General features: G+C 49.0%; 2 protein-coding genes and 2 long non-coding RNA genes across 9 annotated transcripts; 1 reads left to right on the forward strand and 3 right to left on the reverse strand.

Moving 5' to 3' along the window:
- Positions 1 to 7,542: 7,542 nt before the first annotated feature.
- Positions 7,543 to 43,779, forward strand: PCYT1A (phosphate cytidylyltransferase 1A, choline). Of its 6 annotated transcripts, XM_054983279.1 has the most exons (10): positions 7,792 to 7,865; positions 21,203 to 21,355; positions 26,046 to 26,145; positions 31,557 to 31,673; positions 32,661 to 32,812; positions 33,115 to 33,193; positions 37,532 to 37,674; positions 39,441 to 39,629; positions 40,077 to 40,153; positions 41,904 to 42,010. In XM_054983279.1, the coding sequence occupies exons 1-10, from the start codon at positions 7,851 to 7,853 to the stop codon at positions 41,914 to 41,916; spliced, it is 1,038 nt and encodes a 345-aa protein (XP_054839254.1). In that variant the 5' UTR covers positions 7,792 to 7,850; the 3' UTR covers positions 41,917 to 42,010. The 6 variants fall into 6 exon arrangements, with proteins under 6 accessions (XP_054839250.1, XP_054839251.1, XP_054839254.1 ...); XM_054983275.1 differs by lacking the exons at positions 7,792 to 7,865; positions 40,077 to 40,153 and adding an exon at positions 7,543 to 7,612 and having other exon boundaries at positions 41,904 to 43,779; XM_054983276.1 differs by lacking the exons at positions 7,792 to 7,865; positions 40,077 to 40,153 and adding an exon at positions 7,547 to 7,612 and having other exon boundaries at positions 21,200 to 21,355; positions 41,904 to 43,779.
- A 7,042-nt stretch (positions 43,780 to 50,821) lies between these two features.
- On the reverse strand, positions 50,822 to 70,323 carry SLC51A (solute carrier family 51 subunit alpha). Its single transcript, XM_054984187.1, has 9 exons — positions 70,092 to 70,323; positions 65,687 to 65,781; positions 61,705 to 61,859; positions 60,703 to 60,776; positions 59,445 to 59,603; positions 58,207 to 58,318; positions 56,217 to 56,363; positions 54,335 to 54,440; positions 50,822 to 51,187 (listed from the first exon to the last, which is right to left on the reverse strand). The coding sequence occupies exons 1-9, from the start codon at positions 70,115 to 70,117 to the stop codon at positions 51,048 to 51,050; spliced, it is 1,014 nt and encodes a 337-aa protein (XP_054840162.1). The 5' UTR covers positions 70,118 to 70,323; the 3' UTR covers positions 50,822 to 51,047.
- Positions 70,324 to 99,159: 28,836 nt separating this feature from the next.
- LOC129332945 (uncharacterized) lies at positions 99,160 to 100,328 on the reverse strand. The gene is made up of 3 exons (XR_008597357.1): positions 100,068 to 100,328; positions 99,696 to 99,747; positions 99,160 to 99,337 (listed from the first exon to the last, which is right to left on the reverse strand). It is a non-coding gene; the product is annotated as an uncharacterized LOC129332945 (long non-coding RNA).
- A 23,331-nt stretch (positions 100,329 to 123,659) lies between these two features.
- Positions 123,660 to 130,271, reverse strand: LOC129332776 (uncharacterized). Its single transcript, XR_008597337.1, has 3 exons — positions 130,231 to 130,271; positions 129,455 to 129,599; positions 123,660 to 123,894 (listed from the first exon to the last, which is right to left on the reverse strand). It is a non-coding gene; the product is annotated as an uncharacterized LOC129332776 (long non-coding RNA).
- Between the last annotated feature and the right edge of the window lie 11,801 nt (positions 130,272 to 142,072).

Raw genomic sequence — 142,072 nt, forward strand, 5'->3', positions numbered from 1 at the left:
TCTCATACTCCTATCTATAGCCTATCTATAATCTCATATTCCTAGGGAAAGGGCTGGATAAAAACATGAGATCCTAAACTATGTCAAGTTTAAGAGGCCCTATAGTATTACTAAAATAAACACACAATGCTAACATTGAAATTTAGTCAACTGATTCTTAATTTGTACATAAATCCAGCTTTGCCTAGTGCTTTTTTAAAAAAATAGGAACAGCCACCAATAAGCTGCATGTTAGGCCTCCTACCCAACAGGGGGGTGGTAATGCAGAGGCTCTGAAATTCTTGCCAAAGCATTTCACGAAGGTGCAACAGGAAACATCTTGCAATGCCGCAAGGGGCTCTTCCTCCCCACTCACACGAGTGCTGTCGACCCCTTGTGGGCTCTAAAGGGGGTGCAGCCCCAAGGAGAAGGCCACTCCTGCAGAATCAGCCAGAAGGACTTCCCCTGGCAGCGCCCTCATCGTTCCCATTCATCCACATAATCATTCCCTTCTCTTTCTGCATCCTTTACCCCTGGGGGCACACCAGCGTGGCCTCTTGCTCCTCCCCCAGCCATGGCAGACAAACCACGCAAGCACAGCAGAAAATCCAAACGCTGTCTGCGGTGCGAGGCCCCTTTCTCTGGGGTAGCAGAAGGGGATTTGTGCCCCAGATGCGCTTTGCAAGCCATCAGCCCGCTCTGCACACCCAGCAGGGAAGGCGCGGAGTCACAATGGCGCGACACCCGGGCCCCCTCCCCTGCAGCCAGCAACGGCTCAGGCGATGACCCACAGGATTTGGACCAAGAGGAAGGGGAACCAACGCTGCACCTGGCCGATTGGGTGAGTCCAGCATGCGCTCAGGGGAGCAGTGCCTCAGCCTCGGGCCTGCCTTCTGCAAGGGCAATAAGGTGGGATTTCTGGTTCCCTAATCGTGGCCTGGAAAGTTAGGCTCAGCCATGGAAGAGTGATGAAAAGGAGAGTTCTCTAGTTGATGTCAAAATGTCCATCCCGCTCTGCAAAGGATCTCCTATTAGTCAACTGCAAATATGTGGCTTGAGCCCTATTTCCAAAGCTAAGATCAGGCCCAGGCTTAGGGTTGCCAGCCTCCAGGTAGTGTCTGGAGATCTCCTGGAATTACAACTGGTCTCCAGGCCACAGAGATCAGTTCCCCTGGAGAAAATAGCTAATTTGGGGGGTGGACTCTGGAATTATGCCATGCCATGGTCCTTTCCCTCCCCAAACCTCACTTTCTCCAGGTTTCTCCAGGTTTCACTCCCCAGATCTCCAGGAATTTCCCAACTTGAAACTCGCAACCTTACCCAGGCTGGACTAATTGGGTTGCCAACACTGGGCTAGAAAACCCCTAGACATTTGGGGATGGCTGGGTTTGGAAAGGAAAGGAACTCAGCAGGAATACAATGCCATAGACTCCACCCTCCAAAGCAGCCATTTTCTCCCGGGGAACTGATCTCTGTAATTTGGGGAGCAGTTATAATTCCAGGAGATGCCCAGGCCCTGTCTGGAGCTTGGCAACTCAAGGCTGAACCCAAATTGGGATCCTCTTTTTTCATGGGTTAACTAAGACCATCTGGTGGTGGTATTTCCTAATCGGGAATAGCAAGTGTGCCAGGTTCTTCCAGACGCAGGCGTGCATCAATCTTTAGGCTAACTTCCATGAGAGCAGGAAAACTGCCTAGCCCTGCAGAAACTATAATATAGCAAGTTCTTGACTTTAGAAAGTTGACTTTGAATGTAGGGTTGCCAACTCTGGGTTGGGAAATTCCTGGAGATTTGGGGGTGGAGCCTGGGGAGGGCAGGGTTTGGAGAGGGGAGGGAGCCCAGCAGGTATAATTCCATACCGCACACCCTCCAAAGTAGCCATTTTCTCCCAGGGAACTGATCTCTTTACTCTGGAGACTAGTTGTAACTGGGCGATCGCCACGCCCCACTGGGAAGTTGGCAACCTTATTACCATCTTTTCTACTGTAGTGTGATAGCAAAGAGATTGAGCTACAACCAGGGAGTCCCCAGCTTGAATCGGGCCCCATTAACTCTGAGTCAACACGAGACGCCGTGGCATGTGTTTGTCAAATGAAAGGAGCCACAATGTTAGCCGGGAAGTGCAGTTTAAAAAGAAAGAATCAGCAAAGATCATTCCTCAAAGGGTTTGTTAATTTCATCTTTGCCTCCCTGAAGACTCTGTCAATTTCACCTCTCTGGTATAAAACTGTGTAGTATCACAACCAGAGGGCAGCAAGGAAAGGAAATGGGCCGGAGCTGCCTTCCAGAGCCGGGCTTGGACCTAGAGAGGTTCGAATGGGCTGAAGTTTCCCTTCTGGTGTTTCACAGCCCCTTCACACAGCTCCAGTGTATAGCAAAGCCTTTGCCCTGCTGTTATCACTTTTTTTTAAAACGACCCTTCCCAGCTACCATTGCACTTCCTGACACATGTTCTTCACATGTCAAATGTCTTGTGTAGAGAGACTCACTTAGAGACCCTTATTCAATCCATTCTCTCTGCCTTATCCCCTGCCATGATATAGGGATCATTAAAGGGGAGAAAGGCAGGGTCTAAATGAAGTAAATAAATAAATAAACTGACCTTACATGGTTGTTTAAGGATTCAAAAACAATGGATGTGCTGTGCTTTGAACACCCAAAACCCCTCTGTGTGCATGTCCCATCACAGATATTCCAGGGAAGAATCTTGGCACTGATCCACAGCCCTCATGTATTTGATTCAATCTTTATATGCCCCACCCCACCCCTATTTTCTATTTTTCATTCCTCACACTACCGCCGTTCGTGAGGAATATGGGTCTTTCTCCTTTCATCTACCAGAATAATCCAATATATTGTTTTATTATCCTTTGAGGTCCCACAGTACCATCACCAGAGACTTTAACCATAAAGTCCCAGATAAATTAAAATTACATTTGAACCATATTCTGGTAGAAGGATTTGGGACCAGTGGCACCTTAGAGACCAATAAGAGTTTTAGAGTGTAAAATTTGGAGAGTCAGATCTCCCTTTTTCAGACACAAAAGTGCTGTCAATTTCAACTCCCTTTGGGGAAGGCAAAAAGGAAATTAACAAATCCGCTGAGCAGCAATCTTTGCCTGCTCTGTACAGAGGTGAAATTGACAGAGCCTTCTCCTCTGTCTTTTTAAACTATGCTTCCCGACTAACATTGTCTCCCGCTTCACTTGAGCATCCCTGTGTAAGAGGTCTTGCGTAGAAAGACTCTGTTAGGTGCCACTGGACTCCAGTCCTGCTGTTCTGCTGCAGACTGACATGTTTACCTACCTAAAATATTCTGGTAGAGTTCTAAAAGGGGTTCACCCGCTTCTTTTCTTTTGCCATTATACTGAGGCTAATAAATTAGAGGGGTTGATTTATCTAACTCCAAGACCATATTTATTCTGTACAAAGTTAAGTAAAAAATAAAATAACAAAGGGACTCTCTAAGACTAATAAGGAAAAACTTCTCACATTCTTTTCACTCCCCTCTCTTTCAGCCCAAACCACCTTTTTTCTTTTTTCTACTGTTTGCATAAGCATTCTGCTTTCACCCACAACCTCTCCCATCATTACTAGAGAAAGTCTATACAATTTTTTCCCTATAAAGGAAAGAGTGGTTAGCACCTAATAAACAAATAACTTATTTAACTATTCACACAATCACACCACACAACCACATCCTCCCACAAACAAAAACACCATGCAAACCTAGTGTGTTACAGCATCAGTGTTTGCAAACTTTTCTATTTTCTTTATAGGGCAAGACTGATGGTTTCCCCAAGAATTTTTTTTTGCATGGGATGTAGGGTTGCCAACTCCAGGTTGGGAAATTCAGAGCCAAGCTACAAGTGATGCCTGACACAGGTTGGACACTCGTCAGCTTCCCTCAACTTTTGATGGGAAATGTATGCATCCTGGTCTTACAGCTTGGCTCTCTGTTTAATTGAAGTTTACAGAAATCCCCCACACACACACCCAGCAGAGGGGAAGGGGGGCGCCCGGTGAGAGTCCGATGCTTGCACTCCCCTCCCAACCGCATGTTCTCCCTCCCATAGACTGCCGCTCTGTAAACTTCAATTAAATGGAGAGCCAAGCTTCAAGACCAGGACGCCTACATTTCCCATCAAAACTTGAGGGAAGCTAACAAATGTCTAACCTGTCAGGCATCACTTGTAGCTTGGCTCTCAGAGATCTGGGGGGGATCAGTCCTTGCCAAGTAGATTCCCCAAGTTCTCCACAGCAAACACGCAGGTGTATTGGTTGAAGTAGCTTTATTAGAGATCTATCATGTTCAAGGTGCTCAGTCAACTGAATTGGCAGAAGTGACATGGAAGGGGTTGGTAGTGTTAGTTATAGGGAAGGTTCTCGCCATCAGGATAGGGACCGTTAAAGTTTGGGCATAAAGGAGCCGGAGGGGGTGGGTGCGGTGAAGAGGAGAAGCTAGGTTTAGGCTAGACAGAACAAAGAATGAAATCATCTCAGTTCCCAAGAAGGATACATTTTGAGCCGGCCACAGCTGGCCTTCAAGGACACTTGCTGGAGGCAGCGGGGAAAGAGAAAGTAAATACTTGCAAGATAACCTACTGCCTTAACATCAATAAGAAACTTCTCATGCCCTCAGAGGACCAGTACACAACACAGAATACATTCACGGCAGATATGCAGACAGGCATATATGACAGGGGGCGTGGCTAGAAGCAGGGAAGGGACCTTAAGGGGATATAATGTCAAAGTCCACCCTCAAAATCAGCCATTTCCTTTAGGGGGACTGGCCTGAATTTATGGGAGTTCCCCAAGCCCCACCTGGAGGCTGGCAAGCCTAACTGGTATCCCTGCAGCCACACATGCATTAAAATTTCCATTATAGGACTTCAGTTTGCTGTGTGCTGTCTACAGCTACTAGGGTTGCCAGCTCCAAGTTGAGAAATTCCTGGAGATCTAGGGGGTGAAACCTGGAGAAAGTGGGATTTGGGGAGGGAAAGAACCTTGGCATGGCGTAATTCCATAGAGTCCCCCCCCCCCAAAGTAGCCATTTTCTCCAGGGGAACTGATCTCTGTGGCCTGGAAACCAGATGTAAATCTGGGAGATCTCCAGCTACTACCTGGAGGCTGGCAACCCTAACAGCTACTGGCCCTTCTAAGAACTATTTATTTAGTACATTTTTATCTCCTCTTTCCTCCAAAGAGATCAGAGCTGCATACACGATTCTCCTCTTCTTTTATTATCCTCACAACAGCCCTGTGAGGTAGGTTAAGCTGAGAATGATGGCCCAAGGTCACACAGTGAATTTTTGAACCTGGGTTTCTCCAGGCCTATTCTGAGATTCTGACTGCTATATCACACGGACTCTCAAGATCTTTTGTCCTTTTAAATTAATTCCCCCAATTTGAGTACTTACCCCATTTCACTAAAACAAGGCCAATTCTGCCAGAAATTCTGGTATTAATAATAACTAAAGCGTGCACAGCCAGTGTGAGAGCACAAGCATGGTGTGGTAGTGTGAGACTGGGTCCTGGGAGACCCATGTTCAAGTCCCTAAACTCCCTACTCTGTCCTGGAAGCATCCTGGGTTGGGAAATTCCTGGAGAGCGGACCCTGGGCAGGGAGAGTTTGGGCGGGGGAAGTAGCTCATCAGGGAATAATATACAGTCTACCCTACAAAGCTGTCATTTTCTCCAGAGGAACTGATCTCTATAATATGACAATCAGTTGTAATTCTAGGAGAACCTGGAGGTTGGGAACCTCGCTGTAATGCCATAGTCTGCCCTCCCAAGCAGCAATTATATATTCCCAGCCTAACCTAATCCACAGGGTCATTGTGAGGATAAAATCGAGAAGAGAATGATGTAAGCTACCCTAAGCTCCATCCAGCAGTAATATAAATATTAACTAGGGTTGGCCGCTCTCAGCTGGGAAATTCCTGGAGATTTAGAAGGGGGAACATGGGGAAGGCAGGTCTTCTAGCTTTGAGCTAGGCAATTCCAAGGGTTGCCAGCCTCCAGGTAGTAGCTGGAGATCTCCCAGAATTACAACTGGTCTCCAGGCCACAGAGATCAGTTCACCTGGAGAAAATGGCTACTGGGGGGAGGGGACTCTATGGAATTATGACATGCCAAGGTCTTTTCCCTCCCCAAACCCCACTTTCTCCAGGTTTCACCCCCTAGATCTCCAGGAATTTCTCAACTTGGAGCTAGCAACCCTAATTCTAAGACTGTTCGCAAGGTCTCACAAGCTGCTCAGTTGAGGAACTTTGAAATAAGCAAAATGGCTGTGGTCTTATAAAAAGCTAGGTTTTGATCTCTCTGCATTATTGATTGGGCTAAACTTCTTAAAGATTCAGAGGAGCTGAGCTGGGTTGCAAAGTGCTGATTGAACTAAGCTGTATTGCAAAGCCTTCGACCTTGAGCTGGCAGGCTCCATTTCTTTGCCAATGATGACTGTTTAGGAAAGTCCTCACAAAAGAAATTAACCCCCAAAAGGAAAATACTCAAATGTAATCGGCCTTAGAATGAAGAGAGTTGGTACTGACCTGTGAACGTTTTGTTGGACTTGGTTTTGGCTTTAGCCCCAGAACATTCAAATAATAGTTTTGATTGTGTAACATAATTGAGCCTCAGTTGAGCCATAATGTTCCCAAACATTATCCAAAAAATAATTAAATAGGAATTCATTATTGAGCCCCCGCGGCTTCATACTATCTAAGTAATGTATCCACTGTGCTTCCCTGCTCAATTGAGCCATAATGTTCCGACTGCATTTTCCGACTTGGTGATAAGCTATTGTAAAATTTGTGACCATCCATTAGACAGTGTTGCCTATGAGGAATTGAAAATTTGCTGGCTAAGACCCGTAGGCTGATGGTTTGAAGAAACACTCCACTTCAGCTTTTCTGCTGGATTATGGACTTGGAGGTCACCGTCTTGACTTCTACCTGTTAAAAATGGACAAACATTGATTGCGGAATTTTTCACCAGTTGGACTTTTAGAAATATTGATTGATCCTGCTAATTTATATTACTATTTATTGTATAGGATTATTTATAACGTGTTTACACTGTCTGTTGACTATTGTACTATATCAGCACTTCACAGTATATATAAAAGAAAAACATAAAAATATACTAAATCCTATTTCATACTCTCTAAACTGTTTGCGGAACATTTAGTTCCTTTACCCCGGAGTTTCTCTTGTGTATAGATCCTCCAGGTGGGGACTGGAGATCTCCTGGAATTACAACTGATCTACAGGAGATAGAGGTCAGTCCCCCTGGAGCAAATGGCTGCTTTGGAGGGTGGGCTCTAGGGCCTAAACTCCAACGAGATCCCTCCCCTCCCTAAACTCAGCCTTTCCCTAAACTCCACCCCAAAGCCCAGGAATTCCCAACCCAGAGTTGGCAACCCTGGGAGGAGAAGGGGGCGTCTTGAAGTGTCACTCCGGAACCCGAGTGTCGGGCGTCGGTTTCAGAGAGGGACGAGTGAAGGAGCCGGACCAGTTTGGATGGGTCCGTTCCGGGCGGGTCCGGATGGAATCATTTCCGATTCTGCCCAGCCTCGTTGGCGCTGGGCGAGGGAGCCGGAGAGGTCGACAGCGGGACGCAGCCCAGCCCAGGGTAGGCTGAAGCCTGGCGGGGATCGGGTGGGACGGGCCAGGGAGGCCGGTCCAGGCCAGGCCCTGGCTGTGGGGAGGGAGGCGGGCGGGCAGCAGAAGCCCTCCAAGGAGAGGAAACGCCCCTTGCCCGAAAGACAGAAGGCAGCGAAGGGTCCCTGCCCGGCTCCCGGTCGGCCAGCACCGGCCTGCCCCTTCTCAGGGCTTCCAAGCCCTGGTCACCGCCCAGCCATGATCTTCTGATGGATTGGACGGGGGTCAGTAGGAGGGCTTATTGGGGGGAGATGAGGATTTCTTTGAGGGAAGACATCGTACTTTAAGGGAGGGCTGTCAGAAGCCCCTTTGGAAGTTCACTGGGCAAGGTTGTTAACTCCCTAAGCTCCATCCAGCAGTAATATAAATATTAACTAGGGTTGCCAGCTCCCAGCTGGGAAATTCCTGGAGATTTGAGGAGTGGAGCCAGGGAAGGGGTCTGGGGAGCAGAGGGACCTCAGCACGGTACAATGCCATACAGTCCACCCTCCAACGCTGCTATTTTCTCCAGGGGAACTGATCTCTGTGGCCTGGAGAGCAGCTGTAACAGTAGGGGATCTCCAGCCACCACCTGGAGGCTGGCAACTCTAGAAAGCATTGCTTTGGGGATGGCATGTCCAGAAATTTTACATTCTGTCTCAGGACAAGAATGAAAGGGTAGGTCTTTGATCTACGTGCTTTAATGTAAACTAAATACCCAGTCCTATACTCAATTTTTTATATTTCCACAACCAAAGGATGAATTGTGTAGGTCTTCTAGCTTTGAGCTAGGCAATTCCACCAAGACTGTTTGCAAGATCTTAGATCTGAGCTGCTCAGTTGAGGAACCTTGAAATAAGCAAAATGGTATGGTCTTGTAAAGAACTTGGTTTTGATCTCTCTTCTTTATTGATTGGGCTAAACTTCTTAAGGTTCAGAGGAGCTGAGCTGGGTTGCAAAATGCTGATTGAACTAAGCTGTATTGCAAAGACTTCAACCCTGATCTGGCAGGCTCAATTTCTTTGCCAATGATGACTCAGTTTAGGAAAGTCCGCACAAAAGAAATTAAGCCCCAAAAGGAAAATACTCAAATGTAATCAGCGTTAGAATGAAGAGTTGGTACTGACCTGTGAACGTTTTGTTGGATTTGGTTTTGGCTTTAGCCCCAGAATATTCAAATAATAGTTTTGATTGTGTAACATAATTGATCCTGAGTGTATGTCTAGTGTGCTGCATAGACAAGTTTGGAGAGCATTCCTTTATATAGTAGTTTTATCTGCTCCCTTCTTCCATGGAGCTAAGGTTGCAATCTCCAGGTTAGAAAATTCCTGGAGATTTGGGGGTTGGAGTTTGGGGAGGGGAGGGACCTCAGCAGGGTATAATATTATAGAGTCCACCCTGCAAAGCAACCATTTTCTCCAGGGGAATTGCTCTCTGTCTCCTGGAGAGCAGTTGTGATTGTAAGAGATCTCCAGCCACTACCTGGAGTTTAGATTTAGGTGGGTAGCTGTGTTGATCTACAGTAGATTTTGAGTCCCGTGGCACCATAGAGACCAACAAGATTTTCAGGGATCTAAACTCCCTTCTGTCTGGAGATCAGGGGGCAGGGCCACCAGCCATGTGTCCATTTTCAAGAGGTTCCAGAACTCCATTCCACCGCGTTCCAGCTGAAAAAAGCTCTGGTTGTAATTCTGGGAAATCTCCAGGCCACACTTGGAGGCTGGCAACTCACTGAGACTGGAGAGGTCAGGGTTTGTGGAGGGAAGGGACATCAGCGAGTTATAATGCCATAGAGTCCACCCTCCAAGGCAGCCATTTTCTCCAAGGGAACTGATCTTTGTGACCTGGGGATCAATTATAGTTCTGGGAGGTCTCTAGACACCACCTGGAGGTTGGCGGCAATCCTACTGGGGAGGGTGGAGTTTGGGAACATGAGGGTCCTCGCCTCCTCGGTGGTGTATAATTCCATACAGTCCACCCTCCAAAGTAGCCATCAGAGGAACTGATCTCTGTGGCCTGGAGATCAGCTGTAATTCTGGGAGATTTCCAGACATCCCCTGGAGATTGGCAACCTTGCGTGGCAGGGAAGGGTCCAGTCCATGCCTGTGGCTTTCTGATGGGGCATCCTCTTATGGGATATGGGGTGAGGGCTGTTTTAGGGTGCAGTATGAGGGGTGTTACATAACTTTGACAAGAACTCCCACACCCAAAAGACGTGAGTTAAACTCCCACACGCAAAGGAGTCAGGTTTGGTGTGGGGTGATGGTGATGGTGAGAATTGGCAGGACTTGGAAGAATGTATCGTTCCTTTGAAAGGGAGGCATGGAGACAGTGTAGTTTGGGAAGGTAATGAAAGGAAAGTAGGGTATGTATAGGAAATGCCTAGAGTGTGTGTGTCACACAAACCAGAACTAGTGCAGCAAAACAGAAGAGTGCTCGGGTTATAGGTTCAGGTAGGTAGCCGTGTTGGTCTGCAGTAGAACAGCAGGATTTGAGTCCAGGGGCACCTTAGAGAGCAGCAAGATTTTCAGGGAATGCGCTTTCTAGAGTCAAAACACCCTTCTTCAGATACAGAGAGGAGGGTTATAGGAATAGCCTTATTAAAACATTCTACACCTGATCTGTATGGCTAAGGCTAACTCATTCTCATCAGTCTCAGAAGCTAGTTGGATGGGAGGCCACCAAGGAAGTCCAGGGTCGATGCAGAGGCAGGCAATGGTAAACCACCTCTGTTCGTCCCTTGCCTTGAATACTCCCTGGGGTCACCATAAGTCGGTTACGACTTGGTGGTGCTTTACACACCTGTTACTGTAGGTTCCGCCTCCTGCAATGGACTGTGACTGTCGGTGAGTGGAAAGGCCCAACTGAACTCACCTGGACAGAATAACTAGAGGACAATTCTATGAAAATGGAGCAAGGATGTGGGCGGGTGGTGGGGGAGAGAATCGACAAAGAACTCTAGGGGTCCTTCTTATGTGTCTGGGTGATGTATTTAGCCTTTCCATGAGAGCAAGTGGCTGTTTTGGCTGAGCTGCCGCAAGGTCACATCTGGTACACTTATAGGAGCGTTGGAGGGAGATGAGCATTTAAGGGTGGGGGACTGAGAGAATCAGCCATTTGGGGACGAAAGTGGTTTGAGGTGGCTGCACTTCTGCCCAGAGGAAAGGTTCTAGGCTGGGTGAAACGGCTTTCAGGTGGAAGGCTGGGAATGTGATAATGTTAAACTTCTGATGAATTTCACAGTTGTCAATCCATTGCCACAGTAGCCTAGCTCCAGACCTTTTCATATTGGCCTGGTTGGTAGTTTTAACTGCATCTACAGGAAGCATTTTTCTGTATTTATTATTTCATCTTGATCACTATAATGATCTTTTAACAACCGTCCTGCTGGATCAGACCAGTAATTCATCTAGTCCAGCATCCTGCTTCACACAGCCAGCCGTTTGCTTTGGAGGGCCAACTGCAGGGCACGGGCACAGACCTTTGCCAGAGGTTGCCTCCTAGCGCTGGTATTCAGAGGTTTGCCGCCTCTGGAAATGAAGGCTCCCTTTATTTTCCGTGGCTGGTCGCTATTGATGGACCTCTCCTCTGTGAATCTGTCCAACGGGTGAAATCAACAGCAGCCCATACACAGGCTTTCTCTGTGGTGGCCCCTACCCTATGGAACAGCCTGCCTGAAGAGGTCAGGAGAGCCCCCAGGCTCCTGGCTTTCCACAAACAATGCAAAACCGAATTATTCAAAAAGGCCTTTGTATTGCAGGGAGGGGCTCTCATGTTTCGCTAATGAGTTAGGAACCGTAGACATCACCGTTATGTTGCCTTACACATTATCTGTCACTTTAAATATGTACTCCTTCATGTTGTTTAAGATCAGTCCTAGAATTGATTGTGTTCTGTTTCAGTAATTCTTCAGCCTCATATTAGATCCTTGCTAATGCTGTCTTTGTAAACTTGTCTTTATTTACCCTATGACATTGTCTATGGAAATGTTCTTGACATTGTATGGAAATACCTGCCCTTGTCCTTGCTACTGATTGTACTGATCTCACACTATGTAAACCACCCTGAGTCTCAGTGAGAAAGGCGGACTATAAATGACATAAATAAAAATAATAATAAAGCCATCTGAACTTGTGACCATCACTACATTGTCTGGCAGTGGAGTAAAGAAGTATCTCTTGTCTGTCCTGAACCTATTTCCCAGCAACTTCTTTGGGTGCCCCCAAGTCGTAGTATTATGGAAGAGGGGAGAGGGAGAAAATGTTCTCTCTGTCCTCTTTCTCCACCCCATATTTAATTTATAAACCTACGTCATGTTCCCCTTGTGTGTGTTATGTGCTGTCAAGTCGCCTCCGACCTATGGCAACCCTATGAATGAAAGACCTCCAAAACGTTCTATCTCTAACAGACCTACTCAGATCCTGCAAACTGGAGGATGTGGCTTCTTTTATTGAGTCCAGCCATCTCGTTTTAGGTCTTCCTCTTTTCTTACTGCCTTCCACTTTTCCTAGCATTATTGACTTTTCCAGAGAATCTTGTATTCTCATAATGTGACCAAAGTACAATAGCCTCAGTTTTGTCATTTTAGCTTCTAGGGAGGATTCAGGCTTGATTTGATCTAGTACCCACTTACTGGCCTTTTTGGCTGTCCACAGTATCTGCAAAACTCTCCTCCAGCACAACATTTCAAATGAATCAATTTTCTTCCTGCCAGCTTTCTTTACCGTCCAACTTTCACATCCATACATGGCAATGGGGAATACCATAGTTTGGATTATCTTGATCTTGGTTAGCAGAGAGACATCTTTACCTTTAAGGATCTTATCTAGCTCCCTCACAGCTGCTCTTCCCCTTAGCTGTCTTTTTTTCTAAAAGCCCCAGACTCTTTAGCCTTTCCTTGTAGGAAATCGGGATTTGAGTCCAGTGGCATCTTAGAGACCAACAAGATTTTCAGAATGTAAGCTCTTGGGAGTTCAGGGATGAAGAGAGCTCTGACTGTCAAAAGTTTACACTCTCTCGTACTCTCGAAAGCTTACAGTGTGAAAATCTCATTGGTCCTTAAGCTACCACAGAACTCAAATCCCGCTGTTCTACTGCAGACCAACACAGCTACCCACCTAAACCTTCCTTATTGGAAAGGTGCTCCTCCCCCTTAATCATCTTGGTCACCCTCTTTTGTACTTTTTCCAGCTCTGCGATATCATTTTTTTGGGTAACAGCAACCAGAACTGTATGCAGTATTCCGAATGAGTCTGCATTACAATATTCTCAAGCCCTTTCCTAATAATCTCTAGCATGCTGTATGCCTTCTCTATGGTTGCAAGTAGATATTTTCATTGAGTTATCCACTAGAATTTCAAGCTCTCTTTCTGTCTCAGCTGGATTAGACCCCCATCAGTATATATTAAAGTTAATATTTTTTTTATTCTAGTACGCATCACTTTACACTTGCCAGCGTTGATCTGCATTTGCTATGTTGTCGCCTGCTCGCCCAGTTTGGCGAGATCCTCCTGGAGCATTTCACAATCCACCTTGGTTTTCATTATCCTATATAATTTGTTATCGTCTGCAAACTTGGCCAATGCATGGCTCACCCCAATTCCAAATAATTTATGAACAAATTAAATAACACCAATGGACAGTTCTTGCAGTGGAGGGAAGTGAACGGTGAGATTTGTGGAATCTCACTGTTTACTTTCCTCCTCTGCAAGATCTGTCCATTCATTCCTACTCTTGCTTCCTGTAGCTTCATCCATTTTTAAACCATAAGAGGATCCATTCTCTTGCTCCATGACTTCTAAACAACTCTCCAGAGAAAATTTGTGGTTTCTGTGCATTTGCGTCAGATTAAGGTTTTTTTCTGCAGAATGTGGTAAAAGTTTGGCACTTGTAGATTCCTTGTGTGTTTGTAAACATTGGCTTTTGTGGTGTTTGACCACCTTTGGGACAGCAAAAAAAAATCTACGTGGCACCTTAAAAATTATAGGATAAGTATAATAGCAGGGCTCAATAAATCCTGTTGTGGCCCCTGGCAATTTTATTGTGCCACTTAGGAATTGCAACTATGGTTTTATTGTAGCATCCCTCTGCAGTTCTCAGTGGAGCCATGAAGGGTCGAATCCAGCCACTTTCCCCATTGCTGAAAAAGGGGAGGGATTCCTTTTGACTTGCTAAAAGGATTATATTTGGGGTCATAGAAGATGGTTGGACAAAAGCCGTGAGGAACGGGCTGGTATAATGAGGGGAATTAACCACACCTGAGGGTAAAAACTGATTGGATTTAACCAAGGGCTTCATTTTGCATCAGCTTGTTTTACTGTACAAAATTTAAAAAGTGCATTAAGTTCTTGTCATTGCTTGTTTATATATAAATTTAATTTTACACCATTCAGTGCTGGCGGTTAAACTAATTTAATCACCAATTGGTTTCTGTACTGGCTCCAAGATTCAATTAAATGCAGCTTTTTAATGCAGTTATGAAAAACTGAGAAGGAACCAGACTTGTGTTTTGCTGTGGTGACGACAACCAGCGTTGCCCCTATATTTATTTATTTATATACGACAACATTTTTATAGCATAGGATTTGGATTTGTGGAAGCAATAATGAGAAAACCTAGTCATTAAAATTCAGAACCCTGGAGGTTGAAAAATGAGTCTGGCTGCTAGATATTGAGCTGACTCATAGAACCAAAGAAAATTTGTTCAGGCCTGTATTGTGACATACAGTTTCAGGGGCTTTTTCCCATCTGGAAAAGTGACAGGTGTGCTTACTCATAACTACAGAGAGGGGAAATTTTTGCAGACCGTGGTCAAAAAACCAAACACAAATAGGACAGTAAAGTTGTAAGATTTCTGTGCAGAGCCTCGGGTGCTACTTCTGACTTTGAACAGAGACGTATTAAATGAAACCATGTTCAATTCCAACATTGGGAACAAATTCCACTTGCACTCCGAAGAAATGCTGTCCTTCTTTTATCTCAGAGAGTGGTTCTACTTCCACCTTTTTGGAAAGGGGTCGCCCTCGGTCTCTTTCCCGCTCTTTGATTTGAGAGGCAGCTGTGGACTGGTTTCTCCAGTCTGTACCTGCTGTTTTGTTTTTGGGTGTTTATTTTGATCCGTTTAATGTAGAAAATGTGAGCCTACACCCTCCTGGTGTGGTGATGTTGCTCCTGAGAATGCAAGTATCTCCATGGACGCAAGCTGCTAAAGCCCTGTTTTCCTCCCTTTAAACTCATTGGGTTGGAGAGGGGCAAGAGGTGAAGGAAAGCGAGCCAGCCTTCTGCTGTTGTTTCTCTGTTGTGTTTGCCTCCCTGAGAGCCCCCCTTGCATTGTTTTGAGGGACACCGATAGAAGCAGGACAGGAATACAGTGACTGGGGCGGATGACAACCACTTTCTGGCTGGGAGTCTTGAACTCCTCCACTGCAAGCAGGCTGCTGGTAAAACAAGTTCTGGTTCAGGGTCTTTGAATGAAAGGCCTCAGACCGTTGCAGTTGCTCCCTCTATGGCCATGGTTGACACCTAACATGCAAAATAGAAAAGAGTCCAGTAGCACCTTTAAGACTAACCAACTTTACTGTAGCATAAGCTTTCGAGAACTGTGACTCTCGAAAGCTTGTGCTACAGTTAAGTTGGTTAGTCTTAAAGGTGCTACTGGACTCTTTTCTATTTTGCTACTATAGACTAACACGGCTAACTCCTCTGGACCTAACAAGCAGACATCTTGGAAGAACAGAGGGATATGCAGATGGCCTGTAGCCATGGAGGGGGCAGCCACTGCTTGAGAGAAAGAGTCAATGGTGATGCATTCCGGTAGAGAACTGTCCACGTTGGTCTATAATGATAAAAAGTGGGCTTCGCTGGAAGTATCTCTACACAGGACACCTCAGCACGTGTTCATCAAGTGTAGGGAGATGCAATGTCAGCCAGGAAGTGTAGTTCAAAAAGACAGAGCCGGCGGAGATCCTTCCTCAGAGGATTTGTTAATTACATCTTCGCCCGGCCCTGTCAATTTCACCTCTCCAGTCTAAAACCATGTGGGATCGCAACCAGAGGGCAGCAAGGAATGGAAATGGGCTGGAGCTGCCTTCCAGAGCCGGGTTTGTACCTGGAGAGGTTCTAATGGGCTGAAGTTTCCCTTCTGGCATTTCACAGCCCCTTCACACAGCTCCAGTGTAGAGCAAAGAATTTGCGCTGCCTCTGGCTCTGTCTTTTAAAGCTACCCCTCCTGGCTAATATTGCCTCTCCCGACACGTGTTCTTCACGTGTCAGATGTCTTGTGTAGAGGGACTCTCAGTCTATATGTTTTGGTAGGCACCTTCCTCCAACGAACTCAGATTGGCATACTTTGTGCCTCCCCCTCCTCCATCTTGTCACAACAACTCTGTGATGTTGAACCAGAGTGTGACCGGTCAAAGCTCACCTCATGGGCTTCATAGCCGCGTGGGGTTTGAATTCAGTTGTCCCAGGCCCTGGTCTGGCTCTCCAACCACTGCACCTCACTGGTAAGAGGAGTAAGTTGCCTGGCACAGGAGAGACTCGAACCCAGATCCAAGCCCATCTCATTGTTGAGCCATACTCATTTTAATCTAGCTGCTGTTTTGAATAAAAATATATGAGCCGTCAAGCTATGTCAGCTCTGCAGATATTTATTATTTGACTCTCCCTTGCTCTGCCGCCATCCTGGCAGCTGGGCAAAATATAATAGTTCTATCTTCACTGTTCTCCTTCTCTTATCAAGAATACTCATGAGCTGTCAGTACTAACTTGCTCCAGCTGAGCTGCAAACTGCACCTCCGAGTTACGTAGAACTTTTCTCTGGTTAGGTCCAAAAGGTAATAAAATCGATTACCAGTGCAAATATGCGGTTGCACTACAGGTGCTGTTATCTGAGCAAAGGTCAACTCGTGTTCTCAGTTTCACTCCTGGTGAATTTATTTTTGAAGCTGAGCAGTCAAAGTGATCGTTCTCTTTGCACTTCCGTACTAAATAGCAAAATTCCATCTACCTACAAGTTATGCACGCAGCTGAACAATGATCTAGTTGACTGTAGTTGTGGCTTCCGTGTTGTGCTAAGGCATGGACTGGATCTATGCCAAGGGTGTGATGCTTTTGATGGTCAGACTTGCCCTAACAGCCAGAGCCAATTTCCTGTTGGCTTAGCCGTTACCATCCACTTCCTTGTATGTTAGAAGGAGATCTCGGCTAGTTTTTGCTACAGTTTTGTTCCTTCTGGTTAATAGAATGGCGGTCATTTGTAGACACCAGCTTTAAGGTTCTTGCCCACTGATGCCTCTCTTCTCAGATCCAGAGGAGTTAGCCGTGTTAGTCTGTAGTAGCAAAATAGAAAAGAGTCCAGTAGCGCCTTTAAGTCTAACCAACTTTACTGTAGCATAAGCTTTCGAGAATCACAGTTCTCTTCATCAGATGCATGCGTCTGACGAAGAGAACTGTGATTCTCGAAAGCTTACGCTACAGTAAAGTTGGTTAGTCTTAAAGGTGCTACTGGACACTTTTCTATTTTTCTCTTCTCAGAACGAATGAATCCGTGCATACCTGCTACAGATCAGCAAGAATTTGTCAGAGCCCAAGAGACAAGTTGTCTGATAAATTGTCTTGCAGTTCACCGTCATGGAGAAATCTTTCTCTGCTTCTCAGCGTTGCCAGCCAAATCAGGGCCCAGAATTACTGCAGTGTCTTGGAACTCCCTGTTAAACGTGTTAAATTTGGGCTAAACTTGGCTGGAGTTTTAGTAGCTGAACTTTGCTGTATACAAGTTGTTCTTTTTCACCTCTCCCTGACTTTTGTCAGTGCTTAAGGCTGATTCACTCTTTACATGGCTGCAGTGGAAGGGGCAGTCTGGACTGGAATCTCTCCCATAAGAAGAACTGGTACCACAGTCTCTAGAGGAAGGGCAGGTTTGGGGGAGGGGGGCTAACATCCTGAGAGTGTCTGGAACTGTTGGTAGTTTCATGTTGGTCTGCTGTAGTAGATCAGGATTCGAATCCAGTAGCACCTTAAAGACCAATGAGATTTTCCAGGGTATACGTTTTTGAGAGTAAGTTCCCATCAAATACCGGCAGGAAGGGAGATTCCTGAGCGATCTGTCCCGGTCAGGAGGTGGTAGTGATGTTGCAAAGAAAGGAGAGGTAGAATATAAAGGATACGATGCAGAATGCAGATTTCCAGGGTATATGAGCCTTCGCGAGTTGGAGCTCCCTTTGATAGAGACCAACTAGATTTCCCTGAAAGAAGAAGTTCTCTTCAAATATAGGTGGGAAGGGAGATTCCTGAGCCAGTCAGGAGGCGAAAGGAATATTGCAAAGAGGGGAGGGAGGCAGGATATGAAGGATATAATGCAAAATGTAGATTTCTAGGGTATGAGCTTTCGAGAGTCAGAGCTCTCTTCGTCAAAGGGAGCGCCGACTCTCGAAAGCTCTCGCCCTGGAAATCTAGTTGATCTTTAAGGCGCTACTGGACCTGAATCTTGCTCTTCCACTACAGACCAACACAGCTACCCACCTGAAACAATGCAAAATATAATCAACAATTCTCAGATGCATAACCTTGAACTCCCCAGGACTGAATAGGGACGTAGGATTCTTATCTCGTGGCAGACGTTAATTTTCTGCCTTTCCTCCCCTGCTGTAGTCAAGCTGCCTCCCTTCTCTGCCACATCCCACCCGTCTTTTGGCTGGGATATAATGGGATCTCCATCCCGACTTGTATCTGACGAAGGGAGCTTGACTCTCAGAAGCTTATGCCCTGGAAAATCGCATTGCTACTGGACTCAGATCTTGCTCTAAAACTGTTGGCGTTTGTCATGATTAAATCTCTGCAGCAATCTGGTCCTTCTGTCTCCCCTCCCCACCCCACCCAAGGGAGAGGAAGTAATTGATTCACCATAGACTAGAACTACCCCAAGCAAGCAGCTGGTGGGATCTGACGCTTAGGTGTGGCTTCGCCTTAGACTGCTGTGAGTCAGCAAAAGAACGACTGGAAAATTGGCACCGTCTTGTCCCACATGATGCCGGCATGCAGCTGACCTAACAGCCTGGAAATAGAGAACTGCCCTACGTTTGCCACTGAACAGGAAGTTCTGCAAAGCTCTCACGTTTACAGGGTATGCATATTTGGGGGCTGAGCCATTGGCCCCTTGGATTGAGTTCACATCTGCCCTGCCACTTGGCACCTCCAGGCTGGGCTTTGTAACACACACACACACACACACACACCAGTAACAAGGTTTTCCTCTCCTACTTTCTCAACTCCCCTTACCTTTCTCATTCCATGCTGTCATTTCCTGGGTTTAAGAACCCACTTGAACACGGTGGCATGTTAGCTTTTACCGACTCCCTGAGGAAATCTGAATCTCTCAAAATCCTCACCTCCCAAACACTTCAGCAATAAAAGAGAGAGCTGCCTGATTTCTATAACAGAGTGTCAAAATGCAGAAGGACTCAACTGGTGCTTGATGCCTGGCCTAATTCTCCTGTCCGGGAGAGCATGAGTTCACCTGTCTAAAGAAGGGTGGGGATCATAGGGCTATTCAGCCATCTTATCATCGCCTGAACTTTAGCATCATAGTCGCTTTCTCTTTGTCCCTGCAAAGATCATTGCAGATTTGGGATGTTTACACAAAAGCAGAAACTTGGCGATCCTCTCATAGCTCTACAGGGCTGGGAAGAATCAGCCAACAAAATCCAGGGAGAGAATTTGCCCTGGTTGGGGCGTCAGGAGAAATTTGAGATTCTGGGGCTTGCAGCAGTGTCTAGTCAACACATTCAGTATTGCAAACAGAAGATGAACAGACCCCCCCCCCCCCGAGAAAAGTCAGGTATCTTCTTAGCTTTGTTCAGCCCCCGCTTGACAGGCTTATGAATCTGAATATTGCCATGTACACCCCGCTTCTCAGAGCAATGAAAAATAATAATAATAACATTCGATTTATAATACCGCCCTTCAGGACAACTTAATGCCCACTCAGAGCGGTTTACAAAGTGTTATTATTACCCCACAACAATCACCCTGTGAGGTGGGTGGGGCTAAGAGAGCTCAAGAGAACTGTGACTCGCCCAAGGTCACCCAGCTGGCTTTGTGGAGGAGTGGGGAATCAAACCCGGCTCTCCAGATTAGAGTCCCGTGCTCTTAACCACTACACCACTACACCAAACTGGCTCTCCATGGGCAGTGCTTTCCCAGAATGGTTCTCTTGGAAGGAGGAATCATTTTTGCAGTATTTGCTTTATTTATAGATGCCCAGGCAGGGTACGAGTGGAGGGACGGATGCATTCCTCCAGGGCAGCAAATCCACTACTCCAAATCAACGCCAGGGGGAATCTGCGTGCACCTACACACTCACGCACAATGCTTCAACACAACATCCCCTCCCCTGTGGGAGGGGTGTATCTGTAAAATGCCCTGATACACCCCTCCAAGAGTCATCTCCTGACCCCCTAAGGGCCTGTTAAGGGAGTATCCAAAGTCACAAAGAACCTTCACCATTCCCTTTCTTACAGCATACCACTGGAGGCCAAGCCTGTAGGATGCACGCAGTCACAACTAAGCTTGCAACATTATTATAAGTTGATTCAGGCAAGTTCTGGTAACATGTCAAAGTCCAAATTCCAGGTTTGGATGAGAGAGAGAAGTCCTGGCTTGGTGGCTGATGGGCTCAGGCCGGAGGGCTTGCTAAGTAATTGGTGCAATCCAGCCAGAAGGCCAAGTCGCATGGTCCGGTGGCACAAGAGGGGGCAGCTGGTTTGAGTGGGTTACCCAGACCGGGAGAGCACCGTCGATCGGGCACAGGATTGACCGTCCCGCTCCGGTTTGAAATGCTTTGCCCTTCTTCCTCCAGTCGGCCTGCCTTCCCACTGGCGCAGGGCACTTGTCTCCCAGTTCGAGCCCCACCCCGCCTGGCAAGTAGGTCCAGTCCAGCAAAAGGGGATCCCAGGAGGAGGGGAGTGGGAGGCCAAAGCCAAGCACAAACACTTTCCCCCAAGAGTCTGACTAACAGGCCTTGTGGTGTCATCCGATTCAGCCTGTGCTGGACAAAGAGCTTTGAACCACTTGTATGGAGAGAATTGTCTGAGCACAGCGTGAGCCAGACCTTGTTCCTCCTCCATTCCTGATCTGCAGATATGTCAGTGGGGGGAATCACAAGCGCATGAATGCGTTTCTAACTCCCTCTCCTGTGCAGCTTCCAGGTTTCAGTGCTGCCGAAATGCTGGCTCGAGCCCCTTCACAGCTAATTCTGCATGGGACAGGCGTTCCGAATCTTTGGCCAGCTGCCCGAACAGAGCACTAAAATAAGCTCCGCTGCCCGTTGCAAACTCCCGTCAAGATTCCAGCATTCCTGCCAGGTCATCTGAGAAAGTCTGCGCTGCCAGCTGGCTTCATTGCCTGCTTGTCATTGCAGCAGATAAGACTGGCTGTGCTTGAGAGGGCGGCTCTCGTTCCCACAGGCATGGTGGCTGCAGCCAGACCCAACTAGCTCCTCCGAGCATTTGGCCTCCTCTGCACAGAGCTCTTCCTAGCCGGTTTCTTTTCCCTGGGAGTTAAAACTCCATGTTTGTCCCAGCAGGTCTTTCCAGCCGAGCTGCCGGACGCGATTCGTGGGATGGAGACTCAGGGCTCAACCAGGCTGAATTCCAGGAAGAGAAGGAAAGAAGGGGTAGGACCCAATGGCGCCACTGAGACAGATGGCATTCCGCTCAAGGTGCCACGGAACTGTTTGGTAAGTCAGGTCTGGAGGGAGCGGGGCAGCTCTTGATAAAGGCTGAACTTTTCAAGCCGCTTGCTTGCACTGGGCACCGATCCACAGAGCCACAGGTGCTGGAAGGGGCAGCTGAAATGCTCAAGAGGGGATTATGGGGGCTTCTTTCACGTAGAAAAAAGGAAGAACGCAGTGCATGACTGAGTCAGAGGTGGAGAAAAATGGTTTGCTCTTCCAGTTCGAAAACTGACGTAGAAAACCAAGACAGCCGTTCACGCAGTGCATAATCAGTCTTTGGAACTCATTGCCACAATATGCAGGGGTAGAAGTGGCTCTTAAAAGGCCTGGATGGATACGCAGAAGACGGGCGGGTCTTATCTGTCAGACATGGTAAGAGAGGCCCACACGAATTCAGCAGTTCAAAGACTGAGCTGTGGTAGCTCCTGATTCGCACCCTTTCTCCACCAAGCACGTCCTGGTTCCTAACATGGGGCTGATAATGCAGGCCCACCTTACGGGGCTGCTGTAAACTAAACTAAGCTATTGCAGTAAGATATGCAAACCACTGTCCAGCTTGGGGGATATGTTGTGTCAACGCTCCAGATTATTGTTAGCTTTAATAGCCAAAAAAAAGAGAAATCTCCATGTTTCAGGAGTCCTTTGCCTTTGCCCACCAGATATAGGAACAAACAGCAAGAAAAGGATAATTTCCTCCATCCCCTGCCCTCTCAGGAATACAACTCCGCACTCTCCAGATTTTAACTTTTACTTTCCGGTTTCTAGTCCTTAAGGACACCAAAGTAGCCTCCGATGTATCTCTGCCTAGTGAAATCTCAGAAGTCGGCAGAGGGTTGAAAGGGGCCTGCATTTGGCCGGGGCCCTGGGGCTTGCATAGCCAACGCAACTCTGTGCCCCTCTTCCCTGGACTGGACAGCATCCCCAACGGCTTTCCGGCTGTTCTTCTTCCCCCTTCCCCAAATGAGGGCTGCAGCTGCGTTTCCTCAGATGCTGGAGTCTGTTTCAGCCCTCCGAAGCGTAGCTCCTGGTTCCATTTTTGTCCAAGTGGCTGCAGTTTGGTCTCTGTGACGAGTTTCGCCGAAGTGAAACCTGTGACTGCAGGCCCGAAATCCACAAGGCAAGGCACTCCCGCCCTCCCCCCCCCCCTCCCCATGTGTTCCTTTCCCCCCTGATTATTCTCTCCAGCCATCACCCGACCTCAGGCCCTCCCATACTCTCATCTTCCCTGCCTAGCAGCCCTCATTCCCTTCCTGTATTAAATAACTGTTGCATCCTCCCTCTCTCCCCCCCCTAATTGCATCTTCTCTCTCCTCCCCTCCTCCCCCCTCCTCTTCTATATTTGACCAGTTTCTGTACCATGCATCTGACGAAGAGAACTGTGGCTCTCGAAAGCTTATGCTACAATAAAATTGCTTAGTCTTAAAGGTGCTACTGGACTCTTTTTGATTTTGCTACTACAGACTAACACGGCTAACTCCTCTGGATCTGCTTCCATTGGATCTGTCCTCCCTTCCCCGTGTATTCCCACTTTGCTTTTGGTGCAGAACTTGGCAAGCGGTTGTGTTAGTAAAGATCACACGCACACCATTTGCATGCCCCTTTGCTGAGTAAGCTAGGCTCCTGCCCTGAAGCGCTTACAATCCACATTTTGATAGCCAACAGGAAGTGAAGAATGGGTGAGGCTAGCAGTGGATAACTGTGAACAACCTCATGCCCGTGAAGCTTCCTTCATTTTGATTGGAGGTGGAGATTAAAGGGCCGTGGCTGAAAGGACTTTTCCACATTTCATAGACATTATCTACTTGCACAGATCCAGAGGAGTTAGCCATGTTAGTCTGTAGTCGCAAAATAGTAGAGATTCCCGTAGCACCTTTAAGACTAGCCAACTTTATTGTAGCACCAGTAGCAAAGCCCGTCGTGGGGGAAAATACAACGGGCTCTAGAAAGAGCAGGGTGGCTGGCCAGGCATTGCCGCCTCTGCCATGCCTCGATCTGGTCAGGGGGAGGACAGGGTGGCCAGACATGGCATTGCCCCCTCCCCAGCGCCCCAGTCGAGGGAAGGGGAGGCAGGGTGGCCGGGCTGGGTATTGCCACCTCCCCAGCGCCCCGATCAGGGCAGGGGGAGAGCAGGGCAGCTGGGCATGGTACTGCCCCCTCCCCAGCGCCTGTTGGGGCCGGATCGGGCAACCGCCGGGGGGAGTGCTGGGAGGAGGTGCCAGGCACCCTGGTGAGCTCATGTGCCCAGCAGCCACCCATTTCAGCCCCTGAAGCTGACAACCCTGCTTGCCAACCTCAAGGTGGTGGCTGGAGATCTCTTGGAGTTACAGCTGGCATCCAGCTGACAGAGATCCCTTCCCCTGGAGGAGAGGGCTGCTTTGGAGGGGGGACTCCATGGCCACCCTCTCCAAGCCCCCCCCATCCCCCACAACCTTGCCTCCTGCCGCCTTTGGAACCCCAGGCAGACGGGAGGGTCAGCGTAGCCTCGCGGGACCCCGGCCAGGCTCTCCCTCGCTGCAGCTCGGTTGGCCGGCTGCCCCTGGAGCAGGAGGAGCTCCCAGCCGGCCGGCCTGCCCACCTGCCCGTGCTGTCCTTTGGCAGCCAGGCTCTCCCCGAGCTCTGCCAGGCTCTGCTGGGGGAGTCGCTGCCAGGACAACGGCAGGCGAGCTGGTGGGGCTGGCGAGGGCGCGCATGTGTGCACGCAAAATACAGAGGGGGGGGGGTATGTGGTGTCCACCTGGCTTGAGTGGCTGGGAGGCAGCAGAGCGAGTGGGGGGCCTTCCTGTCCACCTGCCTGCCTGGCCAGCAACTGGGACATGGTGGCAGCGGCTTCTCCCGAGCCCACCTTCTCTGAGGTCAGGGGCTGCCTCCGGGTGCTTCTCGGTGCACTTTCGAGTCCCCTGAGCCGGTGGCTGCCTCCGCGCGGGAGAGAGCTGCACCACCTCCACCCGGAGCCACTGAGAGGGCGCCCGGCTTCAGCTCTGGGTGCAGCCACTGACCGGGGGGCGTGGGGGGAGCAGCGCCATGAAGCCTCGTGCACCCGGTCCCGGAAGTGGCTGTTCCGGCCTCGTTGGCACCGGCTTGGGCCCGGCATAGAGTGCAGCCGGGAGACTCTCCCTTATCCCCACTAGGGGCACACTCATTCGCCTGCGCTCTGGGAATCGGGGTGAGTCGTCCGAAACCCGTTAAGGGAATTATGTAGTAGGATAAGCTTTCGAGAACCACAGCTCTCTTCGTCAGATGCATGCATCTGCCGAAGGGAGCTGTGGTTCTCGAAAGCTTATGCTACAATAAAATTGGTTAACCTTAAGGGTGCAACTGGACTCTTTATTATCTACTTGGACTTCTAAAAGGCTTTGACCACACCCTTCTCCAAAGACTCTTCTTATGGATTAAAAATTGGTGAAATGACAAGAAGCAGAGAGCAGGAATAAACAGACAGTTCATTGCTCGGGTTAGCCGCTGGGTGAAACTGAATGCTGAATGAGGTGGATTCGTGCCCTGGTCCAGCAGGGATCTTCATGTTCTTGTGCAATAAACCCTCAGACACAGTAGGCTTGATGTGGCGTGAACGCCTAGATTTCGTCATAATAAGAGAAACTGGGTCACATTTTTTTCAAGTGAGTCAGCCCAGCAGCCATCTCGCCCACAACTGGCAGAGGTTCGCCAGCGTCTCAGGCATGAGGCCTTTTCGGCTGCCTGAGACCCTTTCATAAGGCAAATGTCACAGGTTGATTCTAGGCGCTTCTGCAGGTTAAGCTTGTGGCGTCCTTTGTGGGGATCTGATAATAATAATAATAATAATATTTGATTTATATACCGCCCTTCAGGACAACTTAACGGCCACTCAGAGCGGTTTACAAGTATGTTGTTATTATCCCCACAACAATCACCCTGTGAGGTGGGTGGGGCTGAGAGAGCTCTGAGCTGTGACTGACCCAAAGTCACCCAGCTGGCCTCAAGTGGAGGAGTGGGGAATCAAACCCGGCTCTCCAGATTAGAGTCCTGCCACTCTCAACCACTACACCAAACACATTTCAAACCTTCTGTTCTGTCAGACTATGGATGTCAGGTTGTGGCAGGTAGATCCCTGGACCACTTCAGCACGACACATGCCCTTAGCTAAATGATCTTTATTCAGGAATTCAATCTTGTACACATACACAGGTCCATAGGAGCGCATGAAGGAAAAAAAGCGGTTGCCTGTTAACTTCTCATTGAAAGGAATAACGCTTCAGGCTACTGCAGGACAATATAATCACCCAGCCTCCCACCCCCCCCCCTAGATCACAAGTACAGAAACAGTCTGGGAAACATTTCTGGAGTTCCCACACTAAGCGGACAGGACGCCGGGCGATGCGACATCCAAGGCCAGTCTCGACAATCTCAAAAGAGCAGATTGTCCGCAGCGGTGAGGCTGAGCAAGTGGAAGTGGCTACTGCCAGCCAAGGAACGTTCTTATCAGTTACTACCTAAGACAAGGTACAACACTTAAGCATCTCTGGATCATGCGCTTAATACTGGCATGGACGAATGGGTACATCTGAACATGCCATGTTCATTCAGAAAAGGTCACCTCGCCCCGAGCATTTCACCGGGCAGCCTTTGTGTCCCTTTCTAGCTAAACTATTTTGCCCCTGCCGATGCCTCTTCTCTTGATTTCCACTGACCTTCTTAGTTGTTGTTGTTAACTTAGGGACTCCGAGAGCCGGCTCCATTTTCCGATGAGCTTGAAGTGGATTACAGCAAGCCATACATCCGAGTCACCTACGAGGAGGCCTTGAGAGGGACCCCGTGTGAGTAATTCTTATGGGAAGCCAGATGGAACAAGCTGTGGGTATTTTTCCTTCTGAACCCTTCCTGCCCTCCACCGGGGATTGGCAGAGGCAGTCTGTGGTATCACAGGTCACTGGCAGTGGTGTTAGCATATATTACGTCCCCTGCAGGGCGTTGTGGTCTACAGACAAGCATCTCCTGGTGATCTCTGGCTCAAAGGACATCCGTCTGGCCTCGACCAGGGCCAGGGCTTTTTCAGCCCTGGCCCCGGCCTGGTGGAACGCTCTCCCGCTGGAGATCCTGTGGGACCTGTTACAATTCCGCAGGCCCTGTAAAACGGGGATGCTCCGCCACGCCTTTGGCTGAGGACCAGCGGGTGTCCCCCTTCTTCCACCTAAAGCCACCACTTTTTCTGGGACTGCCCTCGGCCATATGCTATGCCCATATGTATGCTTATATACAGACTCCGAACTGTTTATTTAAGTAGCCTTTGGATACAACGTCTGGATTCTTTTAACGATTGTTTTAAGATTATTACTGATTTCATACTTTTATGATTCATTTATTGTATTTTATTAATGTTGTGCGCTGCCCTGAGCCCATTCATGGGGAGGGCAGGGTATAAATGAAATAAATACATTTCCACTGAAACTTGAGGTAGGCATTACTGGTCAAAGCAAAAGAGCTCACCTGTGGGTAGGACGGCCAGCTCCGGGTTGGGAAATTCCTGGAGATTTGGGAGCAGATCTCAGAGATGGTGGCATTTGAGGGGAGGAAGCTCAGCAGGGCATAGTAATATTTGATTTATATACTGCCCTTCAAGACAATTTAACGCCCACTCAGAGCAGTTTACAAAGTGTGTTATTATTATCCTCACGACAATCACCCTGTGAGGTAGGTGAGGCTGAGAGAGCTCTGGAAGAGCTGTGACTGACCCAAGGTCACCCAGCTGGCTTCAAGCGGAGGAGTGGGGAATCAAACCCGGCTCTCCAGATTAGAGCCCTGCCGCTCTTAACCACTACACCAAACTGGCTCTCCATCCAATGCCTTAAAGCCCACCCTCCAAAGCGGCCATTTTCTCCTGGGGAAGCGATCTCTGTTGTCTGAAGCTCGGCTGCAATTCCGGGACATCTCCCAACCTAAACTGGAGTTTGGCAACCTTTCCTGTGGGGCTTTGTACTCTTACAACATCTTGTTTAAACCAGGCTGCAGCAATGGCAATCAGCTCTGGATAACGCGTAGCTCCATTGTGTGGATGGCAGTCCAGTTTAAATGAGACGCTGTGGGAGGGCAAAGCCCTGCGGGATTGTTCCTTTGCCTCCCTCAGTCAGCTACTGCAGCGAGGCTGGGTGGGGCCTCCTACCCTCCTTTCTCTCACATGGGAGGGGGCGCCGGCTTGGAGCCCGCAGAGAGCTGAGCACCGTTGTGGCGCCATGCCCCCACTGCGGTTTGCCCCACTGCTTTGCAGCACAAAGTATATCACAAGGGTGGCCAAACTGTGGCTTGGGAGCCCCATGTGGCTCTTCTAGACATATTCTGCAGCTCTCAGAGGTCTCTGAGTATTGCCATGGCCATACAGTTTAGTTTAGTTTAGTTTAGTTTAGTTTAGTTTAGTTTAGTTTAGTTTAGTTCCCTCCCATTCCTTCTTTCTTTCCATGTCTTTCCCTCCCTTTTCCTTTTCTCCTTCCTTCCTTCTTTCTTTCTTTCCATTTTCAATAAAAATGTTGGGGTTGTCAGGTCTGACTCAGAAAATACCTGGGGACTTTGGGGGTGAAGCCTAGGAAGGATGTGACATCATTTTTGTGATGTCACTTCCAGCACATGGCACCAAAACACCACCCCTTCCTGTGATGTCACTTTCAGGACACTCCCCCAAACCCGCCTCTTCCTCTGAAGTCACTTCAATGATGTTTATTCTATGTGGCTCTTACATTAAGGAAGTTTGGCCACCCCTGGTATCTCGTGTGCAAGGCAGATTTTATGTTTTTAGAAGCTGCTTTATTATTGTTTTCAAATACCTTGGGAGCTATCAGGGAGGGAGGCTCAGTGGGTTAAGCTAGTCACAGAAGGGCTGCTCGTGCAAAAAAACTGCAGCATTTTAGAAAAGGTCTGCAGCATTCAGATGGGGAAACCATTCCTCTGCTGTTTTCCCAAAACAAACCATCGTCACCAAATTATAACTTGTCCTATGGGGGGGAAATATACAGTTACCTCTGTGTATTCCCTGGAAGAGATGAATAGCCGGGGGAAAGAGCCAGTCGCACACTCATTTCCTGTCCAGAGCAATGGGGCACTCGTGCACATGTGAGGGAGAAGAGGCAGATGGGGAAGGGCGTGGGGGAATGTGTGTGCCCCTCATTCTCCTTTGCACGAAAGCGAAAGAGGAAAGAAACTACTGGGGTAGCTTTAAAGGGGATGGTAAGACGGTCGTCGTAGCAGCGCTGGGTGGAGGGCAGAGCGCTGCTTTGAATTGTTAGCAAGCGACTGGTCACTCCCTGTTGACTTTCTGCCCTTCCCTGCTCTACATAATGTATTAATTACATCTGCTTTTTTTAAAAAAAATTTAGTAGTAGTAGTAAGTTTATTGCAATTAGCCATTGGCCATAGCAAATTTACAATTAACAAATAAAATATACAGTTGATATCGACTCCATAAACTCCAAGGACTACAAAATATCAATACAACTACAGCAAACAATACCCTGGGACCATACGATAGGCCCTGGCCTGGATAGCCCCGGTGAGCCCGGTCTCGTCAGAACTCAGAAGCTAAGCAGGGCTGGCCTTGGTTAGTAATTGTATGGGAGACCTCCAACGAAGACCAGGGTTGCAGAGGCAGGCCACCTCTGTTAGGCTGTTGCCATGAAAACCCCACCAGGGGTCGCCATAAGTCAGCTATGACTTGAGGGCACTCTCCATCACCACCATAAGATAAAGAAATACCTATCCAGATTCCTCGCTAGTTGCCACAGTTACTCTTTATCTTTCTTGCCACAACTGCGAATAGAGAGACTTTATAAGACGCTTCCACATCTGTATCAGATAGCAATAAGGACATTTTCTTGACCTCTTAAGCTATCTAAAATTACTGCCAGAAATTTTACTCTAGAGGTGCAATGCAGTGAACAGGCGAGGATACATTGGGGTAGATCCTCTATTTCTTTAGAGCCACATACGCAAACACGCTGAGTCAGAGGAATGTGGTTGAAGTGGCTGCCCAAAACTGTGTGTGTGTGTTTCGAGATATTAACTTAATAAGCAGCTCTAGAGTAATCGTGTTTAAATAATTTGTACCATGACGTTGCCTTTGAATTTAAAATTGATGTTGAATTTTAAAAAACATATTTTTACTTCTTTGGTCTCTGAAGTTGGACCATCCTTTTAGAATCTGGTTCTTTGTTGCCTAGAAAAGCGCGGACGTTCTCCCCCCCCCCTTCCTTTCTGCTGCTTGTGAGCAAAGAGCTGTCCCTTTTAATCCCCAATGAAAGTTCAGAACACAAGAGAGGATTTGCCGGGGATTCCTCAGGCTGACGTGATGTCAGCTGCTCAGCCTCACCCTAGTTTCACATAGTCCGGCTTTCGCAATGCAAACGCAAAGCCGTCTTAATCTCCTCTCGGTTAATAGCAGTGGAGTCGTCAGAGAGGAAGTTCAAATATCATTTCAGAATGCTGAAGAAGGTTACAGGCGCTTTGTACCATTTGGCGCTGCTCTGAAGAGGCACCAGCCCAGGTTCCCGTGAATCGAGGGCAAGGCCAGATCCCTGAATTGTGCAAGCCAGGGTGATCTGGAAGTTTTTATAAGGATCAAAGAGCAGTCTGGGCTGGTGTTCCTGGACTCCTTGCCCTTTCTTCAGGCGTGGCTGGTGCATCGGCCAGTTCCCTACCTTACTTCCTTCATGCCACCAGCTCCACTGAAAGTCCCAATTCTGAAGAATCCCTCATTGACATGGACTTCTCCAGTTTAGCCTGAAGACACAGGACCTGCGCATGCTTTTTTTTTTGTGGGTCTCAAATATGCTCTCCCCACTCTTCCAAGTTCCTGCAAGCCCACGAGAAATCTGAACACAGCCCACGTCAATGGCCCATACGTGGTAGAGATCCAAAGGGTCAGTTTCAGGTTGCTGGCTGTGTTGATCTGCGGTAGAACAGCAGGATTTGAGTCCAGTGGCGCCTGAGAAACCAACAAGATTTCCACCGTATAAGCTTTTGAGAGCTCAAGCTCCCTTCTTCAGATACAAGTAGGAATGGAGATCTCTGAGGCCTTTATATCCCAGTCAGAAGGTGGGAGGGGTGTTGCCAAGAAGGGAGTCAGGATGCAAAAGAAAGAATGCAAAACCGGCTTGATTAGAGCAGGGGAGAATGTTGAGGGCATAAGAGATCTCCATTCCTTTCTGTATCTGAAGGAGTGAGCTTTGACTTTTGAAAGTTAGACCCTGAATATCTTGTTGGTCTCTCCGATGCCACTGGACTCAAATCCAAGTGGATGATGCCATTTACATGAAGCTGGCTCACAAAATCCCATGCCACGTTGAGGTTTTTTCCTAGGGGCATTTCGAGCTGCCTGATATTTTACAATTCTCCTGAGTAGAAAGTGCTTCTTCCTAAAGAGAGGCGTACACATGCTTTTTAAAAGATGTGGCCGTGCAACCCACATCAGAAATGTATCGTCTGAACGTCAACCCTTCCTGTTCACAAGCCCAGAGTGTAGTTAGGTGGATAGCCGTGTTGGTCTGCAGGAGAGCAGCAGGATTGGAGTCCAGTGGCACCTTAGAGACCAACAATCTTGTTGGTCTCTTAAGATGCCACTTGATTGAACTCAAGCCCAGAGCAGGAGGTGGAAGAAATCTCCATGCCAGCAGACCCTTGGATTTTTACACTGTGATTGCACTTGCAAAAGTTCTGGTTCTTTTTGACTGAAGCTGAAATCTAGAGCATAGAATAGGCTCCATCTGTTCTGCTGACGGCAGCTCTTCCACAGATCCAACAGCCTCTTGTGTCCCCAGAAGGCTCCTTGTGATAAAAGGAAGTGCAGTCGTCAGTGGAACAGATCTCCGGGATCCTCTCCCTCCCCACCATGGTGATGTTGCAGTACATTCAAGTACATCTATGGGACACGGATCAACAAGTGTGGCATAATAGTAAAGTCCAGTAGCACCTTTAAGACTAACCAACTTTATTGTAGCATAAGCTTTCGAGAATCACAGGTCTCTTCGTCGGATGCATCTGATGAAGAGAGCTGTGGTTCTCGAAAGCTTACGCCACAATAAAGTTGGTTAGTCTTAAAGGTGCTATTGGACTTTTAACTCTTTCGCAGCTACAGACTAACACGGCTAACTCTTCTGGAAGTGTGGCGTAGGCTCAGAACCGGCCTTCCTGACCTCAGCAATGTGCCTCCTTCATGGTCTTAGGTTTCTTCTTGTTTTTCTTCCAGTGGACAGACCAGTCAGGGTTTACGCCGATGGGATATTCGATCTTTTCCACTCTGGCCACGCCCGGGCCCTGATGCAAGCCAAAAGCCTCTTCCCGAACACGTACCTCATTGTAGGAGGTAAGGAGAAATGTTCCGATAACTTTGGCATGGCTGGGGTGAGAATTTGCCTGCCGAAGGAACCGCCCGGCTTATGAAGAGAAGTGGCGGGGGTTTCTTCTCTCTTGGGATACTGGAACACAGCTTTGCCCGCTGTGAGATTGATGGCGGGTAGGTCCGGTAGGTTGGGGTTCCTTGGCACTACACACAATTCATTTAAAGGATTTGCTGCCACAAGACATGGTGAGCAGCCCTCCCTAACGTTTTCTTTTGCTGCCGCCTGGCGTAAAAAATAGCCGGATGCTGAGGAAGGCTATTTTTTATGTGAGTCAATCTTACCACCTAATTTAAAACAAAAAAACGGGCCAATGCACTTTCCTTTGTACAGTCTCTGTCTTGTGTTTTCACACAGGGGTTTTTTTTAGTGCTTTCAATACAATCTAAGTACTTCTTATTTAGAGAGAGCCGTTGGTGAGACTGGGTGTTTTGTGTAGTCACATAAGCAAAGGACAAGCCCCTGCCCCAAGGAGAGTACAGTTCTGCTGTAGATGAGGGGAGGTTAAGGGTTGGACTTGGGTTGCATGTGAGTCAGGGCGGTGATGCATGCTTAGGTTTTGTATCAGACGGGGAATCAGATGGAAGGATGCAACCCCGGGCTTTGTGGAAGAGGTGTCTGTATGAAGCTGCCTCGTACGAAGTTAGTCTGTTGGTCCGTCTCAGCCCTGTTACCCAAGTTTCTTTGAACTAAAGAGGCCAAGAATTGGGTGCTGGCCAGGGCCTGTGCTGTCGAGCCATGGTGAGCCCTCAGAGATCTGGATTCTGGGCTTGGGAGGGGAGAATTCGAAAGAAAGGAAGAGGTGGTGCCCCAGAAGCGTTCTGGGAGGACGTTGCAGGCTTATGGGCTAGGTGAGAATTAACAGTTTAAGAGAATAAGGAACCTTCAGGCCTACACAGAGCTGGAGGTGGGGAAGCCAGTTCTGTTCTTGTCTGTCTCTTCCACGCCCGCAGTCTGCAGCGACGAACTGACACACAACTTCAAGGGCTTCACGGTGATGAACGAGAACGAGCGCTACGATGCCGTGCAGCACTGCCGCTACGTGGACGAGGTGGTGCGGAACGCCCCGTGGACGCTCTCGCCGGAGTTCTTGGCTGAGCACCGGGTACAGGAGGACACGGGCAGGGCTGGTGTCGGGCCCCTTGCGTCCTAGGCGTGCGGGGTTCTGAAAGCCCGACAAGCGCTCCCTTTCCCCAGGATGCTTCCTTGCAATCAGGAAAACTGTTGGGGGCACGCAGCGTGCTGAACGGTCTTCCCGTCCTCAGCCAGTTCCTGCCTAGGGCACCCTGGGCCATTTCGGCCCTTCTGTTGCCCAGGTCTCCTGCCGCTACAGCCTCCCCTCGCTTGCAAACCATTCTCCGCCTTCCCTTGCAATTTTGTTGATGGCTTCTGTCGTCCAACTTGTAGATTGACTTTGTTGCCCACGATGACATCCCGTATTCCTCTGCCGGGAGCGACGATGTATATAGGCACATAAAAGAAGCAGGTGAGTCTGTTATGGTGGTAGGAACAGAACCCGCTCCGCCCCAGTCCTGTTTAATAGACCTTGGGCCATGCTTGTGCATATCTCTCAAACGTCTCTGCAGACCCAACCTCAAGCCTTGTGTTCCTCTTTTGCTTCGACCCTGGATCACAGCTGCTGTCTCTTGACTTAGCCCCTTCCCCACCCATCAGCGCTCTCCTGCTTTTGAAGAAGTGCCTCAAAACATCATCTGTTTTCACAGGCACCTTTAAGACTAACCAACTTTATTGGTCTTTCGAGAACCACAGCTCTCTTCATCAGAGGCATCTAACGAAGAGACCTGTGGTTCTCAAAAGCTTATGCTACAATAAAGTTGGTTAGTCTTAAAGGTGCTACTGGGCTCTTTACTATTTTGCAACTACAGACTAACACGGCGAACTCCTCTGGATCTGTTTTCACAGGGACTTTCTAATTAATGGAAGCATTTTAATTCACCACCTTTCTTCCCTTAGCCCTTCCCTTTGTTTGCGGGCTAGACAGACTTGGTTTGAATAGGAACCGGAAGTTGCTTGCTTACTGCAGGAAGGCATTGGTCCACTGTAGATGCCTCCGCACTCTGTCCACTTTGGTTTTCTAGGTTTCCCTCAGCCAGAAGTGGTCCACACAGACACCTTGAAAGGCTCCTTGACTCTTTGGCGTAGATTTCATTTTCCCTTCGTGACCTGCATATTTCCTCTTGCCTTATCGACCTGCTGGCCTCACTCTGCAGTCCCATTTCTCCGTCCCCCACCCTGTCCTACTTCTCTGTCTATTTCTGTATATCATCATCTCCAGTAATAATGCACTTTGTGGTTAAATGCCTATCAAGAAGGCGAAAGAGAGAGGGTTCCTGCCTATTGGGTGAGGGGGAGTGTTCTTCTGGGGTGCAGAAAAATATCACTTGGTTCATTTTAAAATTATGGGAGAAAGGCCCAAAGTGGCCAGACAAAAACTGGGCACGCTCGTTGCCTTCCTGTAGTAAAACCCGGGCGGTGGGTGGCCTGTTTAGTGCAATCGCACCTTACAGTGTGCTCCGTGTTGTCTGTATGGCAACAATGAGGTCCCGCGCTTTTTCTGTGATAGGTCTGTTTCTCTGGAAAGGCCTCACAGGATAGGTGCAGAGGGCACTTTTGCACTCTGCATTGAGGAAAGCGTGTAAGACCGTTTTCCTTCAGAGTGCATTCGGTGGAGAATCGTTTAGGTGAGTAGCCATGTTGGTCTGCAGTAGAACAACAGGATTTGAATCCAGTGGCACCTTAGAGAGCAGCAAGATTTTCAGGGTGTCAGCTTTCGAGAGTCAGAGCTCCCTTCTTTAGACACGAGTAGGAATGGAGATCCTTGAGCCTTTATATTTCAGCCGAAGGTGGGTGGGTGTTACAGGGGAGGCCATCAGGATGTAAAGGACAATGCAGCTTGATTAGAGCAGAAATCCGCGTCTGTAGTGAGGTAAGAATCCTAAATCTCTGTTCAGCCCTGGGACAGAGGTGGGGTGGAGGGAGTTCATCGGGTAGAGGGTAAACTGTTACAGCCGATTTAGCCGCATTGTGCACTTTTGTGCTTTTAATCTATGCATTATTCTGATCTTGTCAGATTGTTTTCCGTGGGTGGGTGGGGGATTTTTTTGGTCATTATTTTTCTTGCTTTGTTAGCTACCTTGAGTCTCAGGAGATAAGGCAGGGGGTGTAAATGTTTTAATTAAATAAATTTAAATACTGTCGGAGAGGGAGATTTGAGTTGGAGGGGGATTTTTGGTCATTAAACAGACACACGCATGCTGATTCCTCTGTGGCCCTTACTGTGTACATACGTGTCTGCCACTTGAGGATAGACCTAGAGGCATCAAAGAGGCGGGCTCTGGCCCACAGAAGCTAACTCCTTTTTTTTAAAAAAAAAAAATTATTTCAATTATTAACAAAACTGTTTACAATGTGAAATACAACATGGGTAAATTGTTCAAAACTACATAACAGAGAAAGGTAAAACGTGGAAAGACAAATTCAAATTGATCGATCTGATATACTTTGGATTATCGATTCAGGATTGTTTATTTATTGGGAGGATATAGATTTTCTTTAGAAATGTATTCAAAAAAGGGGGACTGGTTTTCCATAAAATTTGTTGTTTTGGGGAAATTTTCAGCTTGATAGATTCTGTCGTTGATTTTTTCAAATAAAAAATGGTTCCATATTTTAGAGTACCAACTGGTAATTGTCGGCACAGTATCTGATTTCCATTTTAGAGCAATTGAATTTTTTCCTGCTATTAAGAAGCTATTGATGAGGTCTCATCGAATTGGTGGGATCTCCATATCATCCCATTGATTCAGAAATATCAGCTCAGGTTTCTTTGGTATTTTGTAGCTAGTTAACAAAAAGATTTGGTGCAGGATTGTATTCCAGAACTCTTCTTCGAATGTGCTAACTCTGAGAAGTCATTTGGGTATTTACCGTCAGCTCTGGAGTAGCAGCATTTTCCTTATCTGGCTGGAACAATTTTTTCCAGAAGCTCCAAGAAGGAAAGAGAAAACAGGGATGTAGGAAGGAAGGGAGGAATAGAACGTACGGTTTGCAATGAATTCCCTTACCGACAAACCCAGGACAATCCCCACGTTATCTGCCTGTGGTGCAAAATCTACCAGGACAGGAAGGAAATAATAATAATAATAACATTCGATTTATATACCGCCTTCAGGACAACTTAATGCCCACTCAGAGCGGTTTACAAATTATGCCATTACTTTGTAGAAAAATATTTCTACTTTGTAGAAATAGAAGCCTCTTCTTCCGACGGAACGGAGCATGACCTCTGGAAGGCGAGAACATGTCCATGTTGACGGGCCTTAATATTTATTTATTTTATTTATTGTTTTTGGTTTTTTATTCCACCCTCCCGGCTCAGGCAGGCTCAGGGCGGATTACATCCAGTAAAAAAACATTCGTAATAAATTTATACTTTAAAAACAGTTAAAACCACATAAGAACAACAGTACAGTATTAATATTTAAAAATCCGCAAGATGGTAGCAGTCGACTAATAGGAGGCAATCAATCTGCCATTTAGGGCTGTCACTGAGAAACAGGACGGCGGATACTTCTAACAGGGCGGGACCTGATCTTCCTTTCCCCTCCTCTGTTTGGGCCATTGGAGGTCCAGTGCTGGCCTCAACCATACGCCTGGCGGAACGTCTCTGTCTTACAAGCTCAGCGAAAGGACACTTCCTTTAATCTGTGCGTCCTTATCGTTTAGTAGTGGGAAGGGAGGCAGAAAGGAGGCTACTGAATCGGATGTGTTTTTAGGTGGATTTGCAGAGCTGCCCTAGGCAAGGTATAAATATTCCAAACAAATTAGCATTTCTGACTGATACGTACCTGGCACGGCAAGGCAGGTGGGGAGGAGAGTTGTCCCGAATGCGCTAACTCTGAGAAGTCATTTGGGTATTTACCGTCAGCTCTGGAGTAGAAGCATTTTCCTTATCTGGCTGGAGAGCCAGTTTGGTGTAGTGGTTAGGAGCAGCAGGACTCTCATCTGGAGAGGCAGGTTTGATTCCCCCACTCCTTTGCTTGAAGCCAGCTGGGTGACCTTGGGTCAGTCACTTAAGAGTGGCAGGACTCTCATCTGGAGAGGCAGGTTTGATTCCCCCACTCCTTTGCTTGAAGCCAGCTGGGTGACCTTGGGTCAGTCACTTAAGAGTGGCAGGACTCTCATCTGGAGAGCCGGGTTTGATTCCCCCACTCCTTTCCTTGAAGCCAGCTGGGTGACCTTGGGTCAGTCACAGCTCTCTCAGAGCTCTCTCAGCCCCACCCACCTCACAGGGGTGTTTTTTTGTGGGGATAATAACAACACACTTTGTAAACCGCTCTGAGTGGGTGTCATCCTGAAGGGCGGTATGTAAATCGAATGTTGTTGTTGTTGTTGTCATCATTTCGAAACTGCTTCTTGCTAAGTTTAGTCCCTGAAGGCACAGCCCTAAAGGTAAGGGAAGTGGGAGAAGAGCAGGAGGCGGACAGGCAGGGCGTGCAAGGAATAATTCCTTGTGGAGGACAGACTGCCCTCCTCAGTTGATGGTATCCAAAGTAGGGCTTCATTTTGGCAGATCTAAATGCCAAGGGAGGTCCTTTGTAAGAGACGGCATCTCCAAAGTGGATCCCCCCAGATGAAGAAACGTGGAATGCTGGAGGGTAACAAGTTGCAAGGCTAAGGCATGGAATTTCAAGGGGCTTGTCACCTTCGTTCTCTCTTTCCCCCAAGCCTTTGCATAATTTTTCTTTCTTTGGGCCTTTCTGGGGAACGTATAGCCCACCTGTTTTCTCTCTGACCATTGTAGGAATGTTTGCGCCAACTCAGAGGACCGAAGGGATCTCCACGTCAGATATAATCACCCGTATCGTCCGGGACTACGATGTCTATGCCCGGCGGAATCTGCAGAGAGGTTATACAGCCAAAGAGCTCAACGTCAGCTTCATCAATGTGAGTCCAGGGGGGATCCTGGCTTGTTTTCTGTCACACAGTAACTTCTGCAGGCCAGCTCGGCCCAAGTGATGCTGGGTTGCTTAGAAAGGCAGGCGTACAAGGTGGAATTGGGAAGGCAGGGCGTGCAAGGAGGAACTGGAAAGGCAGGGCGCGCAAGGTGGAATTGGGAAGGCAGGGCGTGCAAGGTGGAATTGGGAAGGCAGGGCGTGCAAGGTGGAATTGGGAAGGCAGGGCGTGCAAGGAGGAACTGGAAAGGCAGGGCGCGCAAGGTGGAATTGGGAAGGCAGGGCGTGCAAGGTGGAATTGGGAAGGCAGGGCGTGCAAGGTGGAATTGGGAAGGCAGGGCGTGCAAGGAGGAACTGGAAAGGCAGGGCGCGCAAGGTGGAATTGGGAAGGCAGAGCATGCAAGGTGGAATTGGGAAGGCAGGGCGTGCAAGGTGGAATTGGGAAGGCAGGGCGTGCAAGGAGGAACTGGAAAGGCAGGGCGCGCAAGGTGGAATTGGGAAGGCAGAGCATGCAAGGTGGAATTGGGAAGGCAGGGCGTGCAAGGTGGAATTGGGAAGGCAGGGCATGCAAGGAGGAACTGGAAAGGCAGGGCGCGCAAGGTGGAATTGGGAAGGCAGAGCGTGCAAGGTGGAATTGGGAAGGCAGGGCGTGCAAGGTGGAATTGGGAAGGCAGGGCGTGCAAGGTGGAATTGGGAAGGCAGGGCGTGCAAGGAGGAACTGGAAAGGCAGGGCGTGCAAGGTGGAATTGGGAAGGCAGGGCGTGCAAGGTGGAATTGGAAAGGCAGGGCATGCAAGGTAGAACTGGAAAGGCAGGGCGTGCAAGGTGGAACTGGGAAGGCAGGGCGTGCAAGGTGGAATTGGGAAGGCAGGGCGTGCAAGGTGGAATTGGGAAGGCAGGGCGTGCAAGGTGGAACTGGAAAGGCAGGGCATGCAAGGTGGAATTGGGAAGGCAGGGCGTGCAAGGTGGAATTGGGAAGGCAGGATGTGCAAGGTGGAATTGGGAAGGCAGGGCGTGCAAGGTGGAATTGGAAAGGCAGGGCGTTCAAGGTGGAATTGGCAAGGCAGGGCGTGCAAGGTGGAATTGGCAAGGCAGGGCGTGCAAGGTGGAATTGGCAAGGCAGGGCGTGCAAGGTGGAACTGGGAAGGCAGGGCGTGCAAGGTGGAATTGGGAAGGCAGGATGTGCAAGGTGGAATTGGGAAGGCAGGGCGTGCAAGGTGGAATTGGGAAGGCAGGGCGTGCAAGGTGGAACTGGAAAGGCAGGGCATGCAAGGTGGAATTGGGAAGGCAGGGCATGCAAGGTGGAATTGGGAAGGCAGGATGTGCAAGGTGGAATTGGCAAGGCAGGGCGTGCAAGGTGGAATTGGCAAGGCAGGGCGTGCAAGGTGGAACTGGGAAGGCAGGGCGTGCAAGGTGGAATTGGGAAGGCAGGATGTGCAAGGTGGAATTGGGAAGGCAGGGCGTGCAAGGTGGAATTGGGAAGGCAGGGCGTGCAAGGTGGAACTGGAAAGGCAGGGCATGCAAGGTGGAATTGGGAAGGCAGGGCATGCAAGGTGGAATTGGGAAGGCAGGATGTGCAAGGTGGAATTGGGAAGGCAGGGAATGCAAGGTGGAATTGGAAAGGCGTTCAAGGTGGAATTGGAAAGGCAGGGCGTGCAAGGTGGAATTGAATTTGGGCCTGCCTTACGGTGGAGCACATGCCATCCTACATTTGTGGGGCACCAGCATCTTTACCGACCTGAGTGCCTGACTTTTGCAGGAGAAGAAGTACCATTTGCAAGAGCGTGTCGATAAAGTGAAGAAGAGAGTGAAGGATGTGGAAGAGAAGTCCAAGGAGTTTGTCCAGAAGGTGGAGGAGAAAAGTATCGACCTCATCCAGAAATGGGAGGAGAAATCCCGCGAGTTCATCGGCAATTTCCTGGAGATGTTCGGCCCCGAAGGAGCCCTGGTAATGAGGCCTCGCTGAGATTGGGAAGGGGCTGTGGCTCAGTGCTCGAGGATCTGCTTGGCATGCAGAAGGCCCCAAGCAGGTTTAATCCCCGGGATTTCCAGATAAACTGACCAGGCAGGAGGTGATGTGAAAGACCTCAGCCGAGACCCTGGAGAGCAGCTGCCCGTTTGAGTAGACACTTCGGACCTTGATTGATTGTCTGATTCTCTGTAAGACAGCTTCACGTCTGTTAGTGCGTGTGTGTTTGTGAAACCCATCCATCCCATCTTTCCCTAGTCCAAGGGCTTGGGAGCTCCCCCCTCCTTTGTTTTGCACTTTGCCAGAGAGATTCCTTACAGACGATGCATCTGACGAAGAGAGCTGTAGTTCTCGAAAGCTTATGCTACAATAAAGGTGGTTAGTCTTAAAGGTGCTACTGGACTCTTTGCTATTTTGCACCTACAGACTAACACGGCTAACTCCTCTGGATCTTACACGACTTGCACACGGTCAGGGCCCAGAGCTTGTGAATTCATGGGGAGGTGAGCGGAGACGTTTGCTCTATCCACTTTATCTGTCCTGTGCGTAATTTTATATCATTTCACACCCAGTTGCCTTTTCCTTAAAACCTATAAAGTCCCAAAGGAAAAACGCTTCCTAGAGAAGGTCCACCAACCAACTTAATCACGTGGGTTGTCCTCTTCTGCACTTTTTCCAGTGCTCCGATATCCTTTGGTAGGTGTGGTGACCAGAAATATGTGTAATATTCCAAACGCAGCTACGCATGGGCGTTAGGAAGGAAACTGGGAGGGCGGGGAAATAGAGGGTGCCATCGCAGCTATGGTGTGACAACATTTCCAGGACAAACCTGTAAGGGATGTCACATCTCTCTACAGTTCAGCAGAAGCTCTTGGAAAAACAGTAGAGTTTCACTGAATCCTGGATTAACATGACATCGTGTCTGGATTTGCCCCGGAAATGATGTCACGCTGTCTCGGCGATGGCGATTTTTGAATAATTTTTTACTGATTTTTTTCTCCTTACGGCCTACCTGTAAGGGTTGGTTGGTGGAAGGTCTCCAGTCATGGTGGGACCCAGGGCAAACCTAGCATTGGGGTCCTGTTTGTTCTTTTTCCCAGTCCCAAGTAATCCCCAGCGTGGAATTTTGCCTCTTTCGCATTTGCTGCACACCAAGCTCAGTGCTCGCTCACCACTGTGTGCCGGAGGTCCCAAGTTCAATCCCCTCTTCCTCTCTGTGGTCCTGGAGACATGCTGCCAGTCCAAACAGACCGTGCTGAGGTAGAGGGGCCAGAAATCTGACTTTCTGTATGGCAGCCTGATAGGTTTGTGCTAATAAAACAGCTCTGACATCCAAAAAATATCCAGTAGCATCAATAAGACAAACAAAATTAGTGATAGGGTGTGAGCTTTCGTGAGTCACAGCTCACTTCTTCAGATGCAGCTAGAATGTGAGTCCTTCCGTCCTTATATCTTGGAGAGTGGATATCTTGGAGAGGCCGAATGACAATCGCAGGCATGATTGGATAGGGTAGGGTATGCAGAGGGGTGGTGGGTGTGGAGAAATCAGCATCGGTAATGAGACAGGAAGTCCAGATCTTGATTCAGTCCAGGTGGATGCATTGTCTTGAGCTTTGTTATCCGTTGCAATTCAGCACAAGTCTAGCATCAGAAACTAAAACATTCAGAAACCAGTGGGGGAACATTTTAACCCTCCAGGACATTCAGTTGCTGACCTAAAAGTAGCAGTTACCCTGCAGAGGAATTTCAAACGGAGTTTAGAAAGAGAGACTGCTGAATTGCAACTGATACTGAAGCTCAGGACAATGCATCCACCTGGACTGAATCGAGACCTAGGCTTCCTGTCTCATTACCAATGCTGATTTCTCCACACCCATTACCTCTCTGCATACCCCACCCTATCCAATCACGCCTGCTATTGTCATTCACCGCCAGCTATTATCATTCAGCTTCTGCAATTACTCAATTCTCCAAGATAGAAGGACAGATGGACTCACATTCTAGCTGTATCTGAAGAAGTGAGCTGGGACTCACGATAGCTCCTACCCTACCACAAATTTTGTTAGTCTTATAGGTGCTACTGGACTCTTGCTCTTTTCTATTGCTACAGATAGACTAACACGGCTACCCATCTTGATCTATCCTAAAAGTAAGAAACAGAATTTGGCCATCTTTAAGTGGAAAAAACCAAAACTTGTCAGAATGTGTCTTTAAGATTTGGGCTCGCTTCTTAACCGTTTCTCTTCTCTCCAGAAACACATGCTGAAGGAGGGAAAGGGCCGAATGCTCCAGGCCATCAGCCCCAAGCAAAGTCCGAGCAGCAGCCCCACCCACGAACGCTCTCCCTCGCCTTCCTTCCGCTGGCCCTTCACGGCCAGGACGCCGCCGTCATCTCCAGCCAGCCTCTCCCGGAATAAGTCCACAATCACCTATGACATCAGCGAAGATGAGGAGGACTAACGGGGGAGGGGGTTGTTCTAAATTTGGAATGGGCGAATCCCGCCTCCAAAGGCAAAGAGAACCACCGGGAAGCGCCGGACGGCAAGAGCCAAGAGGTCGGATCTGTTGCAGGCGCACTTGCCTCTTCAAATAAGGGCTATTGCGGTGGGGGATCGGGGTATATCTCCATCTTCTCCAGCAATTTCCCCTTCCCCCTTTTATCGCTTTTTTCCTGTCGGTTTCTAGGGGAAGAGGGGAAGCGTGGCTCTTGTTTTTTAAAAAAAGCAAATGTGTTCTTTTTTTAAAAGCTCCTCCGGTGGCGTTAAATTAACTGCTCCAGTTGGTTGGGAATTGTTGGCCAGGCACAGCAAAGGGGCAGCTCCCCGAGCGAGCCTCTTTCCCTGCCTGCCTCTTTCGTCCATTGCCGGTCCTCTTACTGCATGGAGGCCAGCCTCAGCTTCCCTGCAGGTTGACCCCAAGGCCTTCAAGTTCCCCGAGCTTGCCTGCAGTGGACGGCAGCACCGAAAGATGGGCAGACTGTAATATTCCCAGAGACCGGCAGCTTTAAATCGTGGGGTTGCGAAACACGGTTTGGCTTCCCTAGATACCAGAGCAGGGCCTCTTGGAAGCTCTGTGGGGTTTGCCTAGTCCCTGTGTCTCTAGTCCCCAAGAGAAAAAAAAGTGTGGTGGGATATGTGGTGGGTAACCACAGATTTCCCACTGTGACCCAGTGATGGTGTTGCGTTTTGTGTCCTCCCTGTCCTCCATGTGTTTGACAAAAGGAGGGATAAAAAAAGAGAGATTTCTGCATTCACAAACTCATGTCACGGGGCAGAGCTTGCTTAATCCACCTGCAGATACACAACAAGGCATAGTCGGTAGAACTGCTGCAAAGCATCAAGGGAAGCAGCTCGCTCCCAAATTAGGGGAGACCCCGAAGGTGGTGGCATTCATCTTTTGGCCTCTGGGGCCGGGGACAGATTGGGCACACTTGCTATGCAGATCTTGGATCCCTGACTCCGTTCTCTGTGGGTCCATTGGGAGGTCCCACTTGCATTTGGAACTTGCTCTTCGGCGGTTAAACCAAAGAGCACCAGAACACGTCTGCATGGTCTTACTCCTGTGCTTTTGTCCTTTGGCAAAAGTTCACAGCCCTTTCCTCGGTGACTGCTGTTGGGTCTTCGAGACCACATGGCAGTGACTGGGATGTCGTCGTGTTTTCTGAAATGTCCTCACCTCTCCCCACCCATGTGCGTGCATGCGCATGCCACCTTCCCTCCCAGTCCCTGTTTCCCCAGAGTGTAGCATGTACTGCTGTCCACGCGTCCATCCCTGCAGGTCTTGTTTCGTCTGTCCGTCCCAGTGTTTCCAGTGCTGAATGTCCTGGGATCTGTCGCCACCTCTTTCTGACGGAGAGGAGACAGACGGTTATTAAGAACCTCACTGAACCGGTGCTGTGTCTCTCCCCCCTCTCCCAATGTCCAGTAGGGCAGATCCAAGCGGAGGGTTTGACGTGGTCCTTACTCGGCGTTCGGTACAAGTCTTTACCACCTGTTAGCTCTGCCCCTTGCAGAGAGTCTGAAGTGACTTTACACAAAACAGCTGTTTTCCCATCTTGACGCACTGCCTGTTCAATGGGTTGTTGACTTTTGTTATTAACTCTGTAATAAACGTTCCGATTTTTCTGTCAGTTCTGTAGCTTTATGTTCAAATGAATGGATTTACCCCGGATTTCGGATGCTTCAGACGCTTCTTTGTTGCTGTAAGGCCTGTATCGGTGTTCACGGGGTTATTTCAGCTTTGTTCCTACACGGGGATGCTATCAATGGAAGAAAGCAAGTTTGCACTGAAATGGTAGAAGCTCTGTTTGGAAGCAGTCCCCGCGGCGGGTTTGTTACTCGGCAGTCTTTTAGCCTTTTTGAGTAGCCACCTGTCACGCGTCGCCTCGTACCAAACTTCCCTCCGTCTTTGATGCAGGGCCGCAGAGCAAGTGCAGCATTAAAACATCGGGCTTTGCAGCCTTTCGGGCGCCGCTGGCCGTTTTGTGTCCTTTTAGACTGCCACTAGAGCCTAGGCCAACTCGTTCTTTATATGCTAAGTCCCAATTAGGAATGTACCTGAAACAGTTATCTTTCGTCAATTTGAAGATTTCCAAAAGTGTCAGAGCTAGCAAAAAGGAGAGAGTTTCATTAAAAAGCTGCCACCTTCAAAGAAGTTGGTGCTTTTCCCTTCCACCCATCAACAAATGAGAAACAAGGAAAAGGGCATTTATAGTTTCTTCCTTTGTAACTCCATAGTTTTCAGAAACTCAAGTTACATAATCGAAAAGAATCCAGTAGCACCTTTAAGACTAACCAACTTTACTGTAGCATAAGCTTTCGAGAATCACAACTCTCTTCGTCAGATACATGAGAACTGTGGTTCTCGAAAGCTTATGCTACAGTAAAGTTGGTTAGTCTTTTTTTTTAATTTAAATATTTTTATTCACTTTTAGAACTGTAACAATAATCAAACAACAAACCAATATAATACATTGCATTTACAAATATTAACATAGTGCTTCAGCTTTAATACATCAACAACGAGTAGTGTGAAGAGGGAGGTTGCAGATCTCTTGCTTCTATGAATTCGTAAAATGGGATCCATTTTTCCCAGAAGTTTGATCCTGGAGATTGATATTCCGTCTGATGTAGATTGTCAGTTATTTTTTCCATTATCAAATAGTCCCAGATTTTTGTAAACCAAAGTTCTGTAGTAGGTGGAGATTGGTCTTTCCATTTGGTTGCTATTGCACTCCTAGCTGCCACCAGGAGAGAGTTGATAAGGTCTCTTCTAACATTTGGGATTGATGTCTGATCCCACAGTCCCAAGAAGATTACAGTTGGTTAGTCTTAAAGGTGCTACTGGACTCTTTTCGATTTTGCTACTACAGACTAACACGGCTAACTCCTCTGGATCTATGATGAAGTTACACAGAAGCACACGCTTAAAGGGTTGAGAAAAAACATGATCTCTTCCTAGCTCATCACACATTTTTGAATGAAGCTGGATTTAGAAACTCAAGCACTGAGTGCACTGTCGATTATGACTTAATATGAATGTATGCAGATTGGGAGAGGGAGAACATGAAAGAATTAGCCAGTGCTAGGCTCTCATGACCCTTTCCTATATGTCTAAGATATGCCAATTGCAACTTTGGGGTTGAGAAGGAATTTTCCTCCAGGCCAGATTGGCTAGGGATCCTGGAGGTTTTTTGCCTTCCTCCAGGCATAAAGCAGGGATCACTGGGTGGGTGAGGTAGCTGTGAATTGCACATTGCGCAGGAGGCTGGGCTAGATGACCTTTGGAATCCCAGGTGTGTTTCTACGTTCTATCCCAAGTCCATAGTTGGAGCAGTGTTCTTGAATGTCAGCTGATGGCAGCGTTTGCCAGTGGGCCGATGGCACTGCATCTTCGCCTGGCAAGGTGGAGGAGTGGGTGGTGTGTTCTTCAGCGTGAATCAGGAATTACAAAACTCAAGCTGTATCAACAATGACTAGAGTTGCCAACCTCCAGGCAGGGCCTGGAATTCTGCCAGAATTACAACTGATTTCCAGACCACAGAGATCAGTTTCCCAGGAGAAAAGTACCTAACAAAGGGGAGGAACCTCCACTGAAAAGCAAGGGGAGAGGCAGAAAAAAAACTGCAAAAGGAGGGGAAACTAAACAAGCAAAATTACAAGGTCAAACCTGTAATGGAAGTCAATGAATAAAGTCTATAAATGTGAAAAATACGTGCAAGCGAATTTACAAACAAGTCTATCATAACATTCAATCCAGAGTCATCACAATAAATATCAAAAGCAGGCAAGCCGCTCCAAGATATACAATGTAAGTCCAGTTGGTGAAGTCCATTCAATTATTGGGCTCCGCTAGATCCACAAGGTGAGTAACCAAGTAAATTCAAATAATCGGTACGCAAAATTCCGTGGTGCAAAGGAACTCTTCCTTCTTTTCTTTGTGATGATGACTCTGGATTGAATGTCATGATAGACTTGTTTGTAAATTCGCTTGCACGTATTTTTCACATTTATAGACTTTATTCATTGACTTCCATTACAGGTTTGACTTTGTAAGTTTGGCTTGTTTTGTTTTCCCTCCTTTTGCAGTTTTTTTCTGCCTTTTCCCTTGCTTCCCTGGAGAGAAGGGCAGCTTCAGAAGGTAAGCCGTATGCTGTACCAAAGATTATAGGCGAAATCCTTCCCCAAATCCCCCCTCCTCCAGATGGACTATCCCTAAATCTCCAGGAATTTCCTATACAATCCCAGAAACGACTGTAAAGTTAGGTTGGATAAAAGCCTGACTGACTTGGGTGACACGATGCTTTCAAACCAGCAAAAGTCTTTGAGAGTTAGCTTCATCCTGTGGAAAAATCTGCCCCACCCCACCTGCGATTAACCTGTTGCCTTGTGGATCCCATCAGAAAATGCTGCAAGTGTTCCTTTTCAGAGGGAAGGGGGGACAGATCCAAACTTTTATGATACCCTTTCACAGGGCTTTTTTTCAGCTGGAACGCAGTGGAACGGAGTTCCGGCACTTCTTGAAAATGGTCACATGGCTGGTGGCCCCGCCCCCTGATCTCCAGACAGAGGGGAGTTGAGATCGCCCTTTCACTGAGGGCAATTTAAACTTTAAAAAACTCCCCCCTTGTTCCAGCTGACCCAAAGTGATGTCATTGTGCGGTCCTGAGTCCCACCACCTCTTTTCCCAGAAAAAAAGCCCTGCCCTTTCATAAGTGCTGAGCAGAGGAAGGGGGAAGCAATCTGCAACAGGAGAAGTCACTCGACACACGACAGCATCCATTGCAGCAGCTCTTGAACTCAGTGCAACGCTAGAGGGCAACCTCTCCCAATTTTTTGGAGAATATCTACAGAAGAAGATCGGAAGAAGTTGCTCTTAAGGACAAAGTGATGTCCCAGAGATCATTCGTACAAAACACATCCCAAGTTCTGGGACTGGCTCCAAAATCATTCCAGTGTGCAAACGTCGTCACCTTCTTGTGCACTGAGGTAGCAGCGCACCACTCTGTAACCTGAATTTTTAAAAAATCTCTTGGCAGATGACCTAATAATGTGTACTATCAAAGAAAGATTTGCATGTAAGAGCGCAAAGGGTGCTCCCCTGCCTGGAAAATCATTCGACGTTTCGGCAAAGGACACACTGGGTGTGTCGTTTTGTTCCATGCCTGTCCTATCAGGTCCTACTCCCCTTGGCAGAGAAACAGTTCTGTGTGGCTGGATCACCCCCTGATGGCTTTTGCCTCATCCTACCAAGATTTCCAGCAGGTGCAAACAGCCTCTCTCGTATCATCTGCCTGCTACAGTGGCACAAGATGTGGGATCTATATTCATGCTGACACTCTTGTTTTTAACCACCGAAAACATTGTGGAAAATCTCTCTTGCATGTTCTCAGAGCACAAAATTCGTCTGTTCTCTGTAGCTGCTCTTGTTCCCCCCTAATTGCTTTTCGTGTTACTGGCGTAGTTCTAAATAGTAAGTTGCTCTCAGAGATTTTGCATATTCTTTAAACCTGAGCTGCAAAACTGCCTCAATTGTAGTTCCAGAGGAGTAACTGTGTAGTAAAATAAAACCGCAGTCCAGGGGCACCTTAAAGGTGAACAACCGTGATTACAGCATGAGTCAGAGCTTCAGAGACTATGGAAAGGTAATCATTTCCCACATTTTATAAGGAAAACTATGGAAGTTGGGGCAGGGGGGGGGGAAGCTTGTGTGTCTTCCATCAAAAATCTTTCAGGTGTGATTCTATGTGTAAAGGACTAGAACAGTTTAGGTTGTTACAAGGCACCTAAACGATCTTGTAAGCGCCTTTGGGTCCTTATCAGAGAAAAGCAGGATAAAAATATATAAATAAAATAAATATGGATGATGAAAGAGGTCGAAGTTTCCAGTTTAACTGTGCTTATCTTTGCATCGAGCTAAATCCCTTTATTACGGCCCTTTTATTTTGAACCTTTGCCTAGAACAGATTTTGGAACTTGGTGGCTAACTGTAGCAGGCTTTTCTCGTTTTTTGGCAGCACTAACAAAATGAAAATTAAAGGATTTTCAATCTACTTTCTAATGTATACTGGCAGGATCAAAGGCAGATATTTTGAGCAAAACAATGGGTCGGTCAGTTGTATTTCCTAGGTCGAATACAGGCTTTTTTGATCAAACTTCTTTGCAACCAGCTTTAAAACGCAACTTCTTTGCAACCAACTTCAAAATGCAAAAAAACTTGTTGTTTCTGTGAGTGGTTAGTATGTTGGACTAAGATCTGGGAGTCCCAGGTTCGAATCCCCACTTGGCCATGGAAGCTTTTTGGGTGACCTTGGGCCACCACACCCTCTCAGCCTAGCCCTACCTCACATTGTTGTTGTATGGATAAAATGGAAAAACAATTTAAGCCACCTTGGGTCTCCATTGGCGATAAAGGCAGGGTATAAATGAAGCAAAGAAATAAATAAATTGGTGTTCCCAGCAGCCGTAGGTCTGGTGTTGACAGCACGTCTCGTTAATCGATATTACATGTTTGTTTCATGTCCGATTGCACCTTAAAGACCAACTAGATTTCCAAGATATGAGCTTGCAAGAGTCAAAAAGCTCCTATCTTGGAAATCTAGTTGGTCTTTAAGGTGCTATTGGGCCCAAATCTTGCTCTTCAACTGCAGACAGCTACCCACATGAAATTACGATTCTGTTTCCTGCCCAAGGCGAGTTCCTGGAAGGTTGCGGGGAGAGGAGGTGCTTCTGTATTTAGCCAAATCAAGGTCATCATGTTACCCCAGACTGTGGTTTAATTATTTGAAACACTGTTTAATCTTTCCCTCTTTCCTCGTTGTCTGTTAGGCTGTGCTCACAAACTCACCACAAAAGGGCCTCTCGTCTAGAAATCTGTCCGATCCCCTTTTAAAACCATCCATGTTTGCAGCCACTGGCAGTAAATTCCACGGTTAATAAATTACTCATTGAGTAAATGGGATGAACGACAACCGTAATGTAGGCAGTCTGTGGCAGATTTTATTCCTTTTGACTCCAACACTTTAACAGTAGTGGTACACATTACAATGGTCTCAAATTCTTCGTACTGAGAGCTAAGCTACCAGTGACGCCTGACACAGGTTGGACACTCGTCAGCTTCCCTCAGGTTTTGATGGGGAATGTAGGCATCCTGGTCTTGCAGCTGTAATGGAGAGCCAAGCTGTAAAACCAGGACGCCTACATTTCCCATCAAAACTTGAGGGAAGCTGACAAGTGTCCAACCTGTGTCAGGCGTCACTTGTAGCTTGGCTCTGAGAATGCATACATCCCAAATGGCCAAGTTTTCTGGCTCCTGATAAATCGCTGTCCTGATTCTTACTTCTCCGGAATTTTTGCCTTGTTAAAGTGTTGTTTGCTTAAGTTACTACTGTTGTCCTTCAGGGTTCAGATTCTCTTTCTCAATTAAATCTCTAAGGAAGGAATGGATATATCTCTAGCGGGCGCCCAGGTCAATGCCTACATAATAAGAATTAAAATAGTTTTTTTTTGGGGGGGGGGTAACTGTGTGTTGGTCTGCAACAGAAGAGCAAGATCTGAGCCCAGTGGCACCTTCGGACAAAGGGAGCTCTCACTCTGGAAATCTATCAAGATGGGTAGCTGTGTTACTCTGTCTGTAGCAAGAGAAAAGAGCAAGAGTCCACTAGCATCTATAAGACTAACAAAATTTGTGGTAGGGTAGAGCTTTTGGAAATCACAGCTCACTTCTTCAGACACTGAGCTGTGTGACTCATGAAAGCTCTACGCTACCACAAATTTTGTTAGTCGTATAGGTGCTACTGGACTCGGGAAATCTAGTTGGTCTCTAAGGTACCACTGGACTCGAACAGCAGGACTGCATCACGTGGCACCTTAGAGACCGACAAGATTTTCAAAGTGTTAAAGTTTTCAAGTCGGAGCTCCTTCAGATACAAGGAGGGGGAGATGTGTAAGCCTAAAGGCAGCACCTGCAAATAGGGAAAGTGTCAGGTGGGTAGCCCTGTTGGCCTGCAGTAGAACCGCTGGATTTGAGTCCAGTGGCACCTTACAGACCACAAGGTTTCCAGGGTGTAAGCTTTCAAGAGTCCTTCAGACATGAATAGGACTAGAGATGGGCACAAACCTGAATACAACCCAAAAAAACGCACGAACCAGCCCGGTTTGTGGTTCGCAAACTAGTGGTTCGTGGAAGTTCATTTCCACGAACTTCCACGAACTGGTCTACTGGTTTGTTTGGTTCGTATTAAAAGCAGTTTAAAGGGCTATTTCCCCAAGGAAACGGCCATTTAAACTTTTCCTGCCCCTTGCAAGCGGCAGGGCCCTTTAAACTATCAGCTGGCAGGCAGCAGATGGGATCCTCCCCTCGCCACCTGCCAGCTGATAGTGGCAAGTGGCAGGGCCCTTTAAACTGCAAACCCCACCCTCAGTGTAAGCACTAAGGCACCATGAGGTGCCCATCCTGCCCTTCCGCAGCAGAGATATAGTTTGAATGAATATATTGTGGGGAGAATATAATGGTATCAATATTTTCCTTGTACTTTTACCAAAATACTGGCTTTTAAAGCGATGACTATTGCAGGGTGAATGAATGCGGCATCCAGCCAGTGGCGCAGACTTCTAACTACAGGAGGGGAGGCGGAGGCAGTGATCCATGGTATACAAACTAGGGTGATCAGACCATGTCACAATTTTTATCCGTGAAGTGTTGGAAGGGACGGTAACAGCGTGTCCATATCATGCGCTTGTCGGAAACCAGCAGTAACCCACCCTCCTTCCCCCTCCACCCTGAACGTTTCCTGGGAAATGCTTTCTTCTTGTTTCTTGAGATTCCAGGGGAAGTGTGTTGCAAGTGTGTCCTTTGCTTTTGCAGTGGATCTGGGATCCGATGGATCTCTGGGCCTGCTCAGTGGCTGCTGATCTCTGTTTTGCTTTCCGGAAGTGCAACTGGGCCATACGCTGGTCTCTCGTCTGGCTTTCTGTAATACATCCTGGCCAGCACCGTCATAAGAAAGGTCTGGATGATCAAAAGCTGCATGTTCATCTCTTCAGGCCAAAGAACAGAAAAGAAAGGGAATTAGTGGGAGCAGGGCTTTTTTTCTGGGGAAAGAGGTGGTGGAACTCGGTGGGGTTCCCTCGGAGAAAATGGTCACATGGCTGGTGGCCCCGCCCCCTGATCTCCAGACAGAGGGGAGTTGAGATCGCCCTCCGCACCAGCGGTGCGGAGGGCAATCTCAACTCCCCTCTGTCTGGAGATCAGGGGGTGGGGCCACCAGCCATGTGACCATTTTCAAGAGGTTCCGGAACTCCATTCCACTGCGTCCCTGCTGAAAAAAAGCCCTGAGAGGGAGAAAAGAATTGTTTCTCCTCTAGAAGAACAGTCGCAACTTCTGCTGCTGAGATTCCAGTGGCTCATTTTGGGGCAGCTTTTCCAACACTAAGTTATAAAGAGTGCTGTGAAGACATAGCTGACATAGCAACCTCTGGCAATGGAATATCAGAGGTGGTTTGCCATTGCCTGCCTCTGCAACCCTGGTCTTTGTTGGAGGCCTCCCATCCAATTACCAACCAAGCCCAACCCGCAGCAGGGATCTGATGAGATCAGGCTCACCTGGGCTATCCAGGCCAGGGCTTTCCAGCTCTTAGGAAGCGCTGTGAAGAGGCTTCTCTAAAGGCCATCTGAGCTTGGCCCCATGCTCAGAGCTGTGCACATTTTGTGGTTGCACTCACCTGGTGGCCACTAGCTCAAAGAGGTTGGGTGTCCCCGTCTATTCCACCATCCTGTCTCGCACAGTGGCCCACCTATTGCTATAGAGGGTCAGCAACAAGACCTAGAGGTTAAGGCCTGCAGTTGTTTCCTGGCACCGATATTCTCAGGTTGACTGCCTCTGAATGTGGAGGCTCCCTTTAGTCAGCAGGGCTGGTAGCCACAGATAGACTTCTCCATGAATCTGTCTAATCCCCTTTTAAAGCCCGTGGCCATCATTAGATCTCCTACCACCCGTGGCCATCACTACAGCAAATCCCACGTTCTAATCATTTGTTGTGTAAAGACGTATTTCCTTTCGTCTGTCTTGAATCTACTGCCTATTAACTGGTATCTGGGAGAAGGAGAAAAAGTTCTCTTTGGCCACTCTTTCCACCCCATCCATAATGTTATAAACATCTACTATGTCCCCCCTTCAGGGCTTTTTTTCTGGGAAAAGAGGTGGTAGAACTCAGTGGTGGAACTCAGGACTGCACAATGATGTCACTTTGGGTCAGCTGGAACAAGGGAGTTTTTAAAAGTTTAAATTGCCCTTGGCAAAAATGGTCACATGGCTGGTGGCCCCGCCCCCTGATCTCCAGACAGAGGGGAGTTTAGGTTGCCTGGCGCGGAGGGCAATCTCAACTCCCCTCTGTCTGGAGATCAGGGGGCGGGGCCACCGGCCATGTGACCATTTTCAAAAGGTGCCAGAACTCCGTTCCACCGCGTTCCAGCTGAAAAAAAGCCCTGCCTCCCTTACTCATCTCTTTTCTAAACCAAAAAGCCCCGGATTCTTCAGCCTTTCCTCTAGGAAAGCTACTGCAGTCCCCTAATCATCTTGGTTGCCTTCTTCTGTACGTTTTTCAGCTCTGCATGGAAATGCAGCATTTAATAATAACAATAACATTCAATTTATATACTGCCCTTTAGGACCACTTAACACCTACTCAGAGGGGTTTACAAAGTGTATTATTATTATCCGCACGACAATCACCCTGTGAGGTGGGTGGGGCTGGGAGAGCTCTGAGAGAGCCGTGATTGACCCAAGGTCACCCAGCTTGGCTTCAAGCGGAGGAATGGGGAATCAAATCTAGTTCTCCGGATGAGTCCCATCGCTCTTAATCGCTACACCAAACTGGCTCTCACACCAAACTAGTTTGGGTCCAAGATACTGGCTTCTGCCCCGGGCCTACCCCAAAACCCAAGTCTCTGCCTCCCAGTTCCATGTCCCTTGGGTTCCTGTCCCAGTTCAGAAGGTACCATCATCAGGCCCAGACCCGGTACCAGAATTTTTAATTTCTAGATCTGTCTATCCAGCTTGAACAGCAAGTACAGCTGCTCCTGAAAAAGGCTGGAGAACAGGAGCCGCTGGGAGCTGCTTGGCCGCCCCTAATCCCGCTCTACCTCTTCAGCAGCCCTGCCTGCTTTAATCTGCTTGATTCCTTTTCACTTTGTTCCGATCCAGTTGTGTCACCTGCATCCCAGCTAGCAGGGCTTGTTATTTATTTATAATTACTTCATTTATACTTGGCTTTTCTCCCCACTAGAGACCCAAAGCAGCTTACCTTGTTCTCTTCACCTCCATTTTATCTTCACAACAACCTTGTGAGGAAGGTTTGCTGCCTAATAGCACGTGACTGACCCAAGGTCACCTGCAAGCTTCCGAGGCAGAGCAGGGATTCAAACCTGGATCTCCCAGTTCCTAGACCAACACTCTAAACACTACACCATGCCCACTCTCTCTACACCCCATTGGTTCTCTGCCCAAGTAATTGCTTGCACTGATGGTGCAAATGTGCTATGCGGACCTCAACCCATCCTTGACTGCTGCGAGCATGGGAGAAGGCAGCCGGCATAGCCAATGCCGCTCATCATTTCCTGAATCCATGCTACCACCCGCCAGGTCTAGGGCAAGCTCCTGCGCTTGAGTTTGGCTTGCTCCCAGCTGCTTGCAGCATGGGTAAACGCACCAGGTGTACAAATTGCCTCGTTGGGCAGGCCTCAGATACTTTGCAGATAGACACACAAGTGTCTGAGGAGATGCAATGCTAGCCAGGAAGTGTAGTTTAAAAAGTCAGAGCAGGCAGAGATCACTCCTCAGAGGGTTTGTTAATTTCATCTTCGCCTGCTGGAAAGGGAGGTGAAATTGACAGAGCCTTCCAGGAGGCAAAGATAACATTAACAAACCCTCTGAGGAGCAATCTTGGCTGGCTCTGTCTTTTAAAACTATGCTTCCCGGCTAACATTGCATCTCTCTACACTTGAGCATCCCAGTGTAAGATGTCCCGTGTAGAGAGACTCACTCTCTGCCTGCCTGGGTCTGCACACACTTTCTCTCTGAGCTTCTAAAAACCTCTCCAATATGGGTGGGCTTTAACAGCTGCCCTGATTGCCTCCTTCCAGACATCCTTTCCCCTGTATTTATCCCAACATGGATGAAGACTCACGCTGCGACCTTGCTTTGCCGGACAGGGGTGGGGCGCAGGCAATCTGGCCCCCATTTGCCAGGATACTGAAAATGGAGGGTTGAAGAGCTGTCAAGATGAGGAGCACCTGGAATCAGAAGAACAACAGGGATTTTCAGCAGCTCCAGAAGAAAACACGTGTTTTTTTTTTCCACATTATGGACTGCTGAGGCATTGCTATTCTGCAGTCTGTGGAAAGGGGAAAGGACTTTAGCAAACAGACATGTCTCTTCTGAGCAGGGAAATAGGCAGAGCAGAGAAACCAGGAGACGCAAAGCAAGCCTTACAGAAACGTGGGAGTTCCATACAGCAACTTGGAACTTTTTTTTATTAAGAGCGTGGTCCATAAATGTGTTTCAGGAACCAACAAGGCTGAGCAGCCAGAAAAATTCAGGATTCCACACACGTTGGATAATGCACTTTCAATGCACTTTAGCCATCGTTTGGAAGTGGATTTTTTGTTTCACGCTCGAAAAATTCAGTTCCAAATGATCTCTAAAGAGGATGGGAAGTGCATTATCCAACGTGCAGAATCAGAACTATAGTTATTTATTCCACAGTGCATAAACAATTAAAAAACATGGAACAAAGTTTAAAACCTTGAGACCTAGTAACATGAGTCTAATTTGTTACGGACCTAATTTGTCATTCCACACACACAAACATTATGGCTCATAAATATAAAATGTTGCTGGTTCAGGCCAGGTAGTTTAAATAGGGAACCAAAAATTAAAAATAGAAATAAAAATATTGGTGTAAGTCAACTCCAGAAAGCTGTCAAAAATATTAACAAGTGACTTATATTGGAGGCTATAAATGTAAGTGCCCCTATCTTTTCTTTTAACTATATATAGTAATATTTTTGACAGCATTCAGAAATTGACTTACACCTCTGAGGAAGATCTAGAGGGCCGAAATGCGTTTGGCCTCTGTATATATGCAATCAATTTTGTGACTTGGTTCTTGTATATGTGCCAACAATTTTGTGACTCTGTGTAACGGATGTTACTAGGTCTCAAGGGTTTTAATTTTGTTCCATGGTTTTTAATTGTTTATGCACTGTGTAATAAATAATTATATTTCTTTAAATAATAATAACATTTGACTTATATACCGCCCTTCAGGACCACTTAACAGTGGTAATAATGACAAAGTATGTCATTATTATCCCCACAACAAAACACCCTGCAAGGTGGGTGGGGCTGAGAGAGCTCTGAGAAGCTGTGACTGACCCAAGGTCACCCAGCTGGCTTCAAGTGGAGGAGTGGGGAATCAAACCCCGTTCTCCAGATTAGAGTCCCACCGCTCTTAACCACTACTCCAAACTAACTTATATTTTCTTGGCTGCTCAGCCTTTTTGGTTCCTGACTTGTTTTTCAGGTTGGGTATTTTCCCCTATTGTTTCTGTCCATAAATATGATTCGCCATCCCACATGGCCAACTTCCAAGTGGTGGCAGAACATCTCCTGGAATTGCAACTGATCTCCAGGCTACAGAGATCAGTTCCCCTAGAAAGTATGGCTGCTTTGGAGGGCAGACTCTCTGGCATTATACCCCGCTGAGATCCACAAACTCCACCCTTCCCAAGCTCCATGCCCAGGTTTCCAAGAATTTTCCCAAACCAAAGCTGGCATCTCTACACTATAATGGTATTCAAAGTGAGAAACAAATCAGTACATCTTCAGAAAAAATGGGACAGCACAGAAAACATGGGAATAGAACCATCTGAGCATAGCCTAGCCTGGACTCTCCAGAAGAGATGAGGATAGAAACAGCAAAGGGCGGGAGTAACTTTTCGCCCCCGAGGCTTTGTCCCACATCTCATCCATCCTCTTCTATTTAAAGACAGTTAAGACGGGATTACCTGGAAGCAAACAAACTTGGGCACCACGTTCTGTTCAGCAAGGTGATCCTTGGCCTGCCGAAATAGGATCGCCAATCCCCACAGAGCAAAGAGGGTGGACACCCCGAGGAAAGTGTTTATCCAAAGAGCCACACTCCCTTCTGAAATCTGGTGGCAAAAGACAAAACAGCATGCAATTTGCAATTGTGGGCTGTGAAATACCCACAGTGAGATTAAACATGGGGGAAATGCCCCTAAGGGGGGTCAAGTGAAACCTCCGGAGTTCTACAGAAACCTTTCCATCCCTCCAGGTTAGCAGAAGCAAAACAAAAGCAAATGTATGTCCATGCTTATGGTCATAGATCCAGAGGAGTTAGCCGTGCTAGTCTGTAGTAGCAAAATGGCAGAGTCCAGCAGCACCTTTAAGACTAACCAACTTGACTGTAGCATAAGCTTTCGAGAACCACAGCTCTCTTCGTCAGATGCAGCATCTGATGAAGAGACCTGTGGCTCTCGAAAGCTTATGCTACAGTCAAGTTGGTTAGTCTTAAAGGTGCTGCTAGACTCTTTGCAATTCTTATGGTGTTTGAGAAGAACTGACTGGTGGGAATCCCATCAACACCTAGGCAGAGGCTCCTTCATAAAGTAACTAACAAGTCTTCTTGTGGGCAAAAATTAGCTGTGAATTATTCCTAAAACTAACATTGGAAGCAGGCATCATATTACTGTCCTTAGAAGCGAACCTGAATCTTCTGGTTGGCCACCTCTGCATTGGGGGCGGGGGCATTCTCAGCTGCTCTCCTAACCCTGAGTGGTCTTAACGACACTACAAAATAGTAAAGAGTCCAGTAGCACCTTTAAGACTAACCCACTTTATTGTAGCATAAGCTTTCGAGAACCACAGCTCTCTTCGTCAGATACATCTTCCTATTTTGCAACTACAGACTAACACAGCTAACTCCTCTGGATCTCTGACACTACAAGGCAAGGATCATAGAACCATAGAATCACCATAGAATTCCCAGGCAGGAGATACTGCTGCGAAGGTGTGGAACACACTGGAAAAGGGTTCGCAGCAGTATCTCCCGCCCGGGGGTCGGCTTCAGGTTTTCTCAGGGCGTTTTTCTCACAACTTTTTTTAAAGACCATTTTCCAGTTGGCTCGTTTCCATTTGCATAATCTTTATTCCAGCTTTTACAGTGCAATCCTAAGCAGAGTTACTCCACAGAATCATAGAGTTGGAAGGGGCCATACAGACCGTCTAGTCCATCCCCCTGCCCAGTGCAGGATCAGCCTAAAGCATCTCTGACAAGTATTCATCCAGTCTCTTCTTGAAAACTGCCAGTGAAGGGGAGCTCACCACCTCCCTAGGCAGCTGGTTCTACTTTTGAACTACTCTGACCGTGAAAAAGTTCTTCCTAATATCCAGTGGGTACCTTTGTGCATGGAATTTAAGCCCGTTGTTTCGGGTCCTACACTCTGCTGCCAACTGGAACAGCCCCCTGCCCTCCTCCAAATGACAGCCTTTCAAATATTTAAAGAGAGCAATCATGTCCCCCCTCAACCTCCTCTTCTCCAAACTAAACATTCCCAAGGCCCTCAGCCTTTCCTCGTAGGGCTCAGTCTCCAAACCCCTGATCATCCTCGTCGCTCTCCTCTGCACCCTCTTGATTTTGTCCACATCCTTTTTGAAGTGAGGCCTCCAGAACTGCACACAATACTCCAGGTGCGGCCTGACCAAGGCAGTATAGAGAGGGGCTATGACCTCCTGCGATTTCGATGCTATGGCCCCTTTGATACAACCCAGGATTGAACTGGCCTTTTTTGCCACTGCATCACACTGACTGCTCATATTTAGTTTACAGTCCACTCTTACCTCACTCTTTCACATATACTACTGCCCAGAAGTGTATGTGAAAGAAACTTTGGGGTAAGAGTGGACTGTAAACTAAATATGAGCAGTCAGTGATTTGCATCTCCTTGAGAGGACAAAATAATCACCTTCACTTACGTCGGAGGGGTCGTAGAGGCCTTCCGTGCTCAGGACCAGCCCGAGGAAGCAGCAGGCAGTCTTCAAGAAAGCGTATTGGAAAGTGCTCAATATCATGATCTTCAGTTTGCGCCTGCAAAGTGGAAAAGTCACTTGGGGCTTGATCCACGGGGAGCCCCGCCCCCATCATAGTTCAACAGCTAACCCCTATTCTGATAGGGTTGCCAACCTCCAGGTGGGGCCTGGCTGTTTCCCAGATCTCCACACTCCAGAGGTCAGTTTCCCTTGGAGAAAATGGCAGCTTTTCAGAGGTGAGCTCTATGGGATTATACCCCGATGAAGTCCTGCCCATCCAACCGTATCCTCCCCAGGCCCTGCCTCTAAATAATAATAACATTCAATTTATATACCACTCAGAGCAGTTTACAATGTGTGTTGTTATTATCTCCTCAACAATCACCCTGTGAGGTGGGTGGGGCTGAGAGAACTCTGAGAGAGCTGTGAGTGACCCAAGGTCACCCAGCTGGCTTCAAGAGGAGGAGTGGGGGAATCAAACCCGGCTCTCCAGATTAGAGTTCTGCTGCTCTTAACCACTACACCAAACTGGCTCCTCACTGGCAGCAAACGCATCTATACCCCACTGTATCATTTATTGACTGACTCAGCTGTTGTTCATATTGACTTAGACTGTATAACCCAACCTGATTCTCAGCGAGAAAGGCAGGCTATAAATGAGATAGATAGATAGATAGATAGATAGATAGATAGATAGATAGATAGATAGATAGATAGATAGATAGATAGATAGATAGATAGATAGATGAAATCCTGCCCTGAAGTCACAGTTGACTTATGGCAACCCCTGGTGGGGTTTTCATGGCAAGAAACTAACAAAAGTAGTTTCCCATTGCCTGCCTCTGCAGCCTTGGTTTTCACTGGAGGTCTAGATAGATAGATATTATCATCACAACATCCCTGAAAGGTAGACTGGCTAGGAGTGTGTGACTGACCACAGCCCCCAAGCAAGCTTCCATGGCAGAATACAGATTGGCTTCTTGGCCCCAAAACCCTAACCACTACACCCCGATGAAATAGCTATGAACAGTCTTATCCTCCCTTGACTGGGCTGCTTGCTTCGGCTGACACCCCACCAGCTCCGTGCAGCATGAACCTGCCCTGCGAGCTCAGGAGTGGCGGCTGCCTCGGTGCCTTTGCCTTCCGTCGCGCTCTCCCGCCTCCCCCCACCCCTTTCCACTCACTTGGTCATCAGGATGCGGGGGCAGCAGGGGCAGCAGCAGCAGCACGGTCCAGTGCTGATCACCATGGGGGTGTCCTTCAGGGCCTTGAGCACAGCGTCCATGCCCCCAAAGCCCTCCACCAAGACCAGCATCATCAGATAGAAGCAGGCGGCAAAGTACCTAGAAGGAAACCAGGTATGGCGAGGCTGGGGCACTGGGACCACCCCACCATTCAACCTCTCTACACAAGACGCCTCGGGGTGTGTTTGTCAAGTGTAGGGAGATGCAATGTTAGCTGGGAAGCATAGTTTAAAAAGACAGAGCTGGCACAGATGACTCCTCAGCGGGTTTGTTAATTTCATCTTCGCCCCCCTGAAGGCGATGTCAGTTTCACCTCTCCAGTCTAAAACTGTGTGGGATGGCAACCAGAGGGCAGTGAGGAATAGAAATGGGCTGGAGCTGCCTTCCGGAGTTGGGATTGGACCTGCATGTTGGAAGAGGAAGATTAGCGCTGTCCCTTTCCTCAGGTTTCAGAGGGGGACAAACTGAAGAGTTAGAAAGCTAGAGATCAGAGCACTCTGTTTACTGCTCTGACTGTCCTTAGATATGTAGATTGCTATCCTCTGGATTTCTTCCTCCTGACTTCCTCCCTCTCATTCCTTCTCTTCCTGGCTTTGTCCCAGGCACCACCTCTCTCCTCTCCTCCCTCCATCTTGGCAGCATGGATGCAGCAGGCCTTGTCCTGCCATTCATGCCCAACCTTAGAACAGATAGGTAGTTCGGACCTTTCTCTCCTCCTTTCCTCTCAGAGTATGGAGTTCCTACAATAATTTCTTTTCTAAATTTAAAGCAAGTGTATCCTTTTGTTATTTTCTCTCCTGCACACACATCAGCCAGCAGAACCAGCTCACAGCCACCTATAACCACGTTTCCTCTGCTAAACGATAGACTTTGCTAACGGTCCAAATGTGGAATCCTTTAATTCAGTTGCTGGGGCCTACATATGATTTATTTATCACTGGAGAGAGGTTCTAATGGACTGAAGTTTCCCTTCTGGCATTTCACAGCCCCTTCACACAGCTCCAGTGCATAGCAAAGCCTTTGCCCTGCCGCCGGCTCTGTCTTTTTAAACTACCCTTCCCAGCTGTTCGTCACATGTCAGATGTCTCATGTAGAGAGACTCTGACAGGTTCTCTGGCCATGGGGCTGCCCAAGGGCTACCCTCGGTGTGATGTGTGCTTTTCTCCTTTCCCTGAGCCAAATGGCAGGGGATACTCACGAGCCAATGGCCATCTCCACCACCATCATCGCGCGGGGGACCCAAATCCCCAAACAGCAGAATATCGAGACGACCTGTGAGAGAAGGCACCATTTGATTATTACAGCGAAAAGTCATTGATAGATTCTGTTCAGTGAATTGGCCTGACTTTTTATTAAAAGGCTAACTTTTGACCCCCTAACCAGAAGGGCCCTGCAGCGTCGGTCCGAAGGTCCATCTAGTCCTGTGTTGTGTTTCTGACAGTGGCCAGTCAGGTGGTGCTTCTAGGAACGAGCAAGGCCTTGAAGGTGGTGGCACTGCCTGGTTTTTGTTCCAGCAATTGGTATTCAGAGGTATGAAAATCATATATGTTTGGATATTTTGCTTCTTTAAAAGGCTAGAAATAGTAAAGAGTCCAGTAGCACCTTTAAGACTAACCAACTATTGAAGCATAAGCTTTTGAGAGCCACAGCTCTGTTTGTCAGATGCATCTGAGGAAGAGAGCTGTGGTTCTCGAAAGCTGTCGATGCATCTGACAAACAGAGCTGTGGCTCTCAAAAGCTTATGCTTCAATAGTTGGTTAGTCTTAAAGGTGCTACTGGACTCTCCTGTTTTGCAACTACAGACTAACACGGCTAATTTCTCTGGATTTAAAACACTAGAGTGTTTTCCATAAAAGGAAATAAATAAACTCTAAAAAGATTCTGTGTGTCTTGATGAGGGAAAGCCTTGCACCCTATAAATCTTTGTACTGATAAGCAAAACTTGTTCCAAGAGCACGCTCTGTTTGGCAGGTATGAACTAATTGCTGAAAGCTCTTCAAGAGTACATCTTTAGACTGAGATAGCGCAAACCTTAGTAAAGACATGGATAAAAATCTATTACACACCCTGAAAATCTTGTGGGTCTCGAGGGTGCCACCCTGTTCTGCTGCAGACCAACACAGCTACCCACCTAAAACTAACTCTGCGTGGGTTTAACTTGACCAACTGCCTGGCATGAATCTCCTCCCATCCTGCTTACAGTGGGCGCTGAACTGCTCCAAATGAGAGTTTTCATCTTGACAGGGCAGCTGATCTTCTTGGAGAGGTACACAGCTTCTTCGATGAAGATGATGATGGAAAAGAGGGTGAGGAAGGTCAGCAAGCCAGTGATGACGTGGTCAATGGTGGTCTGCTCTGCAAAGAAAGGTGAACACCGCGCAAGGGAAAGTTTAAACTCGTCTTTGTCAAATAGGATTTTTTTTTGGCGTTATTTGTTTAGCCCTCGTTCAATGGGCGGGGGGCAGAGCGCAAGAAGGCACGTTCGTGTCCCAAAGGAGGATGGAATAAAAAAGAAGGGGAATAACAGGAGGGAAGAGAAGGCAGGAACAAACAGAAGAAGGGGGTCCATTTGTTCCGGTCATAGAATGATAGAGCTGGAAGGGGCCTTACAGACCATCTAGTCCAACCGTTTGCCCAATGCAGGATCAGCCTAAAGCATCCCCGACAAGGATTCATCCAGCCACTCCTTGAAGACTGCCCATGGGGTGCCTATGGGGATCCCACCACACCCCTAGGCAGCCAATTCCACTGCTGAATTACTCTTAACATGTAGAAGTTTTTCCTAACGTCTAGCTGGAATCTTCCCTCCTGTAGTTTAAACCCATTGTTTCGAGTGTTATCCTCTGTTGCCAAGAAGAACAGCTCCCTCCCCTCCTCTTAAGTGACAGCCTTTTAAATACTTAAAGAGAGCAATCCTGTCTCCCCTCCACCTCCTCTTCTCCAAACCGAACATTCCCAGGTCCCTTAGTCTTTCCTCGCAGGGCTCGGTCTCCAGGCCCCTGAGCATCCTGGTTGCTCTCCTCTGTATCCTTTCCAATTGGTCCACATCCTTTCTGAAGCGAGGCCTCCAGAACTACACACAGAACTCCAGATGGGGCCTGACCAACACAATATATAGTGGGACGATGATATCCTATGATTTGGATGTTACGCCTTTGTCAATACACCCCAAGATTGCATTTGCCTTTTTTGTTGCTGCGTCACATTAACTGCTCACATTTAGCTTCCCGTCCGCCCCGACCCCAAGACCTTGTTCACACACACTGCTGCCAAGAAGTGCATCCTTCGTCCAGTATGCATGCTTTGCATTTTGGTTACCCAGATGCAGAACCTGGCATTTATCCATGTTTATTTATTTATTTTATTTGTTTGTTTAAATTGGTATTTGCCCTCCCCGCACCAGCAGGCTCAGGGCTGATCGCATTTATAGACATTAAAATTACAACCACGATTTAAAACATAATAAATACCATATAAATATTTATACACAAGCAGCACAAACAGTTCATTAATCCATTTGCAACTGTCACTGAAAAATAATTAAAGAAGGAGACTTCTTTTTTTTGAGGTGGATGTTCTAATAGGGGGCCCCCGTTCTACCCTATTTTGGCTGGCGGGGGCCCTACCCAGCCTCCACCATACGCCTGGTGGAACAGCTCCGTCTTACAGGGCTCCGCAGGGGCCCACAATGGGCCCAATCCGCGCCAAAACGGGCCTGATCCGCACCCTTTTTGGAGCGGATTGGGCCCGTTTTGGGCTGCTGCGAAGTGCAGGGGCGTTCCTGCACTCCGCAGTAGCCCCCAACAGCACAATCCATGCCAAAACGGGGCCGATCCGTGCCCTTTTTGGTGCGGATTGAGCCCGTTTTGGCGCGGATCGGGTCCATTGTGGGCCCCTGAGGAGGGCAGGAATGCTCCTGCGCTCCACAGGGGCCCCGATCCAGGCCAAAACAGGCCTGATCCTGGTGGCTGCTGTGCACGGGGGCGTGCATTACCGCAGGGGGGCGCGCATGGAAGGTGTGCACACACACACACACACACCCGCTGGCCAGGTAAGTAGGGGAGGGGGCGGGGGTGGGAGGGTGGGAGTGGGGGATCCCCCGCCCCCACCGGGGGGTCTGGCAGCCCTACCTGGCTCTGGTCAACGCTTATTCAATCTGATGTCTCTCAGCTTAGTTTCAGGATGGAAATATTATGAAAATGGCAGGCAATGGGGACAGATATGAAGGGCGTGAGCAGGGTAGCATTACACAGGAGCTCTGGGAAAACAGGTCCTAGCAAAAGGGGCAGCAAGAGACAAAGGGGAAAGTCATTTGTAGGTGCAGGGAACACTTGGCCAGCTGCAGTTGGAAGAGCTGTGAACTCACAAACGAGGGCCTAGTGGGACATGAGAGAGGAGAAAGAAGGGAAGGCAAAGCTAAGTAGTGTTCCAAAGAGAAGGACAAGGCGTTTACTCCACATTCAGTATTGGGCAAACTGGGGATTCCTCAGTCCTCCCAGCCTTGTTCGTAAGAACATAAGAAGAGTCCTTCAAGATCAGACCAGTGGCCCATCTTGGCCAGAATCCGGCTTCATGTACCAGCCAAGCAGTCGCCCTGGAGGGCTGAACAAACAGGCCTTCCCCAATAGGGCCATCCAGCACTGGTCTTCAGAGCTTACTGCCTCTCAGGGCCAAGCTAAAAGTGACAAATTACACTTGTACTGCAAGTGAACAGACTCACATGTATTCCTCCCTGTTCACTTGCACTCCACTTACGTGATCGAGTGGAGTGCAAGTGGAGTGCAAGTGAACAGGGAGGAATACATGTGAGGGCCAAGCTAGAAGTGATGCATTACACTTGAACGGCAAGTGAACAGACTCTCATAAGGGAGAGGCCCTTGCTTGAGTCCTCAGTAACATCTGCACTACTGTTATGCAAGAAGAGAGAGAGAGAGAGTGCATATTAATTAATACACATTAATAAAGTAGCATGACTTTAGCGTAACATCAGCAGTAGTAAACAATAAATGTCAGCAACACAATCATGGCATGTATGTAGACAGACAGACATGACACTAACCATCTTTATTGTAGCATAAGGTTTCAAGAACCACAGTTCTCTTTGTTAAATGCATGCATCTGACGAAGAGAGCTGTGGTTCTCAAAAGCTTATGCTACAATAAACATGGTTAGTCTTAAAGGTGCTACTGGACTCTTTACTATTTTACAACTACAGACTAACATGGCTAACTCCTCTGGACCTGTGAGATAGGTTAGCTGAGTGAAAATGACTAGCCTGAAGTTAATCATTGAGCTTCGTGGCTAAGTTGGGGATTTGAACACAGGACACCCAAGGCCTACTCCAACACGCTAGCCACTAAACAGCACTGCCTCTCCCGCCACTTTTCAGAGGTTCCCCACTCAAGAGCAAGAGCCAGAGGGGCAAAGTGTGGTAGCAGAGCAGTGGACAAGCATCTGTCCTGCGGCAAGCCAAGACTCCCCGGTCAAACCCTCTACTTGGAACCTCAGAGATCCACTGCCAGTTCAAGTAGACAGAACTGGGCTAGATGGACCAGTAATCTAAACGAATTTCATGGGTCCACCCATTAGGCAGTAGATGCAGGACAGATAAAAGGAAGCGCTTTTTCATTCAAAGCATGGTTAACTTGTGGAACTCCCTGCCACAGGATTCAGTGATGGCTGCTAGTTCAAATGGCTTTCAAAGGGCATTAGTTGGATTGAGGGTGGAGGAGAGATCCATCCATGGCTATTCACCACGGTGATTGAAGGGAACCTCCATGTCCAGGGGGCAGGGGGGCATAATCAGGGAGAAACTTGGGCCACCCTGCTCCTCTTCTGGGGTATCTGATCACTCTGAGAAGCAGAGCAAGATGGAGCATCGGTCTTTAGCAGCATGGCTACTGGTATGTTCTTATATGTCCACAGAGCAAGAATAACTGAGAGGCAGAAAAGGTGTGACGTGTTTGTAGGGATCTCTTCTGACATCTCAGGAAAATACCCAACCAGGTAGCCAGAACGGCATTCTAGGAGAGCAGGAGCAGCTACCCCACCCAGTCCTCCAGCTCTTTCTGGGGGCAGGTGATTCTCCAGAATCACTCAAATATCCAGACTGTTTTGTACACCGAGGCACATCTCATCTTACTTCTTGTTCACCATTTTCAGCCTCCGCGCCACAAACTTACGGTAAAGGAGTTGCAGTGCCGCTGGTGGATTGGAGAAGCAGGCAGCTGAAATGCTGTAGTTGTCAATCAGCAGGCGCATCAGTTGAGGGGGGAACCTGGGGAGAGAAGAAAGGCCAATCAGGGCTCTGTCACAGCCAGTAGCACCAGTCTGGTTCATCATCATGTCTTCTGTGCAGGTCCACATGGTGAGTGCACATGTGCAGGCTGGCCGGAGCATGCACAGTTCCCATGTGTGCCTGCACAGAACACTTGATGAACTACAGTTACAGGTAAGTGCAACCCTGTTTTCATAATTGTGTCTTCTGTGCAGCCCCACATGGGAACTGCGCATGTGCAGGCTGGCCTGCGCATGTGCAGTTCCCATATGGGATTGCACAGACCACTGGATGAACAAGAGGTAAGTGCAACCCTAGACTTTCCCATTTACTGGGTTGGGTCAAAATATTTCCTAGCCTTGATTTTAGTTTGTTTCTTATCATCTGCAAAATGATCGATTAATATGCAATGCAATTAATAATTATTAATTGATGTTATTGATTTGTAGTGATAATTGCGGGTTGGAGGCCAGGGATCAAGTCCAAAAATGGCAGCGTGCGGCATCAGAACAGACAGCAGCTGTGGTAGAGGATGGCTCATTGTGTCAGAAGAAAGCACAGTCAATAACTATTTATTAATTAATATTGAATAGTACTACTGAAGGTATTTCATTCGCACAGACCTGAAAGCACCAAGCAGGTGTCTCTGCATTTCAATGTAATATGTTTGAAGTTTGTTCTTTGTAAAAGAGAAACACCTTCTAGTTATTGGGAACTGAATTTTGCTCTCATCTTTTTTTAAAAAGAAGGTAAGCCCAGCCCACGCAGATGTGCCGCTTCATAATTGCCTCTGATTGAATGGGATTTGCCCAGGGATCTAAAATGTTGCTCACATTCAAGAACTTTCTTGAGATTTCAGCCAAAGTCTTAATCTGATTTTTCTCTATTTCTTTGCAAAAATAAAGTCTGTTCTGGTGGGTTTCACTCCCACCTTTTGCTAAACAAGAGTTAGAGTGATTTGATTTTTGTTTCCTGGTCGTGTAGAAATAGAAGTCAGTCAAAGTAAATCGCTAGCATTTCTGATGGCGGTTCAGCATTAGATGCATTTGCAGAGAGACATGCCGTGCAATCCAGTGCAGAGTTACTCCAGTCTAAGTCCATTGAAATCAATGGGCTTAGGCTGGCGTAACTCTACATAGGATTGCACGGTTGGGTTTTGTTCTCGTTGAGTCAGAGACTATAAGGACGTCACCTTCTCCAGCTCAAAGGAGCATCTGTGAAGTGGCAGCAGGCAGAGAGCCTGTGGCAGGGCCGGTGCCAGCATTTCTGGCGCCTGAGGCAGCTTCAGGGGTGTCGGTGCACGTGCGTGTGCACCCAGACTGCGTGATGACATCACTGCGTGTGACATCATCACATGGAGCAGGGTGGCACACAGGTGGCCTCCCAGCCCTCTCGTTCAGTTGCCCCCTGCCACACCTGGCCTGCAGCTATGTGCCACCAGCGGCAGTAGCACAGAGCAACTGAGCAGGAGGGCTGGGAGGCTGCCCGCTCAGCTGCCCCACACTGCTGCCACCAGCACGCACTCCAGGCTGGACGCAGCAGCTGCGGGCCAGGCATGGCAGGTGGCCGGAGTGGCGCGCATGCATCCTCCCTCCAGCTCAGTTGCTCTGTGCACCGCCCTGGCCGCCTGCCGCACCTGCCCTGCAGTTGTGTGCTTAGCAGCGGCGGCACACAGCTCCTGGCCAGATGCAGCAACACGGGGCAATTGAGCTCCGTGGCGTGCACCCCTGGCACCCCCTCCAGCACCCCCTCGGCATCTTATCACTTGAGGTGGCTGCCGGCCCGGCCTCAATGGGTGCGACAGCCCTGGTCTGTGGAGATGCTGTGCCCCCACTGCGGCCGCTATAGAGGGGGGGCAGAGCTAAGGCCCCCTTTCCAAATGGCACCCATTTCCTTGCCCTGTTTTTAGCCCTTTAAAGAGTTTTTCTCTTTTCCCCCAGTGATCCACTCTGTAGCTTTACAGCACAGCTCAGCGAGGAAAGAGAAAGTGACGGGAAAGATGGTTTCCGGGCTGGGGTTGGCACCGAAAATGCTGATGCACCCACGCTTTTGTAGAGGCATGACAGAGAAAAGGTGGAAGAGCCATGGCAGCAGAAAGTGGCAGCAGAAAGTGGAGCAAGAGCACAGTCCAGCGGTGTAGGCACTTCCTACTCCATTTTCAAGACCCTGTTTTAGAGGCAAGATCTCGCAGGGAGGTACAATGGTAGAGCCCGATCTTGTTAGATTTTAGGATTGGAAAGGTCAGCCCCGGTCAGTGCTTGGCTGAGACACCATCGAGGAAACCTGGCAATGTCCAACCACCTCACTTGCCTTGAGAGCCCCTTGCTGGAGTTTCCGTGTCGGTTGTGACTTGACACCAGTAAGGTCTCACTAAAGCACTCTGTGCATGCTCAGTAGACTGCTCTTTTGTGAATCCAGTTGCAAGCATTGATCACTTTGCTTGCAAACTGATCAATGAAAGTTAATCATCGAAAGTTGTTTGATTTGATCAATTAACCACAGAGAGCCACTTTGAATCACTGGGATTGTAAAGACTTGTCTTTCTATTTGAGTCAAACAAGAAATAGTAACTTTTTGCTTATTAATCTTGTAATTTATCTCCCTCTTCTTTCATTCCCTCAGAATGGCATTGGGCTTTCAGGAAAGAGACAAGACTATTAACATTTAATTGTTTGATTGATTAGTTGGTTAAAAGCCAAAAATTAAAAAATGGCTTTTGTCGGCTTCCTTAGTGCAATACATTTCTTTGAGATGTTTCTCTGTGTGCCAGACTGTGTGGGTGCTATATAGTTTGCTATAAGATATTTCCCAGGGTTTCTGCACCACTGCTGTGTTATTTAGGACTGAGTTCGAAAGACGCCTTCTCAGCGGATCAGTCTAAATGTTCTCAGGAGGTCATTGAGTGGAGGCAGCCAAATACCGGGATGCTTCCCGGGGAAATCTTGGTTTAAGGGAGTTCCCAGCAAAGTAAGTCACTTTCTCCTTTTCCAACAATAACAATTTGGTTTATTACTTCCCGTGTTAAGGAGCAAAGTAATTGTATATGACTAAGTTCTGCGACCAAGTCTTGAAGAAGCCTTTTTTTTAACATTAAACCTTGTCTGTGAGTCCTGGGGCAAATTTACACAATACAAAATTGCCATGTCTCCCTATGATCCCCCGTGGGTTTTTAGACATATGCAGGGCATTCCAGGCTCAGAAAATAACTCCCAAGAATGAGTGGACCTGATTCAGATAATCGGCTGTGCTGTGTAGGGAAAGGAAGCTTAAATCTCTCTGCACTCTTTACCCAACCTGAAATAGCCCCCCAAAGCTGCTATTTGCCCCGCGGCTCAAACTTTCATGCATGCAAGTTTCCTCAACAATACGAACAGCAGTGCCCCAGGGCTGTTTGGGGGCAATAAAACACTATGTGGGGGGAGGCATAATGTCCATCTCCACACATGCTCTAGTTGTGACCTGAATCGAACCTGCATGCACTGAGGAATTAAGTCTTGCGCATGGAACTCAGACCACATCTGTCAACCTGAGATGTGGGGGACACAAAGATTTCATAACTTGTGCCTCGGCCTTCGATCTTCTCTCCTGCCTCCTGATTTCAGGCGAAAGATGCAGAATAACTGCTCTTGGAAGTCCTATAAAGGGGATAGATCCAGAGGAGTCAGACCTGTTAGTCTGTAGTAGCAAAATAGTAAAGAATCCAGTAGCACCTTTAAAACTAACCACCTTTATTGTAGCATAAGCTTTCGAGAACCACAGCTCTCTTCGTCAGATGCATCGTCAGCTTTCGAGAACCACAGCTCTCTTCGTCAGATGCATCATCAGCTTTCGAGAACCACAGCTCTCTTCGTCAGATGCATCGTCAGCTTTCGAGAACCACAGCTCTCTTCGTCAGATGCATCGTCAGCTTTCGAGAACCACAGCTCTATTCGTCAGCTGCATCTGAGAGAGCTGTGGCTCTCGAAGGCTTATGCTACAATAAAGGTGGTTAGTTTTAAAGGGGCTACTGGACTCTTTACTATAAAGGGGAAACCAACACCTCTCAACTGAAGGTCACTCCGTAGAAATGAGCAAGAGGGAAAGGCCATGGCTCAATTATAAAGCGCATGATTTGCACACAGAAGGTGCCAGGTTTGATTCCTGGTATCTACAGGGAGGGGATCTGAGAGGCAGGGCGAGGGGAAGATCTCTCCCTGCCAGGGACAGCGCAGGGTTGCTGCTACTCAGAGTAGCCCACACAAAGCGAGATGGACCAACGGTTAACTCTGCAGGAGGCAAATCCATAAGTCCGAAAGAGGAACATCAATTACCTGGGGTCCGTCACCAGATCTTCCATGGTTCGTTTCTTCTTGAAAATGTCACCAAGCAGTTGGTTGATCCTCAGTCACCGGAGATGCAGCTTTCCGGCAGCTACAGAAGCACAATGTTCTCCTGTGTTTGCCAAGCAGGGTCAGAGTCCTTCGGCTGAGTTCGGCTGGGAGTTCAAACGCCTTAAACCAGCCCGTTTCCCCCACCCAGCCACCCACTCTTTCCCTTGTCATAGAACACCCTCAAGTTCACTGACAGAGAGGTCATGTCACCGGCAGAGATCACGGCCATGTGGACTCCAATGTCCCCGGGAAAGAGGCACCGCCTACCGCCATGCTCAAAGAGGGTTTCCAACGTCACATGGGCGATGTGCCAAGAGAATGTCAGAAAATCAGTCCAATGACTGTGAAGATCAAAAGCTGAGGAGGAGATCTGGGAAGAAAGGAGAAGAGCAAAATAGACGGGGCTGCCATTTGCTGAGGCTTTCTGTCCCTTTCTACCCAGTACCTTCATCTCCAGCAAACAGGGAGGGCAGGAAGGGTTACATCAGTGCCTAGTTCTCGTGGCCCCTTCTTATATGCCCAGGGTAATGCCAATTGCCACCTTGGGGTCAGGCAGCAATTTTTCCCAGGCCAGTTTGGCCAGGGATCCTGGAGGTGTTTTGCCATCTTCTGGGCATGGAGCAGGGGTCACTGGGGGTGTGTGGGGGAAGTAGTTGTGAATCTCCTGCATCATGCAGCAGGTTGGATTAGATGACCCTGGAGGTACCCAGGAGTTCAGGCAGAGAAGGCCTTCCATCCCTCCTCTCTCGGACCCTCTTAACTGGATGTTGAACGTGGTATCTTGGGTATCCAAAGCAGGCATTTTCCACCCCAGAGATCTGGACCCTTTCTGACAATTCTTCTCTGAACTATTAGAACAAAAGAAGAACCCAGCAGCAAGAGCCAAATTCAGCCCCACATCCAATGGCTGCCTATATGCCCCCAGGATGCCCACAAGCAAGGCAAGACTGGCACTAGGAGCAGGCATTGTTGTCCAGTTGCAGTTCTCACGCTGCCATTAAACTTCTCTCGGCCTGGCCTACCTCACAGGGTTGTTGTGAGAACCATGAAAATCCCTCTGAGCTCCTTGCAAGAAGTGTGGTATAAACATGTGATTGATGGATAGAATGCCCTATTGGGATGATAAGTTTGGGTTCCCAGGAAGGACTGAGGAGTGGCCACTCCCCTCTCCCTCTCTTTTATGTATTTAATGCATTGTTCCACATCATATACTGATGGGAATAACTGACTACGTTCGTGTAGGGAAAATGCAAATCCAGTGCAGAACAGATAACTGATGCTGAGTGGACCTGGCAGGTTAAGGTCGAGTTGACATTGGCTGCTCTAAGAAGTAGAGATGGGCACGAACCAGAAAAAAAGAACTATGCGGTTTGTGGGTTTGTCAAATTTCATGAACCACAAACTTTCACGAATCTGCCCCAGTTCGTGAACTGGTTTGTTTGGTTCGTGAAAACGTCACTTCCGGGTCAGAAAATCATCACGTTGGGGTCAGCAGAAGGTCACTTCCGGGCCAGCAGAAGGTCTGCAGGAAGTCCATCCCCTGTTGCCTAGGAAACTGATTGATTGGCACCAAGCTGTCTGCAGTGACGAACCAAAAAACGAACCAAACGAAGCAGCCTAAAGTTCATGGCGGTTCGTCAGAAATGGGATCTGATGAACCGTGGTTTGCGAACTACGAACCGGCCTGGTTTGTGCTTAATTTTGGTTCATATTTTGGTTCGTGCCCATCTCTACTAAGAAGCCAGCCCCAAATGAAAAACCAATGGCCAATGTTCAGATTGCTTTGCAGTTCTTTATTATTATCAGTAAAGTGGCAATCAGGAAGGTGGCCTGGTACATAGCCAGTCTTGTCAGATATTGGAAGCTGAGCAGGATCAGTACTTGGATGAGGGACTCCCGAGGAAGACTCTGCAGAGGAAGGCAACGGCAAACCTCTGCTTCTCACTTGCCTTGGAAGCCTCTGGCTGGGGTGGCCATAAGTCGATGGCCACACATGCATGCCAAGTGAGCATACACTGAGCCTCAGGAATTGACTAGTCAATAAAGGATGTCATCATCATCTAGAAAAGTGTCCAGTAGCACCTGTAAGACTTACCAACTTTATTGTAGCATAAGCTTTTGAGAACCACAGCTCTCTTTGTCAGATGCAACTTTATTGTAGCATAAGCTTTCGAGAGCTGTGGTTCTTTGGAAGCTTATGCTATGTATGATAAAGTTGGTTAGTCTTAAAGGTGCTACTGGACTCTTTACTATGGCCGTTTCCACACATCTTACTTGACTGCAGAACATCGCACGAAAGACCCAGAAGACAGCATCTTCTCACACGAAATTGCGCCAGGAAGACACTGTTATCCGGGAGTTTTGTGCAATTACATCAGGGCTTAGTTCTCGTGGCCCCTTCTTACATGCCCAGGGTAATGCCAATCACCACTTGGCTGAGGATCCTGACAGTGTTTTGCCATCTTCGGGGCATGGAGCAGGGGTCACTGGGAGGTTGGGGGAGGGAGTGAGTTGTGAATTTCCTGCACTGAGCAAGGGGGTTGGACTAGATGACCCTAGAGGTCCCTTCCAACACTATGATTCTATAAATTTCCCAACCCAGAGTCATCACCAACTTATTTTATATACAGCAATGCTACTTAATAATCTGAGAAGTGTGTCTAGTTTTGCACATGGTGGTGGAGAGAACCCTCAAGTCATAGCCGACTTATGGCAAACCCCTGTTGGGACTTTCATAGCAAGAGGTGTCCATTATTGTCAGGGTCATTTAAGGAAAAGAGGGCCAGCCCCAGAATCCCTTCAGCAGGGAGAAACTGAATACTAGCAAGCCTGGCGCACAGAATTTTCTGGCCATGGACCTTTTTCTCATCTTTGATGCCGTTGTGATGACACAAAGCTCTGCCACTCCTGCTGATGTCATTAGCGTCACCACAGCAACCGGGTGGAGACAGTTCTGGCCAGGGTAGCCTAGCAGTTGATTCAACAGCCCTTACAGGTCAGATCTCCTGAGAAATGCAGCCCAGTGAAGATGGATACTTTAATCTCACCTCCTGCCTCTTCGCCTCTTTCCACTTCTGCTTGATCTTACTTAATAGCTTCCTGTTCTTTACCTACCCGTAAGTCTGGGCTTGGGTTGGTCACCCCCGGAGATTCCTTTGGGTCAACTGACTGCTGCCGACGGAGCTTTTTGAATCAAACAATCTGGGGGGGGGATATTGATTTCTATATGTTATTTGTATCCCCCTTAAGCAGGCATCTCCCAAAGCGATCGTATCCATCCAGAGACCTCGCTTGCCCTGCCCGCTGGTTTACCAGAGCCAAGCTACAAGTGAGGAATGACACTTGCCAGGCAAGTGAACAGACTCACGTGTATTCCTCCCTGTTCACTTGCCATTCACTTGCTCTCCACTTGATCCAGTGGAGAGCAAGTGAATGGCAAGTGAACAGAGAGGAATACACGTGAGTCTGTTCACTTGCCAGGCAAGTGTCATTCCTCACTTGTAGCTTGGCTGTGATACCAGATAAAAAGACATGGGAAGGGGAACAGAAGGAAAGAGAATGAAGGAAGTTTGCAGCTTAAATTTAGATCAAGTCGAGTAGCTGTGTCAGTAGCAGTAGAAAAGAGCAAGAGTCCAGTACCACCTATAAGATGAACAAAATTTGTGGTGGGGTATGAGCTTTCGTGAGCCACAGCTCACGTCTTCAGATATAGCTAGAATGTGAGTCCATCTGTCCTCATGACTTGGAGAATTGAATGATTGCAGAAGCTGAATGATAATAATAATAAAACAACAACAACATTTGATTTATATACCGCCCTTCAGGACAACTTAATGCCCACTCAGAGTGGTTTACAAAGTATGCCATTATTATCCCCACAACAAAACAACCTGTGAGGTGGTTGGGGCTGAGAGAGCTCCAGAGAGCCGTGACTAGCCCAAGGTCGCCCAGCTAGCTTCAAGTGGAGGAGTGGGGAATCAAACCCAGCTCTCCAGATTAGAGTCCCGTGCTCTTAACCACTACACCAAACTGCTCTCTAATAATAGCTGGTGAATAGCAGGCATGACAGGATAGGGTGGGGGCATGCAGAGGGGTGGTGGGTGTGGAGAAATTAGCATTGATAATCAGACAGGAAGCCTAGGTCTCGATTCAATCCAGGTGGATACATTGCCTTGAGCTTTGTTATCAGTTGCAATTCAGCAATCTCTCTTTCTAATCTCCCTTTGAAATTCCTATGCAGGATAACTGCTGCTTCTAGGTCAGCAACTGAATGTCCTGGAAAGTTAAAATGTCCCCCCACTGGTTTTTGAATGTTTTGGTTTCTGATTCAGAGGAGTTAGCCGTGTTAGTCTGTAGTAGCAAAATAGAAAAGAGTCCAGTAGCACCTTTAAGACTAACCAAATTTACTGTAGCATAAGATTTTGAGAACCACAGTTCTCTTCGTCAGATGCAACCTGTGATTCTCGAAAGCTTATGCTACAGTAAAGTTGGTTAGTCTTAAAGGTGCTACTGGACTCTTTTCTATTTTGGTTTCTGTCATCAGATTTATGTCCATTAAGATAGGAAAACCATGAACAGGAGAATTTCCCAGAATGGGTTTACCCCTTCTTCCTACAACCTCTTGCACCCTATGAAAAGCCGACCCTCAGTGTCCTCCAGTACAGAGCGGGATGTGGTGAAGTGCATGGAAAATTTCCCTTGTTGGTGTCCCAACACGTGTAGTGTGCAGCGATTCTAGCCAAGCTACAAGTGATGGGAAATGTAGGCGTCCTGGTCTTGCAGCTGTAATGGAGAGCCAAGCTGTAAAACCAGGATGCCTACATTTCCCATCAATACTTGAGGTAAGCTGACAAGTGTCCAACCTGCGTTAGGCGTCACTTGTAGCTTGGCTCTCACGAGGTTCCAGTCATGAAACTCATGGGGTATGACCCTGGGCCCGTCACTCCTGTTCAGCCTCACCTGCCCTCATAGGGCTGTTGTGAAGGTAAACGGCAAGAGAGGGGAACAATGTCTGTTGTTTAGAAGAAGGATGAGATGAAAATGTGCAAGAGATAATGATAATGATAATGATAATGATAATGATAATGATAATGATAATGATAATGATAATGATAATGATAATGATAATGATAATGATAATGATAATGATAATGATTGATTTATATACCGCCCTTCAGGATGACTTAACACCCACTCAGAGCGCTTTATAAAGTATGTTATTATCAGGGCTTTTTTTCAGTGGGAACACAGTAGAACGGAGTTCTGGCACCTCTCGTGTCCGGTGGCCCCGCCCCCCCGATCTGCTGACAGAGATCAGTCCCCCTGGAGGAAATGGCTTGTTTTGTAAGGAGGGCCGTGTGTTTCTCCCTCATTTCTCTCTTGAGAGTTCCACCACCTCTTCTCCCAGAAAAAAAGCTCTGGTTATTATTATCCCCACAACAACAAACACCCTGTGAGGTGGGTGGGGCTGAGAGAGCTCTGAGAGAGCTGCGACTGACCCAAGGTCACCCAGCTGGCTTCAAGTGGAGGAGTGGGGAATCAAACCCGGCTCTCCAGATTAGAGTCCTGCACTCTTAACCACTACACAAAACTGGCACCAAACTCATGATGTGCAGGGCTGCCAACTCTGGGTCAGGAAATTCCTGGAGGTTTGGGGGTGGAGCCTGGGGAGGGCAGAGTCTAGCAGGTATAATGCCATAGAGTCCATCCTCCGAAGCAGCCGTTTTCTTTGTATTCTGAAGATCAGTTGTAATTTGGGGCAATCTCCAGGCCCTACCTGGAGGTTGGCAAGCCTAGATCCATGAGCTGCGTCCGGCTTGATCTCGACTGCAAGAGCATTTGTGTGGCAACTTTCAACAGGTAACCCTGTAGGGGGGAAATAGAAAAGAGTCCAGTAGCACCTTTAAGACTAACCAATTTTATTGCAGCATAAGCTTTTGAGAGCCACAGCTCTCTTTGTCAGATGCATCATCAGACCAACCAACTTTATTGCAGCATAAGCTTTTGAGAGCCACAGCTCTCTTCATCACTACAGTCTCTTTTGCCACTACAGACTAACACGGCTGACTCCTCTGGACCTGTAGGGGGAATGCACATGTGATACCTTCACAGGCCATTTTCAAAAGACCATCTTTCAGACATACCCAATGGTTGTAGCATACCTGGTTGGATTTTTAAAAATGCTTTTCCTTTGATCCACAGTCCACCCCACCCACCCCCGCTATATCATTAAACTCCTTTAGAAAGTTTGTTTATTCATTTGAGGAGTTGAGCACCAGTGCAGAGGGTGGAGGGGGCACCATTTTAAAATAGTTTCAGGTGGGTAGCCATGTTGGTCTGCAGTAGAACAGCGAATCTGAGTCCAGTGGCACCTCAGAGACCAGTAAGAGTTTTCAAAGGTACAGACTTTTGAGAGTCAGAGCTCCCTTCTTCGGATAGTGTCAGGTGGGTAGCCGAATTGGTGTGCAGTAGAACAGCAGGATTTGAGTCCAGTGCCACACTGGAGAACAAGATTTTCAGGATAGGATCTTTCAAGAAACATCCAATGAAACATCCAACTGAGAGCCAAGCTACAAGTGACGCCTGACACAGGTTGGACACTTGTCAGCTTCCCTCAAGTTTTGATGGGAAATGTAGGCGTCCTGGTCTTGCAGCTTGGCTCTCCATTTAATTGAAGTTTACAGAGCAGCAGTCTATGGGAGGGAGAACATGCGGTCGGGAGGGGAGTGCAGGCGTCGGGCTCTTGCCAGGCACCCCCTTCCCCTCCGCTGGGTGTGTGTGTGTGGGGGGGGGGTTCTGTAAACTTCAATTAAATGGAGAGCCAAGCTGCAAGACCAGGATGCCTACATTTCCCATCAAAACTTGAGGGAAGCTGACAAGTGTCCAACCTGTGTCAGGCGTCGCTTGTAGCTTGGCTCTCAGTTGACTGCCAACTGCTCAGCTGATTAACATTATCGGCTCCCTGATGCTTCCCAGCCATGTCTTGAAGAGCTCTCTGAGTTTTCTTAGCTTATAAGTCATGCTAGGTTTCTCCGGGAATTACAACTGATCTCCAGACTAGACAGATCAGTTCCCTCGAAGAGAACGGCAGCTCTCTGTGGCATCACATTCCGGCTGAGCTCCCTCCCCTTCCCCAACTCCCCTCACCCAAAGCACCACATTCAAATCTCTAGGAATTTCTCGGGCTGGAGCTGGCAACCCTAAGGCATGCCCAGATCCTGTGGGAAAATGCCTTCCCCGAAAGGACCACGTCAAGCTGGTGAATTTTGACGCAGCAGGTGGCCTATGGCTATGGAATAGAGGTGGGCACGATGAAAAAAAAAACCGATCAAGCTGATCGTGGATCGGCGCCGGCGACGATCCCAAATTAACGATTCTGTGTTTGGCCGTCAGAGCTGCCTATCAGGGTTTGCAGGGATGAGATTGGAGTGCCCAAGACTACAGAACACCCCCTTCCCCCTCCCTCCCCTGGGTGTCTTCTCCCAACTTGTGACTGCTTTGCTGCTCCGTGGTTGGAAGGAAGCCCTGCTGATCAAGGCAAGCTGGGCTTCCATTTGGGTTTCCAGGACGACAGAAGGAGGGCAAACAGAGCTCAGGCATTCCCCTGGCTCCGTTGCCAGGGGAATAGATTGCTGGCGCCTGAGTGTCTGGCTTCCCGATTCGAGCATGATCACCCCGATCCAGCCCCGATCCAGCCCCCCTCCCGACCGCTGGATTGTTGGCCGTGCCCAAGCACGATCCGCCGGGTCCCGATCGCGTGATCGCTATTATCGTAGGTTTTTTTCTATCGTAATGCGGATCGTGCCCATCTCTACTATGGAATAAACTACCCCTAGCAAAACCCGCAGAGAAATGATATAAATGGGGGAAATTGCTTTTTCCATTTGTTAGTCAGTTTGCTTACATATACTGACTTATGACTAAGCCTCATCAAGCAGTTTGCTTTTAGACCCTCGAGAAGTCCTTTTTGCTGCCGACTTTTGCCCAACAGACACGACAGCCAGCAGCTGACGTCCATTTGCTTCTCTTTCAGCTGCTACTGGCTAGCCATCCATGTATCGTGGGCCTTCCCCATTATCTGTGGCTTCCTCTTCATCGCCAGCATTATCTTCTTCCTCTTTGCCAGTTTCACAGACACGGGAATTCTCCACAAGGGTAAGCAGCACTGCAGGCATGCAAGCGTAGGGAGGGGTAGTCTGGGTTCTGCAGTGCCAGCGGGGTTGCCAGTTTCAGGTTGGGACATTCTTAGCGATTGGGGGGCAGAACCTGGGCAGGGCGGAGTATGGGGAGGTGCCATAGAGCTGGCAACCCTACTGTTCCATCTTTGCTGAAAGTAGCTTCAGAACAACATAACTGGCCGAAAATGTTTCTCTTTTCTCAGTTGCCCAGGGAACTTAGATAAGGCCACACATTCTTTAGGCTATTGTCTCATGAGAAAGGAGAAATAGATACAAGAAGAGCACATTCACTCCCTCTATATATAACTCTGGATTCTAAAGTTTGGAAGTCAGCAACAGTGAGAAATTCAGAGTCCGCAATAGGTAGGGACCAAATAAGGGGAACGAAAAGGTTACATTGATCGCGAGACTAGTTAGAGAACTGAGAAGTAGCCAATTGAAAGAACTGTAGACAGGGCTTTTTTTCTGGGAAAAGAGGTGGTGGAACTCAGTGGGTTGCCCTAGGAGAAAATGGTCACATGGCTGGTGGCCCCATCCCCTGATCTCCAGACAAAGGGGAGTTGAGATTGCCCTCCACGGAGGGCAATCTCAACTCCCCTCTGTCTGGAGAGCAGGGGGCGGGGCCACCAGCCATGTGACCATTTTCAAGAGGTTCCGGAACTCCATTCCACTGCGTTCCTCCTGCTGAAAAAAAGCCCTGACTGTAGAGATCAGATGTATGTAATGACCAATTGCAAATTAATCTGCAGGCAGTTCCTTTTGTACTGAAAAAAGGTCTTTAAAACTGCTTGTAAGCTTTATGCTCTTTGGTACTCTCATGGCTCCTTTGAACGCTGGGTACCCATATTGCAATATTCAATACAACCATCGAAAGAAGCACTTGTCTGTCTCCTCCTTTTGCTCTGAAGGATCTGGGGAAGGGCAGAAGGGCGCTTTTTGTGTAATGCAGCCACTTCTCTGTGTTCTCTCTTGCTGCCAGGTGTCAAAGAAGAGTTAGTGAACCAGGCGGTTATCCGGAGAACTCCCAACCACCAGTGGTGCTCTCAATGCCAGCTCTACTGCCGGCCACACACCTTCCACTGCTCCTGGTGCAATGCCTGCGTGGAGGTAAAACCAGACAGGGGCACAGAAGGAAGCTTGGGCATATGTTGCTTGGCAGGGTGGGCACCCTGCATTCCCTTCCCAGAGGAGGAATTGCACCAGTGGACAGATGCCTTTATGTGGAACGAGCGCTCAGAGGGTGGGCTTCATTGATTTCTTTATTGGTGCTTGTTTGTGGAAACATTTGGTGTAGTGGTTAAGAGCAATGGGACTCTAATCTGGAGAGCTGAGTTTGAATCTCCACTGCTCCACTTGAGGCCAGCTGGGTGACCTTGGGTCAGTCACAGCTCTCTCAGAGCTCTCTCAGCCCCACCCACGTCACAGGGTGTTTTGTTGTGGGGATAATAGTAACATACTTTGTACACCACTCTTGAGTGTGTGTTAAGTCATCCTGAAGGGTGGTATATAAATCAAATGTTGTTATTTGTGCTGCACCTTTCTCCTGAGATTATATGGCACAGATTTGCAATAAAAACCATTATAAACACTATAGTGTTGCCAGCTCCAGGTGGGAAAATTTCTGGAGATTTGAGGGTGGGGCTTGAGGAGGACAGAGTTTGGGGAGGGACGTCATTGGAGGTATAATGCCCCCCATCTAAAGCAGCCATTCCCTCCAGGGGAACTGATCTGGAGATCAGTCGTAATTCTGGGATAACTCCAACCCCCGCCTGGAGGTTGGTAACCCTAGTCCACACATTCAGTTCTGCTTCATGAAGTGACACTTGTGCAGGTGAAGTTGCCCCAGAGGGTGGGGCAGGCTCAAAGTGTTTTGCCTTCTATGATGGCAGCAAGAACTGCCCCCCAAGGAGCCAGAGGAGACAACCCCACTTACCGCTCTGTTCCTCCTGATGGGGGTGGCAGGTGAATGGGCAGCAGGTTGGCGGGAAGGAGGCGGGTGGGATTGGAAGTTGCTGCCCCTCAAAAATCTTGGGTCACCTTATTATAGAACAGGGGTTTGGCAGGGCCATTTTAAGGTCTGCCCATCTCGATGGCATAATAGCTGGTGCCCATTGCTGATGGCTAGAAGTAGACCAAGCCCTTGTAAGGCCTTCCCCATTAGGGTTGCCAACCTCCAGGCGGGACCTGACATTCTCCTGGAATCACAACTGACCTCCAGACTACGCAGATAAAATGGTGGGACTCTAATCTGGAGAACCGGGTTTGATTCCCTGCTCCTCCACTTGAAGCCAGCTGGGTGACCTTGGGTCAGTCACAGCTCTTTGGAGCTCTCTCAGCCCCACCCACCTCACAGGGTGATCGTTGTGGGGATAATAGCAACACGCTTTGTAAACCATTCTGAGAGGGTGTTGTCCTGAAGGGCGGTATATAAATTGGGGGGGAAAGTATTCAGGGGATAGCAAGGAATCTATGGTATATCACAGATTCTAGGTGAAATCCTTTTGCAAAATTCCCTTCTGCACAGGCAAAACCCTCAAATCTCCAGGAATTTTCCAGACTGGAGTTGGCAACCCAGTCCCCATCCTGCTCCCCCCCCCAGTCCTTTAGGCTGATTGGCCAGAGAACCACGTCCAGCTGCTCAGAGAGCTCGAAAGAAGCAAGGAGCGGGCTGCCTTAACCTGGCTTCCGGCCATAGAATAGGGAAGGTTGACGGCTGGCTCCTCTCTGCGAGATTTTCTCTTTCTTCTCTCTTTTTTTAAAAATAATTTTTATTTTATTAATAAGATTAAATGCCCAATAAAGGGGCAGGGGAAAGCAGAATTAAAGAAAAGGGAAGAGAAAGAGAAAAAGGGGAAATGAAAGAAAAACATTAAAGAAAGGAAAAACAAAGAGAAATGATACATATTTCATTTTCCTCTACAACACCTATTATATCTTTACATCTTTACACACATAGTACTTGAAGTTTTAATACCTCTAAAATTTACCTTTTCAATACTGCCCCCTTCTATTTATTTTTCCCAAGTTTATCTCCTTACTAATCAAATCCACAAATCATCAATTCATTTTTTCTCGTCTCAAGCAGAAAGTCAATAAGAGGTTTCCAGTTAACCGTGAAAGTAGACAGTGTTTTATCTCTAATCAGAGCGGTAAGGTTAGCCATCTCTTTCTTCTCTCTGAAGGATTTCTGCCTGCACGATTTTGACCACCACTGCCTGTGGGTCAACAACTGTATCGGCTGCCACAACGTGCACTTCTTTGACCTCTTTAATTCATTCCTGAGTTTATACTGCCTGGCCATGATGATTTCCTGCTACGCCTACTCGAAGCTGAGCCCCCATCAAGAGTCCTACAGCATGGAGGACGTTTGCATGTATCCTACGCCCCCAGCACCCAGCAGCAGCGCTTTGATTCCAGCTGTGTGTATTTGCATCTTTGATTCCAGCTGTGTTTGTTTGCATCTTTCAACACAAAGCTGGAAAAATCGCTGGATGCTTCTCCCTCCCTCTCCTCCCTTTCAGTGCACCACGTCAGGTTACTGCTCACACATTCACACTGCTCATTCTTAGTATCTTGGACTACCTTTGGCCCTGATAAATGCAGACAGCCCTATTGCTATGCATCTGTATCTGGTGTGGGGCAGCTTTGCCAGTTTAATCACAGGTTTGCACATTTCTAGCTGACTAGCACTGGCCCAGAATTAACCTCTAACCAGATGCCCTACGGGCAGTGCCCCCAACGACGCAAGATGGGGAAGGACTGAAATCATGTACCATGAGATCACGATGTGCAGCGCCCATTTCCCTGAGCAGGGAGAAGACTCGGTGGTAGCACTGTAAGGTTTAGCTGTGTTGGGATGCTGGAGCACTGTAATTTAAAAAATAAGTGTTAATACCAGGGCTTTTTTTCTGGGAAAAGAGGTGGTGGAACTCCGTGAGTTGCCAGCACAGGGGGCAACTCTTGGCAAGACGTGGTGCCCCTAGTACCATGTGCGCGCGCAAACTGCACGCTTGCTCCCAGGGCCAATGACGTCACTTTGGGTCAGCTGGAACAAGGCGGGAGTTTTTTAAAGTTTAAATCGCCCTCGGTGAAAATGGTCACATGGCTGGTGGCCCCGCCCCCTGATCTCCAGACAGTGGGCAATCTAAACTCCCCTCTGACTGGAGATCAGGGGGCGGGGCCACCAGCCATGTGACCATTTCCAAGAGGTTCCGGAACTCCATTCCCCCGTGTTCCAGCTGAAAAAAAGCCCTGGTTAATATGCTCATAAAACATAAGGGGACGCGAGGAGGCAAGAAGCCCAGAACACAGCTTCCACTGTCCCCCAAGGCGGCCCCCCAGCCCCAACTCCAGCTATAACCTTTTACAAAGAGCCGCAACACAACCAGTTTATCAGCAAGTACATTTGAAGGTTGCATTTGCCCCAGAAACCCTTTTACAAGAGTTAAAAAAATACCATCAGAGAATTATATCTGCCATGTTCTGCCATAGCTTTTCATCAAATTAAGAAGCTACTATCCCTAAATACTATTTTTTGCTGTTTTAAAAAAAGCCTTTCTAATTTTTTCAATAGACGCATTGAACACTTCAATAATTTAATGTTTTTTTTAAAAAAAAACCCATATTGGAATAGTTAGTGAAAATGTATTCATGATTCAGCGTTAATATCTACTTTTAACCAGGGGTTGCCTCTTAGGAGACTAATTTCCCCACCTTTAAGAGTTCTGTATGTATTAGCTTTACTTTACATATCAATAATAGCAAAATTGACACCTGTAATGGAAGCCCAAATTGTTGTATCCGTTTAAGGCTGGTTCCACACGTTCTTAAAGGGACGGCCACTTACCAAACGCTGGTGGTTTTTCCCCTTGACTCCAGACATCTCCGTTTTCAAAATGGTTGCAGGCTGATTGGCTTCTGTTTTCTCGGTGTTTTCTCCGGCACCGAAAAAACAAAAGCTAAACAGCCAGCAACTATTCTAAAAATGGAGACATCTGGAATCAAGGGGAAAAGCTGCCAGCATTTGGTGAGTGGCCGTCCCTTTAAGAACGTGTGGAAACAGCCAAAGTTCTTTGGAAAACAGCTCCCCGTCTTTGGAGGTTTTCAAGCAGAGGCTAGATGGCCACCTGACAGCAATGCTGATTCTGTGAACCTGGGCAGATCATGAGAGGGGAGGGCAGGAAGGATCGCATCAGTGCTTAGTTCTCCTGGCCACTTCTTACATGCCCAGGGTAATGCCAATTGACACTTAGGGTCAGGAGGGAATTTTCTCTAGGCCAGTTTGGCCAGGGATTCTGGAAGAGTTTTGCCATCTTCTGGGCATGGAGCAGAGGTCTCGGGGTATGGAGGTAGTTGTGAATTTCACTGGGGGGGGGCGTATTTGTGAATTTCCTGCATTGTGCAGGGGTTGGACTAGATGACCCCGTAGACCCCTTCCAACCGTATGATTCTATGATTAAGCAAGAGCTGCCTTGAAGGGTTAGACCGAAGCACCAGGGTTTTGTTGCCCATAACAGGAGGCTACTGAACAGGGTTGCCGGCTCCAGGTTGGGAAATTCCTGGAGATTTGGGGGAGTGGAGCTTGGAAAGGGTGGGGTTTGTGGAGGGGAGGGAGCTCGGCAGGTTACAATGCCATAGCAGCCATTTTCTCCAGGGGAACTGATCTCTGTCACCTGTACATCAATTGTAATTCTGGGAGATCTCTAGCCCAGTGGCATAGCGTGGGGAGGGGCAGAGAGGAGGCAGCCCTGGGTGCATAATTTTTAGGGGGTGCCATGCCCAAGAGAGCCTGCACTGCGTCCGCAGGAGGCCACCCATGGCGCCCTGGCCGCCTGCTGCGCCAACAAGGTGGCCGGCTCGCTAGGTGCTGAGCTGGCCTGGCCATCTTGCAGCCGAGAAGCGTGCCAACCTGGTGGTGGCGGTGCAAATAACTTCCACAGAGGGCTGCCTGTTAAGGGAACGGGGAGGCAAGCGGCCAGAATCACGGGAGAGTTCCCAGGGGGGCAGCCGTGCTCTGTGCGATGAAGTGATGTCATCACGCAGTCACAGGAAGGCGTGCATGTGTGGTACCAGGGGCACCACCTCCTACCGAGAGTTGCCCAGGGTGCTGCCAGCCCACACTATGCTGCTGCTCCAGCCACCACCTGGAGGCTGGCAACCCAACTACTGAAGCAAATGGCCACCCTCAGACACTTGTCCCCGCTCATGCAGATGGCCCTGACATTCGGCTGGTCTGTCTCCGTCTCTCTTCATTCCGTTCCTTGACTCTCTTGCTCCCAGCCATGTCGTGTTCATACCCACGTTATTCTACCTGTTCCTGCTTCTCAGTCAGCTGACCGTCCAGGCCAACTACGTCCGCACAACTCAGGACAAACTTCAGGTACTACCTAAAGGCATAGCAGGATTTGGGCCCAGTGGCACCTTAGAGACCGACAAGATTTTTCAAGGGCTTGAGATTCTGCGAGTCGAAGCTCCCTTCTTCAGATATCAGGACTCAAATCCTGCCGTTCTACTGCAGGCCAACACGGCTACCTGCCTGAAACCAGAGCGACGCTTCGGCTCCAAAATTTTTCGAAGGGGAGGGGGAGAACCTGGTCTTTAGCCCTCATCCGCACAGAGGAAGAATTCCCAGTGTGTCTGAGGATGAGGGAGTGATGCTTCAAGTTCCCTACATGTAGGGTTGCCAACTCTGCGTTGGGAAATTCCTGGAGATTTGGGGGCAGAGCAAGGGGATGACAGGGTTTGGTGAGGGGAGAGACCTTAGCAGGGTATAAGGCCATAAAGCAGGGACCCCCATCCTTTTTTGGGCAGCTTTGGAATTCTGACACAGTGTGGTGGGTGCAGCTACAAAATGGCTGCCACGCAATGGCTGCCTCAGGAGACGGAACCAGCCACACAGTGTCTGCCACACAGCTTAACTTCCCTCACACGCTAAAGATCTTTGAGCTGCTGTGGCACGGTGGTTAAGTGGTTGGGTTGTGAATCTGCACTCTGCTGGTTCGACTCGCACACCTGCCATAAGCTTAACAGGTGACCTTGGGTAAACCATTCCTCTTGGCCCCAGCTCCCCAGTTGCATTGTGAGGATAATGACTTTGTTCACTGCTCTGAGTGGCATACTAATCTATCTAGAAGAGCTTTATATAAATGCAGTTATTTATTACAGAGAGCTGCTTTAGCATAGTGGTTGGGCTGTGAATCAGCACTCTGCTGGTTCTAATCCCACTCCTGCCAGAAGCTCAGCAGGTGGCTCAGCCTTGGATAAGCCACTCCTCTCAGCCCAGCTCCCCAGCTGCGTTGCGAGGACAAGCCCAGTAGATAAGCACCGTGCTGGTGTTCTTGTTGTTATTTGTTGTGGTGGCAGCTGCCGCCAAACCTGCGTTTTAAAAATCTGCACAGGCAATCAAATATCCAGTGACAAATCAGAGGCTTTGGTGGGAGAAAGTCCCAGCTCACCCCACCCACTTTCTAGAAACATTTGGCAGGTGAGAGGTAGGGTTGCCGGTTCCCTTTAACCTCCCAGCAGGAGGGGGCACCTGGCACTTACCTTTATGACCTTTGGCTCCTGTGAAGTACTAGAGCATGCTTGCCAGCCCGGTAAGTGGCAGCAGGAGGCAGAGGCTGGGAGCGGGGGATCCCCACCCCCACTCAGAGACCTGGCAGCCCTAGAGTCAAGTAAGGTGCCAGTGGCCACCGTGGTGCCTCCAGCCAAAGCTGCCATTTCCTGCAAGGGAACCGATCTTTGTCATCTGGAGATCAGTTGTCATTCTGGGAGATCTTCAGGCCCCACCTGGAGATTGGCAACCACACCTGTAGCACACATCTTGGTCCAAGGGCACATGCCAGCAAGGGCCTTCCAACCTCCACCACTCACCGTCTCCTTCCACCCACAGGATGACACTTCCCAAGAGAAACTCTTCAAATTCTGCCGAGCTTGGAGGTGGCTCTCAGTTCTGCGCACCCGGAAAGAACCAAAGTAAGTGACTCAAACTTTGTGGAAGAAGCTTTACCTGGGTAGCAGGATCATCCGAGGATCAGTTTCCCTGGCATTTAACTCACTTTACACTTAGAGTGCGTTTTTGAAAAATGGGAAGATATATTGTCGGCATAAATAAACAAGTCACCTTTTACATTAGGGCTACTGCATGCACGGGATTCAATCCATGCTTAATCCATTGATTCATCAGTTAAGTCAGTCTAAGTAGCCATATGAATACACTATTTTTGAATAAAGGTGGGAGGAATGAACTTTGTTTCTAAATGCTGCCCCGTGAGAGAAAGAGCGAGCCAGAAGGGGACTGCCTCTTCCAAATGGTTCAAATGGGGATGCATCTAAAGGGGAATATCTCTTCTGAGGGAGAATACCTCTTGCAAGCATTATGTTTATCACGAGTAACAAAAAAACGGTGTGGGGAAAAGTACAATGGGCTCTAGAAAGGGGAGGGCGAGCAGGGGAGGCATTGCCTACTCTTCCGTGACTGACTGATCCTGGCCGGGTGAAGGTAGGGGGCAAACATTGCCACCTGCTCAATGCCTGATCCCAGAGGGTGGGCATTGCCCCCTGCTCCATTCCTGATCCCGGCTGGGTGAAGGGGGGCAGGCATAGCTGCCTACTCTGTTCCTGATCCCGATGGGGTAAAAAGGGGGATGGCATTTCCACCTGCTCCGCTCCTGATCCCGGCCAAGTGAAGAGGGGTTGGACATTGCCAACTGCTCTGGGCCTGATCCCAGCCAGGTGAAGGTGGGGGGAGGGCATTGCCACCTGCTCCTCTCTGGATCCCAGCCAGGTGAAGGTGGGGGAAGGGCATTGCCACCTGCTCCGTGCCCAATTTTGGCCTGCGCTTCCTGCCACAGCATGCTCTCTGGAGGTCTGGCTGTCTCCTCTGGGCTTCCCTCCACAGCAGTGCCTTCTGGAGGTGCACCGGGGTAGGAAGCTGAGCTAATAGGAGGAGTGGGATTCTGAGCTAATGGCAGGAGTGGGATTCGATCCAGCAGAATGCTGCTTGGGAGCCCAACCACTATGCTAAAGCAGCTCTCTGTAATAGTAACTGTGCTTGTATATAGGTCTTCTAGACAGATCATTGCCCTACTTGGAGTGCTGAACAAAGTCAGAATTGTGATTATCCCCACAATATAGCTGGGGAGCTGGGCTGAGAGGAGGGGCTGACCCAAGGCCACCTGCTGAGCTCATGACAAGACTGGGCTTTGAACTAGCAGAGTGCTGATTCACAGCCCAACCGCTATTTTAAAGCAGCTCCTTTATAATAATAACGACACTTATATGCCGCCCTTCTAGACAGATTAGTGCCTCATTCAGGCGGGTGAACAAGGTCAGTGTTATCATTATCCCCACAATACAACTGGGGAGCTGGGCTGAGAGATGAAGAGAGCCTAGACTCTCAAAAGCTCGTACCTGGGAATCTAGTTGAGCTTTAAGGTGCTACTGGACCCGAATCTTGCTCTTCTAATACAGACCAACATGGCTGCCCACTTGCAACAAACTTCCCTTATTACGGTGCTCGATTGTCCATGACATGTGCTGAGTGATACGTCAGGGGTCAGGAGGTCCACCCCTTCACGTGCACTGAATTAACACCCTCTGATTCTGCCCTTCGGCTCCCGGGTACAGAGAGAAATCAGCCAAGCCGAAAGCAAGATCCGAAGAAGCCAGGAAGGTATCTCCAGTCTCCAGCTTCGGTTTGATGGCACCAAGCCCTTCCCGCAGCTGCAGCCCTCCCGACATGCCCGGTGAGCAGGCAACACCCAAGGCCTGGCATCACTTCCTGGCTGCTGTGGGCAGCCTTCTGCACTGGAAGGGCCCCAGGCTGGAAGAGTCAACACAGCAGGTGAGGCTCCGCCATGAAGGTGCAGAAGGAAAAAGGCCAGCAAAGGTGACCTGACAGTCGGATCGTCAGGGGCAGCCTTAGTCATTCTGGGGCCACTTCTACAACCCCCCCCCCACCAGGGCCACCCTGCAGGGCCTCGCAAGGTGTGGCCCCGCCTCCACGAAGGGGTGCCAGTTCCCCTTCTGGGTGGGAGATGGGAGACCTGGCACTCAACTTTTTGCTTCGCTCACGCTCTCCTGGGCGGCACGATGGTGTCACTTCCGGGAAGTGACATTGTGCAGGCCTCGTGCCATGGGAGCACGGCCAGAGGGGCCCAGGCAAGCTCCTGCACTTCACAGCAGGCCAATTTAAGCCTCAAACGGGCCCAATTCAGCCCATTTGGGTCCCAAATGAGCCCACTGTAGAGTGCAAGAGTATGCCTTATAGGATTCTCATCCCCCCGCCCGGGGCAAGGGATCCCCCAATCCCACCCTTCCCCCCCGGGGGGGGCCGCTCCCATGCCATGAGAGCGGGGTGGCAGCGGCGGCAGCCAAGAGAGAGCAGGCAGCAGTGGCAAGAGCAGGCCACTCCCACCGCCGCAGGCAGAGACAAGGGCCACAGCGGCGGCAAGAGGGTGAGCTGCCTGCTCTCTCTGTCCCTACCCGACGTGCGTGACATTGTTACGCAGGGCGCCCTTTGACCCTGCATGATGATGTCACTCCCAGAAGTGATGTCGTCGTCGTGCGCGCACAGACTCTCTGGAGCAGCCACAGGGTAAGAGCCAGCGTCCCAGTCTCCCGCCCGGAGACTTGAGGGACCTAGCAACCCTAGTGCCGCATTCCTCTACCTTTTCCCGCACCGGCCAGGTAAATGGGGGCGCAGGGGTAGGGTGGGCGCGGAGGACCCCCTGCCCCCAGCAGGGGACTGGCAACCCTACCTCCATGCGAGGCAAGAAGGAGCCATCACTGCAGTGCGGGGCCTGGTGCAGCTGCCCTGGACGCCTATTAAGATCACCCCTGCAGAGAGGGCCTCTTCTCTGGCCATGCCACCCCTCCTGGTCATCAGTGTAAATTACCTCCTGGGCATCCCCTCCCAGGCTCACCCTGCCTCCAGCTGGCTCCAAGCCAAGCCCCTCTAACACTGGCACAGGGGCTGGGCTGGAATCCAGCCAGCAGGAAGAGGCAGTGAGCGAACTTTGCTTCCTGAAACAAAATGCCTTGAGCCTGTCTCGCAGTTGGGTTGCCTTCCTTGGAGCAATACCTTTGAGCATTTGGAGCTTTTTAGCTAGGAACGAAGGCTGGCAGTGGGACAGGAAAGATGAGATGGACTGGCCATCTTCAGATTACAGGATCTCAAGGAGATTGCCCTATGGCCTTGTTTATGGAAATGTCCTTGATACTGCATTGAAATGTAGTTGATACTGATTGTACTAATTCCATACTGTGTAATCCGCCTTGAGGCTCAGTGAGAAAGGTGGACTATAAATGACAAATAAAAAATAAGATCCAAAGGAGTTAGCCGTGTTAGTCTGTAGTAGCAAAATAGAAAAGAGTCCAGTAGCACCTTTAAGGCTGACCAACTTTACTGTAGCATAAGCTTTCGAGAATCACAGTTCTCTTCGTCAGATGCATCTTAATCATAGAATCATATGCATCTGACGAAGAGAACTGTGATTCTCGAAAGCTTATGCTACAGTAAAGTTGGTTAGTCTTAAAAGTGCTACTGGACTCTTTTCTAAATAAAAAATAAGTACTGTTGTTAAGGAAGGGGGGGAGATCTTGCCCCCCTTTCTTCAGGACCAGTGGTTATGGCTCAGTGGCTGTAGAGGCCTTCCCGTGATATTGCCTCCTAGGATTCAAAGGTTTCCTGAAACAGATAAAGTACAAATGGAAGAGGCTCGCCACAAAATCCATGTTTTGTGGAGTGCTTGACCTCATGCCGTGCCTTCCCGTTTGGTGATGGCTCGATGCTTCCCCCTGCAGGCTGGCAAGAAGAAGAGCAGCTGGCCTCTGCAAACCACGGACAGAAGAGTGGAGGAGATCCTCAGTGAGTAGATTTCCTATGATCCGCTCTCCATCTGTCTTGATGGGGTTGAAGTCGAGGAAACGACGGAGGAAGCTGTGGGTCTGATCAGGGAGGTCTTCAGTGCTGTAGCCGACCCTCAAGGGGAGGAGATTGATTGTGAACATTTTATCTAGGAAGCGACACAAGCAGGGATTTGACGTGGGATTGTGGAGGCTGAATAACCTTCCAGAATTTCTTCCTTGACGTTGTTGGGGCTTTGCTCACGGGGTCTCCTTGATTTGCGTAATCTGAGAGTAAGGCGGGAGAATTCCCTCTAACAAATTTCTAGGGGGTGTACGGGAAACGTGCCATTCTCCACGGCGTGTGGATTAAGACAACTGAATGCAGGCCTTTAATGCTCCCTGTTGCATTAAAGGCCTGCAATCAGTTACTGTCTTCTGCAAAAAGAATTGCAATCTAAACTCCCCTCTGTCTGGAGATCAGGGGGCGGGGCCACCGGCCATGCGACCATTTTCAAGAGGTGCCGGAACTCAGTTCCACCGCGTTCCCGCTGAAAAAAAGCCCTTCCTATTGTTAAACTCTAGTCAATATGTGGAGGACTGAGGCAGCTAACTTCAAAATGCTAAGTGATCATATCAGGAGAAGGAATATCAGCTCTCGCTCTCTCTTTCTTGCCAGTCCCGGAAATGGTAGACTCCGTGCAGCTACTGGACGAAGACCAAGATGCCCATTGGAAATGCCAGGTCTACATCAACAGACGCACCCCTTCGTCACCTACGGGCACTCTCCTCTCTCTGTCAGATATCTGAAGAGGATCTTCGCAGCTCTCCCAGCTGCCACAATTTTGTAATGGGGAAAGTGATTAAAACTCGATGTAAAGTCACTCTCTCCCTTCTGCTGTTTATTTGCTCCGTTAGGTGCTCAAGGGTTAGCTGAAATGAAGACCTACCACTGGGTTGTATCCAGAAATGTGTAGGAGGGGGTGGGGGTTATGTCTACAAAATTCAAAGGGCCCAGCTCACCCAGGGGGACCAGGGAGCCAGGCAAGGTGCTGCCGGCCCTGGGGAAATCCCTGCTTTAATGAAGCAACTCTGGGAATGATTCCTGGAGGTTTTGGGGGTGGAGCATGAGGAGGGTGGGGTTTGAGAAGGGACCTCAGCAGAGCATAATGCCATACCATCCACCTTCTAAAGTGGCCATTTTCTCTGTAGTCTATTTTTTTAAAAAAGAATCACAAAACATGATAGGTGTTTAGAGCTTGCTGGCTGGTGTGAGTGTGTGAGAAAACAACAAACTTACACTTAGCTTAGGTTTAGAAAAGAAATAAGAGTTCTTTATTATAGAAACTCCATACTCTGATAGGAAAGAGAGAGTGATTCCTATCCACCAGGGCTGGCGCCAGAGCCAGCATGCCCATTGAGGCCAGAAAGGTGATTGCCGTGAGTGCTGGGGCACCGGAGGAGGCGCTGGGGGCGGGGGCACGCACCACAGAGCTGGTGGCAGCAGCGCTGGCGGCTGAGTGAGAGGGATGGGAAGCTGCAGCTGCTGCAGCCTCCCAGCCCTCTCACCCCGTGCCGCTGCCGCCACCACCAGCACATGCCCCCGGCCGGGCGCAGCAGCCATGGGCCAAGCACGGCAGGCATCTGGTGAGGTGCAGGGCAACCGAGTGGGAGAGCTGGGAGGCCAGCCGCCCGCCATCCCAGCTGCCCGCCACAGCAATGGGGCCGGTTCACAGTGCATGCTTGCATGATGATGTCACACGTGACATCATGACACAGTGTGGTGCGTGCGCGCCCGGCTGCAGTGCCGGAAACCCTGGCGCTGCCCCTGCTATCAACCTATCTAGTCTGTGCAGAGTTTTCATGGCAAGAGACTAACAGAGGTGGCTTGCCATTGCCTGGATCTGCACCCTGGTCTTCCTTGGAGATCTCCCATCCAGTTACTAACTAAGGCTGACCCTGCTTATATATTTGATATATATATAAGCAGGGTCAGCCTTAGTTAGTAACTTAGTTAGTAACTATTTGACTGATATATTTGGAGCTGGGAATGAATTTCAGCCCCTCCCCACCAGTCCGTTCCTGGCCCCGCTGGTTTCTTCTTCTTGCATCCTCGGACACCAGATGTTAAGCTTCTTTAAGGGCCACACAAAACCTCTTCCTTGCTGAAAAACGAATTGCACTTTATATGCTCAAAGACATGATCTTTACTGATGTTTTTATTTATATTATTTATTTATATTCATTTAAATTTGTATTTTATTTTTATATATTTATATTTTATTTATATTATTTCTTTTTTATTTTTTATTTCAATTAATAAACTCACAAGCATAAAACATGAACTACAAACGTCTAAGCCTTACATAAAACATAAACACAGTCCTCTAACAGCGCAATCCTATGGCCGGCCCCAACGCCGACGCGGCTGCACTGGTGGTGTGGCGGCGCCGCCGGGCCGGATCCTGTGCCAGCAAAGTGTGGCCGCAGCGGCGCCTGCAGCGGCGCAGAGATGCAATTTTGGAGAACCAGAAAGTGTTGTGGGCGGGTCTGATCCACGGCCGCCGCCAGGCGCAGCCAAAGGGCGCTGTTCCTGACAAGCGTCAGGGGGAGGGGCCAGGAAAGGCGCAGCCTATGGGCAGCACGCGATCCCGGCCAGGCCCCAGAGCAGCAGGCAAACCGCGCCCATGCTGGCAGACTGCCTCGGCTCGTGTGTCGGGCGGGGCTCGCAGTCGGGAAGGAGAGGGGTGGGCGTAGTCTGAGAAGCCTTTCCCCCGTTTGCCCAATGTAGCACCAAGTCCCTGGCGGCTGCGTCCAGAGAGGTTGGCATGGGACTGGCAGGCGCCCTGCCATGAGGAATCCAGGGCAGCAGCCAGTCTCTGGCAGCAGGGGACAGCCCCCCAGTGGCGCCGAAGGGGAGGGCTGGCCTGAGGCCGCCACCAAGAGGCAGACACAGCGGGCCTGCCCCCTCGTCCCCATCCCAAGGCAAAGAACACAGACACCCATTGCACAGGAATCAGCCTTTATTATTATATCATCCCACCTCCCCCAGCAGACGTGAGGAAGGGGAGGCGTGTAGGAGAGCCGCCTGTGCAGCAAAACACCCCACCCCACCCCCAAGGCGGCAGCGGCGGTCACCGGCGAGGCCGGCGGCCGGACCCCCTTGGCCGTCCACGGGCCCGGCCTCTCGCACGCAACTGGGCCCGAGGGAGGGGTGCCTCTGGGGCGGGTGGAGCTGCTGCAGCGGGTGGGGCCGGAGGGTCGAGGATGGCGACGAGCCGCCCGAGCAGGGCTTCGGCACGGACTTGAGAGGCACGGACCCCTTCCCCCACTTCCAGTACCGCAGCCATGAACTCCCGGCCGCGGTTGTTCGCCTCCTCCCATGCAGCGTGCACCTCTAGCCGCTCCCTCTCGATCGCCGCCCACATTGCGGCTAGTGTCGGGGGAAGCCGCTGGGCAGGGCGGGGGCCGCGAGCCCGTGCGCCTGGAAGGATCCCCTCCATGGGCCCCTCCCCCTCAGAGGCGGAGCCAGGTCCTTCCCGCACACGGCCCATGGCACCCGGGGGCGGGGGGGCTGGAGGGGATGGTGCTGCAGGCTGGGACAGCTCCTCGAGCGGCTCTGTCGATGAGGTGTCCTGAACCGGCGGAGTCCCAGGGCCACCTTCACCCTCCACCGACACAGGGAAGCCGAGCGACTGCAGGAGAGCCGCTCCGGCAGCAGAGGTCCTCCGGGAGGGTGGCAGCTCGCGCAGCTGGGCAATCACCTCCCCGCCTATCTCCAGGCGCATGGTCCCTGCTGGAGCGAGACATGGGTGGGAAGAGGCCCCAGGGAGGGAAGAGCAGCGGCCCAACATGGGCTGCCACAGGCCACCGAGCCGGGCCAAGCACACCCATTCCAACTGCGGCCGCAACCCCTCGTCTTGAGACCGGTCGGCGCCATGAGTGGCCTTGGATGTGTGGCCGAGGCCGGCGGCCGAGCCGGTCCCTGGCCCCACCAGCAGCAGGGCCACAGATACATACCGTGCTCCGGATCCATGCCCCCCGACGGGCCCGGTTGAGGCTCCTCGTCGCTGGCAGCAGGGGCTTGCTGTGGCGGTGGAAGGGCTGCCTGTTCCTGGGCCCCGCTCTCTGCCAGGGGGGGCACAGACTCCGCTGCCTCTGCCTCCGCCTGGCTTGGGTCTGGACCCTCAGGGGCCGTGCCTACTCACGGGAGAGGCCCTGTCACACATGTGCCACGATCCATACGTCCCCCCCCTCGCCTCCCTGAATCCACAAATACTAACCGGGCAGGACCTCAACGCCCAGGCCGCCCACCACCGCCTCCGGGATGACCGCTCGCATGACCGCCTCTGGGCCTGGGAGCCCCTCGTCAAGGGCCTGCTCATAAGGAACCCCCTGAGACATGAGGAGGCGCACTCGTTTGCGCGCGGGCCCGAAAGAATCATTCCAGCGCTTCATTGCCGAGTGAGCAGTGCGGGGCGCGTTGCCCACAGCCGAGACCCTGTCAGCTGCCATCTGCCAGAATGCCCGTCGTCGAGACCGGGACGAGGCGCCCCTGTGCGTGCTCAGGGCGACCTCCGCATTCTCCACCACGAGCCCAAAAAGCAGCACTCTCTCGGCCTCTGTCCAGTTTGCCTGGCGCTGGCTTCCGCCGCCACTAGTGCTCTCAGCAGACATGGGGGTAGTGCCCGCTGGAATGTCCGGTCCCCGAGATAAGTGGTGGGAACCAGCCACCTAGTCATGTGCTCACCCATCCCCTCGGCAAGATGGAGGAGGGCACAGGGGGTGCAGGACCGGGAAGGGTGGCTGGGACGGCCCATGCAGCGGACAGAGGACCTGCTCCTGAGCACCACTTGCAACGGGCCGCTGAGACCGGTAGGCCTGCTGCTGTGCGTGGGGGGGGGGTTCAGGGTGCTGAAACTCAACCTGCGTTCCTTCCAGGCAGGACCTTGATCATCCCCGCCTGGTGCCCGCCACTGCCGCCGCGGCTCCCAGCCATCCGGACCAGCCACCTCCTGCCAGCCGTGTTTGTCCGAGCGGCCCTCAGGCGGCGCCGCCTCAGACGCCGCCGCCGGTTCCAGGCCAGGGTGCCATCCCTGCTCCTGGGCGACATGACTTGCCTGGACCGCTTCCGCCTGGACAGGGCAGCCATACAGGCTCTGTGCGAGGAGCTCGCGCCCGCCCTTCAGGGGCAAGCTGCGGCTCCCCGGGGCATCCCCGTCCTCCAGAGGGTCCTGCTGTCCCTCCGCTACCTTGCGACCGGCTCCTTCCAGGGAGTCATGGCTGAGGCCTTGGAGGTCTCCCAGTCATCCGCCAGCCGCTGCCTGCATGCCTTCCTGGACGCCCTAGTTGGTCGGATCCGCGAGCACATCCACTTTCCCACCTCGGAGGCAGAGTTGGCACCCATCCGGGCTGGCTTCTCCTCCTTTGCAGGCTTCCCCAATGTGATTGGAGCAGTCGACTGCACGCATGTGGCCATATGCGCTCCCAGAGAGGAGCTGCAGGTCTACAGGAATCGGCACCGGTTCTACAGTATCAATGTCCAGGCAGCCTGTGACCACCAGGGGATCTTCACGGACCTCGTTGCCAAGTTCCCGGGAAGCGTCCACGACGCACAGATCTTCACCACCTCCGGCCTGAACAGGCTCCTGTCATCATGGCCTGAGGGGAGAGGCTGGCTCCTAGGTCAGGAGTTGGTGGGGGAGCTGTGAGGGGACGGGGATGGGAAGGGAGATCCTAACTCCGCCTCCCCTTGCAGGTGACCGTGGCTATCCATTGCTGCCTTACCTCCTGACGCCATACCCTGCGGATGAGCCCGCCGACAGAGCCAACTACAACCAGGCCCACCGGCGCACGAGGATGGTGATCGAACGTGCTTTCGGTCAGCTGAAAATGCGCTTCAGATGCCTCCATCACACGGGCGGCCGCCTGGCCATGCAGCCGTTCACCGTCGCCAAGCTCGTGGCTGCCTGTGTCATGCTGCACAATATTGCCGTGCGCCAGCAGCTCCCCTTGCCAGCCACAGAGGGCCCAGGCGAGGACCCTTGGCTGCCGCCCGCCGGTCGCCTTTCTCCTGACGCCCCGGCAGAGCCCCAGGAGCATGACCGAGCTGTGCGAGACAGGGTCGCGGAGCACCTGTGGCATGCTGCGCGCTGAGGGCCATGCCTGGCCATGGGGGGCTCGGCCGGCCAAACACTCGCCCTTTACGCCCCTATGGTGTCCCAGGCGGCCCCTCCGAGTCCCCGCTCCCTCAACCCCTGCATGTAGAGAGCATGGGAAAGCCGCCCCGGCCAGCAGCCACCGCCCCCCATGGACGGGCTGCACGGGAAAAGCGGTTAATGAACTTGGCTTTATTCCCAATCGATTCCAGGGCCGCATCAGGCGCCCAGAGAGCAGCTTGCCAACCCAGAACCCCGGCCTCAGCAGCCAGGAGGGTGAGGGCTAGGTAGCGCGTCGGAGCAGGGGGAGGCCAGCGACCCCGCCACGGCATCCCCGTTACAGAGCAGGGGCCCGGCTGGGGTCCAAGATGCCTGTGCCTGGGATGGCATATCGGCAGCTGCCCGGCCGTCTGCGGGGACGGGCTCCAGCTTCGGCCGCTTCCTGCCAGGCCCCTCCACTGGGTCACCCTCTGGGTCTTCAGCGGGTGGCGGGTAGCGGGGTGGAGACCAGGCGGTGAAGCCCCTCCCAAGTTCCTCCTCATCTGGCGAGGGGCTCCGGGCGGGCGCCGCTGTGGGGGCAAGAGGTGGGGGATGGGAGCGTCAGGGCCCCTGTGGGCTCTGGGGTTGTTGTCGCGGCCGCAGGCCGCCCCACCCCACATGCCCGTGCCCCTCCTGTTGGCGAGACTCACATGGTGCCGCTGCCCGCGCCTGCTGGAATGCCCCGTGAACCCGGTCCATGGCAGCCATCCACCTGTCATTGATGGTCCCTGCAGAGGGGGGAGAGAGGGAGGGGGGGCACCCGTTGGTGGCAGCCCGGCATCTGCTGCAAGCACCTGCAACCTGCGCCTCGACGGAAGTGGCTGGGACGCCTCCGGGCCCTTATGGCCTGCCCTCTGTGGCAGCGGAGGAGGCTCCCTGGATGGCGCCGAGGACCCTGACTTACTGCGCGCAGGGCCCGCAGCCACCTCCTCTTCCAGGAGGTCATGCTCCACCTCGCACAGCGCCGTGTCTAGCCACGCTCGTATGAGGTGGGCCTCCTCCGCACGGCCAGGGAAGAGCTCCTCCAGGTAAACTGGCCGCGCAGTCATCGCACCCTCATCTGCCAGGAGGTCATTCCCGGCAGCCTTGGCAATGAGCTGGGCCCCGAGCCTGGCTGCCCACTGCTCCCGCCACCCGTCGCCCTCCATGCAGCCGGGACCGCTGTGGGTATAGTGTTTCTGTGCTGCCCACCGAACTACACCGCCCGCCGGCATGACCTTGGAGGGTCTGAGATGTAACAATTCCCTATCTTCTGTCTGGCAGCTGCATAGTTCATGGATAGGTTCAGCACAGCCCCCCCCCCCCGTCTCAGACCTGTGGGTTGGAGGGGAGGGGGCCGTGGTGGTTGGCTTCCTATGGCCCCAGGGCCCTCTTCCCTTGCGGGGATGCTGTGCTGCTCAAGTGCATCCTTGCGGGACGTGAACCCTTGGGCCTGGCTGTACATTGCGCCGTGGGACTGGGAATAAAGCTCATCTACACATGGACCCGTGTCTGCCTGCGATACTTTGGTGAACTGCCAGCCATATCCTGCCCTGGCACCATGAGCGCATGACCAGGCCCGCGGTGACAGCGCATCCCTTCCAAGGGGGGGGGGCTTAGGATGCACAAGGACTGGCCAGGGGCCGCTCTGGCATGTCTTCCATATTGCCCTAACGCACCTGCCCTGCCTGGCATGCCGCCCTGAGCTGGGGCAGTCACGCAACCTGCCATCGGGGGGCCCTCCCGGGCCTGGGGTGGCCACCCAGCCTGCATGGCCCGGCCGGGGAAGGGGCACGCTGTGGCAGCCAGCCGGGAGGCCTCGGGCTCCCGCATTTTAGCCACTTTGCGCAGCTGATGCGCTCTTCCACTGCCCCTGTGGGCGGGGCCAGCGGCCTTCCCTGCAGGATTGGCGGGGCTGGCAGCCTCGGAGTGGTTCCCCCCCCCGGCAGGGCAACGCGAGTGGCCACAATTGCTGAACGCAGGAGACGGCGCCGAGCCAGGGCGGAGCCACGCGCAGCCTCGGACACACCCCACCCCTCCCAACAACCATGGCCTGTTGGCGTGGGAGGCTGGCAACTGCTCCACGGGATTGGATGCGAGGCAGGACGCCCTGGGGTGGAATGACCAATGGGGCTGCTGCAGACGCCCGAGGGGCTGGACCCACTCTGGGAGGCGGCCGCTCATGGGACTGTGTTGCTGGGGCTGCGGCTGCGATGGGGGCGACCCTCCCCAGGCGCGCGAGACCTCCTGCCCGGGATATGGCATCCGCCTGCCACCACCCTGGATTCTCCATTGGTGGGGGCTAGGATTCCCGCGAGTGGACCGTTTCCCCTGCCATCTCCCGCTCCCTTGCAGCGGCAGCTCGCACCACCCTCTCCCTTGCTTATCGGGTGCCAGCTATTCTCCCCACCGGGGATTGATCCCCCTCCCCGCTCACATGCCCCGCCCCAACCCTCTACCTGGCCATAGATGCAGGGGAGTTAGCCGTGTTAGCCTGTGGTAGCGAATTCAAAAAGGGTCCCATAGCACCTTTAAAACTATCCAATTTTATTGTGGCATAGGCTTCTGAGAATCAAGTTCTCTTCAGCAGATGGGTGGTACAGACACTGGTCAAATACAGAGGAGGAGGGGGGGAGGAGGAGGGAGGGGGCGGGGAGGCAAGACGGGGTGTGTCGGATACATTTGTGGCAATGTGCAGGTGGGGAGATGTGACGGGAGTGTTGGGGGAGGGGCGGAGGACGAAGTCAGACTCGCAGACACAGAAAACAGTTGTTGTACATCTCGTTTTATTGCACTGGAAAGAGCGGGCTTGCGTTTAGGCTGGCGAGGGAGCCGGAGCATTCCACACAGCCCTCCTTCCCGCTCGGAGGGGCGGGGCTGGGATGCAGGCCGCGGCGCGACGGTGCTTCCTGGGCTGCAGCCAACCGTCCGTCAGAGATGTTTGGGGAGGGCGGGGCGCGGGGGAGCAGCCATGCCCTGGACGTGCCTGTGGGGGAAAAAGACACGTGTGGGCTTTGCCTCGTTCCACTGGCAAGGCAAGCCCCACACTCCGCCATCCGGGGGGGGGTTGCACATGGTCGAGGGCAGCAGCTGATGCATGACGGTCTGGTGAGGATGCACTCGGCCTTGGCAAGCCTTTACCTTTAAGGGAGAGAATGAGCTGGTCACAACAAACACCTGGCCACATGTGGTTTTCGAGGCGCCTGCCTCTGAGGCAGCCAGGGGCGGGCATGGTTGCCCCCCACCCCTGCTGGGCCTCACCCAAAGCAGCAAGTGAGCGGGTGGGTTCAGGTGAATGGGCGGTTTGCACTAATCTGCGGAATGCCCCCCCACCTCCTCCTTACCTGTCAGCGCTCTGTCGGTCATCACCAGGTGGGAGCGCAAGAGTCAGGGCACCTGCAAGGAAACGGGAGAGCATGCGGTTAATTTGCAAAGTGTCATTCCCTTCTGCCACGGAAGGGTTAGTTTGTTTGTGCTTAGTTAGAAGCAACTAGCATGCATCAGTTAGCTGTGGAGTCATTCTTTCTATCACGGTAGAAAGAGAGTTAGGCAGTTAGGCACCTCTTCCCCTTTATGCGAAGTTCCCCCAGTTTTTCGCAAAGTCCCCTGAGTGCATTCTGCGCCTGCCAATGTGAATGCCCTCAGCCCGTTTCGGTTTTCAAAGGGGCAATGCCACTCAGCAGACGGGCAGAGCCTCCGGCCGAGTGCTCACTTACCTGGGGGTTTGGGCGGTGCTGGCCGGATGTTTTGTAGGACGCGGTCGCAGGTGATTGGGTGCAGAGAGGGGGGCTCGTCCATGCCGGGCGCGCACGCTGATTGGTCCCCGGGATAGTTCTCATCCTATGCTCCTTCGGGCCATAGGGGCGGGGCGAGGCGCTCAGAGAGGGGGCTGATTTTTCGCCGTTCCATGGACGCCTATGGGCTACGCCTTCTTTTTCCGTGGCGTAGCTTTTTTGCGCCGCTGTGGGCGTTCCCGCTTCTGGAGGAGCTTAGGGAGCGGACTAACTCCGACCCCGCCTTGCTCCCCGCCCCCCCCTGCGTCGGCGTAGGGCTCTACGCCACTTCTGCGCCACCGCCCGGGCGCCTGTGGCTTGCACCGGTGCTGGCCCGCCGGCGGGCCAGCGCCGCGTCCCAGCGCGGGCGGAAGGCCACTTACGCGGGCGTACGGGCTAGATGCGCCCTCGCAAGCCTTAGTTCGGTTCCTGTTCACTTTCCGTGCCCTTCTTAGGATTGGGCTGTAAATCATACTAAAGAAACATAAAAGATAAACTACAATCATTTCAATCTTATAGTTATCAGTCAAATCCCATATCTATATAAAACTTGTATATATATATCCTTGAGTTTTCCCTTCTATTTAAATATTTTTATTCTCTTTTTTATCTATCTTCATTTCTAATAACAATTTTATTACAAATATATGTTGCCAATATCTTCTTTAACACTTTCTGTTTTAATTTAAATTTATTCTTAATTTTCCTCAGTGTCTCTGTGATAGACTTTAGTTCTTTCCGTATCAGTAAGGCTTCTCTTGGCAAGTCATTGAATATTTGCACAGGGGATCCATTAAATAAAAATGATCCAGTTATTTTAACCTTTTCGATTATCTTCATCCTTATTCTTTGGTTAGGAATTTCTATAATTATGTCCCTTGGTACTGATTTATTTCTATATTGCTTGATTGTTCCAACTCGATATGCTTTGGTGATTCGGGGGGCTATACCCTCCTCTAATTCAATTTGCTTTGCAAGCCAGCTTGTAATCACAGATGTTAAGTCCTCCTTTTGTGTAAAAAGCTCATCAATTCCTCTTAGTTTAAGGTGATTTTGTCTGACATTGATTTCAAGATTAATTAGTCTCTCTTGTTGGGTCTCGATGGTTTCTTGCAGCATTTTTATTTCACTTTGTGCAGCAGAGCTCATATCCAAGGCTCTGTCTGCTTTCTGATTTGCTGACTGCAGATCAAATTTTGTTTCAGCAAGTTGTGAAGTTAATGGGGCAATTAATTTAGACATTTGGTCTAGAATGTCAGTTTTCAGTTTTGCAAGCTGTGGATCCAGTATAATTTCAGAATTATTTACCTTTTCAGTCCCGTTCGTAAAGCTTCCGTCGGCCATTTTGGCCTGCTCCGTTTTTCCTTCTTCGCTTAGCAGTGTCTCTTTTGATGCCGAAAAGAATGATTCTAAGTTTTTAATTTATTCTTAATTTTCAACTATATTATATATATTTTATTTATATTCTCACTGAGACTCAAGGCAGATTACACAAATATTCTTATTGTTACTGTTATTCTGTATTATCAAGCAAAACATTGGCCCTGCCAACAAATTCCAGAACTTGGTTGTCCTTGAAATGAACTGTTGGACTCAAAAGAGAATTCATTTAAACGAAGTCCTCTTTAGAAACTCTGGGACCTTGTAACCCCTTGGAGACTAATGTTTTTATTCTAGTACGAGCTTTCATAGGCTAGAGAATGGAATGGGCTCTACTTCACAAAAGCTTACGCTAAAATAAAAATATGCTAGTCCTTAAGAGGCAATTATTTTTGTGACAGATTACTATGGCTACACCTCTAAAACAGTTCCAGAAACTCAGGGCCAAGCTACACATGACGAATGACACTTGAACGGCAAGTGGATTGAGTGGAGGGCAAGTGAACAGGGAGAAATACACTTGCCATTCAAGTGTCATTCGTCATGTGTAGCTTGGCCCTCAGATTCCCCCTGCCTTGATGGGCAAAGGCTTCACAATTTGAAAATTGTGTCACCTGCATAGGCTAGTGCATACACCAGCCCAGCTCTATCATTTCCAAGCAAACTAGCAAATTTTCACCTTCTATTTTGTGTCACATCAAAAACAGCCAGACCCCTGTTTTCTCATCTCAAGGTCTTTCTTTATCCCATAAGGTACTAATTTTCATTTCTCACCTTAGGAAGATCTGAGAGCCAGTTTATAATTAGACTGTCGAACTAGAAACTTGGATGTAAAGATTTAAATCCCCAATCAGGAATGGAGCTTGCTGGGAGAGCTAGGGACAATCACGCTCACTTTCTGCCTAACCCACCTCACAGGGTTATTGTAAGGAAAAGGGGGGGCCGTATTTGCTGCTGTAAGCTCTTTCGAAGGAGAGGGCATAAAAATGTATAATCAGTTTTTGAAGAGATAATGTTGTACACTCCAGCGCCTCTGATGAAGTGAGCTCTGACTCACAAAAGTTAATGATAGAATAAATTTCACTCGTCTATAAGGGGTACTACCGGACCTTTGATTTATACTGCCCGCTACAGCCATCCATCTAAATAGTTTTAGCCTTCTTCCTAAGAACGCCTCTAGGTGGTGATATCTTTCCACTAGTGCTCAGCTTCGATCTCACAAGCAGCAGCAACATTTATCGGAATTACATCCATATTAACAAAAACACTGGACACAACCAGGGTCGAATCCACATTACTCATTCTAAGTCGCGTGTTCCCCGCATTCCCCACTGCAATCCCGAGTGCCAGTCACATTACCTCATTAAACAGATGCATTTCATTCGCATTTCTCCCGAATATGTGGTCACAGGTTTTCAACGGGAGTTTCAGGGTGGCCGTGAACGGGCCAATGCGCAATTTACGCGTTTTTTTTAAAAGCCACCCCCCTTCCTGTCTCTCCGGCCGTTCCGAGAGTTCCTATTGGCTGATTCAACTTGCAAGTGCTCCGTAGTCTGCAAAAGACTGTTTTTGACTTCATAGCATTGGATTTATTGATTATGCTGTTTCTGAATCAAATCTGGTAGTTTGAAAAATCATTTTGGGGTGAATCCATCCTCAGAACGGACTCACGAAACTTCTTTTTTAACTGTTTTTTATTTTTTTTTATTTTATATTACTGTAATATCAAAATTATGAAATATTGAAATAATGACACTCCAAGGAAGTGAAACTTCAGTAAAATTCAGGCACTGAACTGTCCTGCATAGGAAATGCCCACAAAAGCTTCCCACATGCTTCCAAATTTCCAAAAAAAACCCTGAGAGAGAGCCATCAGTGCTGTCAGTGGGGGAAAGAGAGGCATCATTATCTTCAATGATGTTCCTTTATAAGGCAAGATCGAAATAACGGAAAAGTGCGCTCAAAAATTTTTTTTAAAAAAGGGCAGGAAAAAAAGGTCCTGCCCAAAAAAGCAGTTTTCGAGTGGCCGTGTGACCGGAGGGACGCGCGAGAAAGACGGATTGGAAGCAGGAATGTGAATGAAGAGGAAAAAATCGCGGATTGGAGGCAAACGGAAGATATCCGATAAACATGCGAGTAATGGGTGAATGTGGATTCGACCCAGAACTCAGTCTACAAATACACAACTCTCCTCATGGATGCAAGATACAAAAATTTAGCTACAGTTTCGATAACTTTTTGGTTCTGAGTAGCCAATAGGAAGATAACTTTACATTTATCAGATTTTCCAATTTGCTCTCTCAACAGCGGATCAATGAGTGTGGGATGTATATCATAGTAATAAGTACAATACAATCCCACTGCTGCCCATCACACCCCAATCGCCCCCAAGGCGAGGTTTGCCCGTTCAATATTCGAGATGATCTTAACAGACTAGAAAACCGGGCTAAAACTAACAAAATCAGGCTAAAATGAACAAAATGAATTTCAACAGAGATAAAGGTAAAATCCGGCATTTAGGTGGGAAAAATTAAAGGCACGCTTAGAGGATGGGGTAGACCTGTCTTTGCAGTAGTACGTGTGAAAAGGATCTAGGGGTCTGAGTAGATCATACGCTGAACATGAGTCAGCAATGTGACGCTGTATCTAAAATGTCAAATGCGATTTTGGACTGTATCAACAGGAGTATAGTGTCCAGATCACGTAAGGTGATGGTATCGCTTTATAGTGATGGTTAGACCTCACCAAGCGTATTGTGTTCAGTTTTGGGAACCATAGTTTAAGAAGGATATAGACAAGCTGGAGTGAGTCCAGAGGAGGGCAACGAAGATGGTGAGGGGTCTGGAGACCGAGTCCTATGAGGAAAGCCTGAAGGAGCTCGGTATGTTTAGCCTGGAGAGAAGACGACTGAGAGGTGATATGATAACCATCTTCAAGTACTTGAAGGGCTGTTGTGTAGAGGATGGAGCAGAGTTGTTTTCCGTCGCCCCAGAAGGTCGGACCAGAACCAACGGGTTAAAATTAAAGCAAAAGAGTTTTCAGCTAGACATTAGGAAGAACTTCCCGACAGTTAGAGCGGTCCCTCAGTGGAACAGGCTTCCTTGGGAGGGGGTGGGCTCTCCTTCCTCGGAGGTATTTAAGAAGAGACAAGATGGTCACCTGGCAGCTATGATGAGTCTCTGACTCAATATGACTGTGCACAGATCAAGAGAGGGAGTGAACGGAGGAGCTGGTGCTCGGCTCTCATGGCCTTTTCTTACATGCCCAGGGTAATGCCGATCACCACTTTGGTGTCAGCAAGAAAATTTCCTCCAGGCCTGATTGGCTGGGGATCCTGGATGTTTTCTACCTTCCTCTGGGCATAGAGCAGAGGTTGGGGCGGGGAGATAGCTGTGAATTTCCTGCGTTGTCCAGGGGGCTGGACTAGATGACCCTTCGGACCCTTCCAGCTTTATGTTTCTATGTGGTCATCATGCAAGCATGGAACCCAGGGGAATACTGACCCATGCCAGGGGGGCTGCTGCACGCTTTGCATATAGGCTTCCATCCTGATTTCAAAAGCCTGTATAAAACCGTGATTGCCCAAAGAACATCAGAGGAGGTCTGTAGGATCAAACCCAAAAGGCCACGCCAACACGGCTGTCTTCTATTGAATCAGATCATTGGCTCATCAAAGTCAATACTGTCCACTCAGACCAGGAGTGGCTCTCCAGGGTCTCAGGCGGAGATCTTTCCTGTCACCTCCTACATGCTGCTTTTAACTGGAGAAGCCGGGGATTGAACCAGGGGCCTCCTGCATGCCAAGCAGAGGCTCTTCCACAGAGCCACAGCCCCTTCCCACGTAACCCAGCAACCTGTTTCCAACAGTGGCCAGCCAGGTGCTTCTAGGAAGCCCAGAAGCAGAGCATGAAAGCATCTGTTCTCCCTGTTATTTGCCACAAAGGTATACTTCTGCTGAACATGGAGGTTCCATTGTGCCACCATGGTGAATAACAATATCAATAACGGACCTAACACTGCTCAAGACTTCTTCTTGCACTCCCTTTTATAGTCAGCTAAGCCAGCTCTTGCAGGGAGATGTCATCCAAATGTTTTCTTTCCCTTTTTTGCTTCCACTTTTCCCTTAATATATCTGGCAAACCGGAAAGGCAAAATATTCAGATTCTCAGGTTTTTTCTTGTATTCCTCTTCAAGTATCCATGAGAGAGAGAGAGATACATAGAGTCAGTAAATAAGTAAGTAAGTGAAAGGAAGGAGGGAAGGAGGGAAGGAAGGAGGAAGGAAGGAAGGAGGAAGGAAGGAAGGAGGGAAGGAGGGAAGGAAGGAAGGAAGGAGGAAGGAAGGAGGAAGGAGGGAAGGAAGGAAGGAAGGAAGGAGGGAAGGAAGGAGGAAGGAAGGAGGAAGGAAGGAAGGAGGGAAGGAAGGAGGAAGGAAGGAGGGAAGGAGGGAAGGAAGGAGGAAGGAAGGAAGGAGGGAAGGAAGGAGGGAGGAAGGAGGGAAGGAAGGAGGGAAGGAGGGAAGGAAGGAGGAAGGAAGGAGGGAAGGAAGGAGGGAGGGAAGGAAGGAGGAAGGGAAGGAGGAAGGAAGGAGGAAGGAGGGAAGGAGGAAGGAAGGAAGGAGGGAAGGAAGGAGGGAGGGAAGGAAGGAGGAAGGAAGGAGGAAGGAGGGAGGGAGGAAGGAAGGGAGGGAGGAAGGAGGGAGGGAGGGAGGAAGGAAGGAGGGAGGGAAGGAAGGAGGAAGGAAGGAGGGAGGAAGGAGGGAGGAAGGAAGGAAGGAAGGAGGAAGGAAGGAAGGAGTCTCCCCAGTTACTAGATCAAATTTATTTATTTATTTATTTATTTATTTATTTATTTATTTATTTATTTATTTATTTATTTAATCGCATTTCTAGACCGCCCTCCCCATCAGATGGGCTCAGGGCGGTTTAACAACAGCTTAAAACAATAAAACATTATAAAAACTTTAAAACATATCAAACAATTAAAATAGGCGGGTATAAAATATTAAAATACAGCATTGTCCTGCATGGGTGGTGGAGGGTCTTCAGTGGTATGGCCGGCGAGAGGACAGCCCAGCCCCCACCAAATGCCTGGTGGAACATCTCTGTCTTGCAGGCCCGGCGGAAAGATAACAAATCCTGCCGGGCCCTAGTTTCCTCAGACAGAGAGTTCCACCAGGTCGGAGCCAGAAGTGAGAAGGCCCTGGCTCTGGCAGAGGCCAGGCGGACCTCCCTGGGGCCAGGGACCATCAGCAAGTTCTTAGTGGCTGATCGAAGCGACCTCCGGGGAACATATGGGGAGAGGCAGTCCCGAAGGTATGCTGGGCCCAGTCCGCATAGGGCTTTATAGGTCAACACCAAAACCTTGAACTGTACCCGGTACTCAAATCTGGTTAGGTTAGGTAGCCCTTAGGGAGGCTGCCATTTTTTCTTCAGTCTGCTTTTGTCTTAGCAGGGAGATTTCATTCTGAAGGTCCGACTTGAAGTTTCACATTTTTAGCCTCCTTCTTAAGATCTGCAAGGTGGGGGAGAAATATTTCAATTTTCCGCTCAAATCCAGAACATTTGTTCAGGGCCCCCATATCCATCAGGTTCCTGTATCCAGCAGTCTGCGGGCCCTGGAGCAGGTCTGACATGCTTGGTACCTCCAAGGTCACAGACTCCACCCCCTACCTACTAAGCTCCACCCTCTTCTGCCAGGCACTCTCGAGCTCTGCCCAGGCGTCTTCAAGAGGTCTGACCTCTTACTCATGCCTGGAGGAGGGAGTTTAATTCTACAAGTGCAGATATCAACGCAAACAGAACTGTTTCCCATGATCTCATTACTGAAGGAACGAATTGAGCCTACAGAATTGCTTGTATTTCTCTATAAGAACTTTTTGAAGACACAGAAGAGTTCTAGTGGCTGTGTAGAGTTGTAAATAGGATAGCGTCAGAGTTTTTTGACAAGCAGCTAAAAACCCAGCACCGCTTTTTAATGACATTGCTTCTGTTTGTTTTCATCATGTTTTATTTTATTTATTTTTTATTTATTCATGTCACTACGTTTTATTTTGCAAGCCACCTCAAACACGTTGCCTGGTGAGGCAGAGTTGAAATACACACCCAAACCTGTGAGTAAATGTTATTAAACAAAGTGAAGCTTTCTTCTGAATAAATATGCGTAGGATTGGGCTCTTCTAGCATGACCATGGCTTTTTCCCATTGCAGCCACAAGCCGGAAAGTAATTTGGAACAAGTCCATTTGTGTATGTGTGCATATTGATGAGGTGCCGCTGTGCAGGTGAGTCAGGCAGCCAAGAAGAGTGTTTGCCTTTGGGACAGAAAACTGCTTGTCTTCTTGTCCCAGAGGCTGAGAGCAGAACCACAAGTGACAAAAGGCACAGGTTGGACACTAGTCAGCTTCCCTCAAGTTTTGATGGGAAATGTAGGCATCCTGGTCTTGCAGCTTGGCTCTCCGACTGCTGTCCAACGAACTTTTCAACTGTCACTTGTCCAACATTCCGCCAAGCTGCCTACATTTCCCATCAAAACTTGAGGGAAGCTGGCAAGGGTCCAATCTGTGCTTTTTGTCACTTGTGGTTCTGCTCTGAGTGTCAGGCTATGGATGACAGGCCATGGTAGATAGAACCCTGTACCCTTGCAGCAAGAAGTCCAGGTTCTTGGTTAAAAGGTTTTATTCAGGAATCAAACCATTTCCATAGATATGTCCAGGGCTCATTTCGAGGGGGAATGCGCAGGAACACAGTTTTGGCAGTTCCCCAAAGAGGTCACATGACAGGTGGCCCCGCCCACCAGACTCTTGGCCATTTTGGGCTCATTTTGGCTTGGATTGGGGCCAAAATGGCCCAGATCGGGCCTCTGACAAGTGGTGGATCACTCTCCCACTTAGCAGCTGCCCGATTCTGACCATTTTGGGCTCCTTTCCAGCCATTTTCAGCCCCTTTTTGCCATTTTGGGCCCAATTTCGGCCCTGAATGGCTAGGATTGGGTCCAAAACAGCCAGGATAGGTGAGGTCAGGGGGTGTGGCATATGCAAATCATTTATGCCAATGACACACTTCTGGTGATGGCAAGGAGCGTGGCATATGCTAATGAGTTATGCTAATGAGTTCCTCCCGCTCTTTTTCTACGAAATGACCCCTGGATATGTCCATAGGATTACTCAGCAGCAAGGTAAGCAGCTAAGCAGGTAGACAGTAACTTGACAGAAATGATAGCTTGGGACAAATCCCTTCCTCTTAAGCACAATTACTCCTTCCCCCTCCCAACAGAAAATATTATTTTGAGTGCGAAAAAGATCTGGGAACTTCTTACACAGTTTACATAAGAGAGTCTTGCTACAAGTGACATTTTACACGTGAAGGATAAAGGATCATTTTCGCAAGTCTTTCTGGGAACTGAAGTTCCTCTCCCCCACCCCTTTTCCTTCTGTTCCTTCCCCTCGCTGCCTGAAGAGACAGAGAGAGCCTGCGGCAACATCAGCGTTTGCAAATCGTCTTGCTGGGGGGCGGGGGGGGGAATGCTCCGAAGAAAGCTGAGAAAGTTGCAGCTGCCTGCCCCAAAGATCATTGAGAGCAGGCTTGCGACTGGAGGAACGATTTGCAAAAGTTGCTGTTGCCGCAGGCTTTCTCCGTCTCTTCAGGCAACGAGGGGAAGGAACAGAGGAAAAGGGGTGGGGGAGAGGAACTTCAGTTCCCAGAAAGACTTGCGAAAATGATCCTTTATCCTTCATGTGTAAAATGCCACTTGTAGCAAGGCTCTCAGTCTAGACGTTATGGAAGGCATAAGATTAAACTGCAACATGAAACAGTTGCAAGGTCGAAGCACGGGGAGCTTCACAGATAAGACACCTGCATTCAGTATGCCTGTGAAAGCGAGACAATTATGGCACTTGCAATATGACATTAAGACACAGCATTCACATTGGTTCACAGTAACAAGATAGAATGAAACAATGGCATGGATGTAGGGGTACAGACATGACACTGAGACCGCTTCTGCATGCCAAACTTACTCCTCAATTTTCAAGAAACCGGGCCCAAACTAATGCAACAGACTTGGTCATGTTCCCTCCACACCTGTTCCAAGTAATGGTGAGGTGGTGTTTGTCTATTTATTCTGCTCCATATTAAAATAAATCAGGATTCAGAGCTCTGGTGCTGTTGTCACCAACGGCATCACTGGTGGAGTCACAGTGGCGTCCCTTCTAAAAACTGTTTTTCTTTTTTGGCATGTGAAATTCGATGCATTGCTATTCCCAGAATTTCTCCTCCATCTCTCTCTTTTTTTATCTGATTGTCTGATTCGGACTCTACTCTTCCCCCTATACAATATTTTCCAACCCCTATGAACACGGAAAAATGAAAGCAATGGAAGCAATAAAACAATGGGGAATCGCGCACTTCCAACACTCTTGTAACCATTGGTGCATCAATCCAACAAATTAAAAAATAAAGATAAAAGAGGAGGGGGAGTGAGGAAGAAGGGAGGGGGAGGGACGGAAAGGATGGGAGAGGGAGTGCCTGGGACAGACAAGAGTAGTCGATCACAAAGAAGTGGGCTGGCAGGAGGCAGAAGGGGCCCAGAAGAGGATGAAACACTAACAGCGAAATCCTAAGAAGAATTACTCCAGTCTAAACCCGTTGAAGTCAATGGGCTTAGCACCTGGAGTATTGTGTGCAGTTCTGGAGGCCTCACTTCAAAAAAGGATGTGGACAAAATCGAGAGGGTGCAGAGGAGAGCGACGAGGATGATCAGGGGTCTGGAGACTGAGCCCTACGAGGAAAGGCTGAGGGCCTTGGGAATGTTTAGTCTGGAGAAGAGGAGGTTGAGGGGGGACATGATTGCTCTCTTTAAATATCTGAAAGGCTGTCATCTGGCGGAGGGCAAGGAGCTGTTCCAGGTGGCAGCAGAGGATAGGACCCAAAACAATGGGCTTAAATTACATGCACAAAGGGACCGGCTGGATATTAGGAAGAACTTTTTCACGGCCAGAGGAGTTCAAAGGTGGAATCAGCTGCCTAGGGAGGTGGTAAGCTCCCCTTCATGGACAGTTTTCAAGAAGAGGCTGGATGGATCTTTGTCAGGGATGCTTTAGGCTGATCCTGCACTGGGCAGGGGGTTGGACTAGATGGTCTGTATGGCCCCTTCCAACTCTATGATTCTATGATTCTGTGATTCTGTGGAGTAACTCTGCTTGGGATTGCACTGTAAACGCTGGAATAAAGATTATGCAAATGGGAACGAGCCAACTGGAAAATGGTCTTTAAAAAAAGTTGTGAGAAAAATGCCCTGAGAAAACCTGAAGCCGACTCCCGGGCGGGAGATACTGCTGCAAAGGTGTGGAACACACTGGAAAAGGTGCAACTCCCCAACCAGCGATTGGGGAGTTGCACCTTTTCCAGTGCGTTCCACACCTTCGCAGCAGTATCTCCCGCCCAAGAATCGGCTTCCTGGCTTGCTCACGCCATCGGGGTTACTTGATGAATGAATGAAGAGAGCATTGCTCCAATTATCTTGAAGACTTTTTAGTCCGTGGACTCAGTGGTGGACTGTCTAATTCCATTCCTTATATGTATCCATGTGTTGTAAGGAAACAATGTATTAGCACCTGCACTTTATTATTACTAAATATTTTGATTACTATTCTTAGTGGTTCTATTTTTGGATGCTGCATGGTGCACTTTAAGGATCTATGACATTTGTTTCTGCCGCTGTAGGTTTTCTTTTACTGTTGTTAAGTTTACTACGTGGTCGTGCCCCTCGTCTTTTTCTACTTCTGAGAAAACCTGAGGCAAAGCCGCATAAAAGCCAGACTGACTACGAATTGCACAAAAAAAGGTGCAGATAGCTGCAAATAAATTGATGTAGTTGGGGAAATGAACTAGCAAAATTAACCCGTGCAGAAAGGTCTGACTCTTGGCCAGAGGGATTTAACCAAGAAAGCTGTAAAAACAACATGCAAGATCGCATAGAATGCCTCAACAGTCTTTTAAGGTTCATAACAGGAGGCTTTAGGCCAAATTGGGCCTCAGAGGGGTACCAAAGCCCCCTCCCCACCATTGCTAATCCAGAGGCTAAAACAGTGTGGAGAAAAGAGCATCACTCGAAAACATTGCTGGAAGATTTTTCATGTTGTTAGTTGCACTATAGTTACCAGATTCAATTCTTTATGGAGTCGTTCTGGTTTAGATGGGATTTTCCAGCATCTGACATATTCCAGTCTCACTGCAAGAGCCCCTCCCCGCCACATACACACAAGGTGAGTCCCCTGTGAAAGAGCTGATTGCGTCTCTCAAATGATAAAAGGGTAATTGGCACATTTTCAAAGGCACAGTGATCTTAGCGCTGCCAGAAATTTTTCTAGCGAAGTTGAATCTTGACCTTTGGGGGGTAGTTTCCCAGAAGAGGATCAGCATCTTGGCATGGAGCCAGCCTCTGTTTCCCTACAAGCATTGACCCACAGAAACCCAGCCAGATCTGGCCTGAGCCCAATCCACCCCATGCTCTGGCGCCACCCTTGATACTGTTCCTCTTTAATAGTAAACTGAGATAAATCAGAAACCAAGAGCTACGCATGGCCCTCAGGAATAAGCGAGGCAACATGCAATTCCAGGGTGCCAGCAGACTGCTAGACGTCCGCTACGGGTACACGTTGCTTAATAGGCAACACTCCCCTCTCCCAGTTAATCTACGTGTACGAAAGGGGAGAGGTGTGCCAAAATAGGAGCAGAGAATGTGATTGCGTAAAACCATCCAAATGATCAAGTCTTCCAAAAGCGCAAAGCTGCAATGTTATCTGTCCTCCAAAGTGATTGCAGCTACTTATTCGTTCATTCATTCAAAACTTTCAGATTTGATTTTCTCCCCAAAAAGAACCCAAAGGGGTTACTGACATTGAGAAACACAACCCCAACACTTTAAAACAGCATGGGGCAACACAACTTTGGTCAGCGCCCCCGCCCCACACACACCTGGCCCCCCTGAACAGCTCGAACTTACCAGGTCTCCGGAATGGTTTTTAGGAAGACCCTGCCTCAGAACTGCACTCATCACGACAAAGGCCCGAGACCACACAACAGCAGTTTTACTAGATTTGCGGGAGGGCCAGAAAGGAGGAAGAGCCCCGTAGCGCAGAGTGGTAAGCCGAAGTACTGCAGCCCAAGCTCTGCCCACGACCTGAGTTCGATCCCGGTGGAAGCCGGGTTCAGGTAGCCGGCTCAAGGTTGACTCAGCCTTCCATCCTTCCGAGGTCAGTTAAATGAGTACCCAGTTTCCTGGAGGTAAAGTGTAGATGACTGGGGAAGGCAATGGCAAACCACCTTGTAACAAAAGTCTGCCAAGAAAACGTCGTGATGCAATGTCCCCCCATGGGTCAGTAATGACTCGGTACTTGCACAGGGGACTCCCTTTGCCTTTACAGTAAGGAGGAACTCCTGAGAAGGCCGTTGGAAGTGCTACACAGGTTCATACAGGGAGACGCAATCTCTTAGGAACGTGGCTCCCAGACCATGAAATGCTTTGAACGAAAGAACAATTACCTTGAATGGAATCTGGAAACAAAGTAGTGACCAGGGTAAATATATATTTTTTAATTTTATAAACCAAAGATATAGTAAATGTATACATAAGAAGAAAATACATAAAGAAAAATGACAAGCTAAAAAATACAAACAAAACCATCTTAACTTTGAATCAGGAAATTGGCAAAGGACACTGAAAAGTTTCATCATACCAAAGGGAGCCGACTTTCTAATGTTCCATTTGTTAGTTATTTCCTTTATGTCACCTGTAATGCAGTTAATTTAAGTAATATAACCTTGTGTGTGTGCTATGTGCTGTCAAGTCGCCTCCGACTATGGCGACCCTATGAACAAAAGATGTCCAAAACGTCTTATCATTAACAGACTTGCTCAGATCCTGCAAACTGGAGGCCCTGGCTTCCTTTATTGACTCCTGCCATCTTGTTTTAGGTCTTCCCAGGGCCAGCGCGTCCATTGAGGCCGGGCCAGCAGCTGCCTCGAGCACTAAGGTGCCAGAGGGGGCACCAGGGGCGTGCACCACAGAGCTCAATTGCCCCCTGCTGCTGCCGCCACCAGCACACAGCTGTGGGCCAAGCGCGGCAGGCAGCTGGGGCGGCACGCAGAGCAACTGAGTCGGAAGGCTGGGAGGCCACATGCGGGCAGTTCCAGCGACATGCCCTGCATGTGACATCACACACAGTGATGTCATCATGCAGTCTGGGTGCGTGCGCGTGTGCACACATGGGGGAACAACAGCCCTGAAGCTGCGTCAGGCACCAGAAACCCTGGCAGCACCCCTGGGTCTTCCTCTTTTCCTACTGCCTTCTACTTTTCCTAGCATTATTGACTTTTCCAGAGAATCTTGCCTTCTCACAATGTGACCAAAGTACAACAGCCTCAGTTTTATCATTTTAGCTTCTAGGGAGAATTCAGGCTTGATTTGATCTAGTACCCCCTTTTTTAGCTGTCCATGGAATCCGCAAAACTTTCCTCCAGTACCACATTTCAAATGAATCAATTTTCTTCCTGAATATAAATCTAAATGCTTTAGATTAGGAGTGCTATGACTCTGAATCGAGCCTCCATAATGGAAGTTTCTGGATTGTTTTCAAGGGACGACCCATTTACAGTGTTTTACAGTAGTCTAGTTTTGAAATTACAGTGGCACAGCTCAGGGCAGCCAAATTGGCTGGATCAAAGAGGTGAAATAAACACAGTCTTAGATGCATCTGAGTGGGAGAAACTCTTAGCAACCATGCTGAGTTGATTTTTCTAATTGTGAAGCTGGCTCCAATAGAATCCCAAAACTTTTAAGAGAACTGCTCCATGAATGATTCTTTCCACCAAAGGTGGGCTGGGCAGCATGATTCCCCGCCCCTAAAAAACCAGACTGGCCAATCAGAACCACCTCTGCCATGTCTGGATTCAACTCCCAAGTTGGTTGTTGCTGAAACACAGGTTTTCTTTAAAGCTGTATATGAATTTCACAGAGGGCTCAAAACCACGAGAATGTTTGCAAAAATAAGATCACGTTTCCAGGCTGAACTCAGATATTGCAAAACAACCGGAGTTTGTCAGTGACAGACACGAACCAAGTTTACTGTAGGGCTTGTGTACTCCCTCACACTCTCCTGGTGTGATATGCTGAGGATGAAGAAGCAGTCTGCAGCTAACCTCAGTGTGTCTCAACATCTGAGAGTGGAAATACACGTTGCGAATTACCTGGGGATGCTCAACTGCAGGTTTTTGTGTGTGGTCCTCAATGCTTGTGCAGGCTGTAGCTTGCTTGACATATGTGAATGTCACTTTCACAGGAGCTCCCTTTATGTGACTGCATTTACAACTGAGTACACACACCAACACCAGGGGTCATTTCGTAGAAAAAGAGCTGGAGGAACTCATTAGCATAACCCATTAGCATATGCCACGCCCCTTGCCATCGCCAGAAGTGTGTCATTGGCATAACTGATTTGCATATGCCACACCCCCTGACATCACCTATCCTGGCTGTTTTGGACCCAATCCTGGCCATTCAGGGCTGAAATTGGGCCCAAAATGGCAAAAAGGGGCTGAAAATGGCTGGAAAGGGGCCCAAAATGGTCAGGATAGGGCTGCTGCTGAGTGGGAGAGTGATCCACCACCCGTCAAAGGCCTGATCCGGGCCATTTAGGCCCCAATCCAGGATGAAACAGGCCCAAAACGGCTGAGAGTCAGGTGGGTGGGCCCACCTGTCATGTGACCTCTTTGGGAACTTCCGGAACAGCGTTCCTGCACATTCACCCTCAAAATGAGCCCTGACCACCACCAAGTCTCAGTTCTGTTCTTGCAGCAAGAGGGACGGACACCACAGAGCAAGTGTTTTAGGCATCTCTGACTTGCCATCTGGCATTTCTTTAAGGTGTGAGAAAGTGTCAAGATCTGCATTTCAAGAATTGGATGTGGTTGTTAATGGCAAAACTTCCTGCATTAATTAGAGAAAGGACATTAGTTAATTTCTTGACTGAACGGAAACCGTTAATAGACTTTTTGAATGAAATGGATAACAAGGATTTGATGACATCTGGATTTATGGATTAAGAAACAGGAACAATAGAAAAAAAGAGGAGTTTTGTGACTAACTTAGAATAAGTGGGACTCTAGAAATGATACATACTTGTTGCGGAGAAAATTGGAACTCAACTTGTAGCGTAATTTGGGGGGGGTTCTTTTTTCTTTTCCTCTTAGTTTTATAGATATATGTATTGTTAGTGTGTTATGTTTCGAATTGTGTGTTTTTTCTTGTTCTCTATGTTTGTTGTTTATTGTTTTGTGGTGTGTAGTTTATAGTTTAAATTTTTTAAAAAATAATTTAAAAAAAAAAGAATTGGATGTGGCCGGTGGGGGAAACTAGAGATTGGGCAGGCTGTAAACAGCCTGGGATACTTGTAGCAGTTGAGGAGGAACCGATATTGAACCCAATGTGTGAATGTACTCACATGGAGGAAACTGAAATGTGACTGTGCAAGCGAGTGCATGGGAAGTTGGATGGGAGACATGGGAAATGAGGTTCACTTGAGCGTCCCTAGGAACTTCGTAATGTGTATTTCCACCCTCAATGCAGGATCCTTAACCCCAGAAACCAGAATTCTTTAGGCTTGAGTCTGATGAATAAGTTCTGTGCACATTAGATAGCCTTTGCCATGGAGCATCTTCCACTTCCACCAAAACTTCCCTTTGCAGAAAAGCAGGGGTTTTCCATGGGTCCTTGTGCAAACAGAAGTGCTAGAGAAAGAGGAAGTATGATCCATGGCAGAGTCACGGAAGTATGATCCGTGGCAGAATTCATCCAAAGAATCTCAATCCGCACCTCTTCCAAAAGCCCAGTCGCTGTGGAAAGAAGCAAACCTCGGTTTGTTCATTCGAGTTAGTTGCTGACTTCTCTCGACAATTTTGGTGCAGTGTGCAAAGGAAGCATAAGAGCCAGTTTGTCACAAACAAACTCTGGTTTCTTTTATAATGTCTGCACAGGGGCTGTGGCTCAGTGGAAGAACGTCTGCTTGGCACGCTGAAAGTCCCTGGTTCAATCCCCAGCAATACAGTTAAAAGGATCAGGTAACAGATGATGTGAAAGATGGATAGTCTTTGGATAGCCACTGTCAGTCTGAGAGCTAAAGTACACGAGACGAATTACATGAGGACGCTCAAGTGAAGGGAGATGCAATGTTAGCCGGAAAGCATAGTTTGAATTTCACCTCTCCCTACAGAGCCGGCAAAGATCACTCCTCGGAGAGTTGGTTAATTTCGCCTCTCTACAGGGCCAGCAAATTTCCTCTTTGCCTCCCCTAAGGCTTGGTCAATTATTAACAAACCCTGTGAGAAGCTATATTTGCCAGCTCTGTAGAGAGGTGAAATTAACAAACCCTCTGAAGAGCGATCTTTGCCAGCTCTGTACAGCTGAAATTCAAACTACGCTTCCCAGCTAACATCGTGTCCCCCTTCACTTGAGCGTCCTTGTATAATTCGTCTTGTGTGGTTTACCTCTGAGTAGACAATACTGACTTTCATGGATGGAGGGTCTGATTCAACTTCATATGTATCTGGGGTTCCCAGATCCCTAATCTCTTCTGGCGGAAGGTGGGGGACTTGAGACTTACTTTCCGAGGTGCTCCCAGAGAGGTTTGATGACCTCAATTCCAGGAAGTGATGTCATCACGCCGGCATGGGCATGCTCATGAGAGCATGTGCACTGTGCGTGTTTCCAGGATGCCTGCCAGTGGCAGTCGATCTCTAGGTGGCCCATAACCTCCCACCGGTCACCAGCAACCAGTGGGCAAGCAAGTAACCCTCCGGGAGATTGCCTAGGATCCCTGTATGCATCCCATATATGCGCTTTCCTCCAGTGGAAAGAGTGCTCCACTAGCCTAATGATTAAACAAGATCCAGTTCTCAGTGTTCAAAACCCTTCAACAATATTATCCTTGCAACAGCCCTGTAAGGTAGGCCAGTGTTATCCTCATATAGCATACAGAGAGATCGAGAAAAGGGATGGCTCGAATATGCTTGACCTTGTGAGTCTGGCTGAGATTTGATCTAGCAACCTTCCAGGCCAATTCTCCTACCCACTCTCACATTTTTTAAAAAAGACATAATTCACCCATGGAATTAGGTTTTCAAGAGTGCTGCAGAAAACGCTGTCACATAATTCCATTCCTCGAGGAAACATACTTAAGGCATGGTCCTTAATCCACTTGCATTTCATTCATTCATTCATTAATTCATTCATTCATTCACAAGGATTCTGCCAATGTCCTCGGGGCAGTTTGCAGTTTCAAAGAATGACTTCTTTTAAAAAAAATAAAAATAAAAAAATTATTGTATTGATGTCTTTGTTTACATAGCCATACACAGTCACTTCCATTACATTAACATAATCCTACATCAATACAACCTTTCCCCCTTTATGTTACCCTCCCCCCGTCCCGTAAGCGACCAATTGGAAAGTAATACTCTATACTTGCAACCATAAGCACACCCTTTGGATTTTGTCAAATGCATCTTTGTTGCCCCCCCCCTTCCCTTACCCAATTTATATACCCAAGCCATTTCTTCCTTATCTCTAATATATTATCCTCCCATGTCTTTTCTTGTTTTAATATGGACAGAATGTCTGATTGGATCATTTGATATAGATACAGGTTCCGTCTACCCATAGTCCACTTTGCCGCATCCTTCCAGCCATAAGCTATGACTGCATGTGCAGCAATGATCATTGTTTTAAACAGCTCCTGTTTAGAATTATCTACTTTATTATTCCCCAGAACTCCCATAAACAATACCTTCCCTGTCAATTCTAATTTAACTCTACATAAATCCTCCATCTTTTCCAGAACCATTTGCCAAATAGACCAATTCAGATTTTGATGCTTAAAATTGTTTGTGGACAAGGACTTGACTCCCAGCCGGATCCAACCCATGTCTGGTCTACACACACACGTGCACACGCCCCGGCGCCGACCTTGATGCTGTTCTCTCCTGAAAGCATGAACTGTGCTCTGGAAATGCCAGCCGCCGGTCTGCAAAGAGGAACCATTTAAAAACCCCTCTGCCTGGTGGCAAGGAATGCAGTGGGGGTCCTGGGTCCAGAGACTGGCTGGGTTAATCATTAAACAACCATGGGACCCCAGCAGGCGCCAAATGTTGCTGGACATGGCAGGACCCGTCCCCTTGGCTCAAGAACACGTCAGAGAGGCGATGGGCTGCAATGTGACAAGTGAATCAGCGGGAGGTCGGGGAAGCCAGTGGAAAGAGCTGCTGTTTCAGAAGTCACTTCCCCTTCCCTCCTCCCCCCCCCCCCGAAATGGAAACTTCCCAATTATTTTATATAACTGTAAGGACACCGCACATCTGGGCTGCTTTAATGTTGGGGATTGAGAATGCTTTTTCAGCAGTTATGATCCCCCACAAGCCAGATGTGTCGAGTTCTTCCTGAGACCCAGCCTTGACCTCTATTGGTCCCGACGGCTGACAGGGATCAAAAGAAGACCCGGGTCAGTCCAAGACCTGTTTTCTTAGCCCAAGGGGCTGCACCAAATGAATAAAACGGATGTGTGCAATGTTGCAGAAGATGTTGTTATCTTTATTTATTTATAGTCTGCCTTTCTCATCGAGATCCAAGGCGGATGACACAGGGCAAATCAATGCAATATAATCGACAGCTGAGATGTTCATTGAGCAAAGTACAATATGATCAACAGTTGGGACGTTCAGAGTCTCTCTAGATGAGATGCCTCAGCGCCTGTTGGTCAGGTGTAGGGAGACACCATGTTAGCTGGGAAGGGTAGTTTAAAAAGACAGAGCCAGTGGAGATCACTCTTCAGGGGTTTGTTGAATGGGACTTTCAGAGTCTTTCTACATGAGATGCCTCAGCGCCCGTTGGTCAGGTGTAGGGAGACATCATGTTAGCTGGGAAGCATAGTTTTAAAAGACAGAGCCAGCAGAGATCACTCTTCAGAGGTTTGTTAAATTCATCATCACCATCCCGAAGGCTCTGTCAGTTTCACCTCTCCAGTCTAAAACTGTGTGGGATCACAACCAGAGGGCAGCGAGGAATGGAAATGGGCTGGAGCTGCCTTCCTGAACCGGGCTTGGACCCGGAGAGGTTCTAATGGGCTGAAGTTTCCTTTATGGCATTTCACAGCCCCTTCACACAGCTCCAGTGTATAGCAAAGCCTTTGCCCTGCCACCAGCTATCTTTTTAAACTACCCTTCCCGGCTAACATTGCATCTCTCCACATGTGTTCTTCACTTGTCAGATGTCTCTTGTAGAGAGACTCCCAGTGAATAGATACAATAGGGTATGGTTACTGAAAACTGGAAAACAAGCACAAAGCCGAAACACAGAGAAGAAATCTTTCTGAAACAAAGCATTAAGAAGTCAGGATGAAATTAATAATATTGTTTATATTATTTATACGTCAGCATCAGTGAACATGTCGCTGTTAAAGTCAGCAGCGGTACATGTCAGGTCGCTGGCCCAGACTGCTAATGTGATTAGCAGAAACTTTGCAAGCTCTTACAATATACCTCCTACCAGGGCTTTTTTTCTGGGAAAAGAGGTGGTGGAACTCAGGACCGCACAATGACGTCACTTTGGGTCAGCTGGAACAAGGGGGAGTTTTTTAAAGTTTAAATCACCCTCGGCGAAAATGGTCACATGGCTGGTGGCCCCGTCCCCTGATCTCCAGACAGAGGGGAGTTGAGATTGCCTTCCGCACAGCAGCACGGAGGGCAATCTAAACTCCCCTCTGTCTGGAGATCAGGGGGCGGGGCCACCAGCCATGTGACCATTTTCAAGAGGTGCTGGAACTCCGTTCCACCACATTCCTGCAGGAAAAAAGCCCTGCCTTCTACCTTCTGCCTGAATCAAAAAGACCCCTTCCTTTTTCCACTTCTCGTATCGGACAAAGGCAGCTCTGACTCTCGAAGAGGACATCTAAAAGTTGAGACTTCAAAGGGAGCAGGTGGTGGGACCAAGGGAAGATTCTGCATCGTTGTTTATTTACTTCATTTGTAGGCTGCCTTTCTTACTGAGACTCAAGACTGATTGAGTCAACTGGATTTATTCCCTTTACGTGGGCTTAAGGTTACTTTCAGAATGGGAAAGGGTGTACCAAAGGCTTTAAGGGAAGGTGGGTCTTGAGAAGGGGTTTGGAGGAAATAGAGTGGTCATGCAGGTATTCTAGGAGGCTATTCCAGGCACAATGGGTAGCAAGGGATTAAAACTGGGACCTTTGAGGGAGTAGAGGATCATAGACTCATAGGGTTGGAAGGGACCTCCAGCGTCATCTAGTCCACCCCCCTGCACAATGCAGCAAATTGGACTAGGATGTAACATGTATAGAAATGTAAGGTGCATAGAGCGGTAGGGGCCTGGTTTGGAAGACCCCCCCCCCCTAATTCAGTTCAAACTGCTTTCCTCTCCAGGACCAAGTTTGGGGAGGCACCCCAAACTTGGTAAGCATGCAGAAGAAGCTGGCTGTGGATAGCACTGACTGGCTAGCGCTTGTGATGTTACAAAGACACCTCCTGCCACTCAGTTTTGCAGCAGTTTTTAAAATATTAGGCAACTGATATATGGATAAATGAACGCAATGCTTTTTTTTTTTTAAGGTAGGCAGCTTACCTGGAGCATAGGGAAGTAGCCAGACTGCTGGCTGAACCAGTATTCAATTGGGTGGCCATCTGCCTTCCAACTTTACGCCAGGCTCAGCACGTAGTAAAGGAACCTGCCGCCAAGGCCTGTTTAAATATCTGGTCTGTTTCTGCCCCCGAATCAAACATAACTGGGCGTGACCCATGAACAAGACACGCTGCCTCTGCCTCCGTAGAGCCTGTAGCTGGAGGCTGTGCAAGAAGTCCATCGGTGCCCCATGGGCAGAATGGGGTGAACGCATTGGCTCGGCATCTTTGCCTGCACACCTGGCTTACATGGTTCAGACCAAGCAAATTGGAAATCTGTAATCCACTCCAGTGTGTTTTTTAATGTTAAAATGGCCGGGGTGGGGAGTAGGATCAGACTAGGAGGGGGGAAGCAGGATTTAAACCATCCCCTCCACACCACTTTTTAGGTAGCTATCAAAGCCTTCCTCTCCCTGACGCAAAGGTTAGACAGGTTGACGTGATCTGGAGCGCTTGTCTTTTTCCATCCGCTGTGGCTCTGTAACGGCAGACTGGAGGACCGATTCCTACTTGAGAGGGCAGAGAAGAGAGTTGACCCCTTTCCTCTAGTGCCACAGTCCTGATCGAAACTGCCCAAGCAATGTAGGTTTGCCAACTTATGGTTGGCAACTTCCTGATAATTTGGTGGTAGAGCCGGTGGGGGGACATCAACGGGGTACAATGCCATAGAATCCACCCTCCAAAGCAGCCATTTTCTCTACGGACCCTGATCTCTGTTGTCTGAGGATCAGTTGTAATTCCAGGAGAACGCCAGCCTCCACCTGGAGATTGGCAAGCCTACAGACCACACCACAAGGGGTCCAACATAAACATACAGTCTGGCCCTCAAGTAAACAGCTGCTTGGCATGTTCAATACTTACTTGTTATATTCCAGCTCCACTGCAAACATTGTCAACCAGTCCAGCATTCTGGTCCCAGGCCCAGAGGTCCCATTTACTTTGTAAATGTTTTTTTTTTTTCGGGTTAGCAGGCAGTTGTATGCACCATGCTATGCCTTCTAGGGAAAGATGTTGTAATAGGAGGAAGTTTTCTCTCAGAAAATTGCTGACCAGGCCCACATGCAAGAATATTCCCACCCCCCACCCCACCATTCTAGCTCTCGGTTCCATTTTGCCCTCTCTCTAAGGAGCTAGGAGTGGGAAGCATACATATGTCTCCTCGGCTTGTTATTTGCACAGTGCTTTGAAGGACTGAGCTCTTTATGAGGGAAGTTCATACTGGAATAATTGTGAGAGTCCAGTAGCACCTATAAGACTAACAAAATCTGTGGTAGGGTATGAGCTTTTGTGACTCACAGCTCACTTCTTCAGAAACAAAATTTGTGGTAGGGTAGGAGCTTTCGTGAGCCACAGCTCCCTTCTTCAGAAACAAAATTTCTGGTAGGGTATGAGCTTTCGTGAGCCACAGCTCCCTTCTTCAGAAACAAAATTTCTGGTAGGGTAGGAGCTTTCATGAACCACAGCTCACTTCATCAGAAACAAAATTAGTGGTAGGGTATGAGCTTTCATGGACCACAGCTCCCTTCTTCAGATATGCTGTGGCTGACGAAAGCTCATACCCTACCACAAATTTTGTTCGTCTTATAGGTGCTACAGGACTCTTGCTCTTTTCTACTGCTACAGACAGACGAACACGGCTACACGTCTTGGAATAACTGTTGTTAGTCTTTAAGGTGCTTTGCCCTGGATTTCTGTTTTGTTTTGCTACAATACGTGACTATCCCACTGGAATTAGCTTTACAACAACAACCCTGTGATGTAGGTTGGTTGGGCTGCATGAGAGAGATTGGCCCAGTGTCACCCATTGAGCTGTATGGTGGGGCTGAAGTAGGAGAGCAGTGCCAAACAAGGTAGGCTGACCAGATGAGTCTAAGAGTCTCTCTACACAAGACTTCTGACATACGTTCCCCACGTGTCGGGAGATGCAATGTTAGCCGGGAAGTGTAGTTTTAAATGACAAAGCCGGCAGAGATTGCCCCAGAGGGAACGAATTCTCTCACAGCCCTCTGCCACCTCTGGAGTGCTGGGACTGTCCCCCCTCCAAATCCTTTGCCTTGCCGAGGCTCGGTTAATTCAAAGTTTTAAGCAGCAAAGACAGCAGGGCAAAGTGTTCGAAAAGGAAGACACCAGAGGTGGCAGAGGGTTGTGAGAGAATCCGTCCCCTCTGGAGCGATCTCCACTGGCTCTGTCTTTTAAAACTACGCTTCCCGGCGAACATTGCATCTCCTGGCACTTGATGAACATGCGCCCAGGCATCTCCTGTAGAGAGGCCCTAAGATAAATCCAAGAATCACAGAAGAGAAAGAACTGAGAGCACTGATGGGCATGCCCTGGGACAGATGCTGTTCATGTCCCCAGCAGGCCGGGGCCAAAGCACACTTGAATGGAAATATTTCCCTAAAGGGCGGCCTTTATTTCCATAAACATTAAACACCTGGAATGCTGTCGAGTCAAATCCAAGTCTCGAACCAAAGAGGTCTTGTTGAAGGCACAAGGGAGTCTTTCTCTCTATGCCATTCCAAATATTATGTTATTTTTGCTGGCATTGGAGTGGGAGCAATTGAAGAAAGAGGTCCAGAAAAAGGACTGCGGTCTTGTATTTTGGTTGAGCGGTTTTTATGCAGCCTGTCTCCTGCAGCAGACGGGAAGGCTGAAAATGAAAAATAAGACCGTGTCACAAGGAAATGTACGTAATGAACCCTTAATCGGTTTTACTCATTCGAGGGGAGGCCTTGATTTTTAACAGATAAATGGTGGGGTAGCAGTGCACAGCCCTTTCCCTGTTGACCATTTATCTGCTCCAAAATGCGGTTCCTAATGCATAATTTAATCTACTCCCACCTCCCAGTAATTTTGTGACTTGCAAAAGGCCATTTACTGGCTGTGCGAAGCAGAACTTCTTTTTCTGCATCCCCCCACAACTTGATACCAGAAGCTAAAAACATCAGTTATCAACAAACCACATGTGATACAGGAGATAAGTTTATGTGCCTTCAGCTCTCGGACCTGCCAATTCAACTGGGTCCCTAAAACCGATGCTTAAGGTATCAGCGATTCCTCTTAAAGTCTTCCTAACGGCGCACGTCTTTTTGACCTTAACGGAACTTCTGATTCCATCTCTGTGTCTTGCACGATGCTAATGTTCCAGCCAGGAAGCAGAACGGGATGAGCCCCAGCTGGAGAAACTGCAAGATGGTATGTGGTTGACGGAGGAGGGTGATTTATCTTCTTCTTGCTAGGTTTGGGCCCACAGATGGAAATCTGGCAAGTGAAGGTTCATTTCAAAGTCTTGAGTATGCATAATCCATTCCACCACTCTTTGCCACATAAAAGGCCCCATTTGGGGAGAAATACTGCACACACAGCAAAAAAAAAATATGTCCAAGATGTCTTGGAGATTCGCGCACACACACACACACACACACACACAACACAATGGATGATAGAGTTTGGGAAGACCAGAGATCATCTCATCCAGGCCTACACATCTTGCCGAATGCAGCCTTAGGACTGCCAGCCTCCAGGTGGTGGCTGGAGATCTCCTGGAATTACAACTGATCTCCAGGCCGAAGAGATCAGTTCCCCAGGAGAAAAGGGCTGCTTTGAAGGGAGAACTCTATGGCATTATATCCCACTGAGGCCCCTCCCCTCCCCAAACCCCATCCTCTCTAGGCTCCACCCTCAAAATCTCCAGGAATTTCTCAGCCTGGACCTGGCAACCCTATGCAGCCTCCATATGCAAAGATCACCCAATTTTCCAGGGAGAATCCCTATTACCTGGCAACTGTCCTTGGTAGATCACTGACTCTGTTTCCTGTTTCTTGTGATACCTTGTTACGTTTTCATATTTATTTATTAACAAGATTTTTGCCCCACCGTTCTGCCCAGCCGTTCATTTATCTATCACATTTCTAGGCCATTTTTTCTCCCAAAAGAGAGTTCAAGGCGACTCATAGCATCCAATATTTTAAAATAGCAAAATACCCACTTTGTCATTCTTTATTGATTCACGTTATTTATAGTCCTCCTTTCTCACTGAAACCCCAGGCTGGTTACACGGCCTGAGTCAGTTCGGTCAACGGCTCAGACATTCGATAAACAATGCAATAGAGAAACGAGCAGAAATCTGATACGCAGCTGGGAAAAAAGTGCGGAAACAAGGTCTAAGCAGATTGTTATGACATTAATAATGTGGTAATAAACAGTACAAGAAGTAAACACCTCTCGGAACCATTTTCTTAGGCACAGCCCTATTGCCTGAGTAAAAAAGTCCTGAATAATTCGGTTTGGCGCAGTTTGTGGAAAGTCAGAAGAGCGAGAACTTTGTGGAAAGTCAGAAGAGAAGAACTCATCAGCATAACTCATTAGCATATGCCACGCCCCTTACCATCACTGGAAGTGTGTCATTAGCATAGCTGATTTGTATATGCCACACCCCCTGACCTCACCTATCCTGGCTGTTTTGGACCCAATCCTGGCCATTCAGGGCCGAAATTGGGCCTAAAATGGCAAAAAGGGGGTGAAAATGGCCGAAAAGGGGCCCAAAATGGTCAGGATCGGGCCACTGCTGAGTGGGAGAGTGATCCACCACCCGTCAGAGGCCCGATTCAGGCCATTTTGGCCCCTATCCAAGCTGAAACGGGCCCAAAATGGCCAAGAGTCAGGTGAGTGGCCCCAAAATTGTCAAACGTGGATATTATACCTTTAACTCTGCATGTATATAGCTAATAGAGCATCTTCCCGACAATAGCAGAACTCATACTGTACGAAATTGTTATTTGGGCACTACGGTTCTGCAAAATTGTGGGCTGTATGATATAGTTATTTAATTGTATTGCATAAATTGCATATTGCTGTGACTTCCTTGGGCCTGCGTGCTCTTTTGTTTGGATTGGAGTAATTTGGGAAGTCGTTCCCTTCTGTTGGTTGAGTGGCCCCACCTGACATGTGATCTCTTTGGGGAACTGCTGGAACTGCGTTCCTGCGCGTTCCCCCTCGAAATGAGCCCTGGATACACCTCAAACTCCACCCCCTTTCAGTAACTGCCCAATAAGAACACAGGTACTAGGATCCTTCATTTGCATGCACTGAACAAAAGGCAGCAATTGGCTCATAACCCAGAGGAACGATTGGCTGCTGCTAACCCTAATTCTCAATAGGATTGGATACCTGAGGAGCCCTGTTTTACTCGAAGCTAGCCCAGTACAGTATAATGCCATAGAGTCCACTGTCCAAAGCAGCCATTTTCTGCAGGGGAATTGCAGAAAATTCGTTGTAATTCTGAGAGTTCTTCAGGCCCCACCAGGAGGTCGGCAACCGTATTTGTCTAACTGGGCAAAAATGCTGCCCCACACACTAGGGATCCCATTCCCCCAGTGGGTGCGAGGAATCCCCCACTTTCACCCTATATCCCCCGGTAGCACTCATCTGGCCGATGGGGGGGGAGGGAAGGTGCCAGAATGGCACACTCCAGGAGTGACATGACAATGTCACTTCAAGAAGTGATGTCATTGCACCTCCCCGAGAATGCTCCCGTGCCTTGCCACGGGCCGATTTTGGCCCCCAACAGACCCGTTTTGGCCAGTTTGGCCTGTGGCAAAACATGCTTGTCCCTGTGCCTGAGTGATGACATCACTTCCTGGAAGTGACATGTTGATGACATCACTTCCTGGTAGTGACATCATCACACTGGTGTGGTGCTTGAGCGCACAGAGCACAAGAGAGAGGAAGTTCATGGGAACAGCAATAAGGTAAGCACCGGGTAACCCTATCACAACACATACCCTGAACTAACTTTGATTTTGTGCATTTAAAAGAAGATTGATGAGGTTAAAGGCACCAAGTAAAATCTTCAACAGATTGGAAATCAATATCTGTATATGCAATTGCATTAAATGCAAAGCTACCATGGCTGGTTAAAATGCTGGCAACCGTCTACCATGTCATAACAAAAACTCACCTATCACACAAAGGATCTCTACACACTTTCGCACATTGTTGAACACACTCTGTTCATTTGCCCCGCTTTCCACCCATTTAAAAGCAGGGGTGGTGTTTGTTCTTTAGGTTAAAGATCAACCAAGCAACATAATTGTCCTATAATATATTATAGACAATATCTCAGCAGCTGCAGTGAGTGAAATGGCTGGTGGTGTAACAAAACAGCCTTTTATCAGATTTTGCCGCATGGAGATGTTTTCTGTTAATCAGGGGGGGGGGAGAGAAGATTCCCTCTTGAAATTGCCTCATACAGGATGGCTGTTTTTACTATACAGACCACGATAAACAGCAACGTGCCAGATTTTACCACAAGGAGGCATTTTCTGGTAAACGCTTTTTGTTAAACTAAATGCTAACCTGCCATAGGCTCTATCAGCACAAGGTAGAACAAGTCCTATTGTCTGCTACACATAATGCAACTGCCATGACAGGAGGAAACAATGTCTCGGAGCATGTGCAGAGTTCCTTTCAGCTATGACAGTGGTCATTTCACCTAACAGCTTCAAAACTGGTGCGGGAAGCAATGTAGGGTCTCAGAAACTGGCACGGTATCTCTGCTCACAGGGGACATAAATTTTACTTCAAAATTTGGGTCAGCTTTCCAACATCCTACATTTCCGTTTGCTTTTGCAAAATGAAGACAACGGATACCTCCTCCCATACACCCAGCCTGCCAATTGAGAACCACCTCTAAAGCACTGCTCTGTGTGTCTCCCTGCCAGCAGAGGTGATATAGAAAGCGTCTAGAGACACGGCTTTTTCAGTGGTGGCTCCTCATCTGCGAAATGCCCTCCCCTCTGCAGCTCACCTGATACCTACTCTACTATTTTTCAAGCGCCAGGCCAAAACATTTCTTTTCACCCAGGCTTTTAACGAAGAGGTTTGATCTTTTAACTCTTTGTACAATCTGCCTCTAGGCAGAAGTTTGTGAGTAGGATCTTTTAGTCTGCCAGATTTTTCACGCTCTGGGAGGCCGTCATAAAACCGCAGATTTATGTTTGGGGAATTTATTGGCTAGTTTTTGATTTTATGTTTATTGCCACCTAGAGACCCTATTTGGGTGGAAAGAAAGGAAAGAAAGGGGGAACCTTCCCTGAGACCCGCACCCCCTTAAGGTAGAGTAGGGAACAGTGTGGTAGGGAAAGCAGACGGCGGTTTTCTTCAGTTTAATTTTCTGCCCTAGGGGTTCTGAAAAGGGGGGTCTACCCCATGTGTTGCGCCTTTACCTGCTTTGTGTGCAAGTGCTCGGTATATAGTTATTAAATTACACTTTTTGAATATAAAGAACCTTGTGGTGCTCTGACTACATAACTTCCCCCACTTGGCATGCTACAAGAAAGGAGGGAGCCCGGGAGAAACTGATCAGGCTAGACCTTGGTGGGTTGCCAGTTCTCCAGGGCCCAACCAAAGATTGGGTAATTCACTTCCCAGTACGGAAATTCAGCCGGAGGGGTCTCACTGCCCCTCAGTCAGGCGGTGTACAAACCAGTGAGTGGTGGCAGTGACGGAGAGTGTGAGCCACACCCACCAGGGACGGTGGGAGGCAGATAGCGGGGCTAGCAGGCCACTGACGGCGGCTCAGTTGCCCGGACTGAGAGCCAGCACCCGTTCTGCCACAGCATGCATTGACAGCCCTTCTCACTTCAGGCAAGATGCATTCCCCCCTCCCCTCAAGCCAGGGATTCAACCTCTAGAGAGTCCAGTAGCGCCTTTAAGACTAGCCAACTTTATTGTAGCATAAGCTTTCGAGAACCACAGCTTTCTTCGTCAGATGTATGTGTAACTAACCAACTAACTTTATTGTAGCATAAGCTTTAGAGAACCACAGCTCTCTTTGTCAACTCTCTTCCTCCCTTCCTTCCTTCCTTCCTTCCTTCCTTCCTTCCTTCCTTCCTTCCTTCCTTCTTTTGGTGAGCCCTTGAGCACCAGAGGATCTATAACCTCTAGAGAGACGCCCCGAGGAGGGAGCTGAACCTCGAAGAAGGACAATGCTGATCAGTTTTACTCAACAAAATTCCAGATGTTTCAAGTTTAGGAAAATAAAGGCCACCCTCTAGGGAAATATTTTCACCTAAGAGAGCTTGGCCCTGCTTAAACGGACGGCCTCATACCCAGAGCACACCCACCTATGCCCCACATTTCATCTTCACCTGGTGCCTTCTCTGCTCCCTGGATGTCTGGGGGAGTCCAAGGCAGGCTGGTGACCTTACCTCTGCTTGCATTCTTCAACCAGGTGGCAGACTGGGAGGAGCTGGACTCGACATTCCCCAACTGTGTACGATGTTCTGACCGGTATGGCAGGAGCTTTCATAAGCTACATCCCATTTTGAGAGAGGCATGATGTATTACAGTCAGCTGGAAGAAAGAGAGGTGTGTGCAATTTTACGTTGCAGAATGCAAAGGGAGACAAGACCCAATGCGAAGAGTAAAAAATTCTATCAGTCAGTGTGACATATTCACATTTGGTGATGAATCGGCAGAGTAAAATGAACAGTGTGCATGAATATTTGAAGGGCACGTTTACTTTAGATGGTATCTGTCTATCCACTCTCCCTATTGACGCCAGTTTATTTTTATTTATTATTTCAGATTATAGGGCAGTGTCATAAGAAATAGCTCAATGAGATACCTTGGTAAGGGACAGACTGTGTAGACTAGGCTATTGGGTGCTGTCTGCTGATGTAGATATGCTCCTACCGGGTTGTTCGACATTGCAAAAGATGTCAAGTGAATTACTTATGATTTAATTCAGAAAGGTTTCATCTATGTGTTCGGCTTTATGCTAGTTTTCAAATCTGTGGCTACCATACCCAATTGGTTCTGTTTTCGTTGAATGTCCCAACTGTTGATCATATTGTATTTTTGCTGTGAATGCCCTAGCTAACCTATGTTGTATTCAGTTGCAATATGTAATCCACCTTGGATCTCAGTGAGAAAGGCGGACTATAGAAGAAGAAGAAGAAGATTTTTTAAAATAGCTACTCACCCTTGGCTCTCGAGGTGACAAACCAACAGAAGAACAAATAACCTTAATAAATTAGAATCAAAGTATTAAATTAGCAGTAAATAGCGAGCTCAGCACCATTCCACTAACCCAAAATGTTTGGTTCGCCTCCAAAGGCCAGCTTGAACAACTTGGCCTTGCATGCCCCGTGGAAACTCAACAAACCTGAGATTTTAGAGCTGAATTCAGCCATTTTAAAATGTTGTGAGATCCTCATATCGGGCCAGGTAATTGTGTCCGTTCCCCCGACCTTTCCAAGTGCCAGAACAGCCACGGAGGCTTTAATGGAGGTTGTAATTAAAGGACTTTCCAGAATCAAAGTTCTGAGACTCATTGCTCCCCAACTTCCCAAGTCTGAGGCCATGGCTAAGAAGCTGGAAAGCTAAGAAGCCAAAAGGGCTACAGTTGAGATAGTGTGGCCAACTTCCAGGTGGGGCGTGAAATTCTCCCAGTGTTGCAACTGATCTCCCATCTACACATATTAGTTTCCTTGCTTCAGAGAGTGGACTCCACGGAAGCGTAAACCGGCTGGGCTCCCCCGTGCCCCAAACTCTACCTGCCCCAGATGCCCACACCAAATATCTAGGGAAATGCCAAGCCAGAGTCGGGAACCCAAAGCCCTACATATGAGCCAGGGCTTGAAAAGCGGTGTTTTATCGTTGCCATCTGAAAAGAAGCTGTATTGTGTAAAGTTGTTTTAATGTTATTTGTATAATGTTTTATCTGTTTTAAACTGTTATTTATGTAAATTGAAATGTTGTACTCTGCCCTGAGCCCGCTTGGTGGGGAGGGCGGACTAAAAATCTAATACAATAAATAAAATAAAATAAAATAAATAAAAATGAGATGGGACATTTCCATGGGAAGCTTGTACGTGAAGAAGAGAAACGGTTTTGGAGCAAGAGATAAGTTAAGCAATTTGTGGTTAAACTGGCCCTAGTTCTGAAGAAGTCCCTGCAAGAGCTATCTAGACTTTTGGGGAGCTACTAATCAATTCAGTACGTAACTGCTAGCTAAGACTCAAAACACACGAGACGAAATACCTAGATTCAACTCGTGTTCTCTTACCTAAAGGTTTGTCGGGAACTGTAGGCATCCTTGCAGCTTAAAGTTTAGCATTTACAGAGCAGCAGAGAGGGAAGTGCGGGGGTCCTTGCAGCTTAAAGTCTCCCGGTGCAGCCAGGCATCGCTCTGCAGGGCCAGGCCGGGTGAGGGGAAGGGAAAATGCTGTGATGCACCTTGAGAGTGGGAGGAAAGGCGCCCCACACCTGCACTTCCCTCCCTGCTGCTCTGTAAAGGCTAAACTTTAAGCTGCAAGGATGCCTGCACGTCTCTCCCTGCTGTTCTGTAAATGCTAAACTTTAAGCTGCAAGGATGCCTACAGTTCCCGACAAACCTTTAGGTAAGAGAACACGAGTTGAATCTAGGTATTTCATCTCGTGTGTTTTGACTCTTAAGTCAACGGCACAATGTGAAAACTGGGCAAATGCTAGCCGATCACTCCAGAGCTAACCAGGATTGCGAAATCTTGCTGAGGCTGTTTTCACCTGTCCACATGAAAAAAATCTTGTCTCGAGGAGAAGTTGCACATGATGTCCGACATACAGGGCCAGTCCTCTGGCTAAGCCACCCAAGTGACCGCTTGGGTTAGCAAAGTGAGAAGATGCTGACACGCTGCAGGACCTCAGCCCCAGGGATCAGTAGTGTGCGAGGTGACAGCTGAATTGTCAGCCTCCAGGTAGTACCTGGAGATCTCTTGGAATTACACCTGTTCTCCAGAGTACAAAGAACAGTTCCCTTGAAGAAAACGGCTGCTTTGAAGAGTGGACTGTATGGCATCATTGCCCACCAGGTCACTTCCTTCCTCAAATCTTGTGCTTTCTAGGCTCCATCCCAAACTCCCAGGAATTTCCCAACCCTTTCTCTGGGGGGAGTGATTTCAGTAGTGTGGAGATTGGTTGTAATTCCAGGAGATCTCCAGGCCCAACCTTGAGGCTGGCAACCCCAGCCTTTTTTATTGTTATTGTTATTGTTTACATTTCTAACCCACCCTTCCCGCAAGCGGGCTCAGGGCGAGGTGCAGCAGCAATAAAAATACAATACAAATATTAAAAACAATTCATAAAACAACAGTTCATCATAAATTCAATAACTGTCCCAAGATGGGGTCAACTCCAGATTCCAGGAGAGGTTGGGGCCTGGGACCTTCTACACGCAAAGCACGAGCTCGGCCACTGAGCCATAGCACCTACACCTTGGTAAACTGTGCTACTTGGAAGAGCGTAACAAGGAAACACGAGGAGCCACTAAGCACAGCTGTGTGCTGCCTGCAAGTCCATACAACATCAGCCGTCTTTCTTGGAGCGGTTTCTGGATTGCCTTTCTGGCTATCCTGCATCCATTTGCAGCTGCAGCGGCTTCTCCATTACAGCCCGTTCGAGCAAAAACAGTGCTCGTGACTGTTACCCGCCCCAGGTGCAAAGGAAGCATGAGTTCCACTCCTACGCTGCAGATGTACTTTGCCAAACGGCAGAGATGGCGACAGCTTTTACTCAAGTTGCCTGGGGGTCCAGGGAGGAGCAGGGCTTATTATTATTATCACCTTCACTGCAAAATGTTGCAAGCCTATAAAAGCTTCCCAGCCACAGATTTCTGTGCAGTAAAATATTACGACAGGGCCATCGTCTCTGCAATCAGTAAACGAACTTTGCAATTGTTGCATCACAGCAAAGTCACTTTTTTCTCTCGCCAGGGTTCAGGCTGCCAGCTTTTCATGCATTGCATAAGTGGCTCGCTGGTTCTGTTGCTGGCCTTCCAGAGGAACTTGTGGAACAGCATGCTGGACTAGATGGACAACTGGTCTAATCCAGCCGGGCTGTTCTTACGTTCTTAACTTACGGAACAAGAAACAGTGACAGCCAAAGGGATAGGAAGATAGGTAACAGTCAAGTAAGAGGTGGTGGGCTCTCCTTCTCTGGAGGTTTTTAGGCAGAGGCTAGATGGCCCTCTGGCAGCAATGCTGCTTCTGTGAACCTGGGCAGATCGTGAGAGGGAGGGCAGGAAGGGCTACATCAGCACTTAGTTCTTGTGGCCCCTTCTTACATGCCCAGTTTAAGGCCGATTGCTGCCTTGGGGTCAGGTAGCAATTTTCCCCAGGCCAGTTTGGCTACGGATCCTGACAGTGTTTTGCCACCTTCTGGGCATGGAGCAAGGGCCACTGTGTGTGCAGGGGGTGGAGGAGGTATTTATGAATATCCTGCATTGTGCAGGGGGTTGGACTAGATTACCCTGGAGGTCCCTTCCAACCCTGTGATTTTATGGGCCAAGCTAGAAGTGACGCTTGAATGGCAAGTGAACAGACTCACATGTATTCCTCCCTGTTCACTTGCACTCCACTTGCACTCCACTCGATCAAGTGGACAGGGAGTCTATTCACTTGCCATTTAAGTGTAATTCGTCACTTCTAGCTTGGCCCTAAGATTCTATACAGGGATGAAAGGAACTGCTTGCAGAACAAAGGAACTCAAAACCACCCTCAGCCATAAAGCCCTGGGCCGGCCAATCCTTTTGCCCTTCTCTACTGAAACTCAACCAGAGCAAGTGGATGTGGAACGAACGTAGATTCTTCCATTGTGCACCCCCACTTACACCTCCTCTCCTCATAGCATGTTTTAGGTGGGAAACCCCTTGGGGCAGAGACTTCTTCTATGGAGCCTCATGCACTTTGATGACGCTGTTGAAACGAGCAAGAGGTGCTCACTGGCCGAAAAAAGTCAATGTTCTTTGCAGCCAACTTTTGCAGGCTGAGTACCAAGAAGATGGAACAGAAGCGCTGGTTTGAAGATTCGGGGCCTTGTGTGACGACTAGGCACCTGTATTGTCTGAAAAGTGATTTTCATAGGATTTCAGATGCTGATGAGAGCACACAAACAGCCCAGTGGCAACAGGAAAGCCTCTGGGCCTACAAACCACATAGCTAGCTGTGAAAGACGATAAGCGATCTCCTTCTCAAATAGTTTTAATTTCAGCAACTGCCACTTCCTCTACCGCACAGGAGAAAGTGGAACCCGCAAAATTCCCCCTTCCACCCAACTATTAAAGTCACGGGACATTCCACTGTAAAGGCTTTCATTTCTTTCATGCTACCAGCCCTCCAGGTGAGGGCTGAACTTCTCCCAGAATTACAACTGTTCTCCAGACTAGAGATCCATTCCTCTGGAGGAAACAACTTTTTTGGCAGGTCAGGTCTATGGGATCGTATCCCCACTGAGTCCCTTCTCTCCCCAAATTCCACTTTTCTGTGGTTCTACCCCCAAATCTCCAGGAATTTCCCAAGCTGCAGTTAGCAACTTTTTAAATGTTCGATTTATATACCGCCCTTCGGGACAACTTAACACCCACTCAGAGCGGTTTACAAAGTGTACATCGTTATTATCTCCACAACAATCACCCTGTGAGGTGGGTGGGGCTGAGAGAGCTCTGGGAGAGCTGTGACTGACCCAAGGTCACCCAGCTGGTTTCAAGCAGAGGAGTGGGGAATCAAACCCAGCTCTCCAGATTAGAGTCCTGCTGCTCTTAACCGCTACACCAAACTGGCTCTCTGCCTATCAGCCACGCTCTACCACCCTGAGTATCTTCATCAGGAGACGGTCAGGTTTCCCCTTTCTATTCCCCATCAAAGGCTCAGGAAAACTTCTCTTTTTCTGCTTGCCAACTCCAGCTCGGGAAATTCCTGGAGATTTGGTGGTAGAGCCAGAGGAAATCAGAGTTTGGAGAAAGATTGGCCACTCTAAGACACGCCCCCCCCCCCAGCATGTTGGTGGTGTGTAATGAAGTGCAGGAGGGGATAGCCTTGAACTCCTTTGGAGGTATACCTCACCAGGTTGTTGTGCAGATGAAACAATATGATATGTTATAAATCATTTGAAACATCAACAAAGACATAATTTAAAAAAAAAAGAGGTGAGAGGACCACGGCAACACCATACAGAGATCTTTGGGGGAAAGGACTGATAAAAATGTACGAGTAAAAAAATATACCAAGAGAGCTAGGAGCCCTTCCCTTCAACCTGCATTCTGGCTCCCACCAGGCTGGACAGACAGGCGGCAGAAGCACATCTGCAAGATGCAAACCCGCAGGCGCAGGCAGATCTGCTCTGGAGCGGCATCAGTGGTCAAATTTCATTTGACGTGGTTCTGTAACTGCAGAAGTTGAGTCAAGGGCATCTCCACCAGTGGCAGCTGCTGTGATTCTGCAGAATGCAGAAATAGGAGCGAAGGCAGTTTTCCCAGTCGAACAGCTGCCTTACCTGCCTGCCGTACTGCTCCTCCTAAGGAGACCAGCCTCAGAGTCTCTCTCTCGTCCCCCCATCCCACCCGTTAGCTGTAAGGAAGGACAGTGCAGTTGTTTCCTTTACTATTTGTGGGCAAGATTCAGGTTCAGTAGCATCTTAAAGACCAACTAGATTTCCAGGATATGAGCTTTCGAGAGTCAAAGCTCTCTATCTGACAAAGGAGTGGTTCGGGCGGATTCTAGCATTACACCCCAGTAAGGTCCCCCCCCCTTCCCCAAACTCCATCCTTCCCAAGCAGGGGTGGCACCAGGCTTTCTGGCGCTCGCAGCGCACCGCCCCGGACTGCGTGATGGCGTCACTGCATGTGACGTCATCATGCAGCAAGCCGTCCCCATTGGCCGGCGGGCAGTTGGGACGGCACACAGAGGCTGCCCATGCTCCCAGTCGGGCGCAGCGGCTGGCTGGGGAGGTTCCGCATGCCGCCCTGGACACCTACCACACCTGGCCCTTGGCTGCTGCACCCAGCCAGGGGCATGTGTTGGCAGCGGCTGCAGCAGCTGCTGGCCAAGCACGCCAGCTCCATGGGGCGCGCTCCCACCCCCGGCGCCCCCTCTGGCACCCCCTTTGGTGCCTCAGCGCTCGAGGCAGGGGCCGGACCTGCCTCAATGGGCGCGCCGGCCCTGTTCCCAAGCTCCACCCCCAAATCTCGCAGAATTTCTCAAGTATCTCAAGAATTCTGAAACGTTAACAGCCTACGTAACTGACAATTGGCTGTCTTTGGGGGGTTTCTTGAAATCTGCCAGTTAAAGCGGACCGTTTCTCCTGCCTTATGGCAGGGCCAGCTACAAAGTCCTAATATTGCTCGATGTAGTCTTGATATTGCTCAACGACACAGCTGGTCTTCAGTGACTCAGTTTATGCTAAAGGAGATGGAAAATGCTGCAAGGTAATGCAGCGTCGCTCTGCCCTCCCTCACACCAAGCCCTTCCAGTGAGAGTTATGCTCTTCACATAAGTCTGCTTAGAATCACAGCCTTGCTTTGCCAAACGCTTCATGGTCTTTACTAACTTGGCCCACCCAGTACCCTGCAAGACGGGCCCCCGTTTATCCCATTTTACAGGTTAGGCCAGGGAATTAAAACTCATCCGAGGTGAGCTGAGGTGAACATTGCCCCCTGGTTTCCTGATGCCAAACAGCATACTCCATCCACTGGAATTAGGGTTGTCAACCTCCAGGAAGGGCTTGGAGATCTCCTGAAATTACAATGGCTTTCCAGACTACAGAGATCAGTTCCCCTGGAGAAAATGGCTGTTCCACCCCTATAAGAATTTCTCAACTGAGAGCCAAGCTACAAGTGACGCCTTACACAGGTTGGACACTAGTCGGCTTCCCTCAAGTTTTGATGGGAAATGTAGGCGTCCTGGTTTTACAGCTTGGCTCTCCATTACAGCTGCAAGATCAGGATACCTACATTTCCCATCAAAACTTGAGGGAAGCCGACTAGTGTCCAACCTGTGTAAAGCGTCACTTGTAGTTTGGCTCTCAGAGATGGTAACCCTGGGTGGCCAAGAGGTACAGGGTCTTTTCAACGGTGGCACCAGAACTATGGAACTCCCTCCGCAGAGAAATTCATCTCACCCCTTCTGGGATGACATTTTGCTGCTGAGCTAAAGCTAAACTTTTTAGAAGTGCTTTGGAGGGTTTCATTAAAATTATTCATGCTTCCTTATCTGCTTGGTTGTTTCGATAGATTTTGCGTGAGATGGGTGTGGATCCAAACATCCTCTAAGAGTCTCTCTACACAGAACGCCTTGGCGCATATTCGTCAAGTGTAGGGAGACACAATATTAGCTGGGAAGCATAGTTCAAAAAGACAGAGCCGGCTGAGATCAGTCCACAGACTGTTTGTTAAATTCATCTTCGCCTCTCCGAAGGCTCTGTCAGTTTCACTTCTCCAGTCTAAAACTGTGTGGGATCACAGTGAAAGAGCAGCAGGGAATGGAAATGGGCTGGAGCTGCCTTCCAGAACCGAGCTAGGACCTGGAGAGGTTCTGATGGACTAAAGTTTCCCTTCTGGCATTTCACAACCTCTTCACACAGTTCCAGTGTATAGCAAAGCCTTTGTCCTGCTGCCAGCTCTGCCTTTTTAAACTACCCTTCCCGGCTAACATTGCATCTCCCAAAACATGTTGTCCATATGTCAGATGTGTAGAGAGACTCTAAGAAGACTTCTTCTTCCACCTGAACAGCTCCTTACAGTGGAGGAACACTTCAAACAAGCCAAAAGGAAAGGCAAGGTAGAAATATTTTAGAGAGTAAACTCTGCTCAGAGAAGGGGTAGAATCTATTAATGTTTGTATTTTCTGTCTTTTGATAATAACTATTATTTTTTAGCTCCAAGGTAAGCAGCTTAAGCTAAAAGGCATACCTTATTTATTTGTTTGTTTGTTTGTTTGTTTGTTTGTTTATTTGTTTATTTGTTTATTTGTTTATTTGTTTATTTGTTTATTGCATTTCTAGACTGCCCTCCCTGTCAGACGGGCTCAGGGCGGTGTAACAGCATACAATTTGTAACATGCTGTTTAAAAACAATAAAAACATTATAAACAAACAATAAAACACTATTCCATATACAATAAAATTCCATATACAATAAAATTGGCAGATATAAATATTAAAATACAGCATTTTAGGCGCAGGGCTTGGCTTCCTGTGTCACACTTTATGAGCTCCTGCAAGGGTGGTGGAAGGTCTTCAGTGGTATGGCCGGCGAGAGGACAGCCTAGCCCCCACCACATGCCTGGCGGAACCTCTCCATCTTGCAGGCCCGGCGGAAAGATAACAAATCCCACCGGACCCTAGTTTCCTTAGACAGAGAGTTCCACCAGGTCGGAGCCTGGACCGAAAAGGCCCTGGCTCTGCTAGTGGCCAGGCGGACCTCCCTGGGGCCAGGAACCATCAGCACAGGGCTGGATCTAGGTTTGCCGGCGCCCAGGGCAACCCTAGTCTGACCCCTTGCACGCACGCTATGCGCGCGTGTGCTCCCAGCGTGCGTCATCACGCAGGACGGAGCGTGCCGCCCCGCAGTGCGCCAGCAGAGGCAGCTTGCGGGGCTGGGAAGCCGCTCGCACCATTTGCCTCCCCACAGGACAGGGGGTGACTGGCTGCCCCGTCCTGTGGGGCAGGCAAAAGGCAGTGCGGGGGGCTGGGAGGCTGCCGGCAGCTGGCAGCTGCTCCCAGCGCCCCCTCCCTGGCGGCGCCCCCCTCGATCTGGCCCTGCATCAGCAACTGCTTATTAGCTGATCGAAGCGACCTTCAGGGAACATATGGGGAGAGGCGGTCCCGAAAGTATGCTGGTGGGGGGGGGCGGATTTTTGAATAAAATGTGGGAAAGTTTCAGAACTCGCACCCTGCATGCTTTAACCACTTTTAATCAAACCCCACCAGATATGACTGGGGCCGCTTTGCCTTGAAGCCACAAACGGGAACCCCCGCAGGTCACCTGGCGTAGAGGTGTCACGCCATTTTCTGCTTAAGTGTTAAAAAGGGAGACAAGCAAGAAAAACCCCTTCGCAATGGGGTAGGGGAAATAAGAACAACCTTTGCACAGAGTCCTTGGTTAATAAAGGTTGTCAGCTTTTTAAAAACTGCCTACGCTGCTCTGCCTTTAACAGAGGTAAGATGATCTGCAGCAGTTAGCAGATTGTTTCCTTCCAGGCCATGGAAAGCTTTACAGTCAACTTCTGCTGCTCATCACAGCTCTCTTTAACAGTCACAGAAGCAGGGTCAGTTGGCAACCATAGCCTGCCAGGGCTGGAAAGGAACACAGATGTTATTCAGTGAATTAGCGAGGGAGGGTAGCAGATATACCATAAGGTCCACCATTCGGATGAGAATGCTGACTGAGTAGGGCTGCCAGGTGGGGACAGGGGAACCCTCCGCTACCATCTTCCATGCTCCAGCCACCATTCACCTGGCTGGCAGGGGGGAAAGATGGGGGAACTGTTACTGGAAGTGGTCTCCTTGCAATAAATGATTTGTGGGGGAATTAGCACGCAAGGAGGATAGCTGTACAAGAGGCCGGTAACTGGGATCTATCACTGGTGTATACCAGGTCCCTTCCAAAATAGCAAACGAGGCCAGTTCTTGAAGTCAAACAATAACTTTTACTGAACACAAGAACTTCATGCACATACACACAAATTACTGGGGGAAATAATTACACACACACACACAGAGTCCTAGGAAATGTAGCCAGAAATTGGGAAGAGAGAGAGGGAGTAAATATATCTGCCTATCCTAGAGAAAGAGTCCAGTCCATGGAGAAAGACAGTAGCTTCGGACGCCAGCATCCTCGGCCAAGAGAGCAAGAGGCTTAGGGAAGTGACCCTAAGGGAGAAGCCAGAAAGCTTGCATACTTTGAATGGGGCCAGGGCCCTACCTTTATAGGTAAAATGTGCCCTGAGGTGGGAGAACCCACCTAGCAGTCAAAACAAAGGGCCCAATGGTTAGTTCCTGATTTTAACAAAAGATATGATTGCCTTGTGTGATAGCTGCCGGGGCGTGTGAATACAAATGTAAAACTAGTTCTAGAGCTGCACAAAAAGGATAGTTTGCTGAAGAAGTCCACCGGAGCTAAGTTAATGAATTTAGGTGGGGAATGCACTGTTCCAGGAACGACTGTATATACTTATGAATGTAATTTGATTAGCTCTTCAATCATGGACAGGAGATCTCATCACGGGAGAAGGGAAAGGAACGCGTTAAGAGGGGATGACTCTGCGAGACCTTTGTTGCACTGGACTCCTTGGGGGCTGGGATGGATAGTAAAGCCAATCGCTTCTCAATCACTCCGCATTCCTGTGCGGCATTCCATTCATGCCATGTTTACCATTCCATTCATTCCATTCATGCCACTGCTTACCGAACAGGCCTCTCGGGCATGCTCCCAGGGCTTGTGTAATGACATCACACCTGGAAGTGACATCATTGCACCATACGGGGAGTGCTTGTGTGCAAAGCACACACGCAAGGAAACGGGGAAAGGTGAGTGCCAGGTCCCCTCTTCCCACCAGGAAGATAAGAGGACCCAGCAACCCTAGCTGCCAGTCTCCATGTGGCGCCTGGAGATTTCCCAGAATTACCACTGATCTCTAGACAACGGAGATAAATGTCCCTGGAGAAAATGGCTTCTTTGGAGGGTGGATTCCATGGCATTTAACCCCCTGCGGTCCCTCCCCAAACCCTTCCCTCCCCAGGCTCCACCCCCCAAATCTCCAGGAATTTCTCAGCCCAGAGATGGCAACCCTCAGAGGCAGATGATAGGGATATAGGGCACAGTGGACACAGCTGGGGAACAGTTGGAACAAGATTGACTTGATTTGTGTGGGCCTCTCTTTCTCTCTCGGGATCAGGAACCTTTATTCATTCATATTTATTAATACTTCGTTGTTAACTCAGCACCATTGATATGCATGGCAATTCAGAGTTCTGCCACAAGGACTCTGGACATGAGGAAGGCAATAGAAAGTGTGGAGGAAGAGAGGGAGGAATATAGGACAGCCTGGAAAATTGGAGAGGATTCAGAAGGTGGCCCGAAGCAGGGACATGACAGGGTGCTACAACTGGGAGTCAAGCTACAAGTGACGCAGTTCAGGTGAAGCGCACTTGACTGGCCCCACAAGTTTAGCTGGGCAGTGTAGTTGAAGACTCCCTCCTTCCCGTAGCAGCCGTGGCAGTGGCGAAGCTTCAGCCGCCCTTTATATGCCCGATGCCTGTGCGTGGCACTTTGCACGTGCAGCCTGGCTGGGGAGGGCGGCGGCGGCAACAGTGGCAGCAGCAGGAGCACAGTAGCACCTTCTGGATGGGCAGCGGCAAGGGAGGAACAGAGGATGGCAGAGTATGCCCCTCCTCCCGTGGCCTGCTGGAGCTACTCAGGGCCAGAGTGCCGTTGCCGGGCGCCTTCTGACATCGGAGCGCAGTGCAGTGCTGCGTCTGCCCAGGTCCATCCTCACCCTGCTGCACCATCATTCTCCTTGCCCTATGGCAGGCACGTCTGTCCAGATGCACACACGGGAGCCCCGGCTCATGCAAGCAAGTAGAGCAGGCAGGCAGGCAGGAAGAAGCAGCCCCACTGCCGCCGCAGCCTGACCAACAGCCAGCCAGCCCTCTGCACCACGGCTCAGCCTCCTCATGGAGCCCCCCAGTGCCCAGGAGCAGGCGGAGGAGAGGAGAGGAGCCAAGCAGCTGGAGCTTCGCCACCGCTGCAGTTGCTATGAGAAGGAGTCTCCGACTACACTTCCCAAGTAAACTTGTGCGGACCCGCCACGTGAACTGCGTCACTTGTAGTTTGACTCTTAGAGTCTCTCTACATGATACTTCTTACACGAGGATGCTCAAGTGAAAGGAGACGCAATTTTAGTCGGGACGTGTAGTTTAAAAAGACATAACCAAAGGCTCTGTCAATTCCCCCTCTCCACAGAAGGGTAGTTTAAAAAGACAGCAGAGATGTTCCTCAGAGGGTTTGTTAG

Source organism: Eublepharis macularius, chromosome 6, assembly GCF_028583425.1.
Source record: "Eublepharis macularius isolate TG4126 chromosome 6, MPM_Emac_v1.0, whole genome shotgun sequence".
Lineage (NCBI taxonomy): Eukaryota > Metazoa > Chordata > Lepidosauria > Squamata > Eublepharidae > Eublepharis > Eublepharis macularius.

What these genes read in the sequence shown, in the direction of transcription:
- PCYT1A (XM_054983274.1), top strand. An exon ending in AGTTCTTGGCTGAGCACCGG is followed by an intron (nt 32,813 to 33,114) that starts GTACAGGAGGAC and finishes TCCAACTTGTAG; the next exon opens with ATTGACTTTGTTGCCCACGA. An exon ending in TCGGCCCCGAAGGAGCCCTG is followed by an intron (nt 39,630 to 41,903) that starts GTAATGAGGCCT and finishes TCTTCTCTCCAG; the next exon opens with AAACACATGCTGAAGGAGGG.
- SLC51A (XM_054984187.1), bottom strand. Translation starts at nt 70,117, where the DNA reads ATGGAAGATCTGGTGACGGACCCCAG. An exon ending in GATCTGGTGACGGACCCCAG is followed by an intron (nt 65,782 to 70,091) that starts GTAATTGATGTT and finishes TTCTCTCCCCAG; the next exon opens with GTTCCCCCCTCAACTGATGC. An exon ending in CGGCAAAGCAAGGTCGCAGC is followed by an intron (nt 51,188 to 54,334) that starts GTGAGTCTTCAT and finishes TTTGGCCTGAAG; the next exon opens with AGATGAACATGCAGCTTTTG.